This window comes from Telmatherina bonti, assembly GCF_933228915.1.
Source record: "Telmatherina bonti genome assembly, chromosome: 13".
Taxonomy (NCBI): domain Eukaryota; kingdom Metazoa; phylum Chordata; class Actinopteri; order Atheriniformes; family Telmatherinidae; genus Telmatherina; species Telmatherina bonti.
In genome coordinates, this window is record NC_136611.1 from 5366148 (window position 1) to 5490416 (window position 124269).

Here is a 124269-nt window from a genome sequence, read left to right on the forward strand (position 1 = left end):
GAGCGCTGTAAGTGATGCCACCTGTCAAGCTGACAGCTTATTCTCCAAATGGCCAGCATTAGCTGCAGTTGTGAGGACCAGGAAAATGTCTGCCACCTGCCAAGGATTTCAGACCTTTAACGCTCTTTTGCAGGCTGCACAGTAATTCCAAGAGATTGCTGCTGTCCAGATTTGTCTGTCAGTGTATCTGAGTTTTGGAAGTTTTAAGATGCTGTGAAAGCAAGCAAGTGTAGAAAAAGTAGCTCCATTGTTATTGATTCAGCCATTTCCTGGTGCTTTTTACTACACAGCAGATGCTGGGCCAATGCAAATCTTGCGAAAGAGCTCGCTGCTTCTGTCATCATGTTTTCATTTATTATAGTTTCCCCTCTGCTATTCTGTCCTGGTTTCAGATGGATTAAAAAGTGATTTAAGGACTTTTGCAGGAAAGATTCTAAATAAAGATGGTTTGTTCAGGGATTATGTCGTAGTTGAGCTACTCAAAGCTTCTGTTTTAGCAAATTTCCAGTTCAGGTTCTTTTCTCTATTAATGCTTTATGTCATAGCAGGAAGTCACTGCATCGGTGGGACTGTTCCTTCCCCTTGGCATTCAAAGTTTTACACGTATGTCCACAAATTGCAAAGACAACTAGAGGTTCCACATTAGAAACTGTCCGACTGTTTTTCTTTTTTTGCTGCAATGTTTTCATGTTTTTTACGTGAAATATACTCGGTAGCGCTTTGCTTTAGAGGACAATGAAAATTCTCCAGACAAAGCACGATTCCTCCAACCAGCGTGGAGGAAAAACAGCAAAGCTGCACCGTGGGCAACAATAAGGAGGTTTTAATAGAATTTCTTAAACATCAATTGCGAAAAGCAGGATAGCATTTTCTGATTTCCAGTGCCCTGTAATTTGAAGTGTGTGGGTTCAAGCCACTTATTTTGTGGCAAGGGCTTTGCTGCCGGCCTCTCCAAAAAGACAGAAGCCAATGCAGCCAAGGGTTGAGCTAGCAGCCTTCCCTTCCTGACTGATTGACTGAGCTGCTTCCCCTTTTGGTATTTGGCCACAGTTGTTCTGCCTTCATGGCTAACCTCACTGGGCGTAGCTGTCCACCATCGAGTGTTTAGAAAGCTCAATAGGAGGACACCTGCTTCTAGATTTATTTATTTCGTCTCTCACACAAACACCCATCATGTCTGTTTACGGTTGTTTTTGGAGAGCACATGACGTAAACACATGCACATTTCTACGTCTGTCCTAGCAACAACCAAACACCACATTTTCTATTAGAACTTCTCGTGGTCTTCAGCACCAAAATCCCAGCAGGGTGTGTAGTTACTACATGCTATATGTTTAATGGGTGCAGAACCACACATATATACACGTTTTCACAGATCCCTAGAAAGAATGCATCTCTGAATGATTAAGAAGGGAAAATCCACCATGTTTGTGCATTTCATGGAGTTTAAAAAGGAAACAAAGAGATTTGTTTGCACTTTTTGTGTGGCCGGGGCCAACCTTTGTGTAGGGCTTTAAGAGAATACAGATATAACATAGCGTTCAGCTAAAACTCCTTTTGAACAGTTCACTTGTGCATTTTTTTAATCTGGTGCCAAGACATCTGTCTCGTGACACACCCTGTAATTATAAACTAAAGGAAAAAAAATGTCTTTTGATTATTTCCATCCTTTTTTTTTTGCTTTCACACACAATCAAACCTGTCACAACAATTACAAGAAGAAGCTGTAGAAACGAAAAAGACGTTCTTTTTCTTTTTGCTTGGATGGTAGGAAGGTATCTCGGTGGCAGAATGGCACGCTGGAACTGTAGACTGCGACTGAAATGACAAGGTTTAAACTGTTTTGATTGTAAACACATATTTCACATCTGTGAAATCACAGCGCCCACTCTGACCCACTATGGTCTTTATTTATTTTTATAGATATGGACCTGTTTTAAAATTACTCTTGATTTTGGCGAAAGAGTGCAGGGAAGTCTGGGAAAAGCTGCTGCAGTCTATCAGAGGCCCATGTGGAGGGTTGTGATGGGAGGCTAAGTTAAAGGCTACTTTACAAACGACTCACAAACACTAGATTTTATAAATACTATGCTAAAGCTCCTAGAAACACAAAAAACATCCCTGCTAAACTGATTGTGTTGACATATTAGACATCATCTTTATTTTATTTGGTATTAAAGTCTGTGACCGTGTGAAGGTGTACATCATCTTGCAGGGGTGTTCTGCATGCAGGTTTTGAGTAAAACATTTGGGTTAAACATTTCAGGAACCCCTTTTGGTGTCCAGGAGAACATTTCAGGGGGTCAACAGATCATTGTAAATTATATCTATCCTACATTCATCAAATGAATTTGGAAGTCAAAATGAAACATAATGCAGGGATAAATTTGTAAAGGTATCGCCTAATCTTTTAATGTATTAACACAGAAACAATAAAACTAGTCCACATATCAGGATAATAATCTGACTTTTTAAAGATAAATTCATAGTAAAATATGCTGGTGTTTGGTTGCAAATACCAGATCATGGCTAAAAACAAAATGTTGGAAAACCATGGATTTATATCACTGATAAGTCTCGTTTCCACCAGCAGGTCGAGTTGGGATGGTTACGTGTAATGTTGTTGCATTCCTACAAGTAACCGTAACCAGTGGTGTAGTCCAGGGTGTATACAGAGTATACCCACTTCTTTTTTTAGCCAGCACTGTGCATACCCACTTCTAAAGCACTTGTGATGCTGCTTTTACAGTTAAAAACATTCCCATGAATGTACGTCCACCAGCAGCTCAGATAATGTTCCTAAAGCCACAATGGTGCAGGTAGCCAGCAGCTGCATTAATTTTATTTCGAACATAAACATAATAAAGATGTTTATAAGTCTAGCAGCCATACGCTGCCGCGGGCCACTCTTTTTTTTTTAAGGGCAAAAAATTGAGAATATACCCACTTCCTGAGGGACCACTGACTGTAACCTTACCTGTGAGGCGCAGTATCGGCCGTATCGTGATCAGCTACATAATAACATGACGCCGATGCCTTCCTTAAACCGAAACTGGACTTTGAAACAAAGGAGGACAACGCCCCTCTTCAGCAGTTTGTGGTCTTTAGTGCTTTGATATTCTTTAAATAAGGAGCCATTCCTGCTTTTTTATGCAGATCACACAAGAAGTGACTTTTATTTTTCAATTAATCAAAAGATTGCAGCGTTGTCAAGCTCCACCCTTTTGGGTTGGATCAGGAAGGCTGGTGTCCACAACAGAAGAATCCCAAAAAATGTTGGCCTGGTTGGATATTAAGGTACCGTAAAAGGCATCCTGCCCAGACCTGCACCTTCTGGTGGAAATGAGGCTTGAAAAACAGTGGAAAACAGTTTTAAGCGAGGTCATTGCACTGTTAAGATTTTTGCGTGTGGTTAAAAGTGGGTTGGTTTTCCATTGGGAAAATGCATCGTATTCAGAGATCAGTTGGAAAAATCCACTCATGAAGAGGATGACAATGTTTTACACAGACATTGCCATTTACGTACGTTAGCAACATAGGTTGGCAATGGCTCAGAAGGTAGAGCAGGTCATCCACTAACCGTAAGGTTGGCTGTTTGACTCCTGCTCCTCCAGTCAATCCCTGTGCAAGGCACTTCTGTGTTGCTGGTGTTTGAATGTGAATAAATGTTTTGGTGGTTCACTCGCATGTCTCAGCTGTGGCTACACATGAAACTTACCATCTAGGAGCCAATTGGTTTAACTCTGTTCCTCATTGTTGCTGTTAGAGGGCGCTGTATTGTTACCTGGGCAGGTATAGGGGTAACGCGTCACCGCTTGGGCAGATGTTTGGCCTGGAAGGGCAAAGGGTTTTTGACCGCAGGGCATGAGTAAATCTAGTTGTTTGCCACAAGATTATGTATAGAAAAAAAAAAAAAAAGATTTAGTCTGCAAAGAAGTAATCTGAGTGGAAATCGATTAAGGCAAAGCGGCGTGGCGAACCTACTCTTGGGCCAAGCAGTAGCTTTGTTAAGACTTAGCTCCTTCACCGAGTGTGAATGAATAATGGAATCAATGCAAAGTGCCTCATACACGAGCAGCTGAAGGTGTCTTTTACATCCAACCACTAGCCTTCCAGGTAGCGGCCACATGCTCTTCCTCCTGAGGTACAATCACCTAATTCTGCAGTGTGCTGATCTGTTGCTGAGCGAAGTCTTCATATTGATCAGGCTGATACTGAATGTTAGCAAAGAATTGGGCAGATCCCTGAAATGTGAAACTGGTTCTGCAGCTGGGTGTAGTCTCCCCCCTGTCAGGCTCAAATGTTACAGTTCAAAAACAGAAAAGAGTCAAACAATTGCTTTTTTTAATCTAATTTTAAAGCGTCAACACAAACATAAAAATAAATGAGGAGGTTTAGATCATCCTTCATCAGTTTTTTAGTGGTTGCATTGATCTTGTTCTAGTGTGCTTTAAATAAAAGCGGAAGGCGTAAATGGATGTAAATTAAGTTGTTACACCCTGACTCAAGAAAGCAAGGAGACAGAGTGAAAGCAAATATTTCTGGCTGGTGACTGCAGTGACCTGGTTCGTTGCCTACAAACTCCTCAGTCAGAGAGCTGTGGCTCTGGATAGCGTATCCTGCAGGATGTGTAATTCAGGTAGATCCCAACGGATGTAAGACACCTCAGCACATATGGTTTCCACCGTTGCATCTATTACACAAGCTAGCTGTGTGAAGTCCCTTCCAAGTCAAATAAGCAATGCCCCCTCCTCATCCTACTTCTGAAACCCCTCCTCAACACACACACACACACACACTTCACAAGGAATATCAAGAAAGGCTTAAAACCCTCCAGGAAAAAGGGGCTCCAACCTAGAAGCATTCCTGTAGTACAGGGCCATGTTTTCCTTACCCCAACAAATTTACACAGTTGTTAGTGATGGCCCGGGATTCCTCCTAAAGTGCAGCCCACCAATAATAAACAGTATGGCAGCTGACACCGCAAGACACCTGCACAGCTCCCTGACACTGCAGGATTGTTCCCAGGGACTGGGGGAGGTGGGATTGGTGTGGGCAGAGGTGGACTGGAGGATGGGGGAAGAGGAGGCCATGGGGGCTGGTAGACAGGTTGGTTAAATAACAGCCAGTCATTGTTGAGCCTCGCTTGATTTTATCTGTTATCATTTATGTGACACTCAAGTGCTAAAGCCATTCAACATTAATGCATGGATAAAGTTAACCAGCCAAAGGGTAGTATGTTGCCTTCTTATGTCAGCTACATGATCCAGTCCCAGCTGTCCTCACGTTAGAGGTGGGGATACACCCTGGATCATGGACCACCAGTCCATTTCAGAGCGAACACAGCCATGCACGCTCACACTGACATCTGTTCATTTAGAGTTGAGAAGAAAAGTAAATAGTGCACACTGGTCCATAAATCCAGATTTATTTTGGTGTGATTTGTTTCTGTTTGTGTAGCTCTTACCCCCCACGCAAGCTGAAGGACTGTGTCTGTTTACGCAGCATAGCAGTTTCAGGTCCACTTTAGCTCACCTGATGGAGTTTACATCCCTCTTACAAAGGCTGATGGCTGTTTATCCATGCAGCTCACATATCAATGAATGGTGGATTGTGCTGAGATACCTGCCATGGTGGGTGCTTTGGTCTCTTCTTGCCAGGTCAAAACCTTTTTCCCAGGTTTTGTTACACCCTACTACATAAATAGTGCAACCCATCAAAAACCAGCATCAGTTACTCTGTGGCCACTGTAAAAACCTTTTTTTTTTTTTTCAGCCTAATGTTTAGTGACCCATCTGACATACCACAGTTAAAAGGGAAGCCTATGCGGAAGTGCATAAAACTGCAGTTCCCCCTTCATCCACTAGGGGCTGCAAAACAGAGCAAATCCCCATAGACTCCCATGTTAAAAAGACCAACTTCACAGCAGAAATAAACATGTTTACAGCAGAAATAAACATGTTTACAACAGGAATAAACATGTTTACAGCCTGGTACAAAAATCCATTTTCGGTTTAATAGGTCAGGTTTACCTTCATGACAACTGTGGGGGTGAGGAAATTTTTTTCTAACTCGCCTATTTAAAAGTAATTTCATATTGAAACCCTGCATATTTAGGGGCGTGTCCTTTTGATTGACAGGTACCCAATTCCTGCTTCATGTAAGAAGAACGTAGAACAATCGCTTAACAACATGATTTAGCTTTAGCCCACTTACCTCCGTTATCTGGTTATCTGCTGTTATCTCCGGGTTAGCTCAGTTAGCTCTTAGCTACAGAAAGTTCGGAGTTCGCTTGATGTCAATCATTCACCTTGACACTTACATTATTTTCCGGTCGAGACGACACACATGCCCCTGCCAAGATGGCGATGGTTGGAAACGCCCACCGAGCTTCAATTCAGCTCTTCAGAAACCAATGGGTGACATCACAGAGGCTCCGCCCATATTTTTATATACAGTCTATGGTCGTGGCTGTAAAAGTTTGAGAATTTGAGTTTGGTTTAGAAAAGAGTTGGTGGACAGTTGTATAGTTAGATTGTGCTTGTTAAATCCTTGTAGAAGACATTTAAAAATGTACATACTCATGACACAACTAGGGCTGCAACAAACAGTTACTTTGATCGTTTTGGTTATTGTAAATTGTAGCTTATTGCACCAGCATGCCGCTGCTCTTTTATTACAATGATTTGCAATAAGAGTAAAAACATATAAAAACATATAAAAGTAACAATAAATAAGAAGTAAATACATGACTAAAGTTGGCCTCTCAATGGAGCACCTTGCAGCGAGGAGAGTCTGGAGCTTATGGAGCTCCTCTGCCGGGAGAAGACCGGATTCAGGGGGTGGCTCAGATTGGACAGAATCGCCCTGATCTTAGAGAGCGTCTTCTGCTACACGATCTTCTCCAGACACAGCCCAACCACAGAGCCGCTTTCCATATGAGCCTGTTCAGATGCTAAATGTCCGTTCCCTTAGTGTTGCTCCCCCCAATTCTCAACAGGACACTGGACACAGTGGACTGGTAGAATATGTACGGTAACATGAAGCAGACTAGCCTTCTACGATAGCACATCCTGCTCCGTTCCTTCCTGTACACTGACCAGCTGAGTTTATAGTCTAGCTGCAACCTCAGATACCTGTAGATGGAAACCACTTCTACCTCTGATCCAGAATGCGTCCTTCTCCACGGAACATATCAGAACTAGGTTTTTGGTTGTGATTGTGATGTTGTTGGTTATCTTGATACATCTCTTGCTTTTTTGTCAAAGTCAGTACTTCAAATGGCATCAGCCTGCAGCGTCCTTCAGTTTTACCTGAGGATATGAAGGATGCTGATCTTAGTTTAGCACATTCTTGGTTCTCCAAAGCATGTTTGTGTCGAAAGCGGTGCAGAGAATTGCTCATATTTACACCTCCACCTTCACTCAGCAGTTTGGTCCACGTCCAACCTTTTAAAACCGAAGGATCTCCCGAGACCAGATACATTGTCACGTTCATCTTCAGCGTCTGCTACAGCTTACTCTGTACATTTTCACCATTCAGCATCTCAAATAACAGCTGCTTAGCTGCAGGTTTATTGGTGCAGCAGTGAAAAAAGTCCCCCTCCAAACTGTTCCTGCTATAACATGTTTTCATTGTTGTCTAAGCACAACACAAATTCTTATAACAAAAGTTAGAACTGGTTTGGGTATGAACTGGGATACCATTATGCTTTTTTAAGCCAGCATGGTTAGCAAATTTATTATTCTGTGCAGCGGGTTTTATTGGTTATCACTCCCATTTTGTTTTTCGCCCTTTTCCTGTCCTTTTTCCTCGCTGTATTAAACAAAAAAACCACACATAAATAAAAACAAGAAAATCACACAAAAGATATCTTGAATGACTAGTTTCTCATTGAAAGTTGATATTGATAATAAATTACCAACCAGATATGGTTGTCAGATGTTTACAAACATTTCCGCCAGCCAGCCTTGGTTCAGACGTCCGCTGCTTCGTCCAGGCAGATTGTTGACTGTGTTTTGTTTTTCTGTTTGACACCTCTGCGATGTACTGGCGAGCCGCCCAGGGTATACCGTGCCTCTCACCCAAAGACTGCTGGGATAGGCTCCAGCTTCCCCAGGACCCTTAACGGGACTAAGCGGCTAGGATAATGAATGAATGAATGAGTGTGACACCTGCAGTCCCACTCCGTGTTCCACATATACTCCTCATGCCACAGGATGTCAGATGGTCCATCCATTGTGTCCCCACCTGTGGGACATTGTCAAAGCACAAAGGAGGGGTGCAGCATATATCAGCTTCTGTTTGACGAGAATTTATAAATCCCTCTCTTTCAGCTGCAAAGCTTTGAAAGATTAGCGAAAGGTTTATTGAGTAATTCACATCTGCGTGTCAGGAGGTAGGGGGATCCCTCCGCAGTTTTCACAGATCTCAGTAATTATCGTTGTCAACACTGTTCAGGTTTCACTGTTTTTTTCTGAGCATATAAACATCTTTGTGGGTGGATTTTCATAAAAAAACAGGGTAACCACACGGATTTGAGACCCTTTGTTGTGTTTCTTGAATCATGGATTTAAAGGATTCTGGTCTACTATTCTTCGTCAGTTTATGTAACCTTCTGCTTAAGGTCACCGGTGAAGTTTCAACAGGATACGCATAAAAAGACTTTCAAAGCAGAGCAAACTGAATGTGAGGCTCACAATGAGCCTGTATGTCTACCTGGGACCTGCGCAGCACTCGGCTTCTCCAGCGTTGCCATGTAGAGGGGCCTCTCCCTCACTGCCCTCTGAGGTCACAGCACCTGTTCTCAGTAATTGCTAACAGGTGACGTAAGACTTGTTTCCATTGTGTAAGGTAGACGTCTCCAGGCGCCCTCCAGCAAAAAAATCAGCAGTTTGGGTTTTCTTCCCGTTTTTTGTTTGTAACATGTCTAAGATTTTCTTATTCTTTACTAATTTTTGCTGTAAAAGCCTGATGTTCTGTATGACTAAGTTTTATTTGTATAGAACCAGCTCACAACAAAGTCATCTCAGGCCAATTTACAGACAAATCAATTCAAGCCAAGTCACTGTGATACAAGCTGAGGAAACCAAGAGATTGTATCAAATCTTGACATTGCTTCAGTTCCCCATCTGCCTTAGCATGCAGGGGGAGGCAGCCAACAGTGGAAAGAAGACGAACTACCTTTTAACAAGGAGGAGAACCAGAACTAGAGCCCAGCTCAGGGAGGGTGGAGAAGACAGGACAGAGGATTCACATAGACCACTAGGATCTGATCTACCTAGACCACTAGGAGCTGATCAACCCAGACCACTAGGATCTGATCCGCCAAGACCACTACGATCTGATTCGCCGACACCACTAGGAGCTGATCCACCCAGACCATTAGGATCTGATCCACCTAGACCAGTAAGATCTGATCCACCTAGACCAGTAGGATCTGATTCACCTAGACCAGTAGGATCTGATCAACCTAGACCAGTAGGATCTGATCAACCTAGACCAGTAAGATCTGATCCACCTAGACCAGTAAGATCTGATCCACCTAGACCAGTAGGATCTGATTCACCTAGACCAGTAAGATCTGATCCACCTAGACCAGTAGGATCTGATTCACCTAGACCAGTAAGATCTGATCAACCTAGACCAGTAGGATCTGATCCACCTAGACCACTAGGATCTGATCTGCCAAGACCACTAGGATCTGATCCACGCAGACCACTAGTATCTGATCAGCCCTTACCAGCAGGATCTGATCAACCCAGACCACTAAGATCTGATCCACCTAGACCAGTAGGATCTGATCCGCCGACACTACTAGGATCTGATCCACCTAGACCAGTAGGATCTGATCCGCTGAGACCAGTAGGATTTGATCCACCCAGACCACTAGGATCTGATCCGCCAAGACCACTAGTATCTGATTCGCCGACACCACTAGCAAACTGATCCACCAATACCATTAGGATCTGATGCACCTAGACCACTAGGATCTGATGCACCTAGACCACTAGGATCTGATCAACCCAGACCAGTAGGATCGGATTAACCCAAACCAGTCGGATCTGATCCACCTAGACCAGTAGGATCTGATCCACCTAAACTACTATGATCTGATCCACCTAAACTACTATGATCTGATCAACCCAGACCACTAGGATCTGATCAACCCAGACCACTAGGATCTGATCAACCTAAACTACTATGATCTGATCCACCTAAACTACTATGATCTGATCAACCCAGACCACTAGGATCTGATCAACCCAGACCACTAGGATCTGATTAACCCAGACCACTAGGATCTGATCCACCTAGACCAGTAGGATCTGATCCACCTAAACTACTAGGATCTGATCAACCCAGACCACTAGGATCTGATTAACCCAGACCATTAGGATCTGATCCACCTAAACTACTAGGATCTGATCAACGCAGACCACTAGGATCTGATCAACCTAGACCAGTAGGATCTGATTCACCTAGACCAGTAGGATCTGATTCACCTAGACCACTAGGAGCTGATCAACCCAGACCACTAGGATCTGATCCGCCAAGACCACTACGATCTGATTCGCCGACACCACTAGGAGCTGATCCACCTAGACCATTAGGATCTGATCCACCTAGACCAGTAGGATCTGATCCACCTAGACCAGTAGGATCTGATTCACCTAGACCAGTAGGATCTGATTCACCTAGACCAGTAGGATCTGATTCACCCAGACCACTAGGATCTGATTAACCCAGACCATTAGGATCTGATCCACCTAAACTACTAGGATCTGATCAACGCAGACCACTAGGATCTGATCAACCCAGACCACTAGGATCTGATCAACCTAGACCAGTAGGATCTGATTCACCTAGACCAGTAGGATCTGATTCACCTAGACCACTAGGAGCTGATCAACCCAGACCACTAGGATCTGATCCGCCAAGACCACTACGATCTGATTCGCCGACACCACTAGGAGCTGATCCACCCAGACCATTAGGATCTGATCCACCTAGACCAGTAAGATCTGATCCACCTAGACCAGTAGGATCTGATTCACCTAGACCAGTAAGATCTGATCAACCTAGACCAGTAGGATCTGATCAACCTAGACCAGTAAGATCTGATCCACCTAGACCAGTAAGATCTGATCCACCTAGACCACTAGGATCTGATTCACCTAGACCAGTAAGATCTGATCCACCTAGACCAGTAGGATCTGATTCACCTAGACCAGTAAGATCTGATCAACCTAGACCAGTAGGATCTGATCCACCTAGACCACTAGGATCTGATCTGCCAAGACCACTAGGATCTGATCCACGCAGACCACTAGTATCTGATCAGCCCTTACCAGCAGGATCTGATCAACCCAGACCACTAAGATCTGATCCACCTAGACCAGTAGGATCTGATCCGCCGACACTACTAGGATCTGATCCACCTAGACCAGTAGGATCTGATCCGCTGAGACCAGTAGGATTTGATCCACCCAGACCACTAGGATCTGATCCGCCAAGACCACTAGTATCTGATTCGCCGACACCACTAGCAAACTGATCCACCAATACCATTAGGATCTGATGCACCTAGACCACTAGGATCTGATGCACCTAGACCACTAGGATCTGATCAACCCAGACCAGTAGGATCGGATTAACCCAAACCAGTCGGATCTGATCCACCTAGACCAGTAGGATCTGATCCACCTAAACTACTATGATCTGATCCACCTAAACTACTATGATCTGATCAACCCAGACCACTAGGATCTGATCAACCCAGACCACTAGGATCTGATCAACCTAAACTACTATGATCTGATCCACCTAAACTACTATGATCTGATCAACCCAGACCACTAGGATCTGATCAACCCAGACCACTAGGATCTGATTAACCCAGACCACTAGGATCTGATCCACCTAGACCAGTAGGATCTGATCCACCTAAACTACTAGGATCTGATCAACGCAGACCACTAGGATCTGATCAACCTAGACCAGTAGGATCTGATTCACCTAGACCAGTAGGATCTGATTCACCTAGACCACTAGGAGCTGATCAACCCAGACCACTAGGATCTGATCCGCCAAGACCACTACGATCTGATTCGCCGACACCACTAGGAGCTGATCCACCTAGACCATTAGGATCTGATCCACCTAGACCAGTAGGATCTGATCCACCTAGACCAGTAGGATCTGATTCACCTAGACCAGTAGGATCTGATTCACCTAGACCAGTAGGATCTGATTCACCCAGACCACTAGGATCTGATTAACCCAGACCATTAGGATCTGATCCACCTAAACTACTAGGATCTGATCAACGCAGACCACTAGGATCTGATCAACCCAGACCACTAGGATCTGATCAACCTAGACCAGTAGGATCTGATTCACCTAGACCAGTAGGATCTGATTCACCTAGACCACTAGGAGCTGATCAACCCAGACCACTAGGATCTGATCCGCCAAGACCACTACGATCTGATTCGCCGACACCACTAGGAGCTGATCCACCTAGACCATTAGGATCTGATCCACCTAGACCAGTAGGATCTGATCCACCTAGACCAGTAGGATCTGATTCACCTAGACCAGTAGGATCTGATTCACCTAGACCAGTAGGATCTGATGCACCTAGACCAGTAGGATCTGATCCACCTAGACCAGTAGGATCTGATCCACCTAGACCACTAGGATCTGATCTGCCAAGACCACTAGGATCTGATCCACCCAGACCACTAGGATCTGATCAGCCCTTACCAGCAGGATCTGATCAACCCAGACCACTAAGATCTGATCCACCTAGACCAGTAGGATCTGATCCGCTGAGACCAGTAGGATTTGATCCACCCAGACCACTAGGATCCGATCCGCCAAGACCACTAGGATCTGATTCGCCGAAAACCACTAGAAAACTGATCCACCCAGACCATTAGGATCTGATCCACCTAGACCAGTAGGATCTGATCTACTGAGACCAGTAGGATCTGATCCACCGAAACCAGTACGATCTGATGCACCTAGACCACTAGGATCTGATCAACCCAGACCAGTAGGATCGGATTAACCCAAACCAGTCGGATCTGATCCGCCTAGACCAGTAGGATCTGATCCACCTACACTACTAGGATCTGATCAACCCAGACCACAAGGATCTGATTCACCTAGACCAGTAGGATCTGATCCATCTAGACCACTAGGAGCTGATCAACCCAGACCACTAGGATCTGATCCGCCAAGACCACTACGATCTGATTCGCCGACACCACTAGGAGCTGATCCACCCAGACCATTAGGATCTGATCCACCTAGACCAGTAGTATCTGATTCACCTAGACCAGTAGTATCTGATCCACTGAGACCAGTAGGATCTGATCCACCGAAACCAGTAGGATCTGATGCACCTAGACCACTAGGATCTGATCCACGCAGACCACTAGAATCTGATCAGCCCTTACCAGCAGGATCTGATCAACCCAGACCACTAAGATCTGATCCACCTAGACCAGTAGGATCTGATCCGCCGAGACTACTAGGATCTGATCCACCTAGACCAGTAGGATCTGATCCGCTGAGACCAGTAGGATTTGATCCACCCAGACCACTAGGATCTGATCCGCCAAGACCACTAGGATCTGATTCGCCAACACCACTAGAAAACTGATCCACCCAGACCATTAGGATCTGATCCACCTAGACCAGTAGGATCTGATCTACTGAGACCAGTAGGATCTGATCCACCGAAACCAGTAGGATCTGATGCACCTAGACCACTAGGATCTGATGCACCTAGACCACTAGGATCTGATCAACCCAGACCAGTAGGATCGGATTAACCCAAACCAGTCGGATCTGATCCACCTAGACCAGTAGGATCTGATCCACCTAAACTACTATGATCTGATCCACCTAAACTACTATGATCTGATCAACCCAGACCACTAGGATCTGATTAACCCAGACCACTAGGATCTGATCAACCTAAACTACTAGGATCTGATCAACCCAGACCACTAGGATCTGATCCACCTAAACCACTATCATCTGATCTACTGTTACCTCTAGGATCTGATCAACCCAGACCACTAAGATCTGATCAACCTAGACCACTAGGATCTGATCAACCCAGACCACTAAGGTCTGATCAACCCAAACCAGTCGGATCTGATCCACCTAGACCAGTAGGATCTGATCCACCTAAACTACTAGGATCTGATCAACCCAGACCACTAGGATCTGATTAACCCAGACCATTAGGATCTGATCCACCTAAACTACTAGGATCTGATTCACCTAGACCAGTAGGATCTGATTCACCTAGACCAGTAGGATCTGATTCACCTAGACCAGTAGGATCTGATTCTCCTAGACCACTAGGAGCTGATCAACCCAGACCACTAGGATCTGATCCGCCAAGACCACTACGATCTGATTCGCCGACACCACCAGGAGCTGATCCACCTAGACCATTAGGATCTGATCCACCTAGACCATTAGGATCTGATCCACCTAGACCAGTAGGATCTGATTCACCTAGACCAGTAGGATCTGATTCACCTAGACCAGTAGGATCTGATCCACCTAGACCAGTAGATCTGATCCACCTAGACCACTAGGATCTGATCTGCCAAGACCACTAGGATCTGATCCACCCAGACCACTAGGATCTGATCAGCCCTTACCAGCAGGATCTGATCAACCCAGACCACTAAGATCTGATCCACCTAGACCAGTAGGATCTGATCCGCTGAGACCAGTAGGATTTGATCCACCCAGACCACTAGGATCTGATCCGCCAAGACCACTAGGATCTGATTCGCCGAAAACCACTAGAAAACTGATCCACCCAGACCAGTAGGATCTGATCCACCTAGACCAGTAGGATCTGATCTACTGAGACCAGTAGGATCTGATCCACCGAAACCAGTAGGATCTGATGCACCTAGACCACTAGGATCTGATCAACCCAAACCAGTCGGATCTGATCCGCCTAGACCAGTAGGATCTGATCCACCTACACTACTAGGATCTGATCAACCCAGACCACTAGGATCTGATCAACCCAGACCACAAGGATCTGATTCACCTAGACCAGTAGGATCTGATCCACCTATACCACTAGGAGCTGATCAACCCAGACCACTAGGATCTGATCCGCCAAGACCACTACGATCTGATTCGCCGACACCACTAGGAGCTGATCCACCCAGACCATTAGGATCTGATCCACCTAGACCAGTAGGATCTGATTCACCTAGACCACTAGTATCTGATCCACTGAGACCAGTAGGATCTGATCCACCGAAACCAGTAGGATCTGATGCACCTAGACCACTAGGATCTGATCAACCCAGACCAGTAGGATCAGATTAACCCAAACCAGTCGGATCTGATCCACCTAGACCAGTAGGATCTGATCCACCTAGACCAGTAGGATCTGATCCACCCAGACGAGTAGGATCTGATCCACCTAAACTACTATGATCTGATCAACCCAGACCACTACGATCTGATTGACCCAGACCATTAGGATCTGATCCACCTAAACTACTAGGATCTGATCAACCCAGACCACTAGGATCTGATCAACCCAGACCACTAGGATCTGATCCACCTAAACCACTATCATCTGATCTACTGTTACCTCTAGGATCTGATCAACCTAGACCACTAGGATCTGATCAACCCAGACCACTAGGGTCTGATCAACCCAGACCACTAAGGTCTGATCAACCCAGACCACTAAGGTCTGATCAACCCAGACCACTAGGATCTGATCCGCCAAGACCACTAGGATCTGATCAACCCAGACCACTAGGATCTGATCAACCCAGACCACTAGGATCTGATAAACCTAGACCACTAGGATCTGATCAACCCAGACCACTAGGGTCTGATCAACCCAGACCACTAAGGTCTGATCAACCCAGACCACTAGGATCTGATCCGCCAAGACCACTAGGATCTGATCAACCCAGACCACTAGGATCTGATCAACCCAGACCACTAGGATCTGATCAACCCAGACCACTAGGATCTGATAAACCTAGACCACTAGGATCTGATCAACCCAGACCACTAGGATCTGATCAACCCAGACCACTAGGATCTGATGAACCCAGACCACTAGGATCTGATAAACCTAGACCACTAGGATCTGATCAACCCAGACCACTAGGATCTGATCCACCGAGTCCACTAGGTTCTGATGCAGCTCTGTATTTCATTATGATGTCTGACATTTGCTATCATTTTGTAAAAGGTCCAATTCGTTTGACAAGTGTAGCATGAACGCAGTCTCCCCCCTCCCAGCCGAGTCCCCAATTGGACCGAGTCCACTGGACCATTCTGATGTGAATACACCCTTAAAGGCTCTATGAACCACAAGTAAACCTGAAGTCTGAGAGCAAAGTGCTCTGTTGGGAAAAGGTGGAACCTGTGATATACAGTGGAGCTTAGTTATGGTCAGCTTTATATGTGATGAGAATATCTTTTATCCTGGATTTAACACAATGAGGAGAAACTAAAAGTTCTCATCAGAAACTTAACTGCAGCAGTTTGCATGAACAGGTTTTCCAGTAACAAAAGCATGGACTAGTTTTTCAGCATCACTCTGTGACAGGATGTCCCTTAATTTAGCAATCTGATGTAGGTGGGAAAGAAAAGACAAATAACAACTCAGGAGACTTTTTGAGAAAGATCAACAAACCAAAACCCAATTTGTACCTTTTAAAGCTTGAGGGCCCCGAGCTGGGTTACACTAAGAACAGATGGTGCCAAAATGGCCATTTTGTGGACGTTTCCTGATTTTAACTCAAATCAAAGCAACATTGTCAGAATAATAAAATCCAGTGGAAATTTGGGGTTTTGTTTACTGGTTGTATTTCACGCTCCTGACACTAATACATCAGATAATAATACACTAAATGCAATGCGTCGCAGGCCTGTTCAGAGCTTTGATGTTATGATGTAAACTGCATCCTGACTAGATCGGGAGCCTATTGAATTAAACGCCAAAAAGACATTTATCTAATATTATTATCATCAACACTTTAATGCTAATCGCCTCCTTTTGGCTTCGCTGCCTCCACCCAATGATGCATTTTCAAGGCTGGCTGTGTGAGGATGGAAGCCAGCAGATAGGGTAAATGTTTCAGGCATCCAGCCAGCTGAGAACCTGATAGCATCTGTTTTAAACATTTGAGAGACTGAGAAAGGAACCCTCTTTTCTTCTAAACTCTGGACCGCTAGTTATCTCCTCCCTTTGTAGTAAAAAGGATCCACAGATGGCTCGTGTCCTAAGTTTTTCATAGTAATATCACCAGTTGAGGTATTCCACAAGGATCCTCTTACTGAGTTACTGTAAGCCGACGAACGGGACTCATTCATGCTCAGAGTAAACAAAACAAGCCTGACACAAAGGCGGGAGTCCTTTCTCAAGACGCATCAAAAGGAAAGAAGAGCAGCTTTTTATTATCCTGCAGAAGGCAGACAAAACAACCTTTTCACACCTGAGTGTTTCCTCTGTTTGGAGTCCTTCCCATCCATTGTCATCATGTGTTATCTAACCCATCAAGTCCACATGAAAAGATCATTTCATGTTCGGCTGGCCCCTGTGGGGGTTTGGACAACTCAGCTTTCAATCTCTTTGTCTGAATCTGGTGATATAAACATTTGTCATCTTGTTTTTCATCATGTGTGTGGTTTGAACTTACCTTCAAAGACTTGTCAGTGACGAGCAGTCGGGAAACTGTTCAGATTTATGTTTGGTTTGCAGTGAACAAGCCAAACCTTTTTTCTTTACTTCGTCTGTTATCTGTGTTTGGGCTGCAGTAAACTCAGACATGATTGTTGGAACAGGATGTTTTATTTTCTTTATTTAGTAAGCAATCAAGCTTTATTTCTTTTTTCTATTTAATAGCATGAAGTGAATAGTGCTTTAAGTCTCTGAGAAATTATAATTGGAAAATGAATATTTTGGTGGCAAAAGAGCAGCTGATGTGTTTACACTGCATTCAGCCTTGAAACCCATTTATTCTGGATGCAGAATAGGTGAAAGATGGACAGTTTTAGCCATCTCCTGCATCAGTTACGTACGTAATTTGGTTGGTTTTCAAGGGTTTTTTTCATCCGTCACGACGCAGAAAACAGAGCAATACCATCGGAAACTATAGGGGGGGCAGTGTTTGGTTGTACAGCTGGCACGCAACCAGTGAAAAGAACAAACCAGAGAAGAAGAAGAGGAACAAACGCAGAAATCATCAGATGAAAAGCAACCGAAGAAGAGACAGAAGAAGGTTAAGAACAGCAAGAACTTTGTGGTTTTATCATGCGGAGACCTCTGGTGGGTAAAAGTGAAGCCGATGCGGAAGTTCCATAAACTGCAGTTCCCCCTTCATCCACAAGGGTCTCCAAAACAGAGCGAATCCCCATAGACTCCCATGTTAAAAAGACCAACTTCACAGCAGAAATAAACATGTTTACAGTCTGGTACAAAATCCATTTTAGGTTTAATATGTCAGGTTTACATTCGTGACAACTTTGATGGGAATCAATGTTTTTCTTACTCCTCAGTGTGGAAGCAATTTATATCGAAATTCTGCATATTTAGGGGCATCTCCTTTTGATTGACAGGTACCTAATATCCTGCTTCAAGAAAGAAGAATGCAGAACAACCATGGTTAGCCACTTAACAGCCTGACTTGGCTTTAGCCCGCTTACCTCCATTAGCTGGTTAGCACCTGTTAGCTCCAGGGTAGCTCGGATAGGTCTTAGCTATAGGCAGGTCGGAGTTCGCTAGACAGTCTCAGGCCCCCTCTCAGTTCAACTTCTTTGCCCATTTTTGTATTTCCTGGGAGAGACGACACGCGTGATGCTGCCAAAATGGTGACTGTAAGAACCACCCGATGAGCTTCAGTTCAGCTCTTCAAAAACCTACGGGTGACGTCACGGAGGCTGCGTCCATCTTTTATATCCTGTCTATGGGTTTTACGCTTCTTCTTCTTCTTCTTCTTCTTGTGTTTTCAAACGGTTGTAAGCAACTTTATACTGGCACAATTGCTTACCAACTGGTGTCAGAACGCAGAAATGAACTCTGAACTCAATACTGCCCCTCTAGTGGAGGAACTGTCTTTACAACTATGGCAACATAAGTAAGCAAGTAAGTAAGTAAATTTTATTTATATAGCACCTTTCACAGACAGAAGTCACAAAGTGCTTCACAAAAAAGCAAAATACAAAAATAACATACATATAAAAAGATACAACAAAAACACTGTATATAAAAATAGACACAGAAACTGCTGGCCATAACACCCCTAATCTACACAGCTGGGTATGCCTGCCGAAACAAGATGGTTTTAAGATTGCACTTAAACTCATCAACAGACTCCACCGAACGTAGGGAGGATGGAAGATCATTCCAGAGCCTCGGCGCAACAACCTGAAAAGATCGGTCTCCTCGGGTCCTAAAACGAGAACGAGGGACCATGGACACAACAAGTCTGTTAAGTAGGAAGGGGCCTGGCCATGCAAGGCTCTAAAAGTGACGCGTAGAAGTCACTATAAAAGATGCGTAGAAGTATAAAAACAGCAGCATATGACAGAGTTTGAAATGGACATCCCAATTTGCATACCTAAGGGAGCATCAATGGACCTTTCCAGGATTTTTTCCATTTAGGATAGATAGTATAAAGTACTGATGAGCAGCCAGTGTTCTCCTAGTTTATAGAATCAGCTTTCCTGACATGGGATTTAACCAGGGCTACAGATGACCATCTTTGAATCCACCATACAGGTTTAAATGAAAATTTACTGGCCAGTTTTGCATGTGATAAACAGCATTAGTGTGCTTAGAAAGCAAGGCAAGTTTATTTGTTCTCATCCAGTGGCATCGTCAACATGCTCTACCTTCTTACTTTATTCTATTTCTGTTTAATTGTACCCATTTTATGCTATTCTGTGTTTGCACATCATTTACATTTTTGGTTTTGTACATTCTTATTAAAATGTGTGTACTTCTATGTCTTTTTTTTTACTGGGTTTTATTTTGTTGGTTTTTTTTTTTGTTCGTGTTTTATCAAGATCTGTATATTTGGTCTATTAGAGCGGTATTGTTTTGTTTGTTCATTCGAGTCAATATTTGCCTCAATGCTTACTGCTGCAGCCCTAATTTCCAAGTTCTGGAATCAATCAAACTATCTCCCTATTATCTGTCTACATTCTGATGTAGAAAGTAGCAATATCTGCATCAACAAAATTAAAAAACGTTAAAAAAAAAAAACACTTAAATCTAACTCTGAAGACCATAAATATAACATAAATATAACTCAAAATCAATTCTAACTTTATTTATAAAGCACTTTTCATGCAAACATAAAGTGCTTTACATATTAACAACCATTTCTGCATATTAAAAGAAAAAGCAACTCATCCCCAACCAAAGTATATAGATATATGTATTTATAGCATACAGTAAATAGCATCTTCTATCATGTCGCAATTAAACTGAATGATAAAGAAGTTGAGCAAACCCTGTAAGGAGTAACAACAGAGGGTTTCCACCTCTGGATGGAACAACATGCCATTTTGCCAAAACTTTTCCTCTTTTATGTGTGTGTTTTCCCCAAAAAGGCCTTTAACTTTTCACACAAGCCACAGTATTAAGTTTTATGTCACAATTCCACGTTTCATGTCATTTCAAGGTACGTCCCGACTGTAGGAGTGTTGGAACGGAACTGAGACTTTAGTTACTGTAAGTTAAAAGGATTTAGTTCAAGCCCCACGCACGTAATTTCTGAGCAGGATATTCTGCAGACAGCCCACCTCGGGAAGTTCAGGCCCCAACATGACATACATTAGGGCCGATTTTGTTTTGATACTATAAAATGAGCCGTTGTGTTTTAGAGTGGGATGATTTGTTAGATCCCTCCTTTATCTGTTCACTTTCCACTTTTGGCTTTATGGGTTTTTACTCAGAAGAGCCATAATGATCATAATTATTTACACAGAGGGTTTCCTCTCTTTTCTTCTTTTTCTTCTTTACAGTCGGTCATTTTCATAAGGGATCATAATACTCTTGGACAGGAAGTATCTGGTTATATAGACTACGCCCACAGACTCAAGACCCAAGATTTTGAACCATATTTCAGTGGAAAGAAGAGGTTCATGCCAGGACGCTCGGATTTATGGTAAGTCTCCTTCCATTGTAACATGCCCACGTTGGCTGAGGTGGGATTTGACAAGATTTGAAATGCGGGGAAGTCCTGGGCTTTTGTGAGACATCAATACAGTATACCTCAGCAGGTATATGGAAATTTGACCTCCTTTTTGATGTGATGTACATACACTCACAGGCCACTTTATAAGATAAACCATATCACCTTACTGGTATGAGATTGCACCCCCTTTTGCCAGAGCTGCTTATATTTCTGGTGCATTCAGCAAGGTTTTGCACATCCATGATGAGAATCTCTCATTCCATTACATTCCAAAGGTGCTCTGTTGGATTGCAATCTGATGACAGTGGAGGCTGTTGCAGTAATACTCAGGATTTAAGACGCATCCATTTGGTCCGAAAGCCTGGTTTCCACCAATGGGTTCAGGTTAGAAAAAGGACGGAAAGGGTCTGGATGTGGTCTGTAAACTGTAGTCTTGTTTCGTTACCACAGCTGACCATAACCTTAGCTGAGATGTGGAGTATTAGCGATAAGACGGCTGAGCTACGTTGTAGTTTGATGCCATCGCAGCATGGCGCCTCCCTTAAAGTAGAACCAAAACATGACTCACAAACCAAATGAAAGTGATGACCATTCGTCAGTTTGTGTACTTCCTTTTTCCTTCTCGGACATGAAACAGTGCATCATTATGGCATTTTTAACGGTGGTTTAAAGACACACTACAGAACTTTTGCCATTTTCATGGGGTGGGAATTTATTCACAGAGAGTTGCAACAAACAACTTGTCAGAAAGTTCATTAGCTGAAAGTCTGGAGCACTTTCTTTACCCACAAAGATGTCTGTAACTGTCCAAGATACAGTAACTGTAAGTCTGAGATTCATACATGAGGTTCAGTGTTCAGGGTGCCATGTCTGTCACAGAGTTCCCAACACCGAGCAGATATGAACTTCCGACCTTACAGGTCTAAGCTAAAATACACCTTGTATCCCTCGCTAGGGCATTTTTATATCTTCATAATTCTGGGTCTATCAGGGGGCTTGTGTACATAGAGAGCTGTCAGCAAATGACCAGAGCCAAAACCATTCCCACATTCCACATACACATGCACACCAACATGTTACCAGCATTTCAGATACGTGCGAGAAATCCCAAAAGGGCGAATACAACCAGGCAGGGGTGAGAATGACTGTTACATGATTCTGTTCAGAGTTCAACCAAATGGCAGAAAACCTGCATGACCCTGCCAATGGTGGGCACATCAGGTTCTTTTATGGGGAAAGCTGAACTTCTTTTCTTTTTCATCTATGATTTTATTTTCCTATTTTTATTATTGTTTTTAGACTTTTTAACATGTTGTTGGGTTTAGTTGCCTTAAACTAAGCTACATTCAGGACCTTCAGCCTCCATTCACGATGGGAAGACTTTACAGTTTAGAGCAGATTTAATGATTGCTAAAAGAAAAACATGATTTTGTTTTTCTTTACTTTGTTCAGAAAACTTGTTAAATCAGACCACATTCATGGGAAGGATAAAACTGGGGATAGTGAATAAAACCAGTATAAAAGTTGGTAATGTCAACATGGTTTCTATAGTGTTTGTAACTTACCATACCATGCCAAGCAATTCTAGGCCATGCTGTATCATACCATACCATTTTGTTTGATACCTTTCCATACTATTCCATGCCATGTCAGTCCAGTTATACATGGCCTGGTATGATGTTGTCTCAGACCATGCCATGTCATACCCTGCCATACTATTCCATGCCATGCCATTCTGTGCCATGCTGTGTTATACCATGCCATGTTGTACCATTCCGTGCCATACTATTCCATGCCATGATTTTCTATGCAATACTATGCTATAGCATTCCCTGCTTTGCCATACCATGACATGCCACCAGTACCGCGCCATGCCAAACAACGGCATGGCAGGCTGACCTAATAGAGTGAGATGATTTGTATGAACAGAACAGTTCTGATGAATAGAATGGGACATTACAATTGAAAAAAACTATGTCTAAACTGGAGTAATGTGCTCTCTCTTCCTTGTACCTGTTAAAAATCAGGTTGCACCATTTTGCACCTGCTGTCGATGAGCACAGAAGGCCTGACTGATGCCCAACAGGGGCGCATTACATTTGTCAAGGCTAGATTTCACTGTTTTTGGGTTATTATTTCTTTGAGAAACTTGCATAATTTTCCTTTCAGCTGGAAAAAAAAAACATGATTTGACCAAAGAAACAGAGAGATTGCATCACTCAGTCACATTGACTGTTGTTCATAACAACATTATAATGCACTTTATGATGCACGAATGCAACATCACCGTCATTAGAATCCCCGTGCAGCAATGTAATCTGTGGAACCATTTCCATTTCACAAAAACAGCAACCATGCCATGTTTACACTCACCTGCAACATGCACTCCACCTGTTCTGTTGCTTTTCAGAGATGAGGAAAGTCAGGAGGCAAATTCAGATCATTTAAGAGCTGCAGTGCCAGTGTAATAAGACACACCTAAACCACACAACAAAAACGCCAAACTAAGGAAAAACCAACATAGTGTCACTGGGAGGAGCAGGTGTCGCAATCAGGAACTAAAGACCAGACTCAACTGGGAAAAGATTGAAAAGGGAGAGACAAGAGCCAAATCTGAGTCTGTTCTGCTGTGAACCAGCATGGCTGCTGCACGTTCTCCTGAAAACAATGGGCTGAAAGATGGCAATTTTTGCTTCTTCAGAAACCGAACCATCAAGCATGGAGACCATCTTTCTGTATATGGAGACGGCTTCTAAACGCGGCCTCATCTCTGCTGTGTAGAAACCCATATGTTGGGTTCTTGTGTTTTCACGCCACCTGCGTTGCCTTGCTTCAGTTGGAATAAACCATCTAGACTCTGCATTCCTTTCTCCCGTCCTGCATTTGGGTCCACACCTCCACCAGCTCATCGTGACATGGAGGTACGACCTACTCCCTAATGATGCTTTTACAAGGCTTCCCTCCCTTCATCGGGTCCCCCTCCCCTCCCTCCTCGTGACACATGACTTCACATCAACCCCCCCTTCTCATTTTTCAACAGTTAAAACTGCACATCATCAGATTAACACATCCCTCTGTCTTCACGTGAAACTTTTCTGAGTTTGTGTTTCATGCTTCCTCCTTGTGTCTCCCATCCTCCACCCCGCTCCACCTCCCCCACTCCCTTTTTTCATCTCTGTCGGGAACAATAACACCCAGTGTGGTTGCTGCTAAGAGGGACCAGATGCTGGAGCTGCTGCCCACTCAGTGCACTAAACCTCCCACCGCAGGACTCTCAATCCCCCCCTTGCTCCTCTTCCTCCTCCTCTTCCACAGCCACAAAGAACATAGAGCAGTGACACCAGCGCCAGCTCTTGCCTACACTCCCCCCCACCTCCAACAAGGAAGGGTGTGTGGGTTCACGTATGCAGTCTTCCAGGAGACGGTCTGTGGAAGTTTTTAGAAGACACCATGACTCTGCTCACAGATTAACTTTCTGCAACAAGCATCATCCCCCTTTAAAAGTAAAATATTGACACTCCGAAGCATCAAATTATCTTCTAGAAACTTCACTTTTCTGATGCATTTTTATTATGAATTTCAAACATTGTAAAAGCTACAGATTATATGCAGATGACTTAGTGTCTTTCTGATGTTATTTCTTAGCTCACAAGGCATTATTTCACCCGAAGAAGAAATTTTGCACCAGTGCAACTGAAAATGATTAAAGTAAAAAAATCAGTAACAATAACCATCTACTGGGTAAATTCTTGTTTATTTGGATTTTTTTTTTTTTCTTTTTGCCAAACAGGCAAATGTTTAACTTTAAAGATGTTGTATGAAATTTTAGCTGATTTTCTCAGTGACGCACCACCTATCGGCAGCTACTTTAGCATCCAGCTCACATCCAACCTTGTACTTCGAGGATGATATGACATAAGACTTCTTTGATTATTGTAAAACCAAAAGTACTGAACTTTAGTGTAAATTTAACACTTTGACACCCCCTAATGATGGCTAATTCAGCATCCCTCATGCATCCTGTCTCTTTTCTGGGCTCTCTCCACCTCTTGAAGGTCAGTATGATGTTGACCTTTGCCATGTCTCTTTTGTTCCTCTCTTCTTCCGAAATCCCATCCTGAATGTCTTTGCTACATTAGCGGCCCAAGTTCAAAAGAGCCGGTGATAGCTGTTTGCTAGAGCGTGACGCAGTGCATAAAGCTGAAACATAATGCGGTGTTCTCAAATCTCAAGTTGTGATCATAGAGTTTCAGGTTTGGAACGTTACGTAATGCATCTGTAAGTAATACAAAAGCAGTACTACTGAACTTTGGTTTGATTTTGAACTTTTGCGCCACCTAACAGCAGCGAATTCAGCATCTGTCTTTTATCCTGTCTCTCTTCTGAGATCTCCCCACTCAATGAAAGTCAGTTCGATGTTGATTTTCAGTATGTCTCATTCTTTCCTATCTACCTGCATGTTGATAACCAGTTACTGGCGTATGACATGGTGCAGCAAAGCAAAACACGACTGTTGTATGATGCTCCATGCTAGAAAAAAGTGTAGTTTCTCAGCTTGGGCTGCTGCATTGCAATTACAGCTCCAGGAATGTGCTTAATCAATATCGGTGTGCCATCAAAACCAGTCAGAAGCATGCCGTTCAAGGTTAGGAGGTTGTGTAGTGTTACTTTAAGAAGAAAAAAATCTGTTATTGTCCTTATTCAGGTGAACTTTGCACATCATGGATGACTGATGGTGACTAGGGGTATCTTTCTCAGGCAGAAACTGATACACATGCAAAGCTGGTCTAGTTTAGTTACCATAACATCAAGGCAAACTATGGATGAAGCCTTTATATAAATAAAACTAAAACCTGACACTGATACACTGAAATAGGTGTGTTTAAAGGCAAGATATGTCGACACACACACACATGTTGAAGCCCTGACCTCCAGCTAATTAACCCACAGATCTGCAGCTCTGCACATACTGTTTCCTGCCACTCCAGATGTGCCTACAGCATCTCTGATGTCTATTTAATGTTCACCAGCAGTGACCATCTGTTTATACACTCTGGCTGTTCCTCTCCTTCCTCACTTTATCTGTCCCTCTCTGTAGCGCCGCTGGGCTTCTTCTCTGTCTTTTCCAGTTTTAGTTGTTGTCTTTGGTACTTTTTACGTTTATTGTTGCCTTTCATAAGAGAATATGAACATTTCCCTGCACTTTCAAGCTGCATTGTGTGCGTTTGGCGACAGAGGGGAAACGGTAAATGTGGAAGAGCAGCGAGCGCATGCCTCGTCTGGAGCCAAAACCATGCTGCCTCCACGCTCTGCCTCTGCTGTGCACCTGTGTGTCTGGCTTCATTTTCTGCTATGAAAATATTTGCACTGCTGTCTCATTTTATTAATTTTTTATACAAAAGAGAAACTGTTCCAGCTCCGAAGGTGATTTGGCGAAGCCGGGCCGGAGCATTGTGCTTTAGCTTTAACGGGGGTCGGTGGGACACAGCACAGTTTGCCAACTCGATAAATATAAGCCGGAACATTCCGTGTCATCTGTGTTAGTCTTCACACATGGCACGCACATACTTCATAAGCTGGATCCTCCAATTGGTCCGTTTGTTCTCAAAGCTGATATGTTTCTGATACAGCGCCATCGCAGATGAAGACCTAAAATATGTCGTTAATACCCGACAGCAGAGCAGGTTCGCAAAGTGTCAAGAACTGTTAATAAGAACAGAGATTTTCTGTGTGTTATCATACCAGGGTGACAAGTTCAAATGAACCAGCAGTCCTTCAGCGCGAGTGAAGGTGTTGAAGTGGTTTCTGATGGTTTCTAGGCCCCTTTAACAAACTGCGTTTGAGCTTTAACCTCCGTCAGTCGAGATGATATTCGCCTCGGGTGTTTCCAGTCAAGCGAGATGGAGGATAACCCCCACTTCTGTCACTGCATTATATAATACATCTGGATGTGTGTGTTTCAGATGGAGAGAAAATGTTTTAATTGTTTTTAGAGGACTTGAAGGTAAATTTAAATTCCTTCCTTTTCAAACCATTTATATATTTATTCACAGCTGAAGGAGATATATGAAAATAAAAACAAATAAGTGAAATTAAAATGAAGTACATGGAGTATTGAGATTAAAAAGGAGGATGTGTTTCTTTATTTGAAAGTTTTTAACACAGTAGTGAGCAAGTCTGAAATCTTTTTGATCAGTGCTGTGTGCCATCTTCATATATTCTTCACCTACATACAGATATTTACACATTCTAATAAATCTCACAAGTATTTCCTTTGCTAGTCAAGAAGTATTATCCAGAGCTTGTAGTTACAGAAATGTATTTATTTCCTTGTGGATATGCAAAGTTTGACAAAAGGCCTAAAAAGAGGCACAGGACTCACCGGGTGTGAAACATCTTTAGTTAAACATGCATAAATTTAAATTGGGGGGCTCTGGCTGGGGCCCCCCGCTCTTTGCCACCTCCTGGGTGGACGCATGGTTGGCTCTGGGGCAGGGTGATTGGGATCTGTGCTTGGGGACGGCTGCCGGCTGTCCGGGCCTCGGGGTTCTCCTGGCCTTCCTCTTGCCTTTGTGTGGGCGGGGCCACATTGGCATGATCACTCTTCTCTGAACACGTTCCACTCTGTATGTTCTGCACAGTCACTGAGTCGCCTGCAGGTTCATTAACTAACAGCAGCTGGTTTTCCTTCTGTGTTTCAGATTTAGCTTGTGAGTTCTAGGTTCTCCTAATAGTTGATGGCTTCATCCTCCCGCAGGGGGAACATGACTCCAGTATGTATAGGTGTATGTATATGTGTATATATAGGCGGGTGTGTATGTGTACTTATGTGCATGCATATGTATGTCGGTTGTTCTTTCTCATTCATTCTTTTTCTCTCTACGAGGTGTTTTTCTGTTTTCTCTTCTTCTTGATTCTCTTTCTTTCCCTCTTCTGTCCTCTCCGGTCCAGCAGTACAAACTTTGTAATACAAACAATTACATAAAATAAATAGAAAAATAAAATAAGAATACAGAATATCAAGGGGAGCATTATATCTATGATGCTTCCCTTGCATCTGCCCCCATGTTTTGTATCATTTCCACAAAAACCCCTTTATTAGTGTTTTATTTGTTTGGGGGTTTTTTTGTTTGTTTGTTTGTTTTTTTTTTGTTTTTTTTTTACATATTTTGTTCATGTGGATTGAGTCATTTTTACAACTGATTTCTGCTGTCAAGCTTCAACATCTTTTTAAACGGCTTTATCTTGTTAATGTGACATAAAAATGATGATTTATGTCAGTAACTTGATGTTTTAAAGGGAGTGACACTTACAGATACTGAACAGTTGTTAAATTTACACATTAGATGAGCTGCTGATAAGACGTTCCACTGTGCAGCAGTGGAGGATCTGGTCAACGGTTGGATATTGATTTAACATTTTCATTATGTAGCTCCTACTCCGAGCCTCTCAGCCCTGAAGAGGCCTTTGTGATTTACTGATGAAATATTAACTTGCTGGATTGTATTCTACCTACACACACACACACATACACACACACACACAGGAAAACCCTTGAACACACGTGGTATTTGCTCTTCTATGATATATATCATTCAGCTCTCAGAGTCCAGCTCCTCCGAGCCCTATAATGAGACTGTTGACTTTACGCTGGAAAATGACTGCCTGGAGATAACAATAGAGCTGAGCACGGTTACTATGGAAAGTGAAAGGATACAGTGCACGTGTCAAACAGTCATGGTAAACGCATCGGGAAGCAGGACGTGGAGCTGAGAGCGCCGTCATTGTTTCCACCAAATTCAGGTTCTCACACTTTCTTTTTCTTTTTTTTTTATTTTTACTGCTCCATGTGTCTGGGTGTGGTGCCATCCAGCTGCTGGAGCTTTCTTTCTGACCAAATGTGCATCATCCGTGAGGCTGGTTGCCCTGGAGACAATTCATATAGGACAGCGATGGGAAGTGTCCCTTAAACACATCCAAGCACCGTATGAACAAAATTCTCGGCATAGCTTCAAAACTTTTTTCTTTTTATTTCTTTCCTCTTTCCGTCAGTCTTTTTCATGTTCAGTGTTAAAATATCTCCCATCTGCCCCGCTTCTCTCGCAGATGTAAGCGGTTCACCATGGAATAAAAGCGGCTTACCAAAAAATGTTAATTGTTGTATGGCATTTTGGGTATAAATAGTCGCTGTAACACTGAAAGATTTCATTTACAAAGAGAAGAAACAAGTTTCACACAATATAATTTTCTGCAGAGTTTTCAAAGAAAAATCTCAATTTGTATTTCGTAATTGGGACATTGCAAGAATCTATTCCGAACTTGTTTAACACCAACTTGGCAACCGAGAGAGAATGTCAGACTTCTGGTCTTGTCTTGCCTTATAATTTCATGCATCAGTGTGTTTCCCCACACAGTTTGGACCGTTGCGAGGCATATAGGGTATGTGCTTCCTGGAGAGGAAGATTACTCTGACAGCTGGAGGTGGTTCAAACATCTGACAGTATCCAGCATCGCATTTTCTGAAATTTACAGTGGGACAAGTAGAAACACCAGCTCCAAAGACGATGACATGCTGTGCAAAAGTGTGAAGGAAAAGTAAAAGCTTTTGATTTTGGAAACTCAGGATTGGATATTTTATTAACAACAAAACAAAGAAAACAGAACGAATGTTAAAAGTTGGACATTTTACTGTTTCAGGGCAGCAGCATGTATCAGAAGGAAGCTGGAAACATAACAGTAGTAGAGATGCATGATATTATCGGCTGATACCGGCATCAGATGACCCATCGGATAATATTGGATATCGGCCATTCCAGCAATGTAATTAACGGATAGACAGAACAGAAACATATTCTGTATCTGTAGAATTCCAGTTGTTAGGAACATTTTCATCAGTCTGAAGTTGCCTCGGCCCGTTTCACACCTAAGCAACTGCCGTCCGTACAGCATTATGCATCATAATACCTCATAATACCTCATCCTGTGACCGTTATCTTCCATGCAGCTATTTATTGGTTTGGTTACCCTATAAACCCTAGGTTGGTTGAGTTTTACCCATTCCACATTGGTTCTTACTAGCAACTAATGCTAACAGCTGGAATACTTGGCCCAAATCACAGCTTTACAGCAACTGACCATACTGCATAAACGTATATTTGCATTTTCCTGCATAATGTATTTCAATTCAGTTCAGTTCAGCTTTATTTGTATAGCGCCACTTCACAACCATGTTGTCACAGGGCACTTTACACACACAAATCAACACACACATCATTTCAATCCAATTCCTACATAGCCTGTAATATAAACCAACTGACTGCATCGAATCATGACTTCGATCCAATCCCCCATCCTGAGCATGCAGGAGGCGACAGTGGGAAGGAAAAAGCTCTCTTTTAACATGAAGAAAACCTCCGGCAGAACCCGGCTCAGGGAGGGCAGCCATCTGCCTCCACTGGTTGGGGTGGAGAATGTAGGTGAAAAGGCCAAATGAGGATCTCATATTGCAGCTACTCTGCTGTATGTTTCCTTGTCATTTGTTGGTAGCTAGCATAACATGTTGCAGGCAGAAAATATGAAGACCCAAGCGCAAATGGATATTTGTAGACAGGTTTTATGCAGTGTGAGAGATGAGCTCCAGGAAGCATCTGGACTGCAGCCAAACAGATGAGATATTTTAGTGAAAGTGTGCATGGTCACAATCTAAATATAAACGATTTAAGATGTATTTTACACAATGTGGGTCATTTATTTTGTTTTTAATCACCTGTTAGCTTCAGTAAAGTATCACAGCAAGTCTAATGTAACCTGGCAGCTGTCCATGAAGTTGTAGTCTCATAAATACAGTTGTCTGCTTCGGTTTCAGCCTACAAAACAATGCACCTCCCTCGGATTTACAAGCTTCCCGGAGGTCCAAGTCTGTTGTTCGAGCACAGTCTGCTCCTAGGAGACTGCCAGAGCTTCCAACCTTCAGCTACTCCGTGTGTGACAGAGTTGCATTAATGAAAGTGTGAGCATGTAATGATGAGAACCTCTCCACATAACCTCCACTGCCAGGACATTATGGCATCATACAGCACAAGAGTCATGTAGAGGACACCTACCAGTACCAGGTTGGACCGCCTTTCAGAACTGTTTCTGCTAAATTCCGACCCCACCTGGATGTTTTAGCTGAAATGGAGACTCAGACCAGCAATGTGTTTCCATCTTCTATTGTCCAGTTCTGACGAGTCTGTGTGAATTGTAGCCTCAGTTTCCTGTTCTAAAAGCGCAGCCAGACTGGTTTTGTTGGGTCTTCTTGGTCCACTTCCATGGAAAGCAGGATAGTTTGTGAATGTGATAGCCAACGATGCATCCAGTGAACCAGAGAGAGGAAGTGACATCAGACACAACATGCCAGATGTCTCCCCGCCTCTCCTGGTGCCCATTCTGGACATTGTTGAGAAAATCTTGTCGGGTTTGAACACCCAAGTAAAACCAGAAGCACAAAGGTGGCATTCATTTGGTTGCGTTCCGTTGATTACTTTGCTAATCAATCAGCCACAATTTCTTGTTCTGTCTTCTCAGTCAGTGGACATTTCGGAGTATATCCCCTCCTAGTGAGCGGTTGTTGTAACTGCACAGCGTTGTCGGGAGGTCTGGAGTGAAGTGGAGTGTAAAACCAAACCTAACGAAACTGTGCAGTTTTTCAGAATTCCCCATCAAGGCTGTTTCTCAATTCAGGTTCTGCACACTTCCAAGTGCACAGACTGCGTAGGCTACGAAGTGTTCTAGGTCGTCTGCACACAACTAAGTGCGCTTACTGTTAGTAAAATGAGACAGGCTGTCGAGTGTACGAGAATTACCCATAGTGCTCCAGTCCTCCGTTGCCTAGCAACTACATATGCCAAGTTTATCTAATTACTCATCCCATTCTTTCACTAAAAACACGAAAATATTTTTTTAAAATGACAGAAAATGGTGCCAGTGATTTTAAATTTTATTTCTTTTTCATTTTCCTTTGTGTCTAAATGAGCAACATGAGGAGGAGGCGGTTTAGACGAGCTCTCCTCTTGCTGACAGCTCATCTTGTCAAGCTGATGTTAACTTCAGTGGAAAATAATCCTTGTTAGACACATACAGTCGTCCTCATATGTATTCATACCCTCCCATTAAAGAAGGAGGAAACAGCTGCCTGGGAAATAAGATGAAATTGATTAAAGTAATAATAGATAACAGTTTTGTGAAAATCATGACATTATTTTCTAATTCTGGTTTAACAGACAGATTTTTTTAAAAAGCAAACAAATATGATAAAATAACATATTACATCACTCATAAACTTTTTTTTTTTCTTAAATCCTTTGATGTTTCCGCTCCAGTCAGGTGTTTTCTGTTCCTCTCAGTCAGACTTCTGCACCTGTTGACAGGTATTTTGTCCCACTGTTCAACAGAAAAGTCTCTAATTTGTCCAGGACACATTTGTGTGTTTTTTCTTTAACTCAGTTAAATGACAAAACAGTGTCTTATATCACTGAATTATAATTTAGCACATTTTTAATTATTGTTCCTTATACCAATCTCCAGTTATCTGAGTGACGGTAATAAATTCAGCCTTTTCTTTAATGAAAGGGGATGAAGGCATCTAAAGACGAATGGAATGAAATTCATTTGTGGTTGTTGGACACAATGCCGCTGTCCTCCTAGCTTGTCTGCTGGAACAAATATGTGTGAGCCTGTTGTGGTCTCCAAAGCATCCTTAGAACCAGGATCTGACTTGTGTCTAAATACCCTCCCCCCCCCAATAACAGTGTTGCATCATTAACATGTATGTCTCCTGTCTCAGCTGGTCTCCCTGGCCGGGAGTAGCAGTTCCTGTTGTCTGTTGTCTTTCTGTCCTCTTCCCCCCACACAGCAGAGGCAGATGGCTGCCTGTCCTGAGCCGGGTTCTGCCGGAGGTTTCCTTCCTGTTAAAAGGGAGTTTTTCCTTCCCACTGTCGCCAGTGTGCTTGCTCAGGATGGGAGATTGAGTTGGACCTCCAACTCAATCTGTTTTCCATATATAGGCTGTTATGAATTGGCTTTCATTATGTTTTCTTGTCTGCCTGTAAAGCGTCTTGAGATGGCATTGCCGTGATTTGACGCCATATAAATAAAGTTGAATTGAATTTAATTGTATATATACATAAAAATAAATAAATGCTCTGGCTGGTGTGGTACCTACATTGGCGCTCTGCTGCTCATTCTTTTCTATCAGGAGCGCAATGAATTCTGGGATAGGAGAGGATACATCTCTTGTATCCTTCATTTTAAGCTAATCTGGAGCCAAACGAAGTGCGGATTTGAAGGGTGGACTGGAAGGAGCCTTTGAATTGAGACAGCACTTGGTGCCAGTATGCAGCCAACGAATCCACACTTGGAATTTTGCAGAACATGATTTGAGAAACGACCCCAGTCAAACCGAGTCCCTGGACTATCCTGGTGTGAAAGCACCCCTTGCTGCTCGGAGCAGTACCAGCTGTGGTTCTCTGCTGTCGCAGCCTATCTGCCTCACTGTTGGACGTGTTGTGGTTCAGAGGTGGTCCTAACATCTGCTACTTGCTGGATATTTTCTCTTGCTTGGACCATTTTCTGGTGATGAGTGAAAATCCCAGGACTTTCTGAAACACTCAGACCAAGTCACTTAAACCTCCTTTTCTTCCTCATTCTGGTGCTCGGTTTGAACATCAGCAGGTCGTCTTCACCATGTCAGTAAATGCACTGAGCTGATTGGCTGATTAGAGATCTGTAATTCAGCAGGGTGATCTACTGAAGTGGCTGGTGAGTGTAAGCTTGCTGCAGTTGGCAAAGGGAAATGTAGGCAGAATTAAGTTTGTTTTATAGTTTTTGAGTTTGTGAGATACTTTTCTGTGTTGCACAACTTTACTGCATAACTGGTTTTGTAGCCCAGAAAGTCATTCAACTGGTTTTAGGACTTTATTTTACATTTTGTGATGGACTTTCACTTTCTGATCAGAGAATATGTTTGGGTTTGTTTGCTTTTTTTTTCAAGTGTGTAATTCCTAAATCTCTACACATTTATTGACTTTTAAAACAAGAATGTTGTCATGACCCGGCTCCAAAGCCATAACAAAGACAGAGTACACGGTAGAATTTCAACCAAAACTGGAACATGATTTACTAAACAAAGCAAAATGCCCAACAAAACCAAAGAGAGAAAGGGAAGAGGGCAAAAACAGGACAAAAATGCTGCAACTGATGGCATATAAGGAGGACTGGCCAGGTGCTCCTTGTTGGCCTGATGAGCTCCACCTACCACTCTGAAAGAGGGAAGAAAATGTAAAAAGGGAAACAAATCAAACCCATTAGGGCCGTCACAATGTGTAGATAGACATATCAATAGACATATCATTTGACACTGTAGAGCCCAACGTGACATATTTAATCCATACAGTTTCTGAGACGTTTTGCATTACTTTATGGTAAGAATAAAAAAAAAGGTTAAATTAGTATTGAAAACAATCTGATATTTGACCAAATTACACATTAATAATATTGACACATTAAATGGAAAGAAATTAAATATCACATATAGGTTAAGGACTACATTAAAACATTGCATTCAAAATATTAGACTTTACTTAAAGCTTGGTGATTGGTTGAGACTTTTCATTTTTGCACAGAATTTTCTTTTCTTTTTTATTCAAACACTCATCGCATTAATAAACAAACCACCATGCCATAATAAGTTATCAACATGACAGAACATGACAGAAATCCGTAAAATACATTTTTATATACATATTCCAAACCAGTGCTGTGAATCACAAGATTGACTCAGTCTGACCTCTCTTAGGCTACGTTCACACTACAGGCTGAAGTGACTTAAATCCGATGTTTTTGCCCCGATGCGACCTGTAACCAATCTTTTCTGCACAGTCTGAACGACTCAGATCTGATATTTTCTTATGTGACCCAGGCCGCTTGGATATGTGGTCCTAAATCCGATATGTATCTGATCTTTGGCCATGCGACTTCAGTCTGAACGGTCTGGTCGCATTAATCCGACCGATGTGTCATTGACACACGACAAATGTCATTATTCCGCGTTTGATGTTTATGAACTCTTTATCGGTAAATGCGCTCACATCACTCTCCCACCAATCCTGACTGCGACTCCATACTCAAACGTTTCTCTCTACAGTTGTTGCTGCCACAGCTCCACAAAAGTCCATGACCAAAACTTTTACTTTCCTCTGCTGTAAACGTCTCCTTAAAACGAACCCATTCACAATGTCGTGGCTACGGTTGGACAAAACTTTTAACTTTTATTCAACTTCTACGGTTGGAAAAAACTTTTAACTTTTATTCAACTTCTACAGTTGGACAAAACTTTTAACTTTTATTCAACTTCTACGGTTGGACAAAACTTTTAACTTTTATTCAACTTCTACAGTTGGACAAAACTTTTAACTTTTATTCAACTTCTACGGTTGGAAAAAACTTTTAACTTTTATTCAACTTCTACGGTTGGAAAAAACTTTTAACTTTTATTCAACTTCTACGGTTGGAAAAAACTTTTAACTTTTATTCAACTTCTACGGTTGGAAAAAACTTTTAACTTTTATTCAACTTCTACAGTTGGAAAAAACTTTTAACTTTTATTCAACTTCTACAGTTGGACAAAACTTTTAACTTTTATTCAGCTTCTACGGTTGGAAAAAACTTTTAACTTTTATTCAACTTCTACAGTTGGACAAAACTTTTAACTTTTATTCAGCTTCTACGGTTGGAAAAAACTTTTAACTTTTATTCAACTTCTACAGTTGGACAAAACTTTTAACTTTTATTCAGCTTCTACGGTTGGAAAAAACTTTTAACTTTTATTCAACTTCTACGGTTGGACAAAACTTTTAACTTTTATTCAACTTCTACAGTTGGACAAAACTTTTAAAATAGCAAATGCTCTGCTGCCATCCATATTTACTTCTGCAAACACAAAGACGTCACACGCATGCTTCGGTGCACGTCGCCGTGTCTTCTATGCATGCGGGACGCTTCTGGTGCACATGAGGTTCATACAGGAGATCACATACAAGTCACATTTGATCGGAAAGGTGGACAGACTTTCAAACAATTCGGATTTTACAAAAACATCCGATATGAGCAGCAAACCCTGCAGTGTGAACGCAGCCTTAGTGGGTTTTTTTTGTTTTTTGTTTTTTTTGCGAAGATAAACCAGCTTTGAATTTTGTCTTCAAACCTACAATAATCAGATGTTTTTAGTTTCTCACCTGCTTCATATTTCACACCAACAGAGAAAACATCTGCCAACTTTAACTCAAAAGAATGTCAAACTGTTTTACTTGATCAGTGGGGATAAACACCAGATGATTGTGTAATATTTCAAACACTGATTAATTATTTCCTGTTATTTATGCAGATGGAACAGATTTAAACATTTTGCCTTTTAAAATCTTCTGCAAAGTTGCATGTTATTGCTCGGCTTTGTCAGAAATAACAGGGAGGCAGAGAGCAGAGCGGGATCCAATCGGACGCTGTAAATTAATCAGTCGTTTATTTTGGAATTCAAACCATTCTTTGGTTTCACTCGCTTATTAGATACAGCTTTAGTCTAATTCCTGGCTTCAGCCAACTCCAAAACAGCGCCCCGAAGATCAAATTGGAAACAGGCTTTTTTTTTTTAACCTCTCCCCGAAAAGACACACGACTCTGCAGGTTGTGTTTCGTGTTCTGCAAAGCAAAATTCTTTTCTAACCTGCAGCTGCACAGCGACACAGAAATTAGCCTTGTGTCATGCTCTCTAGTTATCTGCTGCCTCTGAAATAGTCATGCCCTAAATGTGTTGTTTTTAAGCTTCTCGCTGAGAAACTATTAAGAATGACCCAACTATTAAAATGACCCAAAAAGAAAAAAACATTGTCAGGTAGCACATACCAGCTAGATTATCTGTATTTTTCCTTATAAAATTAGAGAAAATTGAATGCAAAAAAATGAATATTAGAATATTCAATTCAATTCAACTTCATTTATATAGTGTCAAATCACGGCAATGCCATCTCAAGACGCTTTACAGACAGAGAAGAAAACATAATGATAATTTATGATTGGAGGTGCTACAATTAGATTATTAAACAAACTATCGGTAGTATCTCCACTATCTTTTATTTATATTGAACCATAAAAAAATTCAACTTATATCAAACATAGTTTTCCTTTTGTCTTGAAATGTTTTCCTGGAATCTTCAGGAAGAGTGTGTTAGCGATAGTTAGCGATAGCTAGCTCTTCTAAGCTGGGCTGGAAGAAAGCTGCTGTCACATGTTTGTAGTTTTACTATTAGATTTTATTTTGGCTTTAAACAGCTTCTATATGAATTGGGTTTTGTCCAGATCTCATGTCCATAAAATCTAAAAGGATTTAGTTAGAGCCGGACGCTCTGTAACAACCGCTAGCTTGAAGCTGCTAGCTTCTTGGCAGTCCTGTTTTTTCCACCAAGACATTTTAGGGGGAACGGACCAGAACTCTATACCCTTAAAATGTCCATCTTTTATGTTCCTACCAAACTTGCAGCTGTATTTCTGTCATTTAATTATTATGAAAATTGAAAATTAATCTAATCTGTCTTTAAAAGTTAAAGCACTAATTGAAGAAGGGGGTCCATATTGTTGGTGAAACATGGTGGGTGCTTAATGTGACAATTTCCCGGCAATAGACTCGCTGAAGCCTCCTGCTTGGGCCTCTGTCTCCTAACCCTCCCCTCATGGCCACAGATGGCCATTAGTCAGTTGCTGCGTTTCCATTACATTTTTCCTCAAAGTAAAAGCAATATTTGTAAGTTGCGGCAAACAACAGTTGTGATTTGCAGGTTTTTCTATTTAACAGTGTTTAGCGCGTAAGCGTCAGTTCTCGTAAAATCTCGTCAGCCAGACGAGATTTCATGAGAATTGCAACTTATGCAAGGTAGCCACATAACGTTATTTTGGGGTTTTCTAATAGCTGCTGAGAATTTGCTATGGCTTTTTTAAGCTTTTCTCCGTTATTTTCTTTTCTAAAACTCTGAAATATGCTGTTGTTTGTTCCACACCGCGTCATCTTTACCTGAAATTAACTGGTTAAAACCCTCCACGTCACGTCCAGGGACACGGAAATGCAAAAAAGTGTTTCAAATACACTTTTACGTTTCTATATTCAAACCGTCTGGAAAAACGTCCTCATGAGAGCATTTTAGCGATGTTTGAGTCTTTTTTCAAAATGTTGGAGTTTCCATTAGCGTTTTTTTATTGCGATATTTAGTTTTTTGCGTAATCCTAGGTGTAATGGAAATGCACCTACTGTCTTTGGAGTCATCAGATGGCTAGCCATAGACGCAATAACCAGTGCCAGGTCATAGGCCTCCAGTTTGCACAGCGAACCACATAAATCCAGCCTGTTGGAAACCAATGAAAACATATTCCTCATTTATATGACTTCTCTCCTCTTCAACTGAAACAGCCGAACACACAACTGTCTGGCATTGTTCAAGTTTTCCTGTTAAAGACTTCTCTCTATGGAGATTTAAATGGATACCCAAGCTTTCCGACCTTCTTGGGTCATTACGATCATGTGTGAGTATTCGATTCATAAATTACAAAAATCATCTTTCGCTCTGGTGCAAAGTGTGTGGTGCTGTCAACAAAAGACACCAACCAGCAAGAGAATCAACTAAATGAAGTCCAGATCAACCTCTTCTAGGTAAATCTAGCTTATAAGACAGCCATGTCTGAGAGTGAAGCATCCAGATATGGTCCATCTACAGACGCTTTGTCACCAGTCGACATGTTTGTGTTACGGTCTGCCAGTTTTTGCTTTAACTTTATCTTTTGGTTTCTTACTTTTGATGGAATGTTTCGGTCCTAAATGTTCCTAAATTTTAGTATTATTTTATCTTTATTTCTGTTCAGTGTTCATTTAAGTTTTGCTCTCTTTTCTTCTTCTGTTCTCAGATTATGTAACGTCATGTTTGACTTTGTTGGCCATGCTCTTGTGTTATTTCAGCTAGTTTCTCTCCTGCCCTTGTTACACCAAACCTGCTCCTCATTTAGCTATTAGCTTCCTCAGAATTAATGTTCCCTGATTTCCTTTATTCAGTGCCAGATCATTGTCATTGTTGCCTTTCAGGTTTGTGATTTGTCAGCATTGCTTATCATTCCTGCGCAGGGACGCAGTCCTGCAGGTTTTGGCTATTTCCTGCTGCATCACACCTGACTCGCATTAATGGATCAACATGCTTGGCCAGAACTTTACAACATGCTGAGGAGCCTTTTGATTTTTGTTGGCCCAGAGACACATCTAAGACCTGCAGTACTGTAGCCCTTGAGGACAAGACTTTCCCATCCTTGATTGATCCATCAATCCGATGTGTTTTAGACTTTGTCTTACTTTGAGTTTAGTTGTTTCCCAAGAACCCTACCTTTGCATTTTCTGTTTTTTTCTCAGTTATTTATGTACAAAAGTCTTTACTTCTTTATCCACCTGCATCCTGCCTCAACATCCTGCGTTTAGGTCCACCCTCTCCTTCCCATCCATTGGTTGTGACAGTTTGATGTTAAAAGCCAAAGCCAGACCGTATCTCAAAGATGACAGCTAAAGGCATGCTTCCCATCAGTTTAGTTGAAGGGTGAGCCAGAGTTTACAATCTGTATGAACTGTATGAGGATCCTGTAGGTGAGCTGAACACGCAGCCAGAGTTGTACAGCCGTCTCTGGCCACAGATTCACGGACAAGGCTACAAGGGAGTCATATGTAACATCACATCATTAGATAGAATTGTTCTGCAGACCAAAACCCATCCAGAGCAACATACTGCTGAAAACCTCACAAAATTGCTTTCCACTTTGCTTCTTAATGCTGGGAATTAAGTAAAAAGTACATGATCATGCTAACAAGACATTAGCCAACGCCGAACACCTGCTGTGGGTCGAGAGTGGTGGCATTCAAAGAACAGTTAGGAGTTTTGCTTGAAAAAAATTCATCCCTATAGAATGAAATGTGCAGCACTAGTTCTACAAGCTGTGTTTCAGACATGTTGACAAATAGGTATTTTGCAAATGTGTACAAACACCTTTTTGCATTTACGCACTACTAGATGTGGCGTAAGGGGTCACATGACCAGTTATAGTATAAATGGTCTGGAAGTAGAGATGGAAATCTTTTGACAAATAATCAATAACAAATAACAGAAAAATAAAAGGAATTAGAAAAAACTTGGGAAGGAAGGCGTCAAAGTCCTTTCCAGCAAACTAAAACTGAAACTATGCAACGTGGCAACCTAGCACTAACACAATTTAATAGAAACATGGAAATTGTACTTTGTCGAAATTATAGATGTTGCTTTTGTTTTGTGAAAAACTGCAATGAAAACACAGCTTCTGTTTATGAAAGCTTTTAAACTTCACAGAAGCCTTTATCTCATCTAACAACATGGTTTCCTGTTTTTAGCTACTACAACTGGAAGACCCAGGTGTCCACGTCCAACTCCAGCCTCAACTTTGAGGTGATTTATGGCGATCCCAATGGCCTTCTCTTTAAGAGCAAGAGGGACAAAAAGATTCTGAACGTGGACCCGCTGGTATGTTTGGTCTTTTGTTTCTGTTTTTGTCGTTTCCAGGGAAACAAATGGTGAGGCTAATTAGATGTTGTCACCTGTTCCATGGCCATAAAAACCTCCTCCTGCAGGTTGGCTCTGTTTTTTTAATACCACCGATCTTACCCTCAAGCTGGCTTAAAACTGTTTTTTTAGGACACAAGTTCCAGTGGGAGCCTCCACTAAAAGAGATGGTTAGTGAGACTGGGAGAGATAGATCAGAGAAAAAGAAATTTGCTTTCCACCTGCACAAAGAATGGAGGATCAAGGGGTCGAGACAGGTGCTTCCTCCGCACTGCAGAGCCCTGGAAGAATAACGACACAGAGATGTTTTCTTTTTCTTTTTCTCTCCAGTTTCCCTCTTTGCTGGAGGGGTAGGGAAGTAGTTGGCGGTGCTGAACTATTTTGAAATTGCAGGCAGAGCTGTGGGGACTGCGTTTTTGAGGCCAAGCGGCAAAATGGCAGCACAGCATTCGAGTTGTGGTCAAGCACCGCCCCGACCAGGCCGTCTATTAAAAACACAAGGGAAAGGAACAGGAAGCCAGACACAGCAAACCACCCGTGTGCCCAGAAACCCAGATCAGCTCGGCCCAGATTGGCACGACTCGGGGCAGCTTCTTGTTGGTTTTAACCCTCTGTGAGTGGACTAGCTCTTTGACTGCAGATCTGCACGTTAAACTGTAAACCTGAAGCTCAAATCAGCTTCATTTTGGTGCTTTTATTTCCACTTGTTGTGGGGGGGGGGGTTGCCGTTCTTCAGCCATGACTGTGGCTTGACTGGTTTCTGAGAGGATGTGAGCACCAACACTTTGACCAGAATTTCTGACTGGTAAATGAAGTCATTCTCTATTTTTTATTGACACTCCTTTGAACTTCCAAAAAAGACCAGCTCACTTATTAGGACACCCACAAGTGTCTTTGAGGTAAAAGTGTAAATGGAGTGTAATGGTTGGCCAGCGGATCCACTCCCACCAGAAGCTTCTGACACATTCGGACTTAGATAAATGTTCCCAGCTGGTCGCGGCTTCACATCTTAGTTGAGGGGGTGTTAGTGCCAACTTTGACAATCAAAGTAACACAAAACATTTTGGAAAATGAACAGTCAGAGACACCGTGAAATAAGGCTGCATGTGGCCTCCCCTTTCATATTCCTGATACTATGCAGAGGCGTGTTCGGGATTGGTGTGGTTTGGTTTAACTGCTAGAGTCTCTTCAGCCTCGTTGCTGTTATTCTGTTGATACACTTACAACTATATCTCATGAAAACTTTAAATCTAATGATTTAGTTTAATGGGAATGTTGTCATTTGGTCTTCCAACCCTGTTACGGTGATTCTTTTAGCTTCTTTTAGCTCATACTTTTGGTTCCTTCCTTATGAGAAGGTAGGTTTACAACTGTGGAGGGGAAAAAAAGTCTTAAAAAAAAACTTCCATTTTGAGTCAGTCCAGGTCAACAGGGTTCACAAAATAAACCAAGATGGAAATGTCTTATTTAGCCTCATTTTCATTGACTAACTTTAACTGCTTCTGTGCTGGGTTGCAGTCCGGCCCAGGCGAGGACACGAGCAGGACCTTCCTACGATCGGACCGCTACGTCCATGTTGTTTTCTACGACCACAACATCAGAACGATCTGAGCTCCAGGGGCTGCTGCCGACACTCGCCTACATATGGCACGTATTGAAGAGCGCTGGAAGCCTCTAATTTGACTGAGTTGCTGTAGTCGCAGCATCATTTACAAACTCTTGCCCTCATATCATGCATGCCATCTGGGTGGAGAAGCTGTAATAAAAGAAAAAAAGGAAAGAAATGGCTGTAAACTGAGGATTCCCAGAGGAAGATGTGGATAGACAGCTTCAAAAATGACTTTACATTGATATTGTTCAGAGCTGAGATATTTTTTTCCCCAGTATTCCACGTACAAGCAGTTGTAGTTAGGGGCAAGAACCTGCTCTGGGACCCCGGGCTTGCCCCAGCGTTCGGCTTGGCATGTTTTGGGCTGTTTGTCTAAACAAATTAAAGGCGTAAGAGCTTTGAAAGATGATGGGGGTTGCTTTTATGTCCTCCCCCAGGCTGCGGTAGCTCCAATTGGATTGGAAGAGGGGGTAATGGGCTTAAAGCATTCCGCATGTTCCCAGATGCAAGGCACACCATGCAGGACATCAAAGCGCTCTTATCATTTACATATTAGCCATTGACTGACAGTCTTTAATGCAAGACAACTTTACAAATAATCTTCCATAAAACTTCTTTTGAAACTGAAGAAGTTTACTTTTTGTCTTTGTTGCTGAAACACATGGTAGGAATCAAGTCTCACAGCAAGTAACATTATCTGGGTCCAAGTTAACAAGTTACAGGGTCTTTTCCGTGTTCGGACATATGTGCTGTGTCTGAAGATGCACAGAGGGGATGGCTTTCATGTCTTCTACATGTTATAGCTTTACAATAAAATCTGTTTGGTGTTTTTTTTTTACCTCTATTCGATGTCTTCCATTGTGTTTGGGTGTAACATCAAAAACTCTCTGCAGTCAGACCCATAAAGAGAAAGACAGTTCTGACGAAAACCAAAAAGTGGAAACTAGAGACAAACTTCTGCAGGAAAGTATCTGTAAGCTGCAACTGGTCGATTATTGTAGATGTCAGACAACATATGAGATGAAGATGTGCATCCAAAGAAATGTTGGATATGGAGGAGAGCAGTTTGTCTGTAACTTGGTAAGCCTTTAATCAGTCATGGCAAACAGCTGAGAACTGACACAGTGGAAAACTCCTGAACCACTATTCTGCTTCGTACTATTCACTCAAAACTTCCCTGAGCAATCCATCTTTACTTTGCTAGGAGTATAATTTCCTCTTACAGGCTCAGAGTCCACCACAGCAGACTGAAGATGACCAGATTGATCCTTCTGGGAGGGTTTAAACTTAACCAGAAATTCCCTACAAAAGTGGAGACCTCCACCAAGCAGCTCATTTCCAGTCGATGTTCTGGTCCTACGTTCATCTTATATGGATCCACTATAAGATTCCAGATCCACTGATCAGGGGCCTCATTTATGAAGCTGTCGCACGCACAAAACCTGGCGTACGCCAATTATAGTCAATTTTTGGGATTTATCAAAACACGACTTGGTGGTAAAACATCCCGACCTCCACGCCAACTCCGACCCCGGCGTACGCACAAAATCTGGAGAAACGGTAAACGGCGACACCAAAGGCAGAAAATAAAACTAAAGAAATTGTGTGAAATTTGATACATCCGTTCAAAATCAAATATAAACCTTTATGCAGAATGCCGTACATTAACAGCATTTGCAAAAAAACCAAAAAAACGCACATTTGATATTGTTCCTCCACCACGTAAAACATCAACCACTAAGATCTGTTCTGAAACGAAGCAGTTCTACGTGTTATAAAACCATTTCACACAATAAGTCGAACAGAAGCTGCCATAAAAATAAAGCTCTAAATGAATAATTGCATTAAAATGACGTGACATCATCAGGCTGATTGGGGTGTTTTCCCGACCTGCAGATACAAAACATGAAGTGATGGTTGGATATAAAATGCACCCAAATGCGTAAAGGTGCACAGTGGCTTATCTGTCCCTGCTGGTGGACATGGAACATGGAGACCCTGGAGTCGAGCCGGCGTCCTTCCAAAGGGAAGTGACTGACAGGTCGGTGCTGATCACTCCTTCCAACCCAGAGCGCAGAACAGAACTATGTTCTCCACAGCCAGACGTGGTGTAGCGGCCATCGGGCAGATGGAGGCAGGTGGAGGTGCCTCCATGCCCAGGAGGAAACCTGTTGTACAGCTGCAGATGTGTGCAGATAGTGGAGATGCTACATAACATGCTACTAAATGGTAACGTGTCCCGTTCAGCTGCGACCAGCGCGGTTGTCCCCGACCTCCAACCATCACGTTGGAACCAAACGCTGCTGCTTTACGTCTAGAAGTGATGCAACACATCAGAGGTGGAGAATTCTCATTTATTCACAAGTTTATCTTTAGTGTGGTTTCTGTCAGGGTGGTGTTTATTCCTCTCCATCTCCTGCACCTCCTCCTTCATGGCAGTTATTGGTTCCTCTGCGAGGACACCGCAGCTAGGACACAAGGTGGAACCACTGCCCCCCCCTCTCTGACCACACCTGCAGCGCTGCAACCCAGCTGGGACACACAGGAACACCAGTATGTTCCCAGTAAATAAACTGGAGTCAGAGACGTCTCATTTATGTCCGTTCATTTTATAATCTGAAACAAAGGAATGAAGCACTTCCAGCATCATCTGGAGCATTTTGTTCCAGCGGATCTCTGGATTCCTTCATTTCCCCGCCAGCTTCTAATCTGTGGGAGTGGGCACCGCCCCCCCTTCCTCCTCCTGTGGACCAAGATGTCCTCTCTCCCTACATTTTATTGTCTGACCACTTTATTTGTCCTTTCTGGATAAGTCCGGTGGTCTGATGAGACGCTGACAGCATCTGTGCCCTGCTGACCTCCTCTGTCTTTCTGGTGGTGGTGATGTCCATCCCATCTCCACCAGATAAAATACTTTTACATTTTACAACCTCATCGATTAGAATTTCTTCCTCATGTTCCAAAAAATTCCTCTCTTTGGCTTTTTTTCCTGCTGAACCGTCATGGAAATGAGGTCATTAATATTTATCAGGGTGTTACCTGACCTTTTATGGCCATCACGTGGGCGTGACAAGACGTGCGCAACATTTAGTGTTGATCCTGATTTATGAAGCGAAACAGGCGTGGGACATGCATGCGCACTGCTTTGTAAATCGGGAAGTTTTTTTGCGCCACATTTCCTGTTTTCCATATGTACGCCACCTGTAGTCAGCATTGATGCGCACAGTTTAATAAATGAGGCCCCTGGAATCTACAGTGTCTTGGCTGTATTGTGGCGTTTGTTCTCTTGCAGTGATGAAAAGTTGTTCTTGTTCTTGATGGTAGTATCCAAAATATTGTTCCCATTCTGAAGTACTATCCAGAAAGTTGTTCCTGTTCTGGATGGTGGTATCCAGAATGTTGTTCCTGTTCTGGATGGTAGTATCCAGAACATTGTTCCTGTTCTGGATGGTAGTATCCAGAATGTCCCTGTTCTGGATGGTGGTATCCAGAATGTTTTCCCATTCTGGATGGTCATATCCAGAATGTTGTTCCTGTTCTGGATGGTGGTATCAAGAACATTGTTCCTGTTCTGGATAGTAGTATCCAGAATGTTGTTCCTGTTCTGGATGGTAGTATCCAGAACGTTGTTCCTGTTCTGGATGGTAGTATCCAGAATGTTGTTCCTGTTCTGGATGGTAGTATCCAGAATGTCCCTGTTCTGGATGGTGGTATCCAGAATGTTGTTCCTGTTCTGGATGGTGGTATCAAGAACATTGTTCCTGTTCTGGATAGTAGTATCCAGAATGTTGTTCCTGTTCTGGATGGTAGTATCCAGAACGTTGTTCCTGTTCTGGATGGTAGTATCCAGAATGTTGTTCCTGTTCTGGATGGTAGTATCCAGAATGTTGTTCCTGTTCTGGATGGTAGTATCCAGAACGTTGTTCCTGTTCTGGATGGTAGTATCCAGAATGTTGTTCCTGTTCTGGATGGTAGTATCCAGAACGTTGTTCCTGTTCTGGATGGTAGTATCCAGAATGTTGTTCCTGTTCTGGATGGTAGTATCCAGAATGTTGTTCCTGTTCTGGATGGTAGTATCCAGAATGTTGTTCCTGTTCTGGATGGTAGTATCCAGAATGTTTTTCCTGTTCTGGATGGTAGTATCCAGAATGTTGTTCCTGTTCTGGATGGTAGTATCCAGAACGTTGTTCCTGTTCTGGATGGTAGTATCCAGAATGTTGTTCCTGTTCTGGATGGTAGTATCCAGAACGTTGTTCCTGTTCTGGATGGTAGTATCCAGAATGTTGTTCCTGTTCTGGATGGTAGTATCCAGAATGTTGTTCCTGTTCTGGATAGTAGTATCCAGAACGTTGTTCCTGTTCTGGATGGTAGTATCCAGAATGTTGTTCCTGTTCTGGATGGTAGTATCCAGAACGTTGTTCCTGTTCTGGATGGTAGTATCCAGAATGTTTTTCCTGTTCTGGATGGTAGTATCCAGAACGTTGTTCCTGTTCTGGATGGTAGTATCCAGAATGTTTTTCCTGTTCTGGATGGTAGTATCCAGAATGTTGTTCCTGTTCTGGATGGTAGTATCCAGAACATTGTTCCTGTTCTGGATGGTAGTATCCAGAATGTCCCTGTTCTGGATGGTGGTATCCAGAATGTTTTCCCATTCTGGATGGTCATATCCAGAATGTTGTTCCTGTTCTGGATGGTGGTATCAAGAACATTGTTCCTGTTCTGGATAGTAGTATCCAGAACGTTGTTCCTGTTCTGGATGGTAGTATCAAGAATATTGTTCCTGTTCTGGATAGTAGTATCCAGAATATTGTTCCTGTTCTGGATGGTAGTATCCAGAACGTTGTTCCTGTTCTGGATGGTAGTATCCAGAACGTTGTTCCTGTTCTGGATGGTAGTATCCAGAACGTTGTTCCTGTTCTGGATGGTAGTATCCAGAACGTTGTTCCTGTTCTGGATGGTAGTATGCAGAACGTTGTTCCTGTTCTGGATGGTAGTATCCAGAACGTTGTTCCTGTTCTGGATGGTAGTATCCAGAATGTTGTTCCTGTTCTGGATAGTAGTATCCAGAACGTTGTTCCTGTTCTGGATGGTAGTATCCAGAACGTTGTTCCTGTTCTGGATGGTAGTATCCAGAACATTGTTCCTGTTCTGGATGGTAGTATCCAGAATGTTGTTCCTGTTCTGGATGGTAGTATCCAGAATGTTGTTCCTGTTTTGTATGGTAGTATCCAGAATGTTGTTCCCATTCTGGATGGTCATATCCAGAATGTTGTTCCTGTTCTAGATGGTGGTATCAAGAATATTGTTCCTGTTCTGGATAGTAGTATCCAGAATATTGTTTCTGTTCTGGATGGTAGTATCCAGAACGTTGTTCCTGTTCTGGATGGTAGTATCCAGAATGTCCCTGTTCTGGATGGTAGTATCCAGAATGTTGTTCCTGTTCTGGATGGTAGTATCCAGAACGTTGTTCCTGTTCTGGATGGTCGTATCCAGAATGCTGTTCTTGTTGTGGATGGTAGTATCCAGAACGTTGTTCCTGTTCTGGATGGTCGTATCCAGAATGCTGTTCCTGTTCTGGATGGTAGTATCCAGAATGTTTTTCCTGTTCTGGATGGTAGTATCCAGAATGTTTTTCCTGTTCTGGATGGTCGTATCCAGAATGCTGTTCCTGTTGTGGATGGTAGTATCCAGAACATTGTTCCTGTTCTGGATGGTCGTATCCAGAATGCTGTTCTTGTTGTGGATGGTAGTATCCAGAACGTTGTTCCTGTTCTGGATGGTCGTATCCAGAATGCTGTTCTTGTTGTGGATGGTAGTATCCAGAATATTGTTGGCATCCACATCCATCTTTGATATCTTGGAAACCTGTTGGGATTTCTCCTGGATTTTCTCACCATTTATTGTGGAGTTTTATGCAGATCTACTGAAAATTGTTCTACCTGGCAATGAGGAAGAGTCCTTCATAACATTTCTGGATCCAGATGCAGATCCGGATCCCACTCAGCATTTACTGGAGTCTAAGTTAGACCATTTTCTATTCTTCATATTCCATTTCAGGCTTACATGCAGAGAACACCTGTACCCTGGAAATGTTGTTTCCCTTCCAGCGTACTTCTGAAGGAGTCGCCACAGCGAATCATCGGCACGTGTTTTACACCGGATGCCCTTCCTGATGCAACGCTCTGCCTTTATCCGGACTTGGGACCCCCCTTCAGAGAACAGTCACAGCCCTCAGGGCTGCAGCAGCGTAGGGGACCAGGACTCAAACCGCCAACCATCAGGTCACAAGACAAGCGCCTCTACCTGTACCATGGAAATGACAGATGATAATCAACATCTTGCGTCTGAGGCTGAATTCAGAGTTGTGGTTCAGGGATTTTCAGGTTTTTTGTTTTATGATGTTAGTTTTGTATGTTTGTGTTGCATCACGAAAATATCTTTAAAACAATCCTTCAACTCTTAACTAAAGGAAGGGACAGAAGGACATTCCCCGACCTTTGAAACTCTTTTCAAGCAGAAAACCAGACCAGTTCCCTCCAATGCGGCCGAGCCTTCCTGATGCCGCGAGCCTTCCACCGGCTGCGTCTGTGTCACTGAGACGCGTGGTTGCATGAGGTTTCTGGGTTCTGGTTCTGGAAAAGCCGGGGTTTGGGGAAGGAGTCTGGTTTCGGGTCGTGCTGGTGTGATTCTTGCATGTGTGTGCGTGTTAGGCGTGGATCTGTGTGGATGAACGTTGATGAAAAGGAAGATGTCAGAGATTTTAAAAAGCAACATGACTTTTCTTCTTCCTTTTCTATCCTCCGAGGGTGAATGGGAACGGTCCGCGGTTCATCGATGTGGTCGGGTAATTGTGGTGAGTTTTTTAACTCTGTAGAAAACCATTTCTACAGAAATAAAAGTATTCATCCCACAGTCACTCAGGAAGATCTTGTGTCTGTAAACAGAAATTATTCTTACAATAAAATTTCAGTTTAATGGTTGAATCCACATTCATTTCTTTTATTGGCCTTTTAAGCTGTTGGGGTTTTAACTGAAGCATGGTTTTATTAGTTTGAGGCCTGACTTGCCCCCAATATACACACCATGAGGTAAAGAGGTGGATTTACACTAAATGGGTTTCTGACTGGCAGGGAGACTACAGGCTCAGTTTGACCTGAAGTTTTCTTTTTTAATGTCATTTTATCATCATTTTCTCATGAAGATCTACATTTAAACTACAGAGATGGAAGCTCTGCAGTAGGGCTGGGCGATATGACCTTTTAGTAATATCCCAATATTTTTATGGCCTGTCACGATATACGATATATATCTCGATACTTACCTTAGCCTTGAATGAATGCTTTGGTGCATACTATCACATCAGTAAGATGATTTTGTGTCTCCATTAAAACATAATGGATTGCTGATTTTAAACATTCATGCCAAAAGGATGAAATTGTAACTAAACAAATTGATCAAAGCTGTATTTATTGAACAGTTAAAGCAGCGGCAGAAACATGTCATTTTAAATTTGTGGTACTATGACCTTTTGTGGCCACATTTTTGCGACATACTTTACATGACAGTTGTTTGGTCAACATCGTCTCTCCGTTATCCAAACCACCGGCAAATGTTGGATCCTGTACTGTTTTTCTTTGGAACAAATTCTTCCTCCTCCGTTTTTTGTAACTCGTGCTGCTACTGCTCCCCGAGTTCTCTGCTAGAAAAGCTGCAACACGCTGCCTCTCATGATGTAGCACGTAGCTCACATTATGTACACTTGATTTAACTCTCTGTGCAAAGCGGTGCAGAGTTGAGGTGGAGGGAGGAAACCCCGCCCACAGCTAAAAACAACTACGTGACAACAGGATACTCGAAAATGACGAATATAGGCATTTTCTATATCGCACAGGGGACTAGCCACGATATCTGGAGTATATTCGATATATCGCCCAGCCCTATTCTGCAGCAAACCCAACATGAAGGTACTCATAACATTAAATGTTATGTTGTTGCTCACTAATATACTGGACTGGACGCCCTTTTTCCTCCTAAGCTCCATTAATTTTTGGTGTTACAGATTGAACAAGGTGGAAACGTTCCTCAGAGATCTTCTCCATGTTGACATGAAGCATCACACATCATGATGAGAACCTCCCAAAGCTGCTCTGCTGGATGTAGATCTGGTGACTGTGGAGCCGTTGGAGGACAGTGAACTCATCGTCATGGTGGAGATGATGTGAGCTTTGTGACATGGTGCATCATCCTGCTGGAAGTTTCCATCAGAAGATGCTACACTGTGCTCAGAAAGGGATGGACATGGTCAGCAGCAGGACTCAGGTAGGCTGTGGAGGTTAAACCAGGTCATACTGGTACTAAGGGGACCAAACTGGGACCAGAAAACCTCCCCCCACCATTCCAGCAGCAGCAGCCTGAAGCGTTGATCCTGACAGCAGGATGGATCCATCATGATGTTTCCAGCAGATTCTGATCCTACCATGTGGATGTGGAGCTGAACTGGAGACTCATCAGACCAGCAACGTTTCTCCATCTTCTATTGTCCAGTTCTGGTGATGGATGTTTTCCATTTAAATGCTCAAATGTCTCATTTTCAACAGCTGATGTTGTTTATGTTCTATTAGTAATAAAAAATGTGCTGATAACAGCGTTGTAGCTTTTTTGTAAATGGCATTTTTTTCCTCCCATTTTGTGTAAAACTTGCCGTTTGCGTTTTGAGTGGATTTGTTGTTTTAAGTGTTGCTGCGTCCATTTTGGTCATCACTGCCTCCCAAACTAGATAAAAATGGAATTCAGTGTAATTTTCTTGTGTTTATTAAATGTTGAATAACTTTTGAAGTCTCAGCCTGCGACAACATTTCCTTGACAGTGACTCTAAGCAGAGTGAAAAGCTCTGAACCCAGTGAAGCATCCATGAAGACGTGACTTTGGTTGTTCACCGACTTGTGCCGCACAGCTTCAGCGTCTCTCCTAAAAGGAAAGATGGATCAAGAGGTGATGTGAAGCTGTTAAAGGTACTTCAACAGAACTGTGTGAATTAAAAGGGGGAGGAGGAGTGAAAACTGAATATCTGAAGTTGGATTTGAAAGAACAGAATGTGGGAAAAGCCAGACCTGATCCTGTAAATTCAGTTCCTGAGTGAGTACGTAAAGCTGTGTCATTTGGAACATCCTGCAGTCATAGCGTGTCTTTTGTGTCTTCGCTCTGCCTCCTGGACTACAGGTGTGGTGGAAACTGCCCTGACTGAGTGATTAGCTCTGAGTTCCGTCTGGTTTCACTCTGCAGACATTTAGCTGTAACTGGTCCCGATGCTCTGCTGCTCATCTCCTCCCAGTTAAACCAGCATGTCGGTGCCATGAAGGACATTTCATGCTAATATTATTGCCATCAGATGTCCAGGGCGGGGAAATGTCCTAATCATTTCCTCCCGAGTGCCCCTGAAAGAGGACCAGTGGCGAGGAGGGGTGCAGGGCGACTGGGTGGGGTGTTCAAACCCCGCCTGATGGGCTGTTTTGTGGGAGGCGGGGAGCAGTACAGCATCCGGATCGGACCGTGATGGTACAGGATGTGTGTGCTTAACTCCATTGAACTAAACTAAATAGGGAAGAAAGCCTTTAATGCCGACAATAAGCCGCTGCATTCAGCACGCGGCCCAGACGCACAGCTCTGCGGAGCAGAAATTACGCACGGAGGGGCTGCTCTGTGGCAGCAGTTTACCTCTTCAAAACGGTCCAATAAATCCATGGAATGTCCTTTGATAAGAAAATATTTGTGTTTTGGGGCTATCTGACTGAAATCATGCGACCCCCCCGCTGTTGATAAGGAGATGATTTGTCCCCAGGCTGAATGTGCGTAAAGGCATTTTGAACAGGAACACCCCCCCCCCCCCCCCTCTCTCTCTCTCTCTCTCTCTCTCTCTCTCTCTCTCTCTCACTCCCTCACTGAGCGTGTGTGTGAAAGAGAGAGAGGAATACCCAGCTGGTCTCTGAAGCCCTATAATACCAAGCACAACATGCTTTACCTTCAATGAAAGCTGAGACGGGGGGGACGGTTGACTGCTGGTCCTGAAATCAACTCTGAGCTCCAGATTTCTCACACCTCCTTCCTTTCCCCGGAAATTTCTCTTTTTTTTTTTTGCCATTTGCTGATTGTTGCATAGCTGATCAGAACTAATCAGAGCCTAAAGGCAGTTTGGATAAGACGCATTCCTGTCCCGTCCTGACTGCTGTCAGAGGTGATGGTAGCCTGTCACTTCCACACACAGGACTCCTTAGATGATGGTTTATCTTTTTGGAAATAGGGGGACACTTTTGGAGACGTGCTAAGTTGCCCACAGCTGTAGTTCTTCCCTCCTGCAGTTACCTTTACTTTGTCTGAAAGCATGGCCCTGTACTCTGGCTTTGTGGTGCTGCTGCTGTACGGATGGAGCCATCTGTGCCTTGGATACTGCGCCATGCTGAAAACGGACCATGTCCCCGAGAGGCGGAAGGTGGATTTTACGCATTCGGTGGATAAAAAGTTCCCACCAAAGGAAGAGCAGGACGCGCTTTTGCAGGATACAATGACGGAGCACATGCAGATGCTCTACGCCAAGTACAACCGCGCTGGGTTTCCGTTCCGGGACGGCAACACGGTCCGCAGCTTCAAAGCGCACTGGGGTAGGTGTCCACAGCTGCGCGCCTGTTACTGCTCCTCGTGACATGGTGTAGAGGAAATGTCAGAGATATCCAGGTGATCTGGAAGCATCTCTGCATGTTTACTGCTGAGCACAGCTTGCGTGTAACTGTAATAAGAGAAAGTTTTCAGTCAGGAGGAAAAGTTCTGCAGCTCTGGGTTTGTTTTCCACTCTGAACCTCTCCACACTCTGCTCGCTTGTTCTTTCTGCGCTGAAACGAAAATCCACCTGTTGATCCTGGTAAATGGACCTGTTGGTTTCCACGTGCCAGGAGGAGAGTCCCATCAGACCCCATCATGACTCCGTCATCTGGAGACATCTTCAGATTTTACTCTCAGATTGTCTCATTTTTTACTCTGATCCAGAACCTGGCAGCTGTCTGTCAGACCTGCAGCAGAACTGCAGCTTCCACTGAGAACTCCTGCAGTCACGGAGCTTTTCCTACTTTTTTATTCTTTTATTTTTATTTATGCATTTTCTAATTCCTGTCATTTAAATTCCTACATGCAGTTTGGGTCATTTTCACCTGTAGACTGTTGAGGACAGTCAGCTCCTACTGCAGCTTAGCTTTGTTAGGTTGTAGCCTGCTGCCTCCTGTCGCCTGAAAGCTGCATGTTGCAGTTCATCAGCTAAAGGACCATTTCACCCAAAACACATGTGCAACAGTCCTGTGTCACCAGGATGGCCAAATGTTTTAAAAACAATGTGAACTTGTTGCTGGGAGTTATCAAAACATGCAAATACGAAGTGAAAATAGGTTCTAAAAGGCACAAACAGTGTTTTTACAGCTTCTTAAAAGTCTATTTTTGATCAGCTTGATTCTTTTCTGAATCCTGAAAATCAGGTGTGTCTAAAGTCAGTCTGGACTGATGCTGTCCTGCAGGTTTTCAATGCATTCCTGCTCCAACACACCTGGCTCTTTTTTAAAAAGATTCAACAACCAATGAAGTTGAGTAAGGTGTGTTGGAGCAGGAATGTATGGAAAACCTGCAGGATTGTGGGCTTTAAGGGCCGGAGCTGGACATCCCTGATCCTGACCAGCTTTTTTATTTCCTTATTCTTCAGGAGCAGTTCTACAGGCTTCTTTCCAAAACTCTCTGCATGGTTCTGCCTTTTGTTCAGTTCTCAACATGATCCCACACTGCTTCATAAATGTTCTGGTCCAGGTTAGGGGGAGGATCCATCCCTCCATCCTGCTTGTTTAGGTCCAGGTTCTGGTTCTGGGGAGGATCCATCCCTCCATCCTGCTTGTTTAGGTCCAGGTTCTGGTTCTGGGGAGGATCCATCCCTCCATCCTGCTTGTTTAGGTCCAGATTCTGGTTCTGGGGAGGATCCATCCCTCCATCCTGCTTGTTTAGGTCCAGGTTCTGGTTCTGAGGAGGATCCATCCCTCCATCCTGCTTGTTTAGGTCCAGGTTCTGGTTCTGAGGAGGATCCATCCCTCCATCCTGCTTGTTTAGGTCCAGGTTCTGGTTCTGAGGAGGATCCATCCCTCCATCCTGCTTGTTTAGGTCCAGGTTCTGGTTCTGGGGAGGATCCATCCCTCCATCCTGCTTGTTTAGGTCCAGGTTCTGGTTCTGGGGAGGATCCATCCCTCCATCCTGCTTGTTTAGGTCCAGGTTCTGGTTCTGAGGAGGATCCATCCCTCCATCCTGCTTGTTTAGGTCCAGGTTCTGGTTCTGAGGAGGATCCATCCCTCCATCCTGCTTGTTTAGGTCCAGGTTCTGGTTCTGGGGAGGATCCATCCCTCCATCCTGCTTGTTTAGGTCCAGGTTCTGGTTCTGAGGAGGATCCATCCCTCCATCCTGCTTGTTTAGGTCCAGGTTCTGGTTCTGGGGAGGATCCATCCCTCCATCCTGCCTGATTAGGTCCAGGTTCTGGTTCTGAGGAGGATCCATCCCTCCATCCTGCTTGTTTAGGTCCAGGTTCTGGTTCTGGGGAGGATCCATCCCTCCATCCTGCTTGTTTAGGTCCAGGTTCTGGTTCTGGGGAGGATCCATCCCTCCATCCTGCTTGTTTAGGTCCAGGTTCTGGTTCTGGGGAGGATCCATCCCTCCATCCTGCTTGTTTAGGTCCAGGTTCTGGTTCTGGGGAGGATCCATCCCTCCATCCTGCTTGTTTAGGTCCAGGTTCTGGTTCTGAGGAGGATCCATCCCTCCATCCTGCTTGTTTAGGTCCAGGTTCTGGTTCTGGGGAGGATCCATCCCTCCATCCTGCTTGTTTAGGTCCAGGTTCTGGTTCTGGGGAGGATCCATCCCTCCATCCTGCTTGTTTAGGTCCAGGTTCTGGTTCTGGGGAGGATCCATCCCTCCATCCTGCTTGTTTAGGTCCAGGTTCTGGTTCTGGGGAGGATCCATCCCTCCATCCTGCTTGTTTAGGTCCAGGTTCTGGTTCTGGGGAGGATCCATCCCTCCATCCTGCTTGTTTAGGTCCAGGTTCTGGTTCTGGGGAGGATCCATCCCTCCATCCTGCTTGTTTAGGTCCAGGTTCTGGTTCTGAGGAGGATCCATCCCTCCATCCTGCTTGTTTAGGTCCAGGTTCTGGTTCTGGGGAGGATCCATCCCTCCATCCTGCTTGTTTAGGTCCAGGTTCTGGTTCTGGTGAGGATCCATCCCTCCATCCTGCTTGTTTAAGTCCAGGTTCTGGTTCTGGGGAGGATCCATCCCTCCATCCTGCTTGTTTAGGTCCAGGTTCTGGTTCTGAGGAGGATCCATCCCTCCATCCTGCTTGTTTAGGTCCAGGTTCTGGTTCTGAGGAGGATCCATCCCTCCATCCTGCTTGTTTAGGTCCAGGTTCTGGTTCTGGGGAGGATCCATCCCTCCATCCTGCTTGTTTAGGTCCAGGTTCTGGTTCTGGGGAGGATCCATCCCTCCATCCTGCTTGTTTAAGTCCAGGTTCTGGTTCTGGGGAGGATCCATCCCTCCATCCTGCTTGTTTAGGTCCAGGTTCTGGTTCTGGGGAGGATCCATCCCTCCATCCTGCTTGTTTAGGTCCAGGTTCTGGTTCTGGGGAGGATCCATCCCTCCATCCTGCTTGTTTAGGTCCAGGTTCTGGTTCTGGGGAGGATCCATCCCTCCATCCTGCTTGTTTAGGTCCAGGTTCTGGTTCTGAGGAGGATCCATCCCTCCATCCTGCTTGTTTAGGTCCAGGTTCTGGTTCTGAGGAGGATCCATCCCTCCATCCTGCTTGTTTAGGTCCAGGTTCTGGTTCTGGGGAGGATCCATCCCTCCATCCTGCTTGTTTAGGTCCAGGTTCTGGTTCTGGGGAGGATCCATCCCTCCATCCTGCTTGTTTAGGTCCAGGTTCTGGTTCTGGGGAGGATCCATCCCTCCATCCTGCTTGTTTAGGTCCAGGTTCTGGTTCTGGGGAGGATCCATCCCTCCATCCTGCTTGTTTAGGTCCAGGTTCTGGTTCTGGGGAGGATCCATCTCTCCATCCTGCTTGTTTAGGTCCAGGTTCTGGTTCTGGGGAGGATCCATCCCTCCATCCTGCTTGTTTAGGTCCAGGTTCTGGTTCTGGGGAGGATCCATCCCTCCATCCTGCTTGTTTAGGTCCAGGTTCTGGTTCTGGGGAGGATCCATCCCTCCATCCTGCTTGTTTAGGTCCAGGTTCTGGTTCTGGGGAGGATCCATCCCTCCATCCTGCTTGTTTAGGTCCAGGTTCTGGTTCTGGGGAGGATCCATCCCTCCATCCTGCTTGTTTAGGTCCAGGTTCTGGTTCTGGGGAGGATCCATCCCTCCATCCTGCTTGTTTAGGTCCAGGTTCTGGTTCTGGGGAGGATCCATCCCTCCATCCTGCTTGTTTAGGTCCAGGTTCTGGTTCTGGGGAGGATCCATCCCTCCATCCTGCTTGTTTAGGTCCAGGTTCTGGTTCTGGGGAGGATCCATCCCTCCATCCTGCTTGTTTAGGTCCAGGTTCTGGTTCTGGGGAGGATCCATCCCTCCATCCTGCTTGTTTAGGTCCAGGTTCTGGTTCTGGGGAGGATCCATCCCTCCATCCTGCTTGTTTAGGTCCAGGTTCTGGTTCTGGGGAGGATCCATCCCTCCATCCTGCTTGTTTAGGTCCAGGTTCTGGTTCTGAGGAGGATCTATCCCTCCATCCTGCTTGTTTAGGTCCAGGTTCTGGTTCTGGGGAGGATCTATCCTTACATCCAACCCGTCGTTATTGATTTTCCGCCCAGTTCTCGTGGTTTTGCATACTTCAGCCTTTTTTTTCCTTTTAAATGGCTTTTAGACATCCATGTTTCCATGGAAACCATTTCTGATGAGTTTTTGGCCCAATAGTAAATGGATCAACTGAAGGTCCAGATGCATCTGTCTGGTCCTGGTTCAGGTCTTTGCTGGATTTTATTTCATTTTTAACCCTTTCACATTGCTAGTAACAAAAAGCCAAAAGACTCAACTTAAACTGGTTCTTTTCAGAGTTTTCTGAGACGAACTGGTTCGTCTCGTCAGTCTGGAGCCTTTTCATGCTCGAATGACTCATAAGTCACTAAAAAGGAGGACGAAAAAAGCAGAAAATGTCCAAAGAAAGACTTCAGAACACTGAAGTGCTGTGGTTTAAGACCAGTTTTAGGAACGTCAGACTCACTGGAGGCAGATGATGAAGAAATAAAGGGTGGCTCAGGACTTTTACACAGAACTGGGACATGTTGGACAAGTTCATCCATGTGATTTCTGCCACGACACTGGAGAGGAGTGGACGTTGTCGTCTTAAACCGTGTTTCTGCTGAGATGGGATTCATGATACGTCTATCTTGCAACGAAACACTTAAAGTGTGTTTTGTGGATTAAATGGAGTGAAAAAGAACAATGAAATTTTGATTAGAATCACCAAATTCCACAGTTTCAGTTTTTAGATGCTTATAAATCTGCACATCTGACAGGACGACAGAAAGTCTGCATAAAGACAATAATTATTCATACTTCTTAACCTTGATGCTTTTTATGTTTTATTCCTGGTGATGACTGAAATGATGTACAACTGTTTTTTCATGGTCTGAATATTGTCACTTTTTATCCACACAGGTACGATAAACAAGAAGCAGCTGCAGGTTTTCAACCTCACCTCCCTCACCAAGTCAGAAGACGTTCTGTCAGCTACGCTTCATTATTACATCGGAGACCTTCAGAACAGCACCCGAGGCTGCTCCAGGTCCAAAAACTGTTGGCGCCATGGCCCCCGCAGACACAGCCACGTCCATATGGTCATCTGGAGTTTCGCCTCTGTAGACAACAAGATGAGGAGCCTTGGACACTTTCAGATCAACGTGTCCACTCTTTACAGGGACTTCATTTCGTGGCAGTGGAAGGACATCACTCGTGTGGTCAATCAGGCCAAACACCACGACGAGCTGCTCATCGGGATCGACGTTGCTTCACAAGGACCCCAGCCGTGGAAGAAGCTCCTGTCGGACCGCTCGCCCTACATCCTGGTTTACGCCAACGACTCTGCCATTTCGGAGCCTGAAAGCGTGGTGGCCACTCTCCAGAGGCGCCCCTCGGTGCCGCGAGAGCGAAACAACACCGAGCAGGAGCAGCCGCGGCCCAGACACAAGCGCTCGGTGAACGTTCTTCTGCCTTTGCAGAACAATGAACTTCCCGGCCCTGAGTATCCGTACGAGACGACCGGGTGGGACGAGACGAGTCCGTATGAGCCTTTTGAAAACAAGCAGACCCGTCAGCCGCGGAAAAAGACACGCAAAAATCAGAGGCACAAGATGCCTCTTCTGCAGTTCGATGAGCAGACTATCAAAAAGGCGCGGAAGAAGCAGTGGAACGAGCCCAGGAACTGCGCTCGGAGATACCTGAAGGTGGACTTTGCCGACATTGGATGGAGCGAGTGGATTATATCACCCAAGTCCTTTGATGCCTACTATTGCTCAGGGTCCTGTCAGTTCCCGATGCCGAAGGTGAGAGTCTGAGCTTTTATTCTTGTCCACAGGGGGAGTTGGATCGCTTTGCTTTTAGGGGTCTCAAACCAACTGCAACGTGTCCTCAGTCAAATGGATCATGAGTGGTTCCCAACCTGGAGGTTTCTAACATACAGACTGTCTGATTGCTCAAATTAAAAAGCAAGATCGTTTCACCGCAAAGTTTCCTGCACTTCCTGCAGACCAAACTAAAGTCTACCTCCCCCTTCTGGCATCATCTGCAAATGAACGTGTCGAAGTAGCTTGTGGCATCTATGTAGTGACTAACAGAAGAAGAAGAGCGAGCTCCAAGTCCGACTGCAAAAATACAACACCGATGTAAATCCAGCTCTGACAACCATCGTAGTTGTTTTTACAGATCCTCGTCGTCTTCAGGTGAACGTTTAGTTTCCTTTTCCGCCATTTTGCTGCCTTTTCAAGGCAGGGAGGGCTGTGAGAGGAGAGAGGAGGCGGCGATTTACACGAACATGCAGCCGGACCGGCCGGTCGACATGGAGGTCAACACGGAGAGTCATGTTGTGCTCCAGATGAAATCACACCTCCACTTCTTCACATTGACGGTTTTTAATCCTTTAATCCAGAAATGATTCCTGTCCACTTGCTGACCGTTAAAAACCATTTCCACTCAGAGGCGAGTTCAGGTGTATCCGTCTACATTTATTTTATCATTTGAATCTATTTTTCACATGGAAAAATCACATTTTTAAACTCGTCCATGAAGTGAGTAAATGGAAATCATCCAAATCTGCTAAATGACTATTTTAAAACAAATATCCTCTTGCCTACTGACTAGGCATGAGCCTGTGGATCCAGTCAGCTTTTATCCATGTAGCTTCTGCAGAAAGGCAGTTTTTCCAGGTCTTTCCAGGTAACTGGACTTTTCCACCACGGTTTGTTGGGTGGTTGCATTGAGCTGGGATCCAGTGCACATTGCAGGACACCAGACACCAGAGCTGAGACTATGGCAGCCATTACAGCACAGTCTGCATGTTTGAACCACTGAGCTTCGTCTGTGCAGGGTTGTGACAATGTCTGACTGTCTGCATCGATCAGTTCATGGTTGCTCTTTACTTTGGAAACCATGAACATCAGAAGAGTCTGAAATACACCCCTATTTGATTGTAGAAGCTCTTGCAAAACTCTTCTTCATTTTGTCCACAACAGCGTTTCTAAGCAACCAAGATCAGGACGGTTTACAGCAAGACCTTGTTTTAACGCTGCTTAAGGCAAACTAATCATGAAGGTGGAGGGTGGAGGCTGCACCACCAGTGCTTTTTACACCTTAACATACACAAAGACACTGAGATCAGCTCCTTTAAATCCCTGTGATGTCACGGGACGACATCACAGGTATGTTAAAGATGGCTGGAATGTCCAAACTCCACCAACTTAACTCATTAAAGCCGAGTCGCCGCTCTTTGTAGTTGGCTGTAATAAGTCCCAGAAGGAGGTAACCGCCTCCCTCCCCTGCAGGTTTTCTGCTCACTCAGACAAGCCTGTGATGCCGCTTTGTCAGGTTAGACTGTCAGAAGATGCTAAATAGCTTCAATTAAAAGAAGCTCTGTCTAGTTTGGGAGGGGGGGGGGGGTTGTGGGGAAAAGGCCTGTCAGTTATTGGAGACATGAAGCAGCCAAACAGGTGTGTGAGCTGATGAGAAACCAGCATTAAGGTGTTGTGATGACGCTTGATGCACTCACAGAAAACCAGATCTTTTAACGGTGATAAATCATGACAAAGTCATTTCAAGGGTCTTTTAAATACACTGAGATCAGACCAAAATCAAATTAAAGCAAATTCTTCATTTAATCCACATTTGTCCAGTTTTATTGATAGAAATTTATTCATAAAAGTCATTGCTTAAGGAAACTTTTAGAATACTAAAGAAAAAGGGAAATGCAAGCTGATGTTGTTGTAATGTCATATATATTATGGCGAGGGAAGAGAGGTGAGTACAGGTAGGTGTGTCATGAATCACCGGGTGCAACCAAGCAGCAACCTCCGCCGGTTAAAAGTGAAGCCTATGTAGAAGTGCATAAAACTGCAGTTCCTCCTTCATCCACTAGGGGCTGCAAAACAGAGCAAATCCCCATAGACTCCCATGTTAAAAAGACCAACTTCACGGCAGAAATAAACAAGTTTAAAGTAGAAATAAACATGTTTACAGCAGAAATAAACATGTTTACAGCAGAAATAAACATGTTTACAGCAGAAATAAACGTGTTTATAGTAGAAATAAACATGTTTATAGTAGAAATAAACATGTTTACAGCAGAAATAAACATATTTATAGTAGAAATAAACATGTTTACAGCAGAAATAAACATGTTTACAGCAGAAATAAACATGTTTACGGCAGAAATAAACACGTTTACAGCCTTGTTCAAAAATCCATTTTCGTTTCCATTTTGAATTTTTTTATAACTCGCCCGTTTAAAAGTAATTTAATCTCAAAATTTGGCATATTTAGGGGCGTGTCTTTTTGATTGACAGGTACCCGATCTCCCGCTTCAAGGAAGAAGAACGTAGAACAACCGCGGTTTTTAGCAAGTTAACAACGTGACTTAGCTTTAGCCCACTTACCTCCGTTAGCTGGTTAGCTCCTGTTATCTCCAGGTTAGCACGGTTAGCTGTTAGCTACTGGCAGCTTGGAGTTCGCTTGATGTCAATCATCCACCATGACGCTCACAGCCCCCCTCTCAGCTCCACCTCTTTATCCATATTTGTATTTTCTGGGCGAGACGACACGCATGACCCTGCCAAGATGGCGATGGTAGGAACCGCCCACCGAGCTTCAATTCAGCTCTTCAGAAACCTACGGGTGACGTCACGGAGGCTCCGCCCATCTTTTATATACAGTCTATGGGTGTGACCCAGCAGCCTCGGCTTATAACATCATAACTAAAGGGAGGGCTGAAGGTCCAGTACATAAATGGGGATGTCCGTTGTCATAGATCGCTGCCCTCATACTTCCATGCTCCATTCATCCAACAGGGGATGAGTTTTGAGTTCACGTCTGTGTTTTGACCGTGGTTGGTAATGGTAAAGCACCGCTATAAACTTTTTTAACAACCATCCAAAAACACCAGAAGAAGAAAACTGCAAAAAAAAAATTTCCTGTTCTTATCTTCTTCTTCTTCTTCTTCAGGTGTTTTTTTATTTGACCAGTTTGTATATTGTCTACTTCCTGTTTCTCTTCTTCTTCTCTGGTTTGTTCCTTTCTCTGGTTGTATGTCAGCTATAAAGCTCAACGCTGCCCCCCCCCCCCCCCCCCATGATTTTTGTTGGTATTGCTCCGTTTTCTGTTCCACGTGTAGAAAATGGCCTTGAAAACAGACTAAATTAAATGCAGTGAAATCCATCTTCTGCGTTGAGCATAAATGGTCCTAAATGGCCACCAAACCAGTCCCAACCATAAACTTTAACAAACAGGAGCATATCTACATCCTAAACCAAACTGGAAGTTGATTCCATAACTCAGAAGGTTCTTCCTCCCGTTCTGTGCGTAAAAACTCAAAAATCCACAAGAAAACCGGCAGTCTGAGTGCAAAAATGCTGAACACAAAACACACTAAAAATCGCTCAGAGAGTTTTAGTTTTTGCTTGTTCAGACTTCAGATTTTTTTTAATTTTCCATCACTTTTTCAGCTCTAATTTTACAAATGTTTGGTGAGGTTTAGGAATTTGGTATACATGGTTAAGACTGAATATTTTAAATTTTCTGAACTAATATATGTAAAGGTCCGGTGTGTAACATCAAAGCTTGTCTTGTGACAGAAACCCAATATCATCTTTATAAATACCTGTTATCATTAAATATCAAATGAAAAATAATCTTAACTAAACACAAAAAACACAGTGAGTCCTCCTGTTTGGACGTTATGTTGATCATATAAAAAGCTCAAAAATAAGTCTTTCTTACCTACAAATAAAAAACTTATAATTGCCAAATTAGAATAATATAGAAACTCTGAGTGAACCCAAATGAAGAGCCACGTGGGAGCTGAAAGAGTCGATTCTTCTGAGAGCCGAGTCAGAAGAGTCTGATCTTTAAAGGGGTGCTATTATGGTATTTGGAGTTTTCTGAGCTTTCTACAGTGTTACAGTGTTGAATCCTCATCAGACATGTGAACGACACTGTTTTTTATCACCTAAACACATGTTTGAGTTTGAGTTTGAGTTCCAGCACTCTCTCCGTTCGGTTTCCATGGCGACGAAAAACGCGCCGTTTTAGAGAATATTTTCTACTTGGAAATCCTTGTGACGTCCCGGGGGATAAGGTTCGGTGATTGGTTACCTTCTACTGGTTAACAAGGGCATGTACAAATACATCAGGCGGGTGGAAAACGTGGGATAAAGTTATTTCCAACGATGGCTGGTGAGTTTACCAAAGAGAGACATCCTGCTGCATTCGTTGCTGTGGGTTGCTGTTTTCCACTTCGTTTTCAGGCTCTGATTCAGGTTCCAACATGTAGGGCTGGATGCTATGTGTTGACATTGTATTTTGTTTTTTTATTGAGTTCATATGAGCCTAATCCTTCTGTTTATGAGATGTTACAATGACGGTGAAAGCAGGTGCGGTGCGCGCTCCCGATGTAGTGCAGTGGCGGGAGGCGGGGCTTAATGCGGAAGAATCTCAATCCACTCGTTTTGCCCGCAGGCTGATCTGACAGCCTACGGAGAGGGTCGGTCTGAAGTAAATAAAGCCATTTGTGACAATAACTCCATCAATCCCAGCCCTTCTGGTCTCAGAAATAAAAATAAATTAGCCTGAAATGCACATAATAGTTCTACTTTAAAAAGACCTGAACTTCCCATCCTTGCGGCGCTGCCTTGGTATCTGATCTGAGCGTTAGTAAGACAAATAATGGTAAAGTTGCTTCTAAAATTTCATGGAATTAAAAAAAGGATAAAAGACAAGCAAAGCAGGATCACAAATGAGGAATATTTCCAGTTAATCAGACATTGCAAAGCTATTGCATTCATTTACTCAGTGAAAATGACTTTAGATGTATTAATGGACTTTTTGTTTGTTTTTTTTGTCCCTTTAGGGTCTGAAGCCCTCGAACCATGCAACCATCCAGAGTATAGTGCGGGCTGTGGGGGTGGTACCAGGCATCCCCGAGCCCTGCTGCGTCCCGGAGAAGATGTCCTCCCTCAGCATCCTTTTCTTCGATGAGGACAAGAATGTGGTGCTGAAAGTCTACCCCAACATGGCTGTAGATTCCTGTGCCTGCCGGTAGTTCTGTTGTTTGTTTTCATCTACTCCTGCTCACCTGCACCTCATTTCACACACTAAACAAAAGCAAGAACACATGCAGCCAGAAACTTCTCCTTCAGTCACACTCGCTCTTATAAACACATCCACTGAACTCCACTTCCCTTGTTGCACTGGAGAAGAGCGCTGCCTGTTGTTCCAGGTGAAGAGGACGACTGGTCTGTTCACGGGAAGAACTGGATCGACCGAGGGAAAGATTACCGGAACTCTCCATGTTTTTATACCAGCACCTCTGCTTTTCCTCGTTTGCATCATCGCTGCTCGGTTATCTGGTGGCTGGGAGGAGGGTGGATGCCGCTGTCAACTCAACAATAATCCATAAAAGAGGCAAAAACTGAGAGGAAAGATTCAGTTTTGCAGAAAAACTCATCTCAGCTTGGACTGATGCTTCATGGGCGGGTATATTAGTGGGGGGGGGGCTCTCTCGTCTTTCTTTCCTTCAAACCTCGGAGTCGTCTTCATTCATTACCACAGTCACCTCTGCTCGCACTTGCATGGTCTTATTTTTGTTACCGTGTGTAAGTATTTATGTCTGTAATATCACTGTGTTATTCACTATATGAGAGGATTTTGTTATTGGCTTGGCTGCTATAGAGGATTATATTAGATTCCAAAGCCAAACTTGTGACGTAGACGATAGATTTACCCTCCATGTTCCTGTTCAGTTCAATCCTTCACTGTTGTACAGTATCCACATTTTAAGAGTTTATTATATGCAGGAGAGTAAGCTACTTTTTACTGGTGTCAACATCTGAGATTTTAAGGAGAAATCGTTTTACTCCAGTGAACATGAGGGATAGCTCGTATAAAAATAAGAAACTGCTTCCAAAAGGGCTGTTGGCGTGTCTTCATTAGGATAAATCAGCATGATGTCATGAGGAAACGTGTCTTTAAGGCTCATCGGTTTTGGTTTTATCTGCTTTTCTTACTAAGATGTTGCAGGTTTGAGATGAGCAAAAATCGGACTCTCATCCGGAAGCGGTATGGCATCATGACCTAAATATGTCAGTAATACCAGTGAGGAAGCTGCTGGAACAAAGTCCTTCACAATGTGGTTTAAAATGTTCACCAACCAGCATGTCCATGTGGGGCCCATAAGGGTTCAGTCTGGGCTGAAGATGAAGGTCAGACGTGGGTTTGTCCATATGGGGGTCAAGTTGGTTCTGACTGGGTTTCAGCGAGGGCCCACAGGACCTACGTAGGCCCCATATCCCAAGCAGCATGGCCATGTGGGGCCCTTAAGGGTTCAGTTTGGGCAATGTGGGGACCGAGTGGGGGTGGGCTTGAACCGGCCAAATTTTGCTGGTCCTGTTTGGTTTTAGTCTCCATTTGTGAAGCCCACATGGGATGCATGGGGTGGGGGGGCGGGGGGGGTGTCAGCCCCGTATGGGATGCAGGCGGACATGGGGACTGGCCAACTGGGCCACATGGACATGCTAGCCAGGAAATTACCTTTTTTTAAACCAAAACTGATGAGCTGATCTGTTTTTAAAGACTTTGACAGGAAAACACAAAGTAAAGGAGTGTGCTGGTTGTTCACGTGTACGTTTAGAACAACGTGCACACCTGGAAACACAGGTAATGTGTTGTAACAGTAAGTTGTGTGTTATTGTACCGTTTTATTAAAGCCAATATTTATTCAGAGCAAATAGACTTTAATATCGCAGCAAAGTAGTATTTTTTTCTATAGATTTGTACATTGTTTTGTATATAGCTCACTGCTGGAACCTGCTAACGCCTCTGGAATACAAGTGCCTGGTAAATGGATGGATTCCTGCTTTCTGATTGGTCTGAATGACTGAATGAAGCTCAGCTGACGCAAGCAGCTGAGATTTTTTACAGTACTGAACTAATAGCCTACACAAAGTGACATTCTTGTGATAAGTATGATGGAAGTATTCAGAAATATATTTCAAATAATTTGCTGTTTTGATATTGCAGAGTCATTTATGGTGTGTCTGTCTACAGGCAGAGTGTTTAACTTTATATATTTTGTACTGACGTGTTTTTAAGTTGCGCCTCCTCGTCTCGTGCCAACATGCTCTTCAGAGATGCACGCGACAGAACGCAGTCGCTTCCTTTGGTTGTGCAGACCTGATGCCTGCTGACAGGTGGGGGGGGGGGGCACAATGCAGGTCTGGCTTATGAAACTACAGGTTTTATAAAAGAGAAGTTTCCTCATCCTCATGCCTCCATTTTGTCTTGTAAATGTTAACTGACGGTAAAAATAAAACAAAAGAAAGAAAAAAGAAGTGCTTGTACAAAAAGCTTCATAAAATATATTTGTATGTGGAAAAGACGGTTAACAGGCATCTATTTATTTTCTGTATGTGGCATATCTGGTGGAGGTGTGAGCTGGGACAGGGAGGCCGAAGCTCTGGAAGACGATGGTCTCTGTATCTGTGATGGACAGTTGTCACTGCTGATTGTTGAAAGGTCTCCCTCCTCTGAGTTCTGACCCTCCTCCCAAAGCATTCAAAGAAATGAATAAAAGTATGCAAGACTCACATCTGTCAACTCTTTCTTGATATATATGCAGACATCTGTAACACTGACAGTTTAATGATGAACCAAAATGTTCTGCTTTCACTGCATTGTTGTAACGTGACCGTACACTTAGAGCGCAGCAGCCAGACGGCAGTCAGAGATGCAACGCCTCAATGCAACGCTGCACGACGCTTTTCAGCCATCCCTCCTTTCTTTTTAATAATATCTGGAAAATGGAGAATAATTGCAGCAGTTTATTGAAAAGTGTGCTAAAGTAAATAAAATAGCAATTAAGGCAGCGTTAATATTTGGTTGGAGGAGTTTTATTTATTTTTCAACAGTCTGAACGCTCCAGAAAAGCATTTCTTTAAAGGTGGAGTATGTAAGATTTTCAATATTTTCAAAATAAATTAACTAAAAAAATAACTACAATCATAATTAGACAGTTTTTTAAACATGTAGGTTCCAGTCTGTCCATATTTGATGTGTTATTAAATTACAGGTTTATTTAATGACAAAGACCTTTCTTAAATGTTTGCCTACCAGTGAAAAAAATAAAAAGTGCTTTTTGTCATTTGTCATGAATTAAACTTGTAATTTAATAACGCATCAAATATGGACAGACTAGAACCTACATGTTAAAAAAAATATCTAATTATGGTTGTAGTTATTTTGTTAGTTAATTTATTTTGAAAATTTTGAAACTCTTACATGCATACCTTTAAGCAGTCATCCTCCAGGAACGGTTCCCCGGGTTCTTCCAGAAACTTCCCAAAGTTCTTCTTAGGATGTTTCTGACTTTGTTCACTGTCCAGACGATCCCGCTTTGCTTCAATAGATGATTTTCATAATTTCTGCATGCATCACACGTAATGAGCTGAGAAGGTCAGAAAGCCTGATGGAAATCTCCACAGAGAGGCGTCTTCATCAGGAAAACTAGAACGATTCCAGAGACTTGTTGCGTGTTTGACTGTTCCATTCAAACAGGAGAAAAGTCGTGTTTTCATCGGTTTTGGGCGAAGAAATGCCAGCGATCTACTGAGTTTTAAGAACCAGCGAGACCAATAAAAACCCGTCAGGCCAGCAGGAAAATGGCCACTATCCCAGATGTCCAGTCTGTCCCTGTGTACGGGCTGAAATAGGCCCGTTTTCTTTCTGTAAAACTCCAACTTTGGACGTTTTGGAGCAAACACTCCTGAGCCAAACACAACAAATAAATCAGTATTTCCTTCAGTCCTCAAAGGAATAGAAACAGATCTTAGTCTGTTGATGTCAGAAAACGGCAAGATAGCTGCAGGTCTCTGACTGAGGCCGGTTCCTCCATCCAAAGCCTGGAAGGCTCAGATGACCTGCCTGCCTCTGTGGGCGCAGCATGAAGAGACGGTCGTCACATGTTTAAGATCCTCCTGAAGACGACTGATGTCAGATCTGTCCCCTGCTTCATGGCGTCTCCATTTACTTTCCCAGCAAGGTGGGCTGGTTTAGCCGACCAAAATGGGATTAGAGGTGTTTTACAGGCTTCCTGTGCAGGTTGACATGACCTTTTGCAATCTCTAATCATTATCTTTCATTCAGCTTCTTCAAATCTGCTTCGATGTAAATAATTTCACTGCAATTTCGAAAATAATCCGCGTTCAATGACAAAATAAATGCTAACAAACTCTTCTGACCACCTATGATAGTTAGGACTAGCGTCAATATATATTACAAAAAAGGGTCTATAATGCTGAGGTCCAGGTTCTGGGGTGGATCCAGCCCTCCATCAGACCTGTTACCACTGATCTTCAGTCCAGTTCTTGTGTCATGTAACATACCGCCGCCTTTCCTCCATGTTTGCCTTCAATAAAAATGGCTTCTTGACCGCCTGCCTTCCATGGAGACCATTTCTGATGAGGCTTCGGCCAGCAGGAACTGGATCAGCTGAAGTCAGACGCTTCTCTCAGGTTCTGATTCAGGTTTCTGTTTCTCAGGAACATCCAGGGTCGCTTTCCTCTTCAGTTTCCTCAGATTTCAGCTCTGGATAGCCTGGTTTAAACTCTTAACAGCAGCATATTTTAAAGTTCCTCTATCACTGTCAAGCGTTAGCGTGCTGGTGGCTGTCCACGTTCGATAACCAACAGGACAAATTAGGTTTCTAAGCAGGTTGAAATATGGAGAAGAAGGTGACAAATAATGCTGATTTAGAAGCAGCTGTGTGACTGCACGGGTTGTTGGGTTCAGCCACAGGCCAAACAACACATCAATCTGCTAAGCAGATGTGGGAAAAGGTAAAGTTAGGCTGCTGCAGCATCATTTCAGACATCTAGCTATATGCAGCATATCGTTACCATAAATAAGACGTATTTTTAGTTTTTATGCGCAATGACTCAGTCAGTTAGCAATCTTAGGAGGGTAAAGTTAGACAGATATCACAATTTAGCCAAAATATGACTTGTGCAGTTATGCTGAGAGGACAGCGATGCTTCCTTGTGGAGGCAGTAAGGACTGGAAATTAACACGCCCCCTCTGGACAACATGGTTTTAATTATTTGCACAAAACTGAAATACATTTTCAGCAAAAGGTTATGTTCACAAATCAGTAGTTGTTACCGTAACACAACAACTTTTCAAGAGTTTCAGGAACATCCACACACGCCAAGCATACTGGACACACACATTCAGCAGTCAATACACACATTTACTGATGGTGGGATATTTACAAAGTCAATCGCTCAGTCACACACACACACACACACACACACGCTACAGTAAAATTCTTGTAAATCTTACATATTTAAAGAAGGAAAACAAGCTTAAAGCTTTCTTCACAGTAAAGCCTGAAGGTTTTCTGCTCAGGTTGACCTCTTTGCTGTTCCTCCTCGCATCATCGACACCTCCGGCCGAGCAGAACTCTCTTTAAGAGCCTGGAAACCGCAGAGTTGACTCAGCTTCAAAAGGGTAAATATTTCCTCAGCACAGGCACCGTGCCGCGAGATGCTCGCACTTTATAATTTCAGAGGAGGAGGTGTTTGTGTTTTCATGTGTCAGTGGAGGGGCTGGGACTCGTACTGCTGGTCCGGACTCTTCATGCTTTTCAGCAGCGAAGCATGAAGAGGTGCGTTGGTGCTGCCGAAGCAGCTGCAGGTTGCTTTTCTGCAGCGTCGTCTCGGCACATATCTCCTCCACCACACCTTCCTGCTGCAGCCAAAAACAAGCTGCACATTTAATCACTGCTGATTTCTTCACAAACCACATCTGGAGCCAACATGAGAACCCAACGAGTGTGAAAACAACACGATGAAGACCTCATAAAGAGATACAGCAGCTGATTAAGGAATGTAAAAACAGTATAAAGACGAACGATACTAATCCAACTGAGATAAAGCTTTTTGTTCTTGGCCAACATTTAATTTCTATTCCTGAGTAACTTGCCTGCAAGCGTATTTACCAAAGCAGAAGCAGTAATTAATTAAAGCAAAGATAAAGCGTCTTTTTGTTTGGAAGGTTGAGATGTCTTCACTTGTTTCTGATCAAATCCGGTTTAAATTCTAAAACTGACTCAGATTTTTGTTACAAGTATCAGAAAACACCATGGAAGGCCTCTCTTGTGTCCAAAGCTCACATTGTTTGAGTTGTTGCTGGAAATTTAAAATGTTCGGTGAGAGTAGAGGCAGTTGTCCCGGGAAGAGTGGAGCTCAGAGGGAAGCTTTCCAAACAGAAGTTTGTGTTTCTGCAAAGCTTATGACCACCTGCTGAAGGGTAGGACATGTTAAAGTTGTTAACTAAACGCTAAATGGATATAAACACTTGTTTTGCGTATGACAAACTTTGTGATTGCAGAGAACATATTAAAATTAATTGATTTTTGCCTGTGGAATAGATAAAGAAGCTGTAGAGTGAATGTAATGCAACAAGAGAGAGAGCTTCGCACGCTTACCGTCCTCATACTGACTTTAAATATATTTGCACCTATTAAGAGTTTATACATAAATACAAGTTAAAGGAACTGAGTGGGGAAAAAGATGATCCATATTTTTTTTTAAAAACCACAGCAGCTGATAATGGACGGGACTTATTGTCATAATTAGCTTAATTGGCTCCACCTGATTAAATGTGGATATAAGGCATAACTTGTGAGACTTGCAAGTTGAATATCACCATCTTCTTCTACTTTAGTTCTTTTCGTTGTGAACTTTGAAACATTTTTTTAAGTAACACCCTGATCAGCCTTTCATGTTGTGGTTTAAGGAACCAGGTTGTGATTCCAGTGGGGGCTTGTCCGGGATCCCAGAAGGTTCCAGATGGTTTTACTTCAAATATAAGGCAGCAAGAAGTACTGGACTATGTAGTTTCCCACTTTTCACAGTCAGTTTATGGATAAAAACCCCAATAACTTGTTATCTTGAGGTTAGCTTTAATACTAACAAACCATTGTTAGTCTTTGACTAGCGAGAGTATCAGAGATTTATCAGCCATAGGGGCAGTGGTGGTTACTTAACCTGTAGTTTAACTTCACAGTCAAGGGAAAATTCTCCCACATCTGTTTAATTGTTGGTGTGTTAACTGGACAGTAAGTTCCCCCATGGCCTCGTCTTTAGCTAACAGTCATATGTAGCCACCAGAAGATCCAGTTTGCCCAACAAGGTTTCGTCATCAGCAGGAAAATGGAAGGGAAATAACAGGAAAATGGAGCAGAGTTTTCAGAAGTCCATGTCCCAACCAGACAACTCTTCGGGGGGGGTGTCCTCATCTGGAGGGTACTTGTCAAAATAACTGTGATCTGTGGGTCCTGTGAGCTGTTGAAGAGGAAAAGATGAGGAGAGAGGAAAAAGTTAGCACTTGCCAAACATAAGTTCAGGACATCAGTCACTTTATCAGGTCCACCTTGATAGTACAAGGTTGGCCTTTTTTGCCTTCACAACTACTTAAATTCTTGGTGTTACAGATCCAACAGGTGGAAACGTTCCTCAGAGATCTTCTCCATGTTGACATGAAGCATCACACATCATGATGAGAATCTCCCAAAGCTGCTCTGCTGGATGTAGATCTGGTGACTGTGGAGCCGTTGGAGGACAGTGAACTCATCGTCATGGTGGAGATGATGTGAGCTTTGTGACATGGTGCATCATCCTGCTGGAAGTTTCCATCAGAAGATGCTCCACTGTGCTCAGAAAGGGATGGACATGGTCAGCAGCAGGACTCAGGTAGGCTGTGGAGGTTAAACCATGTCATACTGGTACTAAGGGGACCAAACTGGGACCAGAAAACCTCCCCCCACCATTCCAGCAGCAGCAGCCTGAAGCGTTGATCCTGACGGCAGGATGGATCCATGTTGTCATGATGTTTCCAGCAGATTCTGATCCTACCATGTGAATGTGGAGCTGAACTGGAGACTCATCAGACCAGCAACGTTTCTCCATCTTCTATTGTCCAGTTCTGGTGAGTCTGTGGGAATTGTAGCCTCAGTTTCCTGTTCTTACTGACAGGAGGGAACCCGCTGTGGTCTTCTGCTGCTGGAGACCATCTGCTTCCAGGCTGGACGGGTTGTGTGTTCAGAGATGATGTTCTGGTTGGAACCAGTGCTGACTGGACTTCCTGTTGTCTTTCCATCATCTCCAACCAGTCTGACCATTCTCCTCTGACCTCTGACATCAACATCTGGATGTTTTCTCTTCTCTGGAACCACTGGAGATGGTTGTGTGTGAAAATACCAGTAAAATCAGACCAACACCTTGCCACGTTTTCATTCTGATGCTCAATTTGATCTTCAGCAGGTCGTCGTTGTCATATCTACATGACTAAATGCTCTGACTTGCATCAATGCTCTAAGAGAGCTTTGATTAGGCAGAGGGTGTAACTGAAGACCAATTGCTGCGATCAAAGAAAAACTATAACAATGAATAATAATTCTTCTTATTTATAAAGTTCTTTATATCAAGTAAATGGTGTGAAAGTGCTTTATGTTGGATAAAATCATTGAAAACGGTTTGCCTGCTAATAAATGTGATGCAAGAGGCAGGAAAAGAAAAGTTTTCCACTACCAACAGGCAGAGGATGAAGATATACAGGATATGAAAAAAATGTTTCATAGCTGATTTCTGTTTTTATGTTTTGGCGTCCTGGTGGAACGGTTTGATAACAGGTTCAGAGATTTCTGCTGAATCGCATCGCTGTTGCAGGAAAAGTTCTCCAGTAATGATGCAGCAATGACAACACAAAATCACACTGATTTCTGTTCATCCGACCTGTCAGCATTGTACCAGTAACAAGTCCACTGGCGCGGATTGGCGGCTGTGTTTCCACCAGCCAGGACTCTTGTGTCTGCACACAGGACTGAACTGGTGGAATCACAGAACGGTCGGTGGTCCAGGTTGTCCTGTGGACCAGACTGGCCGGTGGCCGCCTGCCGCATGAGGGTAGAATGGCTGCGGGCTGCAAAGCTACGCGTTTTTACTCTGATAACTTACTTCTCCAGGCGGCACTAAGACACTTTCCACAGTAAAACTCTGACGCTGAAGTTCCCTGCAGCTCATCAAGAGTTGTCATGGAAACACGGATCTATCGGCTTCCCTAGGAAAAGCGGTGCAGCAGGTCTTTACTGCGCTGGCTGGTTGTAGCCTCACAGTCGTGGTCATGATGAGATAAACCTCACTGCCTTCTGTCCACCTGCACTTATTTCACTTCTTTTCCCTTCTTTAACTCTGCTGGACGCCCTCCTGCAGAAGCTGTTTGGGTTTCGGCGCACCTTTTCCTGCGAGGTTCAGTAGCAGTTGCTGTGATTGGCCCTTTTTGTGGCTCGTTTGCATATTTCCCATCCTGCTTTGCGGTGCTCCTATTCTGTTCTGCACACCGACTTAAGTGTAAATGTAAAATTCGGCCCTGCCATGGTATTCATTGGCATTTATGACTCATCACAACATATTATAAAAAAAATAAAAGTAAATTAAAAAAACATATTTGTAGCAGTTTTTAATTAGGCCCCTTCAAGTTGTCCATGTGATTAACTGATTCACTAATTCTGTTTGCAAACAAGTAAACAGAGATCTACTACACACACAATATCGTGTCTGGTGTTTATCTAATGTGTGTCTGTACGTTTCTATGGCTCTGAGACTCTTATAAGACTAAACAGACATCTGCGCTCACCTCTCTCTTCAGTGGCGACGTTAACGTCCGTGCCTTCAGCCCCTCCCAGTTGAAGCCATTAAACCACCTTCAGACACATCACACACACCATATAGAAATATAATAAGCATATTTAGTCATTTTTCTTTGAGTCTGACTCCACTGGAGGGAGTGAAAACCTGCTGACACAGCTGCTTGGCTTCTGACTGAAAGTCGGTCCAGTATGAAAAGTACAAACCATTTTAACGTCCTGATGTCAGCACCACATTTAAAAAGCTAAACCTTCCAGCTGTGATCCGTATCCGTAAACAAAAAAAGCTGTTTTTGCAGCACAATAGTGTGAATGCTTTTAATGTGTTTTAACTGTAATGCTGAAGAAGCCTAAAATGAAAAGAAGCTTAAAAGAAGTATTTAAATCAAAAAATGATGTTTAAACATTGTGAAAATGGCTGAAAGTTGAGCTGAAAAGAGTGGAAAATTGTGTTTCAAAGTGTTGAAAACGGTTAAAAGCTGAAAAATGTGTGAAAGAAAGTTCAACATTGTTGAAATATACTGTACTTGTTAAAGCTTTACCTGAAGTGATTATGAAGCTGAAGCAAGTAGTGCAAGTGTTGAAGCTTAAAATGCTGCGTAAATGTAGTAAAAATGCCTGAAAGTTGAACTTAAATGAGTACAAGACAGTTGTAGATGAATAAAATCTGCTTGTTGAAGCCTCAGTGGAAATTATCCTATGACTGAAGTTTATTTGTGGTGGTATTTAAAGGTGAAGGTGGCGTTTAAATGTGGTGAAATTGGTTGAATGTTGAAGTGAAGAGACTAAAATAGAGTTGAAAATGTTTAAAATGAGCCTTTGTTACCTTTACTCATTTTCTTTAGTCTGACTCCAATGGAGAGAGCGAAAAAAATCACATTTAAAAAGCTAAAGTTTCCAGCTGTGATCCATATTCTTGTTGTGTAGCTTCCTGTATCTCTCTGTTGGCCTTCAGCTTGTCAATAAACACAAAGTAAAACAAGTTCTACTGCAGTCAAATGTAATAAGTGTTGGATGTTTATTTACCATCCCACTGCTCTTGCAGTGTGTGTTCAGTGATTATCTCATTTCCTGGTCATAAAGTGTGGACCTACATCCATAATGTTCAATCAGCACTAATTTCCACATGTAATCTCCTTACCTGTGCTTCTTGATGTCGGTTATTCCATTTTTGAGATTGCCCAGCCGCTCTGACGGATTCTTCCTGCAATGTAATTCAGTACTTTTATGTTTGGAGATGTTGGCTACATCTCTTTCAGCTGCTTGCTGTAAACACGGAGGCATAAAACATGGTTAGTTGCTCTGTCCCTGATGATTTACCTGCACAGTTTGCGTATAAGGTCCTCGGGCCTCCTGCTGATCTTCTTTGGGAAGTCCATCTTCTCGATGCCTTTCAGGATGAAAGTGTACGTCATCATCTGGTCACTTCCGGAGAATGGAGGACTGCGGGGTTAACAAGATTTAATGCTTTTTTCCTCTGAGCAAGCAGTAAATATAGCAAACCATCTGCTTGATTGAAGTGATAAGACCAAAGATAATTATAAACCAATCAAGTGGCTGCAGACTGGAAACAGACGGCCACATCCACTGACCTGCCAGTGAGCAGCTCGAACACCAGGATGCCCAGGGACCAAAAGTCCACGCTGAAGTTGTGGCCTTTGTTGAGGATTATCTCTGGAGCTACGTACTCCGGTGTGCCACAGAAGGTCCAAGTCTTCTGGCCACATCTGATCTTCTTTGCAAAACCAAAGTCGACCTGGGATTAAAGTGGGATTTATGGTCACCTCTAAAACAACCTTTTTAGAAAAAAAAGCAGTTAGGTGTATTTAAGGCAAATGTAACATATACCTTAATCTAAAAGAGAGATTTAGGCCTTAAGATGATGCAAATATCTGTAACCTTCATGAGACCGGGGTGTAACCAGGCTTTGTAATAATCTCTTTACTAAGGTGAACAGAAACCTTTAAATAAATATTTCTGCTGTACAGTATTTAAATGCATAAAATGATTTTTACCTTGAAGAACCATTATCACTACATTTCCCATGCTCCTCTGTGAGGCACTGGCCAATTAGTGAGCTCCAGAGTCTCAGGTGATCAAGTTCCACCTTCACTTCCTGTTTGCTACTTCCTGATATTGATAAGGTGTATGGCTGGATCTTACTTACCTGATTCAGAATTGATTACCATCCACAGGGTAAGAGACTTAAATACTCCCCAAAACCGAATTTTATTGATTATTTAGTATGTTAAACATCTTATGATGACTATATTGTTGTGTTTACGCCTCGTAGTGTAGCGTGTACAGCAGATGACTGCCGCAGATCAGGCACAGTCCGCAAAGAGAGACCAAATCGTTGTCTCAATGGTGAGTGAAACTGTGAAACCTGATCAGTTACTTGTGAAACAACTGTTTATGTGGAAAATAGGATGAGCGACAAGCTATAATTCAGAAAGGCGGCTAAATGGCTGTGATAGCTGCTTGATTCTCTGCTAAAACTAGCCTAGCCACTGCCCTAACATGGGTGCCTGGTGCTACATACACAGCTTGCCTTGCAAAAATAAATTAGTTTACAATATTTTCACAAATTTATGTTGAATTGTTTAATTATTTACTGTGTGTCTCTTGTCATGGTGATTCTGGGGTTCATTTTTAATGCATTCCCCCACTGTTACAGGTGCAGGGAGGGATAATAGAGCACACAGAGCCTTATTAATACCTCAAGGTCACTATGAATGTTCCTCTTGTTGGTAAACAGATGTTATTATTTGTGTTTATGTGTTGTGTGAATTGTCACTAGTTTTAGTAGTGATATCCTTGAGTGCTTGAAGTACTTGGGGAAAAAAGGCACTTTAAGATATATTTATGGTTGACTACTATAAATACTTTGATCTGATGTTGATGTAGTTTTGTTGTAAAACTTAACTTTACTAGAGAACATGATTCAAGAACCAATTATAACATGGAATGATAATGATTGGTGATAATTTACAAGATTACGGAATGTGAATGTAATGAGCTCTTGGATTTCCTCTGGCCAAGCCGTAGGTCAGGTTTTTTTGTCCCCCCTAGTGACTTTGTGGATCAGGAGTTACACTTGACCTGGAACTGAGGTGCTTCTGACTGGATCTGCACCAGATATTACCATCCTAAGTCGCCTGTTACTTCATTATTACATAGTAAGAAGGGTTCAAGATCTGGCGAGCCAGCCAGGAGCCAGTTGGTTTGAACCTCAGTATTGAACCCATGTCAAATATGGATTTTGTACAAGGGTGTTAAAATCCCAAACTCAGTTATTGTTAGTGGACTAATTGATACAGAAGACCAAGAATAGGTCCTTGACTTCCTCAAGAAATATTGCTCTGTCAATAGAACCATTATAGTTGATGCTGATAAATCAGAAATTTATCAAAAGCTGATTGTTGAGTATTCATATGGTACAGCTATAGAAACATTGGGTGGATATACAAACACATGTTGCAAGACGACCCATCTGTTTTTTGTAACATCAGAGCTCTGAGCAGTGTCTACCAGACTGTAATCAGTGGTAGCATCACCAAAACTTACCTGTCTGATCTTAAGGCCTTAGCTAAACTGAGTGGTGCTGAGTACAGACACATGCTCAAAGAAGTGATGTCCCAGATTAGTAAAGACATCAATGCTATGGGTTCTGTAGTAGAGGAAGTTCCTCTTACCATTTCAGAAACCCTCACTGAGACCCAGCAGACCATACCCTCAAATGAGAAGAATACTTTTCTCTCATTCTCAGACACCTCTTATAGAGATAATGGACACTTTCCAACTGGCACAATCCCAGTTAACAGTGGGGGTAGTCCTCCTTCCCTTTCAGAAAATCCACCTGAAATTCAAAAGGTTGTAGTTGAGCACATTGTGAGGAGCGAAATGCTCAGTCCTCAGTTCCAGTCCCAACTGAGGATCTGATCCTTCTCTGGAAAGACTCCCAGACCTAATAACGAGATATATTATGACACCTGGTGTTCACATACTGAGTTACTGCTAAATGACTCTAATATGCTTCCGCTTCAGATCACCAGGGAAGTTGTGGAGACCCTGCTTTGAGAAGAGCTCTTTGTTCGATTTTTAAACACATTCCAAGATCCAGGGGAAAGCCCTTGTACTTACCTTCATAGGTTACAGGTAGCTATTGAACCTGGTGGTAAAAAGGGGTGGGTTTGGAACAAAAGAAATAGACAAACACCTTCTAAAACAATTCTGTAGAGGGTATTGGGATAGCGCTCTGCTTTCTACTCTGCAACTCGAACAGGCAAAAGGCAGTCCCCCTTCTTTTGCAGAGCTCTTGCTGATATTGCAGACAGAGGAAGACCGGCGGCAAGCAAAAGCCAGCCACATGAAGAAACATCTTAGTACCACAAAACGATGTGTCCAAATTCAGTCTCAGAGGGCATGTGCATACGCAGACCCCAAGGAGAAACTGGAGGGTTGTTCCAGTACTACAGAGGATCTTGTGAAGCAAGTTGCCACCCTACAGAGTCAGTTGACCTCTTTCATGTCAGAGAAGAGAAGAGCTGATTAAAAAAAAAAAAAAGCAGCTGCACCAAAAGCCTAGAGCCGAGCACCAGGAAAAACAAATGCAAATGTGCAAACCCAAACAAGAACAAAACTGGTGAACAGGCCTCTGCCCTGGTACTGCTTTAGGTGCGGAGAGGATGGGCATATCTCTTCATCATGCACTGATGCGCCAAACCCCACCTTGGTGGCTGAAAAGCAAAAATAGTTTGAAAAGAAACAAAGTGAGTGGGAGATGGAAACCAACCGCAGTGGACATTTAAACAAACAGCTCCTGTGGTGGGACAGACAGGGGCTGAGATGAATCAATGTCCCTCAGCTATAAATGCCATAACCAACTCACAAGCAAGGACCAGCATAGAACAACCAAGAAGTAGTCTCCCTTTCACATTTCCTAATGAAATTAGTAGGTACCAAAAGTACAGCTATTGTGAACATAAAAGATGAAGAAGTTAGCTTTTTACTTGACACAGGTTCACAAGTAACAACAGTACCAAAGTCATTTTATGAACAACACCTCCCAGAGCAGGAGATCAAGTCACTTCATGACCTCCTGGTAGAGGGAGCTGCAGGGTAGTCTGTTCCCTATTTGGGATACATTGAGCTGTCACTTTCCCAAAAGAATTTGTTGGTACACCAGTTGAAGTAAGTACACTTGTCCTAGTTGTTCCTGACCTTAATACCATTACAGAACCTCTAGTACTTATGGGCACAAACACCTCTACAACATCTGTTCCAAAACTAGAATAACACATCAGCCTGTCCCACATGGTTACCGGGTTGTCCTTAGAATACTTGAAGTAAAACACAAACAGAAGGCATGTCCTGAGCCCCATGGTACTGTAAAGCTGATAGGAAAGTGTTCCCAAGTCATTCAAGCTGGAAAAACTGTCATACTTGAGGGAACTTCACCTGTGCATGGATTCCAGAGGGAAAAATCTGTTTTGATTGAGCACCTAGACTTACCCTCCTTATCTGGTGGTTTGTTCGTAAAAGCCACCCTGGTTGACCTCCCCCCATAAACAACCAGTCAGAATTTGTAATGAATCAGATCATGATATTGTCATTCCCCATCTTGTTTTAAGCAGCACAATGTAGCAGAGCTTGCTGAGCCATCTCAAAAGACAGCAGCAGCAGCAGAACAAAGATCCACCTTGAGCTTTAACTTTGGTGAATCCCCAATACCACCTGAATGGAAAGAACGCATCACAGATAAGCTCAATGGTATGAGTGATGTGTTCGCACAGCATGACACAGATTTTGGCCGAACAGATAAGGTAACACATCACATAAGGCTATCAGACAACACTCCCTTCAAACAACGTCGCTGACCAATCCACCCTCTGGATATTGAGGCAGTTCAAAACCACATTCAGGAGCTCCTTGATGCAGGAATAATCAGGGAGTCTGATTCCCCATTTGCATCACCAGTCGTGGCGATAGGGAAGAAGAATGGCCAGGTCCGGGCGCTGCATCAACTATAGACGCCTAAATCTCCAGACCATCAAGGATGCATATGCTCTCGCTAAGCTAGAGGACACATTCTGTGCACTGAACGGCTCTCAGTGGTTTTCTGTGCTTGATTAAAAATCTGCCTTCTATCAGAAGTCAGAGGCAGACAAACTAAAAAAAAAAAAGCTTTTGAATGCCCACTCAACTTCTGGGAATTCAACAGGATGCCTCAAGGAGTGACAAATGCACCAAGCGCGTTTCAAAGGCTGATGGAGAAATGCATGGGAGACATGCACCTGAAGGGAGTATTGGTGTTTCTTGATGACCTCATCATTTTCTCAAAGACCCTTGAAGAGCATTAAGACAGGCTGATGAAAGTGCTCTTCCGTCTCAAGGAATGTCAGTTCTAAAACTTGGCCAATCCCAAAGAACTTGCGAGAATTAAGATCTTTAGTTGGGTTTGCCAGGTATTACAGGAGGTTTATTAAAGGCTACTCCAACATTGTGAAGCGACTCCATGATCTAACGTCTGGCTACCCACCTTCCCAAAAGAGGGTCAGACCAAAACAGAGATTGAAAGGATACAGAGACCCAAAAGAGTCTTTTGGTGAGCGATGGACTTCCGCTTGCCAACAAGCATTTGAGATGGTGATCGACAAACTTACCACAGCTCCTGTGTTAGGTTTTGCAGGCCCTCAGAAACCGTATGTGCTCCACACTGATGCCAGCACCACTGGACTTGGTGCAGTTCTGTATCAACAGCAGGAGGGTCAGTTGAGAGCAATTGGAAATGCGAGCAGAGGGCTATCGCGGAGCGAAAGTTCCTATCCTATAAATTGGAATTTGTGGCGCTGAAATGGTCAGTCACTGAAAAATTTGCTGATTATCTGTATGTCAATCAGTTCACTGTTGTGACCGATAGCAACCCGCTAACTTATGTATTGACCTCGGCAAAACTGGATGCAACAAGCTACCGATGGCTGGCAGCCCTGTCAACATTCTCATTCAAGCTTCTCTACAGACCTGGGAATCCGAACGTTGATGCAGACACCATGATCATTGAACATGGATTCCATTAAAAAAAATGACACATAAAGCTCTGAACATTTTAATGTAGGAAATGCAAAGCCAATAATTTAATGGTAAATGTTTATTGTGTGTATTTATTAACTTTTCATTCATTAAAGTATGTTTTTAATGGCAATTTATATTGGCTAGTACAGCATATAAATAAATTATATTCTCCTGATGCTGTTAGATCAGACAGTAAGACAGTACAAGGTCCTGCGACTGCAGTCATTGTAAAATTTGCCTTGTAAACCTCTTCACTGACGCTGCAGCCAAGAACACACCTCTTCTCACTCACGTCTGTTTAGCAGTGCTTTGGTTTTGAGGACGTAGAGTACCAGGTAGCCTACAGTAGAGTACCAGGTTAGCCTGCAGCAGAGTACCAGGTTAGCCTGCAGCAGAGTGCCAGGTAGCCTACAGTAGAGTGCCAGGTTAGCCTGCAGCAGAGTACCAGGTTAGCCTGCAGCAGAGTACCAGGTTAGCCTGCAGCAGAGTACCAGGTTAGCCTGCAGCAGAGTACCAGGTTAGCCTGCAGCAGAGTACCAGGTTAGCCTGCAGCAGAGTACCAGGTTAGCCTGCAACAGAGTACCAGGTTAGCCTGCAGCAGAGTGCCAGGTAGCCTACAGTAGAGTACCAGGTTAGCCTGCAGCAGAGTACCAGGTTAGCCTGCAGCAGAGTACCAGGTTAGCCTGCAACAGAGTACCAGGTTAGCCTACAGTAGACATTTCAAAAGGCACGGGTCTTCTGAGGAGGCACAGGCGAAGAGGGGAAGAGGTGGGACCTGCGCAGACTTTGTCCTAAAAGACATTTTTACTGGCTGTTGTATTTTCTGTGTTTTATTTAGTTAACTATTTTTAGATTGCGTGTTGATGTGTGTGACCGACATGTGTAGCCTGTTAGAAAGTTCTGAAAACACGGAACAAAGTGCATCCCATGTTGGTTCAATCCGCGACGCAACATTTGTCTGTCAAAGGATGATTCTGTTTTTTACGGGGTGGGTGGCAACCCTAGATTGATTTCTTATTTGCACCTGTGTGATGTATATCCAGTCATTTTATGATCATTCGAGTAATGTCCTGCAGATCCTGAACAGATAAACTTTGAATGATTGTAATAAACTGTAGGGATGGAAAAATCTAATTGAAAATCTGGATTTTTTTGCTTCACAATTTTAAAATTGATTTTTTTTTTTTTTTAAACAAAAAAAAACAAAACAAATAAACCCAAATCAGTAGGGTCTGACCGACCAGACCAGTAGGGTCTTACTACACCAGTAGGATCTGATTGACCCAGACCAGTAGGATCTGATTGACCCAGACCAATAGGATCTGACCGACCAGACCAGTAGGATCTGACCGACCAGACCAGTAGGATCTGATTGACCCAGACCAATAGGATCTGACCGACCAGACCAGTAGGATCTGATTGACCCAGACCAGTAGGATCTGACCGACCAGACCAGTAGGATCTGATTGACCCAGACCAGTAGGATCTGATTGACCCAGACCAGTAGGATCTGATTGACCCAGACCAGTAGGATCTGATTGACCCAGACCAGTAGGATCTGATCGACCAGACCGGTAGGATCTGATTGACCCAGACCAGTAGGATCTGATTGACCCAGACCAGTAGGATCTGACCGACCAGACCAGTAGGATCTGATTGACCCAGACCAGTAGGATCTGATTGACCCAGACCAGTAGGATCTGATTGACCCAGACCAGTAGGATCTGATCGACCAGACCGGTAGGATCTGATTGACCCAGACCAGTAGGATCTGATTGACCCAGACCAGTAGGATCTGACCGACCAGACCAATAGGATCTGACCGACCAGACCAGTAGGATCTGATTGACCCAGACCAGTAGGATCTGACCGACCAGACCAGTAGGATCTGATTGACCCAGACCAGTAGGATCTTACTACACCAGTAGGATCTGATTGACCCAGACCAGTAGGATCTGATTGACCCAGACCAATAGGATCTGATTGACCAGACCAGTAGGATCTGATTGACCCAGACCAGTAGGATCTGACCGACCAGACCAGTAGGATCTGACCGACCAGACCAGTAGGATCTGATTGACCCAGACCAGTAGGATCTGATTGACCCAGACCAGTAGGATCTGACCGACCAGACCGGTAGGATCTGACCGACCCATACTACGACTGAAGCCTCTGATGGATTTTAAAAGGCCTGATTTGGTTTAGAAGTGCAGCGTGAACACATTCTGGTTTTGGAATAATGTTGCACCCCAGAACTGAACCGAGTCCCCAATCAAACCGGGTCAAGTGGACCGTCCTGATGCAAAAACACCCATAAGGAAGGGAAAAAGGCAGAAAACAGGACTGGACTGAGCATCAGGTGTGACGGAGACATGAACCTGACTTCAGGTGCAAACTTTGGAAAGAATCCTGGAGATATATTTAGTAAAATAAACCACTGCACTTCCTGTTCCTGGAAACACATAAAGCAAAGACGGATGGCTCAAGACATCCTTTTGCTTTGGTGGACCAGTTGCTTGCTGGGCACTCACCAGTTTGATGTATCCCTCTGCATCCAGCATAAGATTCTCCGGCTTCAGGTCTCTGTAGAGCACACCTTTACGATGAAGATACTCGAAAGCCTCTGTCACACAGCCAATGCAGAATTTGGCGGTGGGCTCATCAAAGCTCCCCCTAAAGGAGGAAATCAAACAGCTGACTGCCGAACCACATCAGATCCTTTGCTGAGCAGCATGCAGAGACGGCAAACCAGCAACGCTGGTGTTTAAACTAATCTAAATATGGCGTCTCTTTGACTGGCCCACCTGTCTCTGAGCAAACTCCAGATTTCTCCACCCAGACAGGCCTCCAGCAGCATGTACACATATCTGTTGTCCTTGAAGGTGCGATACAGTCTGCAGAGAAGAGGCACAGCTCAGTAAACGCTCAGTGAATCCTGCAGTGACTGATCTGGTGTCTGCTGTGAAGCAGGATTAGTTTCAGGTTCGGTTCACGACTGCGGCTGTCATGAAGTTCATTCACATTTTAAAAGGGTTTTGTCACCATGGCAACTTATGCTGGAGCTCTAACCAAGTCCACTGCAGTGTCAGGAAACCTGGGCTGACGGACTGAGACGATGACTGGTGGGGTTGTAGCAACCTGGACTTGTTTAGCCCGTTTTGTAGTATCCAGGCTTTGCTCTGTGAGACCATCCACCGTGTTGTTTTGTACTAATTCATGGAGTCATTTAGGTTTCAAACTTCATTCTCAAATTCTGTCGCTACCGGCGATATGACCAAAATCTCTTATCCCGATATAGCTCATTTTATATTGTTCATATTATGACATTTCACGGGTAAATACCTGTTGCAGCGTTTAGGTCTGGAGTTTATTATGAGCTTTCTCCTCCACTTGATGCTCGTTGACTCTGTAAATGACTGTAATGTTTGCGGCTATGACCTACCACTAGGAGGCAGTTGTATGCTACTGGTGGATGTAAGAGTAGAGGAAGAAGTAATCAGGCCAAGCTGGTACATCTATGTTGTGCATCCTCTCAGCTTGCTTGTTCATTTTGCTGATGACTGCCTTGGCGTCTGCAGCACATTTCATAGGGTGATGGTCACGTCTCAAATTGAGCTCTTACCGAGGAATGACTGTCCCTCCAAATCCTAGATTCCTGATTGAGTAAGTTGGGTTTTATTCTTCCTCTCCTCCTCCTCCTTTTGTTTTACTGATTGAAACGTTTCCCCTTTGATGTGTCTAGGAGGTGGATGTTTTCATAAACTGTTTAAATTGGGGATTAAATAAGCTCCCTTGGTGGAGTGGAATGAGGTGTGCCACATTTTATTTTAGACTTTTGTTCAATTTTATTGATGGATTGTGTGGTGTTGTTTTAAGTCTATTAAAACTGTCCTTATTATTGTTAGATTTGTTTGATTAGTTGCCATTCTATTTTTAAGGGTTATATTTGTAGATAATGCGAGTGACTGTATGTTTCTAAGATGGTTTTATATTTTGTACTTTCAGTGTGTTGTCTTTTTTGTCATTCTTTGTATTTTAGTTTTCACGGTGCACAATAAAAACTAGCACCAGTATGGGACTCTCCACGGCCTTTTATTGTTGAACCAAGGGTCAGCTACAGTGAAAACTCAACCATCCCAGCCACCCTCAACTACTTATCATCCGACGCCAGGAGCGACTAGCCATGCCAACAGTAAATGAAGCAAAGCACTGAATGCTACTTTTGACCTAAAATATTGGTGATAACCCCTATGGGACTCTCCATAGCCTTTTATTGTTGAACCAAGGGTCAGCTACAGACTGTATTTATTCTGTATTCATTGTCTTGATTCCTGCGCAGGTGATAAAATGAGTTGTGTCGGAGTCCGTTGTCGGGACTGTGAGCTAGTCTATTGTTGGTTCCACGTCGGTCTTTTTATATCCAAACTGCATCCATGCAACAGAAATTTTCTTCTTTTAGGAACAAGCTCATCGGTTGGGTTGTCTGGTCATCTTTTAGTGAATTATCCTCTGAAACACGTCTGCTACCGTCTCCTCAAGCTTTGTTTATATATTGCAGCGTGCATGCCATAAAGCGCATCTTGACCTAAAATAAAGCACCTTTTCGTGATGTAAACGATAAAGCCTCATGAAACGACCAACATTTTCTATTGTACAAAGGATATATATCGTCATATCGCCCAGCCCTACTATTGCTTCACATTTTATCGTCTAAAATCAGTAATGAAGGCTTGTTTTAACTTGTTTTATTGCTTACAATTACCTTTCTTTACCAAACTTTGACCTCGCTGTGAGCTGACAGCTTACATTAAAGCAACCAGGACAAGTGTGTGAAGCTGCAATGGACTCACAGACGTCTTCATTAGGTCCAACTGCTTGTTAACAGTTAGCTAATCAGCAGCCACTCTATACATGTAGACGTGGTGAAGATGACTTGCTGAAGTTCAAACTGAGCATTGGAATGAGGAAGAAATTAAATTTACGTGACTTTGACTGTGAGACGTTGTTGGTTTTAGTATTTATTTACACACAACCATCTCTAGTGTTTACAGAGAAGGTCTGTAGAAGAGAAAATATCCAGCAAGCAGCAGTTTTCTGGACCAGAACATGGATCCATCCTGCCTCTCATCGGTTCAGGCTGCTGCTGGTGTAATGATGTGGGCCCTGAACTACCAATGGGACATTGTTGCTGACAATGTCCTTCACTTTATTTAGAGAAGCAACTACAGATGGATGCTTCAAGCAGGATAAAGCATCATGTCAAAAAGTGGAAACCATCCCTTTGGGATGTGGTGGATTCTCATGAATGTGCAGCTTCATGCCAGTATGGAGCAAAAACGTTGAGGAATGTTTCCAACACCTTGATAAATCTTTCACACCTAGAATTAATGTAGCTCTAAAGGTCCAACTAGTGGGTTTGGCCTGAGTCAGTGGCAGGTGAATCTAAGTTCAGGTGTTACTCCACATATGTTGTGAGCTTTTGTGACAACATGTGGAATAATTAAATGAATCAAGAGGACAATAAACGGATTCAGAATTACACTCACAAGCATCTAAACCTGCAGAGTGGATGTCAATAACTCCACGCTGTAACCATAAACAACGTTAAATCACATTTCTTTACATCAGAGCTGAAAACACATGAGAATAAAACATACATGTGATGAGTAAAGCTAGAAGCTAGAAGCAACATTGCAGAAGGTAAACTCTGGCTGTAATATCTCAATCTGTTTCAATAAACATTGAAATTAGTTCTTAAAAAGGCAAATAAAATCTGTTGATGCTGAAATATTTCCTGAAAAAGAATATCTGCTGCCATTTTCCGCCCACAGAAGGGATGAAATCTGCTCAATCCCCCTCTCCTGGGATCTCATCAGAAGCTAATAAATGCCACGCTCTTTTCACAAACTAAAAGAGCAAAGATTCATCAAGTAGGATAAAGAATAGAAATCTGTTTGGAGGTTAACCAGGGGGACTGACTTGACAATGAAAGGCGAGCGTGCCTCCGCTAGGATCCTCCTCTCAGAGTGGATGTGCTCTTCCTGCCTGTTGTCCACCACATGCTGCTTCTTGATGATCTTCAGTGCGAAAGTGAAGTCTTCTCCCCGCACTTGCACCTGAAGATGGGAAATATTCATCATGTTCAATACTTAGTAATATTAATTTCCCCATACGGTTCTTTTTCTAGTCTAGATGTCTTTTAAATGCAACATCAGTGTAAACTAATTCAAGCGTTCTGCGAAATTGTAAAGTTTGCAAAAGATCTGGTAGTTTGAGATCCAGCTCGGAAAAAAAAAAAAACAGATGCTGAATTTCCATAAAAGTCTAAAGGCCATTACACGCCTACTCTGAAAATTTCGTCCAAATAATTTGCACAGCGATATTTTTTCTGGAATCTGTGTTAACATTCGCATCAATGTTGAAATCACGTTTTATTTTTTCAAACAGAAACTGGCACCAATCAGAGAAGGTGTTGCTGCGTTTCCATTATAGTGTCTTAAAAAAATAAGGGATATCTTTTAAAACTTCTGACAAGCTGAACATTTAGCGCAAAAGCTGCAGTTCTCATAAAACCTCGTTTAAATCACGGCTTTTGCCAGATTTCAGTATATTTCAGTGTTTTCTGCTTGCTTTTCTCTTTTAAATATTTTTAAAATCTACAATTTGCTGTTTTTTACTATCAAGAATGGTTTGCTATAGGGGTGGGAAAATCGAATCGAAAAATTGGGAGTTTTTGCTTTACAATTTTAAAATCGATTTTTTTTTTTTTTTTTTTTTTTTTTTTCAAATGAATAAAAATAATCCATTATAAAAGTTTGTCATTTTTATTATTTTCATTGATCTTTTTACTTGTCTTCTTGGGCATTATAGCAGCAGAATGATGGTCTGGCTACTGGGTTGTTTTTTTCCTGATTGAAATTGAGAAAAATGTCGAGCAAAAAAAAGTTTTATACACGTTTTTTTTATTCTACAAAAATCAGCAATATTGAAAAATTGTGAGAATCGGCACCCAAAAAATCAGAATCTGATCGGATCGGGACAAAAGCATATCGTCACAGCCCTAGTTTGATATCACCAGAGCTAGTTGCAAGCTATGCCAGTGTTACTTTCAGGCAGCGTCTGGAGATGTAGGGTTTGGTAGGCAGGTATTCACAAATTGCAACGAACACACCAAAGATCATATTTATGAGTAGGCAGATAAGTGTCTGCTTATATAATCTAAAAAAAAATGAGAAGGTTGTACAAAGAAGTTTTGCAGCATGCTGTTTTAATTCTTCATACCTCCATGACTTAACAGATGGGTAACAATGCTTTGTGTCTGTTAGAGGTTGAGGTTATCTCAGGCGAGTGCAGGCCTTACCAGCTCCACACGCCCAAAACCACCAACACCAAGAGTAGCAATGACTTCCAGGTGATCAAAGGGCCTGGAGGAGGAGAATGCCGACACCATGTCCTTCAGCTGGACATAATCAGGAGACAGCGGCACACTCTGGTGGCGAGACAATGACTTCCTGCATGAACACACAGACAGGAAGCGGTAAGAGACGAGTAATTCCAAATATGACCAAACTGCTGTTTATCATTGACCTCTTTAGGAGTATAAACCTCCAGTTTTTAACTATTTATGTCCATATTTTATCATCATCCTGAGAATCGGGCTCCACATTTACTTGGTGTGTCTCTTCCTGTCGTCACGATCGAGTGTTGCCACGTAGCCATGGAGGTGCTTCTGCAGCTCATTGAAGTTACCCACCGTCTGATCAAATGTCCTGGAAGAACAACGGCAGGTTAACGTTGAACAGTGGTTGATTGGTTTCATCGTGTTGACTGAGGATGCGTTTTTATTAAGCCAACTCACTCTCTGTCGATGATGAGGCACTCCACCCCGTTCTCATCGGCAACGATGTTGGCTGACCGGACATCGTCACTTCAAAACACAAACAGCACAAACATAAGCAAGCACATAGAAGAGTTTTTGTTTTCCAAAAAAAGGGCAAAAAAACTTCCAAGATGCAAGAAAAAGTGATTAAATAAAATACTGAATGCTTCAGGACAGAGCTGGGGAGGGGGGGCACCTCTAAAATCAGACAAGATATCTCCGATGCCACCTCAGATGATTGACCTGTCACTGGAGAAGGAGAGAAATGTTTTCCAGGCATTCATGGACACCTAAAGTGATGGATATGATATTTTATAAGGGTAATCGATTACAGTTGCAAAACTATGAAAATGTAGGTAAATGTACTGATTATTTACAGCCGGAAGTTGTGTTGTTGTAATGTCGTACATTACAAATTCATAACATCAATAAAGGTATTCTATTCTAAGCACTGGTAAGATGTGGACAGCTTCAGTGTGCAGAACTATAGTAATGTAATAAGAAATAGTCAGGACATCTGCTTTATGAGGATGAAGTCATTAGATTACTTCTTACTGAAAAAAGTAACACTTTTACAGAGTATGCGACCTAATTTTGCTGATGGATTAAAATCTTATGGACAATAAATTCACTGCGTTTTCTGCTTTCAACTACCTCTAACACTAAAATGTAAGAAATAGAAGAATATTAGATTTATTTTGTTTTTCCCTGTTTGGGGATCCACTCTAGTCATCACCAGACCATCCCATGCACTCAGTCCATGGAAAACTTATCAAGATCACTGCTATTAGCTACATCGTTGTCATTGATCACCAGTATCCCTGGACCAGTTTGAAGGGAATTATGGTTTCCTAATAAGTCATCATTTAAAATATTGACATTAGCTTCATTCATTCAATTTCCAAACTGCTTAGTCCGGTTGCAGAGAAGCCAGAGCCCATCCCAGCAATCTTTGGTTGAGGGGCAGGGTACACCTTGGACAGGTTGCCAGTCCATTACTAATGTTATGAAAGGCTATTAAGCTATTGCATGAAGCTACTTGGCAGTACCAGTCTAGGTATATAGTAGCACAAGATTAATTTCAGGGTAACATGGGGAAACGTGTCATATTTAGTTTTTAGTCACAGTTTGGGTCCACACACCAACTCAGTACAAGAATTTCACATTGGAGCTGAAAATAAATTCTAATAGTACCTCTGTAATCAGGTTACTTAGCGCCAACTAAGGGTGCATTCACATCAGGATAGTCTGCTAGACTGTCTGATTGGAGGCTCGGCTCAGCTGTAGGGGGGTGTATCCATGGGGACCAAGATCGTGTTGACGCTGCACTTTGGTCAAACCAGCCAAACCATTATAACAATATATCTCCATTCCCACCAGAGGTGGCGCTGCACTGGTATTTAGCAGAAGAGAGGACAAGACCGGCGTGAAGAAGAAAAAACTGTTTCCTCCACCTGCCAGTTAAACATGGAGACCAAACTATGGCTGTTTTGGGTTTTTATTGTGTCTTATGCAAGTATCCTGCAGAAATCCACTGCAACAATGGACGCAGTATGAACACCAGACGAGGCAGAGGACCCTTAACGCCATCGCTATGGATTTACCCACAATGCAATGCTACGCCACATGCAGGAAGGGACTTTTTTGTAGTCCGCTTCCTGTATTTGGTCCGCTTGAAATGGACTGAGTCCACTTCTTTGATCCAAATCAGAATTTGTTTGGCACGTTCACATTTCCCAAAACGAAGCGACTTTCCGAGTAAACGGACTCGGATTCGAATCAAAAAGGTTGACGTGAATGTGTCCTAGCTAGTACTATGATCCAGTATTGTTTGAATGAGGGACTCGTAGGACTGATCGTTGATTGACTTTGAGTTCAAAGTTAGCAAAAATGTGAAAAAATATGTATGTCCCTTATATCCTATAACCAATATGGTTTTTGTGTAGTAAAATGTAGTCAATATTTCTGATTGATTTATTTATTTTTTTGTGAAAGCAGACACAGATCATGCTGAGACGGACCCCAGCACCAGTATTAACAGCCCAACAACTCTATATTGGGTGCTAGCCACACAGGATTCAGGCAGTAAACCAGAACTGATCCCCCCTACAACCACATCAAAACTACCAGCTTACCTTTCTATGGACCTTTTTGGATTGTTGCAGATATTTCTACTTGGTGATCCAGATTATTACTGTCAAGATGTTTAATTTCTTGTTTCTCTCTAATGTGACTACTACTTATCACCGGAGTGGATGTCAGGGTATGTTAGATCATTTCCTTTTCCTACTATTTGCCTCCTCTGATAAAATCTTGCCACCCCATGTATTAAAGTCTTGCTCAGCCACTGTATGTTCCAGTACAGATGTAAATGGATTCATTCAGGTGTTTCTTTTACCTTATGAGTGCTTTTTCTCCGAAGTAGTCCCCCTTCTGTAACGTGTTGATGACTTGCGGCTGCTTGTTGGCCTCCGTGGTTTGGGTCACCTTCACCTGCACAACAAAGTTTTATTTTTACCTTTATAACACTTTTCACGTCTCCTTTCAGCTTTTACTCCTGTTTTCCATTTTTCTGAATATTTTTACATGCACTGTATAAACTTAAAATCTCTTAAGCCTTAAAGAATTGACATATTCAATTACTGTAATTTGAACATGATGGACATTAAGTGGCACTGATGCCCTTGTGTGTGTTTTTGACATGTCCAAACACGTTAACTGTAACCAGGTTTAATCAGGACTCCAAATTCGTTCTGCTCCTCCTACTTCCAAAGGCTGCCGGCCAGAGCATTGGCTTTCAACAAAAGCTCTCCAGCAGCCTGGATGTTGTGAAACTTCTCTGTAATTTGCGAGGCTTTAAAAACCAGTGGCCCACCCCAGTCGAGGTCAAACAACCCACTCGTGGCAGCATCCCCGTTTAAGAAAGCCACAATGACATCACAGCCATAATGGCCTGAGTGTGTTTTAGCTAAGTGTCCCATTTGACCTCGGTGACCCTCACTTCCCCTGTTTTTCCTGGTGGCAGGCCATCTGTGTTAATTCCCTCCCTGGTCAGGGGGTACAGTAGGGGGATGGGGGAGCCATTTCCTGTATTAGCCCCCTTCCTCCCAAACAACATGTGTCTCTCTTGGGTTTGGTTTGCTTTGGGTTTAGGAGCTGCTGTCTCACATCAGCTCATAATGGCATTTTGAAAGTCCCCTGTGGACAACTATGGCCCCTCTACATCTGCTTTGGCTCCCTGGTGTCAGGTTGCTGACTTATCTGACTCACAGTCAGGCGGGTGAGTCACAGACCTGCACCTCCCCAGACTCTCGTACAGCTTAGACAACATAATGTTGGCTAAAACTGGGGGTGTATTATTGGTTTTGTTAGTCTTAACCATCTTTTGGCCATCAGCTCTGATAACCTCAGTATAAAAAATGGGGTCTAATAGGCAACATTTAACTTTAAATCTAGATTATGTTCGCAGAAAGACGAGTTATTGAAGTGATTCTTGCTTTTTATGTTTTGAATTTGACCCAGGAGATCAACAGCGTGTTGCTATTTCAGACTCATATTATGTTTGACTGAGAGGAGTTTCTCTGTTTATTTAGACTGTGGATTTCCAATCCCAGTCGTCAAGGGCCACTTTCCTACAGGCTTCTAGATGTTTCCCTGCTCCAACACACCTGATTTAGATTAAATGGTTCCCAACAGCTTGTCAAGTTCTACACAAGCCTGTTAAGTATCCATAAATTTAGAAAATAGTGGCCCTTGAGGCCTGAAAATCGACTTTTCTGATTTAGGGACTTTTCATCTTCTGGTGCCCCGCTGACTTGTGGATTTTTGTGGAGTACTCCTGGGGTCCATTTTAAGGACAGTGCTTTCTATATGCCACCTGCAGGATCTATTTTTAGATACCATGTATTTATTTAAGCTGTTTTGCAGATCTTTGCAGAGAACAGGTCTTTTTAGTTATACAGTGAAAATCCACTGCAGCCATTACTGAACTAAGTGACCTTAAAACGTGGCTGAAGTTAAAGCTATATTAATGTGGTTTGGAAGAACAGATGGTCTTAGTAGTGGCATCCTCGGCGCAGTGTGTTTATGTCTGCTGGCTAGCGTGTGACACAATGTTTAACGGAAAACTTGCAGCTACATCACACCATGTCCTAGAAAATAATGCTTTGCCTGTGGATAATGGTGGGCAGCAACGATTTCAGTAATGCACATAATAGACGTCACTGAGCCAACAAATGGGTCAGAAATGCAGTTTTAAGGTTGGAAAGTTTAAATGTGTCTTTAAGGAAACATAGGAGAAAATATTGTTGCAAACACCAAAGATATTGAGCCTCTTTAACTAATCTACTCTTGGCTGACCCTCATTAATACAGTTTGAGTTTCCCTTCAAATTCAACTGTGAGCCAAAACCTGTTCCTATTTATCTGTAGATCTGGACTCCTTTAACCTCTTCTTAATGAACTGTTTGCCATATGTCCAACAAAACTGGTCAACTGGTCTAAGTGTCAACGTCCGTGTGTATTAACTAGTTCTGGTTTCCTCTTCAGTGGTTGGCTTGAGGGGCTCTCTGGCGGTATAAAGCCAAGAGGACGCAGTGTCCTGGCTGCTGCCAACAACTCTGCTGCAACTCCGTTTGATTTCTTTGCTTTTGGCTTAAAGGAACTGGTTCTGCTTTCAGCTTGGGTTTCTTGTAGGTTAGTTTTGGACCTCAGGTTCACTAAACCCAGATCATTGCGTGGCTGGTTTGCGATCTTGCTCCCATCTTGTGTTCCATCTTGATTTTGGTTGCATTAAACTTATTTTTATGTGTTGCTGCTTGGTGGTAGTCTTATATGTTATGGTTCCTTTCTTTTGAAGCTTGTTTCATTTTTGTTTTGTTTTGTTTACTACTTTGTCAGCTGTAATTATTAGTAACTATTTGAGATGTTGGTCAACTATTATTTTTTCCCCTTTTCCATGGGCTATATTTGAAGACCTGGGATGAATACATAAGGAATGAAGTGATGTACTGTAGAACTCCTGCAGCCATGTGATTCTCAACCTGAGCTGTAAGGGAAACCTTTATGTGTTGACTAAAGCATCGTCCTGATGAGTAAAACAGAAACGTCACACAGTATTATCTAACCAAATCACCAGAGGATTTATTCTGTTGGAAGGCAGGATTACGCCCCATCTCTGCTGGTAATGGGTTTTTACTATCGGAGGCTTAACATGTCTGAGCAGCTTGTGTGAAACATATTTTCATTGACAAAGTTAAGCTAACTCTCCACATTGCAACCCTTTTTTTCCTGTTGTATAATTTGAAGTCAGTAACAGTGGAAGTACCATGAAAAATAATTAAACTTTACTTTATTAATCCCATGTGGGAAATTTAACACTGCACGGGGAGCAGTTGTGGGGCATTTACAGCATTGATTAAGGGCCTGCAATGCTTCATCTCTTTTAGTACTAAGGAGACTCTAGGGATTAGAAAAAAATCTGATTTAAAAAATTGGTAACCTTAAAAACATAGCCAAGTGTCAGAGGAGATTATGGGATACCGACACAAACATTTAAAGGACTGGCTGGGAGACAATAAGACAATATCTCTTTGTGCTGAAATACGACAGTTAAGAAAATTTGTTTCCTATAACCCAATTATTTTGTTGTGACTCATCGTCTGAGTTGCATACTTGTAACATAATAAAACACCCTTTAACCTTAAAATCAGACTCGTTTTCGGGATAAGTAACATCTTTTACATGTCTAGATGAAGTGAAGACTGTTTTACACAGTGTGTTCAGCATATTAAAGTTTAGACGTTGGACAACACATTATCTGCATTTCCATGACATTTTTCCACTAAATAAAAATATTTCTCAGTTTTGACAAACTACAATTGTGATTTACAAGTGTTTCAATTGAAGAGCGTTTTAAGTGTAAGCCTCAGTTCTTGTAAAAATCTTGTCCAGTTGACAAGATTTTACAAGAATTACGGCTCATGCAAGGTAGTCACGTAGCCTTACTTTGTGGTTTTCTACTTGTTGCAGAGAATTTGCTACAATGTTTTGAAGCTTTTCTTACTCATTTTCATTTCTAAAACTGAAATTTGCTGTTTGTTCCACATCTTTACCAGCAATGAACTGGTCACAACCCCTCAAGTCATGTCTGGGAACACTTAAATGCGAAAAAAAAGTGTTTCCATTACACTTTTGTGATGTATTTCTCTATCGAAACGTCTGAAAAAACCCCTCATGAGAGCGTAAAAACTTTATAAGCGATGTTTGAGACTTGTTTTGAAATGCAGGCGTTGCCATTAGCGTCTTTTTTTTTATTGCGATTTTTAGTTTTTGTGCAGTTCTAGGTGTAATGAAACACAGAAAACCTATGAAACACATATTTATACTGAACCGTAAAATGCCTCAGAAATGGCTACTATGTTGTAGATTCTGTTTGCAGAGCCGTGTGCTTTCCTTTGAAGTTCTCAGCATAACGCAAGAGCAAAGGAAACGCTAAATTTAATGATAAAGACTTTCTGTGGGTTTTAGATTTAAGTTGGTAAAAGTCAGATTGATGTTTTTCATGTTAAACATGAGCTGAATCCTGTTTATAAGGCATATTACCTTCCCCTGTGCGATGATGTAGAAGGTGCTACCCTCCTCTCCCTCTCGGATAACATACTCTCCTTTGTCATAGTATTCCTGAGGGAAAGAAGGAGAGAGAGTATTGTTAAAGACAACAGTTGGAACTGAAGCATGACTTTGATTTAACCAGCAACTCATTCAGCTTTATTCCTCTTAGCCAGTTCAGTTCCGTATAGGAGGACAGCTGCTGCTCACTCTAAGCTCTTCAGATCTGGAGAGGAATTATGAGACCCATGAGATAAATGTATTGAGAATTATCAAACAACTTAAGTTAATGAATACAGTTTTAATGTCTGCTACGAGGATATTTTCATTAGAATTTGATCTTTGGTCTTTAGTAGCACTAACCTGTCTGGATGGATCTGCACAAAACATCATGAACCTAAAAAAAAACAAAAGTGTGGTCTTCTGCTGCTGGAGAAGTAAATGTTGTGTGTTCAGAGATGCTATTCTGCATACGCTGGTTGGAAGTAGTGGTTATCTGACTTCCTGTTCCCTTTCTTTCATCCCCAACCAGTCTGCCCAGTCCCCTCTGATGGCATTTTGGTCCAGACATCTACTTCTTGTTGGATAATTTCTCTTTTTCAGACCATTCTCTGTGTGTGAAAATCCAAATTGATCTCCAGTTTCTGAAACACAAAAACCGCTCAAATCCTCTTCCTTCCCATTCTGACATTCACTCTGTGCTTCAACAAATCATCAACCATGTCTTTGTGACTAAATGCATTGGATTGCTGCCATTTGATTCGAAACAAACAGACAACAGACTAGCTCCCAGTCCCAACAACGGACTCCGACACAACAAAATTTTATCACCTGCGCAGGAATCAGGATAAAGACTAAAGAATAAAGTCAACGCAGACACAAACGCTGCAGCAGGTGTTTACCTGTGAAACGCCATGCGGCCATGGTTCCCGCAGATGGAAGGAGATCACTGCTGCTGTTACCAAGAACATCTGACACATAACTGATGACTGACCCAACATTACACACACAGTTTAATATCGTTATGTATATCGTTATGGGGATGTAAAATGAGCTATATCAAGATATGACATTGTGGTCATATCGCACTCGATCAGGAGTTTATTAAAACTATCCGTTTAACCTTGCAACTGCAAAATGCAGAAGCAACAAGCTGTATGATGTCCATAAATGGTAAATTGACTTGTACTTCTACAGTGCTTTTCTAGTCATGCAGACCACTCAAAGCGCTTTACACTACTTGTCACACACACACACACTCGTTCCCCGATAGGCACATCGGGGGGCAGCTTGGGGTTTAGTGTCTTGCCCTTGGACGCTTCGTCATTTTAGTCAGCCAAGCCTGGAATCAATCCCCCAACTTACCAGTTGAAGGACGGCTGCTCTTCCTCCTGAGCTACAGCCGCCCCATGTCTGTGAGAACAAACCAGTTTTTTCACGCAGCCTCAAGAACAAGGAAAAAGCTATCGCTTCTCGTATATGTGACAGGCTTTACTGATTTAAAGATTAAGGCCTTGTGATGCACCAGAAGTATGTAGTGGTGTACTTTCCAACAAATGCTCCATATATACTTCAATTGAAGGAGGCTTATGTCAAATTGTGTGTCGACATCAGCTGGTTTCAGAGTAGCATTAGGTACGGGTGTGAGGATTGTGTTCATGTGGCAATGCGTGTTTATTGTTCTGATAATTTACCACACACATCTATAAACTCATTTGAACTGCAGATAAATTAATATTCATACATTGCCTGGACCAACCCTTACAGGATATTAGTGTCTGAAAAATCAACAGAGTTCTTGGTAAACGTAATGTAGAATGAAATATGTTCATACCAATCCCAATGAATGAAACAGCACTGCAATGGGGTTATTGGATTGTTGCTCTGGTTATGTGCATAATCCTTTAGCCTTAATTCAGAATATTTATGATTATAAAACACCTGTTATACAATCAGATGGTCTTAAAATAAAAGACCTTTAGTCAGTTTGGAAGATGGCCAGCCATCTGTAAACTCTGACACACTCCGGCCGGTACGAGACAACTGGCTCAATGTTTAGTTCAGATTTAGGAACATCATAAAACTGAATGACACTTTTTAATAATCAACACTAAAACACACTTGTGAATGGTCCATTTAGTAGGACAAGCTCTGTTTCAGAGGCTCGGTGCTTCATTTCGGCCTACCGGTCAAAGTATGTTTACCTGATCACATGTTTGTATATCTAATCCATCAAACTGGCCCAAGCGAGCTGCCAGATCATCATCTGAAAAGTCATCTGAAAAAGCTGGAAGTGAGAAGTGCCAGGATTCAGGGTGACGCATAAAGATTCCCGGGTGTTTACTCTCAAATCTCTTGAGCCAAGTGGCTTTTTCCTTGAGAATCCCACATTGTTTACGTTCCTTTTATTCTTCAGGAGAGCCTAGTTTAACACTAGTCTGACGAAGGAGACAATATCCTGTAGTTTACAAAGATTAGATGATGTAGTACCTGCTCAGGTAGATTTGTTCCAACAGGTTACCAAGTTTTGCTCCTGAAATCATTTAAATGTTTACCAAAAAGAAGTAATTCTTACAAAAAAAAAAAAGCTCAAAGGCATATCTTTTCCCAGTATACTCCTGAAAAATCCCATCGCTTTGCGTGTGAAGAGAATTGTTCCAGTCCTTCATAGCTGTGTGTATTTCCTAAAGATGTCGACATGGTGGACTGTAAATGTACCCTATTTTTGTTTTTATTTATCTATAGAAAGGAAGTAACAGAGGTGGAATGGACAAGCTGAAGTGGAAGGATTTCCGTTTTCAGTCCTAGCCAGTCAATGAGCCTTCTTCCTCTTGTTTCAGTCTATACTATAGACCAGTAGACCAGTGGTTCCCAAAGTGGGGGGGTTGTTGAATAAAAGTAAAATTATATAGCCCAAGTTAATCATTGATTTTTATCAAAGCTGTCAAAACCATTAATCCAGGGATAAATCTGTGTAATTATCACCTTAATTTTCGATCACATGAACGGATAAACAAAGTCAGTAGATGTCATATTGAAAATCTGAATTTGAGATTATTGCAGTTATGCTGACCAGATCTGGACGTCTAAGAAGCTCCCAGTGTGAACTGGTGGCAGTTTTGTCCAAACAAAACTGCGGCGCACACGCATTCTGTGTGAATTCAGGTTCAGAGCCTCCTTTCAGACTGCAGCTGTTGAGGAAGATGAGTTCGTTTAAATAAAGACAAAGTTTTCCATTCACTGGAAGATGCTTTACTTTTTAGAATTTTTATTTCAATTAATTCACTGAAAGTCTGAAATTCAAAACTTATAATTGCTGATCAGATTTAAAAGCAACAGAAACTAAAACCAGTTCTCTGACCCACTTCACATACTAAATCCTCTTCCCAAACTATGTAGGCTATTTGTCCGATTCCCAGTGAACATCTGCACCTCTATTAGGTTACAGCCCCCCTCAACCACCACCAACACTAGCCCCCCCCCTCAACCACCACCACCAACCGAGGGCCAAGACTGTCTCCTGCATCAGAAATGACTGAAAAAGCAAGTTCGCCAATGGCAGGACAGTCGGATCGACAAACGTCCTTGAAGTTTTCATGGTGAAAAAATGCTGACAGAGGCTTTTTTCTTTGAGCCGACGCTGACAGGGGCTGCTCCATTTCCTCTTTTGCAGCTGAAACACAATGCTTCTGCAGGAAAAGTGGAATTAGCTCCAGTCTGCTTGCTTTTTTTTCCTCAATATACACATTTTCTCACACACTCACATCGCCTCACACCAAAAAGCCTGTCACTCGCACATCTTTAAGAAATCACTCGTCCCCCTTTTGAATAAACACTTTCTGGGGCCTTAGTCAAATAATTACGGTAACAATATACAGCACCCGGCGATGACAGGAATAATATTGGCTCTGTTCGTCAACAAGGTAATTTGTGAGTTCTTGCCAACTGGAGCTCGAATGAATATGCTGACATGAGGTAATAGTATATGGCCAAATGGTAATGATATTTTGACAGCAGCTATCTGCAGTGCCGAGGCTCCCTGGAGCTGCCACAGGTTTGTGCAACTCTGAGGCAATACAATGTAAAAGTCCAGATTTGTCCCTCCAGTAGAACTATAGATAGTTTGACAGAATAACTTACCACCTCAAGGCAGTCCACGATTTTGCTTAGCTTGTCCTCTGGAAGATTAGCCAAAAGGGAAACGCTGAGAGAGAAAGGAAGGAAAAATAATATATTATCATTCAAATCACATTGTAAATAAGTGTTAAATTTCTTAATTTTTCTGAAAGGGAACTCCAAAGTTCTTCTATCATGTCCTCTACAAATACAAACCACATTTCCAAAAAGAAGTTGAGAACAGAGAAGTCCAAAGACATTGTTTGCTGTGTCTTCACTGACCAACTTTATTGTATTTGAAGGATATAAATAAAAGTTAAAGTTGATGCCAGCAGCACACTCAAACACAGCTGGTAGAGGCCTTGCATTGTTGCAGAATACAAGATATGTGCTGCTGAGCAGTTTCTGGTTCTGATCCTTTTTCCAGTGATGCTCCAAATATTTCCATTCATGGACTGCAGGCGGGCTGGTCAAGCACATGCAGATGTTTGGTATTGTCCTGCTGAAATGACCAAAAACTGTCACCTGGATGGTGGCATATATCCAAAAATTCCAGTCTACATCTCTGAATCGATGGTGCCTTCAAATACGCTCGCCGTCAGGTTCAGCTTCTATTTGTAAGGACCAGGTTGGATCCTCTTTTACCTCCATAATGGCTTTATTATGCTGTGATGGATTCAAGATAGGGCTGGGCAATATGACAAAAATATTATATCCCAATATAGCTTATTTTATATACCCATAACGATATAACAATATTAAATTGTTTGTGTAATTTTGTGTCAGTCATCAGTTATGTATCAGATGTTGCTAGGCAACGGCAGCAGAGATCTCCTTCCATCTGGGGGAACTATGGCCGTATGACGTTCCACAGGTAAAATACCTGCTGCAGCGTCTGGTCTGGAGTTTATTATGAGCTTTTGCTGCTTTTGCTGCTTTTGCTCGTTGACTCTATTCTTTATACTGGATTATTTATCCTGATTTCTGCACAGGTGATAAAATGAGTTAGTTGTGTCGGAGTCTGTTGTCGGTTCCACGTCGGTCTTTTCATATCCAAACCGCATCCAGACAGAAATTTCCCTCTTTTAGGAACAAACTCATCAGTTTGGGTTGGCTGCTCATCTTTTAGTGAATTATCCTCTGAAACACGTCTGCTACCGTCTTCCTCCATGGTTGTTTATGTATTGCAGCGTGCTGTAAAGTGCATGTGGCGTAAACGAAAGTCTCATATGAAGCAATGGACTTTTTATATCATCCAAGCAATATATATTGTCATATCGCCCAGCCAATTCAACAATGTGTTGGAAACATTCATCAAGGATTATCTCAATGTTGACATGAAGCATCACCAGCTGCTGCACATCATGATGAGAACCTCCCAAAGCTGCTCTGCTGGATGTAGATCTGGTGACTGTGGAGCCGTTGGAGGACAGTGAACTCATCGTCATGGTGGAGATGATGTGAGCTTTGTGACATGGTGCATCATCCTGCTGGAAGTTTCCATCAGAAGATGCTACACTGTGCTCAGAAAGGGATGGACATGGTCAGCAGCAGGACTCAGGTAGGCTGTGGAGGTTAAACCAGGTCACTTTACCTTTTCATATAAGGCAGGATAAAAAATGGAGACTTGGACCATGCGACATTTTCAGACCAGCCTATCTGGCATCAATAACCATGCCACGTTCAAATTGACTTAAATCCCCTTTTAATTCTCATTCTGATGCTTTAAACTTGACCATGTATCCATGACTAGATGTACAGACTTGCTGCCATGTGATTGGCTGATTAGCTATTTGTGTCATCAAGCAATTGAACATGTGAACCTAACAAAGCTGCCAGCGAGGCCAGAGGTCATCTATTCTACCGAGGCTGTTGGACCCTCACAATCTGGCTTAGCATCTTTCTCTGATGACTGCTTGGAGAGTTTCCCCAACTTTTCCAGAGGTTTGTGCCTCCGAAACTGACTGCTGTCACACAAAATAACACAATTACCCAAACTAAAAACCTTCTTTTTGTTGAATATTGTAATGTTAGTGAGGCGAAGACTTTGTTCAGACCTTCGGAGGAAGTTGCGGTACTGTTCATGTCGTGTCTCAGCTGTCCTCCTCATGATGTTCTGGAAAGCTTCCCGGTCCAAAGCCCATGTCATGACTTTGTTACCAGCTGTAGAAGCAACATGAAATGCATCAGTACTACATCAGATCCTGAACTTTAGCCAAAAAACAAAACAAACTGGCTAATCTGTGCCATGCATCCATGTATCATTGCTATTCTGCTGTACTGGTTTTGTTTTGTGAATCCTTTAAATCATCTTGGTGGTGATCATCAGCTTGACAAACTCAGTTCCACAATGATGACGAAGGAAGCAGTTGAGTCCCTTCAACTTTAACCCTAAATGTTAATGTCAGCTTGGTGTGCCTCCCCCAAGGACCACCAGGCAGTTTACTTAGTTAAATATACAAAACCAGACGAGGAACGTTCAAACATTACAGGGTACATGTTTTCCAAATGGAAAGTAAAAACACACTTGGATTCAAATCTTCATCATCTAGAATGTCCTGCCTTCATCATCACTGCCTTAAAGAATTACTGAGATGAAAATGAAGATGAATACAGCTGGATCAGGATTACAGACTCTGCTCAGGATTTATGGGAGTAAATGTTTCATAAAGATACCATAAGGGTTGGAAACTATAAACTACAAATCACATTTACCAATTAAAATAAAGAACCAATCATATGGACAAAATAAATAATGTAATTTATCAGCACAGAGCAGGTTCATATTTTCTTAATCTCGCTACTCAGTTTGAAAGCGCTGATGAGATGCAATCATGGACACTGTTTTACAAGAATCTGCCAGGATGTGGGGGGAATGAGGGAACATGGCAAAGAAATAAATCCTTTCATAAATAAATGTGTCTGCCGCATTGCATTGCCAAACAAAATACCAATCAAGAAGACAAAATCCTTCTCTTGTCCTTTGAATGATTGTGTGTAGCTATAACGGGACACTGAGCTGATGCATGCAAGCCAACAACAAAACTAGCAACAGCATTCCCACCAAACACCAGATGTACACATAGGTTGTTTTTATGGCTAAATCACGTCAGTACATCAAAACCTTTGCTTATTAAATATAAATAAGGTTAAATTTGGGCCGTATTTCAACATCTAACTTGAGTTTTAGACCAAAGTTACCATAAGTTGGCACAGTTAATGACTTTTTGGCAAAATCGGATCAGTGTGCCTTGAATAAGATCTTCTTCCACAGTCAACATTATGACCACAAACACTTGGATAAAGATAAGTCATTCTCTGTTGCTTTACTCACAACAGAATACACATGGGTACGTTCTCACCGTGTTTGTTCCGCTTTAAACGGACCGTGGTCTGCTCCCATGGATGGTGCAATTTGTTTGGCTTAATATGAACCCCAACCACACTCTGATGCCAACCAAAGAAGCAAACCCTGGTCTGCTTGAAAGCAAGGGGTCTGGGAAACGATTATGCTGTTTATGTAGAAGCCGCTACCCAATCTGCATGTCAACACGTTAGTCATCGTAAACACACCTTGTCCCTCTGTCAGTACGTAACTTTTCTGTATTCATTCTTATATCTAATTCTAATATGTAATTGTTTTGTCATTTTAATTTACAATATAAAAAAAAACAACGCAGTAAGTAGGCTAAGTAGAACTGGATCCTTTTTTCTTTTTTTTTTTTTTTTTTTTGTATTATATCACTCTGAACTCGACCACATCCCTAAAGTCTGTTATTTTTCTGCGTGGGGGCTTTTTACACACCCTCCGGTCCTCCTTTTTAAGAAGGGGGGGCGGAGGGTGTGTTCCAATTACAGGGGAATCACACTCCTCAGCCTCCCTGGTAAGGTCTATTCAGGGGTCCTGGGGAGGAGGGTCCGCCGGATAGTTGAATCTCGGATTGAGGAGGAGCGTGCAGTTTTCGTCCTGGTCGTGGAACAGTGGACCAGCTCTATACCCTCTTTGGGGTCCTGGAGGGGGCATGGGAGTTTGCACAACCAGTCTACATGTGTTTTGTGGACCTGGAGAAGGCATTCGACCGTGTCCCCCGGGGGGCTCCTGTGGGGGGTACTCCGGGAGTATGGGGTACCGGACCCCCTTGTACGAGCTGTCCGGTCCCTGTACGACAGGTGTCAGAGCTTGGTCCACATTGCCGGTAGTAAGTCGGATTCGTTTCCGGTGAGGGTTGGACTCCGCCAAGGCTGCCCTTTATCACCGATTCTGTTCATAACTTATATGGACAGAATTTCTAGGCGTAGCCGAGGTGTTGAGGGGATCCGACTTGGTGGCCTCAGGATTGGGTCTCTGCTTTTTGCGGATGACGTGGTCCTGTTGGTTTCATCTGGTCGTGATCTCCAGCTCTCGCTTGAGCGATTCGCAGTCGAGTGTGAAGCGTCTGGGATGAGAATCAGCACCTCCAAATCTGAGACCATGGTCCTCAGCCGGAATAGGGTGGATTGCCCTCTCCGGGTCGGGAGTCAGGTCCTGCCTCAAGTGGAGGAGTTTAAATATCTCGGGGTCTTGTTCACGAGTGAGGGAAGGATGGAGCGTGAGATCGACAGACGGATCGGTGCGGCGTCTGCAGTAATGCGGACTCTGCGCCGGTCTGTCGTGGTGAAGAAGGAGCTGAGCCAGAAGGCGAAGCTCTCGATTTATCAGTCGATCTACGTTCCTACCCTCACCTATGGTCATGAGCTGTGGGTCGTGACCGAAAGAACGAGATCTTGTATACAGGCGGCTGAAATGAGTTTCCTCCTCAGGGTGGCCGGGCTCTCCCTTAGAGATAGGGTGAGGAACTCGGTCATCCGGGAGGAGAACAGAGTAGAGCCGCTGCTCCTCCACATCGAGAGGAACCAGTTGAGGTGGCTCGGGCATCTGGTCAGGATGCCTCCTGGACCTCCCTGGTGAGGTGTTCCAGGCACGTCCCTCTGGGAGGAGGCCACTTCCATAGCTGGTAACTGTCTCTGGTAAAGCTGTCAACACGCCTTCTCAGACTGATTGATTGTGTATACGTCAGATACAAATATTTAAAAAAAAATCAACCTTGATTTGAAAGTGAAACTCTTAAAATCGCTGGACGGGATTTTATCACTGATGTGCACGTTACTGTTGACTTGACACTGATTTCATATAAAACACTGTGCAAATTATTTGGGCGAAATATTCTGACTAGGTGTGTAAAGGTCTTAAGATGGAAAAAATTAAGCAACAGTGATCTTTGCAGGAGCACGGCCCAGCAGCATTATTTTTGGCTGGTTCAAACTATTATCCTATCTGCTGAAATGACTGAGACACTGTTTGTTTTTAGACACACTTCTTTTAATATGTTTATATTAGTAAATAGAAGCATGTATATATTCAGACTTTCCTGCTCTTTCCTGCAAAGGTCCAGCTACACTTTGCCTCTGGGGTCTTTTTTGTCCCACCCTGCTTGTACCTGTGATCATGTCTGACCCATGGTAAACTTCTGAACTGGGACACAGATTATTATTCATCTGAACTCACAGTTGAGGTTCACTGGGATGAGGACAGCAGCAAATAGGACGCTGAATTATACTTGTGTTAAATGATGTTTGATCACGTCTGTCACATGGTCACACTTTCAGTCCCCGGAAGGTCCGTTGTGTTCGATGATAGCCTCAGCCTCCAAAAATCAATCCGAGCTGTTTATTGTAAAGATGTAAAAATCTTTACCTCGCACCGATGCCGTCCGAGTGCAGTTGTAGAGAATGGCTAATTCCCCAAACGTGGTCCATGCTGGTATCGATGCGAGCAGTTTGTTCTTTTGAAACACATCCAGCTTTCCGTCTGCAAATATTAAACAAGGGCAATCAATCATTGTTTAACACACATATTAGGGACATGAAAAAAATCAGGCAGCAAACAATGAAACTTGAATTTCATTTAGAAAGCGGAAGTGATTGGATCCTCTGGATTGATTTTCTTGTCCTTTTTTTTAATAACTTTTGGCTATTAAAACACGCCGGCAGACCAGAGAGTATTAAATATAGGCCATCTGTTATCTCTGATTAGAATCATCCAGGTTTTCTTGTTGTTTTTTTGCTCTACATGCCTCCATGGCTGTGTTTTAAAGGTCACATATTATTCTACATTCATTTTCTTAAGCTTTCCAAATAATCATGTGTCTCCATATCCTGTGTATCAGGCCCCAAAAAAGAGAAACTTCTGTCCCCTCTCCAGCTTTCTCCATTTTTTAATAAAGGTGTTCTCAAATCGGTGAGTCTGAGAGCTTTACCTTTGTGACCACATAAAGTGACATAACTGCTCCCCCCGGGAGCAGATACTACCAATGACCCACCCCCCAGCTAGCTGAGTTAACCCTGTAAAAATCACAAGCTGCGTTTCCATGCGAGTGTTTCCATTGAACAGTAATTAGCACATTAGCCTCAACTCTCATAAAATCTCGTTACTTTCGCGCAATTTAATGAAAATTGCGGTTTATGCAAAGTAGGCATGTTGCGTTATTTTCGGGTTTTTTACTTGCTGAGAATTTGCCACGGATTTTACAGAGCAGGCTCCAGCGAAAGCTACATCCTTTCCCTGTTTACGTCCACATGGAGTGGACGTAAACAGGGAGTGGACGTAAACAGGAACAACTTCTGAACACTTCGAGGTTTCAGACACAGAAACAGCCCATTCTCAGTGGAGCTCACTATAGCAGCTTTTGGAATGGCTGAAATTGGGGTCAAAGGCTGAAATTTTTGGGTAAAACACTTTCAAAACTATGTTGTTGGACCTCTTACACCCAGATGAAATTATTTAAAAAGTGTATGAGACTTTAAACTAGAATAAAAGAAAGATGTGGCTTGTATTCTGCATCTCAAACCTGAATAAAATCATAGGAGAAGTTTAAGCTTTTACGCCATTTTTGTATCATTTTTTCTAGGATGTTTGAAATAAAAAACTTAATAAAAAGGCAGTTAAATTTCTAAAACAGAAATATAAACCTGTATTTCTGAGCCCTTCATCCATCAGCACTCCTGAAACCAGATTGAATTAAATTTGCAGCAAAAATATGACTGAAGACCTCATTATTGAGATTAAAATCAGTTCCTCCTGGGAGTCTGAGTATGTCAGGGCTTCTTTAGTCAACATTCATCATGAGCAGTTTTGGTAGCTGTACAAAAACAATATCACAAGTTGAAGCGTTTGTATAAAAATTAATCCATTAAAACAGTAATTAACAGCACTCTACCTTCATTTTACAGTCTTTAAAAAAAATATGAAACTCATCAACTTATTTGAATACATAAAGTTATCTACATGATCATTTTTTTCTTTATCATGAAAAATGTCACACTAAACAGAAGAACATGATATTAATGTTAAACATCAGCTGTTATCGTTTTCCTTGTTATTTTTAACCCGTACCATGAAAAAATACTTAATCAATCCATCAAAACTCTATTTAAATAGAACTTTTCACATAATTAAATGAACCGCGAAGTGGTTAACAAATGAAAAACAAATTATTTAAAGTACGTTTTCAGACATAAACAATACCAGCCAAAAGCCAGTGCACATTTTCCCATTGAATTTAATAGGAAAGCACATCAAACCTTCGTGCAGCACTGTACACATTTAAAAGCAGTGAGTTAATGAAGATAAGAGCTATCTAACTCCCAACACCTTACTGTGAGGAAACCCTGGAGACTGGATCGAGATTATAATCAACTCAGTTTAAAAAAAACAAGAGCATGTGGAAAAACATAAATTACTACGATAAATAAAATAACAGAACAATAAAATTATATTTTCTTCAAATTTCACCATGAAAACATGGTGAGAGAAGCCCAATGATTCAAATATGGGGCCTTTATTTGTCCCTTTACTAAAATGTAACAAAAAAATTAACACTTTTTTTTTAGGGGATATTAACCATATCTTACCATGCTGAATGTCAGAATAATTATGGTGTAATCTTCTGTGTTCTGGTATCTATTAGAGGGCAAAAAACAAGTATTTTGAGCAAAGTTCTTATCATAAAATGATGCAAAATGTCTCAAACTGTATCAAATGTGTCATGTTAGGCTATATGGGAATGAAACTGCCACAGACGTTTTGGGAACAACCCAAAAACACAACCACCTTCATATTTACAACCAAATGAGTAAATATTAGTCAATAAGTGTGTCTGTATTAATTTATAAATGCATTATTGTTCAAGCTGAACCTTTTCTTTCTCAGGTAAAACCTGAGGAATCTCTTCGGTTTGAAACGGCCAAGAAAACCTTTCAGTCCCCCGTAGACCAGTCAAGATTTGCAAACAGTCATCAGAGATGGCATGAATCTGTGTAGAGCGGTGGAACCAATCAAAAGCTTTATTTTTGCAGCACTGCTGTTTTGATTGGATTTGATTGGCTCCTAGCCGGAGAAGCTTTACGGTGGCCAGCGAGCGCAAAGAGCAAACACAAAACCATAAGCTCTTGTTTCACAGAGAGCCAACGACTCCGGTTTGTCAGGCAATTTCAGATTTTTGCCATTAATCTTAAAGGACGGGCAATTTTATTGTCAGTCATGCCGTCACATATAAGCGGTATAGTGTTTGAAGAAAAAGTCAAGGCTTCGTGTGAGTTTGATTTACAAGGACAGCTTTCTAATTATGAACAAGTCCTCATCAGTGTCACATCCTGATGCCAGATATAAAACATGTCCGTTCCCTTCTTTTTTCATTTTACTTTTTATTTGTATGGATAATCTCACTGTCACATTCTTTAGAGGGGTTTGCTTCAACAAGCACATAATTATATTAGGAAACATTATTACAATAAAACATATTTATCAGTACAACTAGAACTAGATAAAAAATGAACTGACAATTTTGAATCACGATTTAATCTAATAATGAAAAATACAACTTGGACAGATTATCTATATATATTTCCCTTTCATGTAAAAACTGTTCTTGCATGATTTACTGGTGCTTTTTAAGCTTTCAGCATATATTTACAATTGAATTGTTGCTCGTTTCACTTGCGTCCAAAATAAGCTTCTAAGCTAAGACAATGCCAGATATCTGAATTTTAAAATAATGCTCATAATAACTTTATTTCTAGACACCCCGTGATAAAGTTGAAAGGCAGGACAATGATTAAACTTTATATATAAAGAAGGATGAATCGTTATTAGTGGATTATGTTTACAGCAGTGACAGGACCCAATTTCAGCTTCTCTATTAAAATTATAATGCCAGATTCAGATTTTTCCATTCACCTGTGAACAATTTAGCAGCTTATTACCACTCACAATAACAGCTAACGGTAACATTACTGGCTCTCACATTAGCAGCTAAAGCTAAAACTCCCGTGTTCAACAAACAAACAATGACCATTTTAAAAATAGCAGGAAGTGACGTCACCACAAATGTACATACTCTGGAACAAATCCAGTAATGCTCTGGTAAATGTCAATAATGGCTTTTGAACATTGTGTTTTAGAAGTGAATGAAAAGACAGCAGAATGGATTATTACAGTAATCTAATTACTCCAAGATATTTAATTTTCTGATTACATAGTATAGTGCTAGGACTGTGAGCTCTCACATAGCAGCTAAGACTACAGGCTCTCACATTAGCTGCTATGGCTAAAACTGTGAACTCTCACATAGCAGCAAATGCTAAGACCTTGGGCTATTAGCAGCTAACACTAAGACTACAGGCTCTCACATTAGCTTCTATGGCTAAAACTGTGAACTCTCACATAGCAGCTAATGCTAAGACCTTGGGCTCTCATATTAGTGACTAGTGCTCAGAATGTGGGCTCCGACATTCGCAGCTAATACTAAGACCGTGGGCCCCCACATTATGGCAAAAGCAAAGACCTCAGACTCTCATATTAGTGACTAGTGCTAAGATTCTGGACTCTTACATTAGCGGCTAATGCTAAGACCACAGCCTCTCACATTAGTGCCTAGCGGTAGGACTGTGGGCTCTCACATCAGCAGCTAATGCTAAAACTACCGTGTTCAACAAACAATGACTGTTTTAAAAATTGCTGAAAGAAAGGTCACCACAAATGTACGTACTCTGAAATAAATCCAGTAATGCTCTGGTAAGTGTTAATACAGCTTCAGAATACTGTATTTCAGACATGAATGAAGAGACACCAGATCAGATTATTATAGTAATCTAATTACTCCCAGATATTCTCCCTGATATTTGATTTTCTGATTACATAGTCCTGTAAAATGGCTCAGTATTTTAAAAAAAAAAAAAAAAAAAAGGTTTTTCTGAATAAGATTTTAATATTCAAGTGAAATTGTTGCTATATCTTTAAATAAATTAATATCCAATCAGAAAACATGCCATTTTTAAATAAAAAGTTAAATCACAGGGAAGTACCTAAAGCATGAACAATCATATATGTGTGAATCTTGCCAGACATCTTTTAAATCTAAAATTTAGCCATCGACCTGTTTTTTTTTTTTTGTTGTTGTTTTTTGTCTTGTCCAGCATTTAAGCAAGCAGACTGATGTTCTGGATGCTGTGTTCTGCTGAGCAAATTTATTTTGCCAAGGGGAACTTTTGTAGATGTAATGATCCCCTTGTATTTCTTGATTCTTATTTTATTTTTCAATTTGTTTTGGATAATAGCTTGTATTACAGAGTTTATGCTGCTGGACAGGAAAGGGGCAGAAAGAGAACAGAAAAGAGAACATAAAAAAACAAAAAAAAAAAACAAAAGAAAGAGATCAATGCATACATGTATATGCACATACATACCCACCTACATATATATGTATATACACTCGCACATACATTATATATATACATACATACATACATACATACACATGCATACACACACATGTACACATACATGCATACATAAAGATAGATATACATACATACATATACACATACATACACACACACATATATATATATATATATATATATATACATATATACACATATACATACTCACATACATACACATACATATACATACATACACATACACACACATACACATACATATATACATATCCATACACATACATACATACACATACACACACATACACATACATATACATACATACACATACACTCACACATATGCATACATATATACATATCCATACACATACATACATACACATACACATACACATAAGTACACACACATACCCACCCACACACATAAATATATACACCCACACAAGCCAACTCTAGATTCGTGGAGAACAAAACCGTTGACAATCATGAGGACCAGAAACTAGCAAGTTAAGTCAAAAAGACAGAAAGAGAGGTACCTGCTGTTAGTGAATAAACTTGCTGGATGACTCAGTGACTGTGACACATGCAGAACATTCATGCAGAACATTCAGAGTGGAACGTGTTTAGAGAAGAGTGATCATGCCAATGTGACCCCGCCCGCCTACAGCTAGAGGAAGGCCAGGAGAACCCAGAGACCCGGGTAACCGACAGTCACCCCCAGGTACAGATCCCAACCCCCCCACTCCAGAGCCAGCCATGCATCTGCCCAGGAGGTGGCGAAGGAGGTGCCCAACCAGAGTCCCCCACAGTCAGGGGGAACAGGCCCCAGCAGGCCCAGGCCGGCAAGGGCCGATCCCGCCGGGCACCGGCCACCTAGGGCAGACAGAGCGCAGGCCCCAGGGCCCCAAGAGCCCGTGAGCAGCCCCCCGCCCCCGCAAGCAGAGGGCACAGCCCACACCGACGTAGGACCAGGATCCCCAGACCGCCACCCAGCGGCAGCCAGGTCGCACCCCAGCGCACCAGCTGCGCCCCCGGGTACAGGACACCACCCCCCCACCACCAAACCACACACACATATACATGCATACCCCCCCCCCCCCCCCCCCAACACGCACTCCCCTCACACATATACATGCATACCCCCCCCCCAAACACGCACTCCCCTCTCAACCCCCATCCACACAACCCTCTGCAATCCATGCACATCATCCATCACATATACAACCCCACCCCACCTCTACTCACTCACCCATACCAAGTCACACGAACCCCAATCGCCCCCGCCCCCACACACACTCACCCCCCCCACACACACGCTCACACCCCGCCACCCCATCCCTCTACTTCTACCCAACCACACATGCCCCACCAAACACCCCTCCACCACCCATAGCCCCCCTCCAAACTTCACCCTCACTCACACATCCCATTCCGCATATACACCCCCCCCTACACACACACACACACACACACACACACACACACACACACACACACACACACACACACACACACATACCCTCACTCCTCCAACACAGGCACACCCCAATACAACCCACGCGCCAACATACCCCTCCACACACACATCTACTCATCCTCACACATCCCTATCCCCTACCCACCTATATCCCCAACCCTAATCCCCCCCCAGCCATCCCACCCTCCATCTGTAACCCCATACACCCACTCCCACACATCCTCACCTCACCCCTCCATCATGTCCCATGTGAGATACCTCAGAGGGGGCAGAGGACAGGATGGCCCCGATCAGGGCCCCCATAATTACCGCCCACCACTCCCAGCGTCCCCCCCACCACCCCACAGATGCAGCCGACCCAGCACCCCCCCAGGGCCGGCGACAACCCTCCTACAGCCAGGCCAGCCCAGACTTAGGCCTAATGGACGGCACTCTTCCCCCACCCGTACCCCCCCCCCCAGTAAAGCCCCGAGAGCAGGGGCATGAGAAGACCCTATCGTCCCTGCCTCCCCCCCGCTTATGACTGATTGTGAAGTATGTATTAGTTGCAATTAAAATTGAGGGAAGTGCCACGCGGTGTTGGGAGAGGGACCACCTAAGCAGCCCCGCCCACCATACACCGCATGCTCTTCCCCCTAATCATGTGAGTCGTCAGTGTTTTGGTGTTTGGTGTCTAAGTGTAATTAAAACTGGGAGGTGAGCCGAGGCTGGGTGCAGCGATCAAGACCACCTTGATGGCCTTTCCCACCACCCAGCGCCACGTGCACACCTCCCAATACCCTGCCTGTGTGTGATGGGGAGCGGGGAGGAAGAGGGGTTGAGGGATTTAAGTCTGGAGGAAAGTGAGCTTTCCTCCAGAAGGTGAGCCGCCCGCGGCACTGGGCATGCCCCCTACTCCCAGGGCCCCCCAAGGACCAGGACAAGCCGGGGACAGCCATCCGCGTAACCAGAGTCTTCGGCGACTCTAACCAGAGAGTCATCACCGACCCAAGAGGGGACCAACTCACCACATGCAGAAGGGGGGCATGAGGACAAAGAGGAGGCGGGGCGGCAGAAGGGGAATCCCAGACCGATTGTCCACCGCCCCCTCACTCACAGAGGACACCCCCACCTGGGGACATGAAGTCCCCCCTTGTCCACACATCGGCACTTCACACTGTCTCAGCACACACCTACAGCCACACACACACACACTTCCGGACACATTCAGGTCCACCCAGCCACCCGTTCAGCCCACCCTTAAAACCATCCTCCTGACCCCCACGTCACATCCAAATCTCCCCCACTCCCATCCATCATATCTACACTTATCCACCAACCTACCACACACATGCACCACCCACTCCCCCATACATACACCCCTGCCCCCCCCCCCCCCCCACACACACACACACACAGACAGCACGCCCCCCCTCCCCCCTCCTCCCCCCCCCCACACACACCCGTATACATGCACCACCGCCACTCCCCACATACACGCATCACCCCACTCCCCTACACACACGGCACTACCCCCCCCCACAGACACCATGACACCCCCCCCCCACACACGCATCATCACACTTCCCCACCCACACACATCCACATACCTATGTACCGCCACCAGTCCTCAACGCACACCCCCTACACACATCCCTCCATACACACTCACATCCCATCCACACTATCAAACACCCCCCACTCAACAAGTCCCAGGGTCGCAACCAGGCACCAGAGCACGTACCTGCCCGCCGCCGCAGCGGCAGGTCCAGGTCAGCCCAGCCCCCCCCCGGCACAAGCCGACCCCCCACCCCCAAGAGACAGGGGACAACCCCGGGCACCGGAGCCCGGGACCCCGCCCAGCCCACCCCACGGCGGCACAGGCGCCCGTTACGGAGTCACGCCCGCCAACCCATCCCCCGCCAGCGACCTCGCCCCGCCGCTGCGCGGCAACTCCAGCCGCTGGCCCATCCAGGTCCACAGTAGGGCTAGAAACCTAGCCACTCCAGCAATGGAGCAGTCAAAATCCCCCCCAGGAGCCCACCACAGACCCACAGCCCCCAGAGAACCCCAACCGGCCACCAACCCCGAGCGCAATAAGGTCACATTCTCCCCCCATACTAAGTGATGGAGCTGATCACAGGGGACCAGAGGGAATAAAGTTCAGCTGACTGATCTCTTGAGGAGGCAGACATCATCTCGACACTGATGTGATCTAATAAGAGATTTCTGAACTGCTGGATACATCGACCTGTTTTACAGTGCATTTTATTTAGACCCAGGGGTTCAGATGCCATTAAGATTTCTATTTCCAACCACAACAGTCGCCCCCTGCTGGCCATTTAAGAGCGAGCGCTTCTGCAGTGGCTTCACATCTCAGACCCACAGGGCCACACCTGCTCTTTAAAAAACCTCTGGTCTTTGCTTGTAGCATAAGTATATCGAACATTATGTGTCGGATATTGCTTAAATAAATAATCTTCAGTAATCAAATAGACTCCTGCAGGAAAAGAGAAAGTTAAGACCCTGATTTTTTTTTTTTCTTGCAAATTAAATTTCAGATTAAGAAGATTAGGAACAGGAATGAACCTACCTGCCAGGACAAACAGATGGTTTCCAGGCTCTCCCTGCTTGATGACGTACTCTCCCTGCTGATAGGTGCGCTCGTACATGCACTCCACCATGTCTTTGATCTGCTGCAGCTCCAGTCTCTTCAGGTACTGGTTATTGTTCAGGGCGTCTGTCAGCAGCTTCTTCACGCTGTCACGGATAAACAACACAGGAAGGTTTACAAAGTGCACGTTTACTGCGCTGCTGTTTGAGAAGTCTGAAGGATAAAACCAGTCTAGGGAATTATAGGGGAAACCTTCATTTATGATGTGGAAGTGTTTGCCAGATGTTTTGTGAAGCAGTGAAAAAGATCAGCAAAAAACTAGATTCTTTTAAATCTCAGGCTTCATTTATGACCAAGCGTAACCAAAACTCAGTCACTATTAAGGTGATATACTAACTGCATTTATCCAGACATATTGATTGTAGTTATAATTTAAAAGAATAAAGGAGCAAATCCCAGATTAAATGAAAACAGCTGGATTCACATTACAGTATTTTACTCACATTAACAATAAGATATGTTTGTGTTTCAGCACAAGGCATTCATTAGTGTTAATTCCTTGTAGTGTTTTATTAAATGCTGTATTATTAAATATAATCATCTTCTTAAGATGCGTCTTGACCAAGCAGCAACCTCCGGTGGTTAAAAGCGAAGCCGATGCAGAGGTGTATAAACCTGCAGTTCCACCTTCATCCACTAGGGGCTGCAAAACAGAGCGAATCCCCATAGACTCCCATGTTAAAAAGACCAACTTCACAGCAGAAATAAACATGTTTACAGCAGAAATAAACATGTTTACAGCCTGGTAAAAAAAGAAAAAATCCACTTTAGGTTTAAATCTGGAGTATGTTTCTTGCTCAGACTTTTTTTCTTTTACTTTGGGTGAAGTGGTTCCTCGTCCTGATAGTAGTCCATACATTTCGTAATCATGAAAGCGCTGCAATGATTTGTCGACGTCGACAAAAATCGACAATGAACATAGTTGACAATGAATTCCATTGTCGACTATATATATATATATGTGTGTGTGTGTGTGTGTGTGTGTGTGTGTGTGTGTGTGTGTATATATATATATATATATATATAATATATATGTGTATATATATGTGTATGTGTACATATATGTGTGTATGTATATATATATGTATATAATATATAAACGTGTATATGTATGTTAAATTCTTTGGGTAGCCTTACATTAACTCTGTTGTTAATTCTGTTGTTATTACATAGATTGAATTACATAGATTTTATTCTGGTTACGGTTACAGAAACTTAATTTGTCATCTAATTGAAAATATGTAAACTTAAGAAGTTGAACCAAAACATTTTTCAGTGTGTGTTTCCATTTCCTTTTTCAGTTGCACTAAACCTTAATATTGCAATAAAAAAACTGGTTGTGGAAACAACTACATTTAAAAAAAACTAAAATATCTCTAAAAGTTTTATGCTCTAAGATGGTTTTTCAGATGTGCATTTTCATTTACATGTGTGACCAGGACCAGTTCAAGACAGATGGGAGGAGGAGATGGAAATGTTTTAACAAGTAATTAAAGAGAGAAATATAACAAAATGCAGCTTTTTACATGAAATTAGAAAGAGAAAGCTATTTAACAACCTGCAAGAACCCTGTGATTCATCCGCTGTTAGCTAAAGCCTTTCAGAAATGGTCTTCATGGAAGGCTGGCTGTCAAGAAGCCACCCTTGAGAAATGGAAACAGGGAAATAAAGGTGTAGAATGACACAAAGGTAGGGCTGATGGAGGGATGAATCTGTTCCAGAGTCTGGATTTCAACATTAAAGCCGTGTGGGATGATGTGGACAGAATAGAGCGAAATGCATCTTTGGAAAGTCCTTGAAAAAGCCTGGAGAATATTTCCAGCAGAGTAATTAACAGACTAAATCTGCTCAGATCAAATGTTTTCCTGACTAGCTGGTAAGAAGAGGCAAACTGCTCTCCACCAGCTGATTCCTGGTAACTTTATCAGCTGTATTCTACCTCAGTATCTCATTTCCCCTCCCACCCACTGAGCCTCCAGCACTCCCACATCCACATTACTCATCACAATTTCTGGCCTGCATGATGATATTTCTCCTGTTTGCAGCCGCCGGCTGCCTTCTGACTAAACGAGTGAAGCCGTGAAAACAGCGAGTCATCATGAGCTGTTACCGTTCACGGATGTGCGCCGAGCAGCTGCAGCGAGGGGCTGTTGGAAGAAAACATCACTTCCTTCAGGGAGCTGTAAACCAAAAAGGTTAAGAGCCACGTTTTGGCTGCAGAAGATGACGCTGAGTTACTGCTCAGGGAGGTGTGATGCATGCGGTGGGTGGGCTGTTTATCCAAATCACTGCGTCTAATGAATGATCACCTCCGGCTTCATAAAAGCAGTGCAGAAAATATCTTTTTTTTTTTTTTTCCCAATGCTGCCATTACTCTGCAACATGTTACATTCATATAAGTGTGTGTTATGTGTCAAAGGGCCGGTCTGCAGACTGCCTCATTTACTTTGGGTCTGGTTACATAATCGTTGGGATTATTGGCCACACATGTTTTAAACATGACGATTACATCACAAGGGTTAAATCTGCATGTTATCGAGAACACTTCATTCAGCTTGCACAGCGTAGAGAACACTTGATGGAAGGCAGCTTTCATGTTGGAAAACCAAACACGACTTGTTGCTTTCATCAAACAGCCTCTCGATGCGTTCGCTTCCTCTTAAGAGCGCCATTACTTCAAGCACGACACGTTTGTATTTGATCACAAACACTGCTCACCGTGTCCAACCACCAGCGTAAATGTAAAACATATCTGTCTTTTTCTGTAGTTCTTTTCACTTGTTTTAACTCAGTCTGTAACGGAACAAAAGCAGCTGAATGTCAGATGTGTGCAGAGTAGCTGAAGAACTGCAGGGTGTCACGGTCATGTTTGGTAAATAAACACAACAAGTAAGAAAATTTATTCTCTGTTGATCATTTCCTCCCTGTAACGATACAAGCAGGTGTTGCATTGGATACGGTTATATGGTGTTTTTTAATTCGAAATTAATTCGGAATGAAATCATTCGGAATTAATGTGCTCTAAGAAATATAGTTAGAGCCCTCAGTTTACTGTAAACCTGTAAAAACTCTGACCAATCCAAACGTTCCGACCCAAATGAAGTTGTTATTTCGTAGCTTCTTCTCCCGGCTCCCCTCCTCCCCCTCCAGCAGCACATACCTGATAGCCACACCCTGCATATAAACAGCGTGTTAGGATGAAAATACAAAGTAGTGAAGAAGAAACTCAGAAGGCAAACATGGCTGAGAAAATGCAGGAAGGATTTCCTGACCAGGCTCGGTTTATTTGTCTCCTCCTGCTAAACAGCCGAGAAAGAGAAAATCGTTGGTGGAAAAAGCTGCAAACTAGAAAAACACTCGGAAAGCGCAAACCAAGGTATTTAAAAAATTCCTGGATCCAAATGGTGATCTGGATCACCACCAGAATTAAATCTCTTCTTTTTCACATTTCCAACAACTCGCAAAAATATAATTAAAATTCGTCCAGAACTTTTTGAGTTATCTTGAACACAAACAGATGAATGCCGGTAAAAACATGGCCTTGGATCACCAAAGGAGCAAAACCAGAGGGGGAGGAGCCAAGACAGGGCACCACTTTCACATCTTGCTAGCTCCTCAACATTACCTACCCCAGCTTTAAAGGACTGATGACTCAGCAGGATTTCCGCATTGATCTTTAGCAGACTGGACCAGTGGTTCCAGTTTCTGAAGAAGCTGATGTTCAGAATCTTCATAAAATACGAATAAAGTGGTTTTGGGCGGATTCGGCTCACTGCTGTGAGAAAAAACCACCACCTGTGAACATAAGTTTAGGGACATGTTGTCATTAAATCTAATAGGAATGTGTCCCCAAATTTATGATCAGAAGTATACAAACCCAAAACCAGCCCCCCACCAGTTTGGGAAAGGCTAACACCAGTCATGCCTGTGCCGATCAGACAGTAGAAATGGCCTTGGTGAGTTGTACAGCTAACACACAACCAGCAAAAGGAACAAATCAGAGAAGAAGAGGAACAAAAATGATGCAGAGACAAACAAAAAGAACCTGAAGAAGAAGTTGTGAATGGCAAAAAGACTTCATGATTTTATTATTTTACTTCTTTGTATCTTTTTGGACGGTTTATCGTGGTGTTTTACAGCTTCCGGCCAGTGTCAAAACACAGACGTTAACTCTGAACTCAGCAATGCCCCCTAGTGGATGAACTGACGTAACTATGGCAACATAAAAGACGCATGGGATCATCCACTATGGATCATTTAGCCATTAGAGCTTTCACTTCAAGGCTTGTAGGTAAACTGTGCAACACAAAAATAAACTTGCCTTTTGAGTCATGCTGTCGTGCAACCTTAGGGTAATATGTTAGGTGTTAATGCAGTACTGACATTTACGAAATATTAATGAACATGTCAGAGACTATGACATCACAAAAAGACCTGTCAATCGGTGCAGTGACTCATTTAAAATCTGATTGGCAAGAGGTTGGGTTCATGTTTTTGTGGAAAACGTGTGTGGACGGAAGATGGCGTGATTCGGTACGGGTGTTAGAGCCGCTAGCGGCCGACTGTTAATAAACCCCCAACAAGATGGCGTCGTGTTTCACCGTTACTCCAGAACTACGACAAATTAAGTCCATTTAAATCCTAATTGTCTGAATTTGTCGCCATTTTAAATCATTTCTTTATATCTTGTGTTTTGGCCATTTTGCTTTGGTTCCTTGAGGCGTGCTGCTTCAACACCCCCAGGAGGAAACGCTTTCAGCTCATCTAAGTGTGCTAATCTGATCAACCTCTGCTCGCTGAAACACAGACGGGAGGCATAAATCAATGAAGTAACAGACGAAATTCAATTCTACCCGATGGAAAGGGTGGAGAAGCTGATGCTCTGACCCTCCACCATCTCGTCTGCTCGTCCAGGCCGTGATGAGCTGAGCCTGGAGGCACCGTGAACCTTTAAACGCCTTGGAGGAGGAAAACACCTCACCTGGCATCCTTTGGCACCCGAGCCTTCTCAAAGGAGAACTTGGGAAGGCTGCTGGAGTCATACGTCCTGGACGTGGGCTCGGCCGACACTCCCGCTTTGGCGCCTTTCCTCCGGTTCATGGTTTCCTTGATGCGGACGCTGAGGTTGGGGCTGCTCTTTGGGGCCTTGACGGAAGGAGGGCGTGAAGCCAGACCTGCTCCGCTCTTCGCGGCGTGCTGCAGCTTGTTCAGCTGCAGACACTTGCTCTGCAGTTCGTCGCTCAGCTCGGACAGAACCAGCATCTGCTTGGTCAGCTGCTCCTGAAGATCTCGGATCTCCTGCTCTTTGGCCGACAGCTCCTCGTCCTTCCTCTTCCCTTCTTGCTCCAGCTCCTCCACTCGGGCTCTCAGGGAGTCCAGAGAGGCGTCCTTTACCTCGCTGCGGCGGTCTTTGCTGGCCGGACCGTTGGACGCAGAAGCAGAGCTGTCGGTGGGTTTGTATCGCTTCGACTTCACCGAACCGTTCCCCATTTTCAGTCGGCAGGAGATTAAACGTGGAGGAGTTGAAAAGAAGCCGCCATGGCTCTTATCACAGAGGTCACCCGTAGCGGTTGGAGGAGTTTGGAAGTGAGACCCCAAACATCAGAGCTGGTGCTGCGAGGAGAGAGCAGACAGACAGAAAATCCAGTTTTAAACCAGTCATTTATTATTCAGCAGGCAGGAAGTGTTGCGTTACAGCTGGGTCTGGCTGGTCAAACCAGCAGAAATCAGAGCTTAAAGCCTGGAGTTCCAGCAGGAAGCTTCTCTCTCCACATCACAAACAATCCGGGTTTTGTTCTGGTTCTGTCGCCCACTTTCACGCGCAGCACACTTCATTCATAACATTCCTGCTGTGACGTCAGTTCTGCACAACTTTATCCAAACTGCGCAGCTGCAACCTTCAGTTTCTCTTTTCAGGCTTTTGTGTGCAAACTGCGCGCGACAGGTCCGGGACCAAACGGACATGCGAGGACGCCGCGTGTTTGGAAAGAGGCTCGCGCGTTCTGGTTCATTTACTGCTGGAAACGTCAGAGAGGAGCGTGCACCTGCAACCTTACCTGATCACAGCGTGGGAGCCTTCACGTGAGCGATTCCACGCGCAGAGATGGTGCGTCTGCACATCCGCGCGGCTCGCATCCTCCCTCCGTCTGTGTCCGGTGCGGCGCGCGTGCTGGATTTACGCAGCAGGTCAGACGTAGCTGACGTCAGCAGTGGTTTGTTTATTTATTTATTTATTTATTTATTTATCTATCTGTGCAAGTTTTCAGTCTGCTGTGTTTTGTGGATGTAAAACAACAAACTGGTTCCCATCAAACCCAGTTTATCTTCGCAATGTTTCATCTTGTTTTAGTTTCTGGGAGAAAATAAACCATCATGGCAGGTGATGAAAGTTAACTGGCTTAACAGGAAAAAAAATGAATTTATATACACAGTTATTATAAACTGGAATCGTGAGGATCATATATTTTTTTCATTGGAAATCAGCTAATTATATTCCTTTGGACGTAAATTTTTACTATTAAAACCAGAATTTATTGAGAATATTTTTCATCAACGTAAGTTTATTAATATAAAACATTTCCAACAACACGTGCTGCTCAAAGTGCTTCATGAGCTAAAAGACAAAGTAAATAAAACTGAATGAATTTGGGGGGAAACATCAGGAAAAACAACAAAAAGACAGACTGTCTTAGAGATAATATAGATAAATCATAAAGGAATAAATACATAAATAGGAATAACTAAAAGCAAATAAATTTAATTGAATAACTCAATGTGAAGAATAAAATAAACCAAGCCAGTAGAGTTTTAATGTAAATATGCAACACTGCAAATTTGTCACAATATTAGATTATCTACCAAGCACTGTTGTAACTATTTATAAGTGACTTGTTACGGGATGGCTAACAGTTGTGTGTATGAACATTTTTCCTGACATGAGACGACGCATTTTAGTGGAAATGAAATTAAACTTTCTGTGCTCCAAATGAAGCTGAACTTCATTTGCTTTTAGTTAAAAGAATATTGATAAAAAGTTAGTAGCCGTGTTTCCGTTCCAGTTTATTGCAAAATAAAATAGATTTTCTAAAGTTTCAATAAAATACGATTTGTTATTCTCATCTGTTTCCACTAAATGGTGTTTAGCACATTAGCCGCCACTTCTCATAGAATCTTGTAAACTTTGAGGAGGATGGAGATAGAAAACATTCTCCTGGTTTGGAGCTGCTATTTTGTTCTCACCACTGCAGAAACTGGCCAACATGCAAGCTGTGGTTTATGCTCCAGTAATCGTCTTTTGACATGTTGTAGATCAGGGATCAGCATCCTGCTGCTCCGCGGCTGCATCATGTGACGTTTCTTTAGCAGTCTAACAGCAGAAGTCTGATCTGAAAGGTAGAAAGGGTATCTGCCATGTTTTCTTGAAAAAAGTAGATTTCCTCCAGTAGATCTTAAGCTTTTAGTCTTTTTTTCTAAAAGTTATTTGCAGCTCTGATTTCTTTTTCAGCCTGTAGGTAAAAACATCTCTTTGGCTTGTAAAGGTACCAGACTCCTCTTCTAGTGTGCCTGAAACATTTTCATTCAGCTTTATTACATGATTATCATGCATTTACATCCTTACATCAGCAATTAAGTGTGAAGCTTGACTCTGTCACACTTGCTCCGACGTCTGCTGCCCGGAATCTTGGGGTCATGGTGGATGACCAGCTGACCTTTAAGGTCCATGTTGCCTCAGTTGCCCGTACCTGCCGATATGCTCTCTACAACATCAAGAGAATCAGACGTACCTGACAGAACACACGACTCAGCTGTTGGTTCAGGCTCCGGTCATCTCACGCATCAATTACTGCAGTTCCCTACTGGCAGGTCTGCCTGCATGCTCTGTTAAACCTCTGCAGATGATCCAGAACGCTGCAGGCGTCTGGTCTTCTACCAACCCAAACGAGCTCATGTCACTCCGCTGCTAATCGCTCTTCACTGGCTTCCGGCTGCAGCACGCATCAAATTTAAAGCTTTGCTTCTGGCTTACAAAACAATAACTCAAACGGCTCCCGTCTACCTTCACTCCCTAATCCAGACCTACACTCCCTCTCCACAGCTACGTTCCACCAGTGAAAGACGCCTCGTGTTACCACCACAACGTGGGACTAAATCACCAGCCGGAATCTTTTCCTCTGTTGTGCCACGATGGTGGAATGATCTCCCAAACTCTGTCCGCTCTGCAGAGTCCCTGTCTACTTTTAAGAGCAAGCTGAAGACTCAGCTCTTCAAGGAGAACTTCAACACTTAGTTTAGCTGTATTTGTTGGAAAGTTGGAGAACTTAGCCCAGTTCTTTGCAACAAACTTTATGGTATTAATTCTTTGTATTTTAACATAGGTGATATTATGGGGTGGGAAGGGAGTAAACTAAAAAAAAAAAAGCCTGTAGCACCTCATAGAAGGACCTGCGTCCAACTGGACAGTCCACCAGCACCTTCCTACGATGTCCTCTACTGTTTTATTTCATGCTTGTGTTGTTCTCACTCATATGTAAGTCGCTTTGGATAAAAGTGTCTGATTAATGACTGTAGAATAGAATAGAATGGAATTTACACACAAATGATGATAAGATGAATGCAACGTGCTTCGTGCAGCATGGAGAGCATCAGGAAGAGATGGAGTTTGTACCGGGTCGTATTATAGACTTTTCTTCTTAGACCTTCACAGCCACTACTGATTAATTGGTTTTCCCTGCCTGTTGGCCTGTGACCGGCCTGCAGCGGATTTTATTGACAGCAGAGAACAATGATGGCAGTTTGCCAAAGCTGATTAATCTGCACCACTTAGATCCCCCCCAAAAAATAATAATCCAGGTCACTGACTCTGAACCTGAATCTGAAAGGAGCCTGAAGGCTGCCGGATGATCTGAGGGCACAGTTCAGCAGCTGACTGAGGGTCGTGTTGCTTTCTTCCACTGATGAAGAAGACTTCAGTAGAAACCGCCGACATCGTGGTCATGATTGCATCACATTCGCAGCAGACTCGTCAGCTGCACATCCAAACATGTAGCTTCAAACTGAAACGCTGTTTATTCATCTATAAACCTGGAACTTCACCAAGTCATACGGTGGATTTTTATACGTTCAACTTGACAAAAGTCCAACTTTGATCAATGCTAATTCTCGCCAGTAGCTGCTCGCAGTAAGTTTGCTTTGTTTGACTTTGGATGGACGGACGGACACATAGACAGTTGTCCAAGCAGTTTGGTACAGTGCCCACACACACAAACCCAATAATATTAAATAATAAATAGAAAAAATGAAATAGAGATGGTAAAAATAACTAATAATGGCAGTAGGAATAACATTATGATTGTAGCGTCAACATATTTACTAACAATAATAACCCAAATAATAGCAACATAATGGCAAGAGTAACAACAATAGTATTAATAGTAGTAATGATCATAATGATATGTATAATTTTTCCTATATATACGCATATTTATATATATTTAGCATGTGCGTTGATACATTAATTGTATCAATGTGATAGGTGTGTGTATATGGAGACTGAATTAGACCAGGTGTGTGACTCGGACAGAGTTGGATGAGTTAATAAGTCAGAATGTGGAAGGAAGGATGCAGTTATGCAACTTATCAGTCTAACAACAGTGGTGGGTTCACAGCATCATAAAAAGGACATTTAATGTTTGAATTA

At 42.9% G+C, this 124269-nt stretch overlaps 3 protein-coding genes across 3 annotated transcripts in view; 2 read left to right on the forward strand and 1 right to left on the reverse strand.

Moving 5' to 3' along the window:
- Window positions 1–42484, forward strand: part of cfap299 (cilia and flagella associated protein 299) — a gene marked incomplete at both ends in the record, with an annotated part of 113764 nt that extends 71280 nt beyond the window's left edge. Inside the window, 3 exons of the mRNA XM_079251192.1 lie at window positions 21055–21197; window positions 40705–40834; window positions 42392–42484. Coding sequence (XP_079107318.1) covers window positions 21055–21197; window positions 40705–40834; window positions 42392–42484 — 366 coding nt within the window. The remainder of the gene's footprint in view (window positions 1–21054; window positions 21198–40704; window positions 40835–42391) is intronic.
- A 10376-nt stretch (window positions 42485–52860) lies between these two features.
- bmp3 (bone morphogenetic protein 3) lies at window positions 52861–64326 on the forward strand (the record flags this gene model as incomplete). Its single annotated transcript, XM_079250898.1, has 3 exons — window positions 52861–53137; window positions 58182–59065; window positions 64135–64326. The coding sequence occupies 3 exons, from the start codon at window positions 52861–52863 to the stop codon at window positions 64324–64326; spliced, it is 1353 nt and encodes a 450-aa protein (XP_079107024.1).
- A 7201-nt stretch (window positions 64327–71527) lies between these two features.
- Window positions 71528–120062, reverse strand: prkg2 (protein kinase cGMP-dependent 2; the record flags this gene model as incomplete). Its single annotated transcript, XM_079250750.1, has 18 exons — window positions 71528–71623; window positions 73974–74040; window positions 75125–75187; window positions 75304–75426; window positions 75576–75739; window positions 83589–83730; window positions 83862–83951; window positions 87037–87173; window positions 88418–88568; window positions 88728–88826; window positions 88916–88984; window positions 91335–91429; window positions 95539–95616; window positions 99685–99748; window positions 101718–101823; window positions 105395–105508; window positions 114492–114658; window positions 119554–120062. 18 exons carry the CDS (start codon window positions 120060–120062, stop codon window positions 71528–71530), a joined length of 2334 nt encoding a protein of 777 aa, XP_079106876.1.
- Window positions 120063–124269: the final 4207 nt, after the last annotated feature.